Source organism: Thamnophis elegans, chromosome 16 (assembly GCF_009769535.1).
Source record: "Thamnophis elegans isolate rThaEle1 chromosome 16, rThaEle1.pri, whole genome shotgun sequence".
Classification (NCBI taxonomy): domain Eukaryota; kingdom Metazoa; phylum Chordata; class Lepidosauria; order Squamata; family Colubridae; genus Thamnophis; species Thamnophis elegans.
In genome coordinates, this window is record NC_045556.1 from 1,590,070 (window position 1) to 1,719,196 (window position 129,127).

Below are 129,127 nucleotides of genomic sequence, written 5' to 3' on the forward strand. Positions count from 1 at the left end.
GGAACGGTGGCCCTCAATACAAGAATGGGTTGTCATCTCCTACATCTTGACTCTGGCTTTAGAGAAGGTCAGGGAGGTGAGTAAAGCTAGCACTGTGTTGGGCCGTCTAAAATCTTGAACCTGGACAGATGCCTGAAATAAGGAAGCTCACGCATGAGGAAGCAATGTCTTCATGTTTTGGCATCTTTCTATCATGAACTGGTATATCAGGAAATTAGGGCCTAAAGTCCAGGACACACTTTGGAAGGAGCAAAGGAGCAAGGAGAAGGAAACTGAGATCATCCCACCTTGAGACTTGCTGCTCGTAATACACGGAAGCACAAAACTGAAATCCTGCTCCTCTTCCTCACCCCCCTACCCTCTCCAGTTTCATCTTCTCTCCTCCACCCACGCCTGAATTGCTTTATTTTCAGATTTTGATGTCAGAACCAGGGAAACTAAGCCAGAAAATCAAAGTGTGGCTGCAAGAATATTGGAACATCACGGATTTGGTGGCCATCTCTGTGTTTCTGATCGGAGCTGTCCTCCGCTTGCAAAACCCGCCTTACATGAGTTACGGAAGAGTGATCTATTGCGTGGACATCATTTTCTGGTACATCCGCGTCCTGGACATCTTTGGTGTGAACAAATACCTGGGACCCTACGTCATGATGATTGGGAAGATGGTAGGTAAATGCAGGTGGTCCCTTGCATCAGAGGACAGTGGCAGGAAGGAAGAAACAGTGTTGGGGTACCTGAAAACAGGAAGAACCAAGAAACCTGTGGAAGGATCTAGAAATCACCTATGGGGTCTCTAGCATCACCTGGTTGGGCAATTTGTCTCCTATCATTACTCTTCGGGTCTGACCGTCCCAATTAATCAGTGTTAAACCAAAGTCCCTGCCCTTGCGTTAAACAGTTTCTTTCATCTCCACCTTTCAAGAGTGATCTCAAAAGAGGAACATCTGGCTATCTTCTGTGCTAGGAAACTGCTTCTTCATGTCATTATCATGGAAAGGTTATAACTGGGGAAAGAGGATCATCTCTCCATATGACAACAGAGCAGTCATTAGCAATAGCAATAGCAGTTAGACTTATGTACCGCTTCATAGGGCTTTCAGCCCTCTCTAAGCGGTTTACAGAGTCAGCATATCGCCCCCAACAACAATCTGGGTCCTCATTTTACCCACTTCGGAAGGATGGAAGGCTGAGTCAACCCTGAGCCAGTGAGATTTGAACCGCCGAACTGCAGAACTGCAGTCAGCTGAAGTAGCCTGCAGTGCTGCATTTAACCACTGCGCCACCTCAGCTCCTATTCCCTTTGAAGGTCCTCTGGTGGGTTACCTTAATGTAAGGTTCTTTAGTCGAACGTCCAGAACTGATGTTCCTGCTGCCCATGGAGACCTTGTGAAGCCTACTTCTCCCTAGATTGCTCTTGAAGGCTTCCTCCAGATGAAAGCTTGAGGCTGTAAATGCTTCTTGTCCCGAGTCTTTGTTCCCACTGATTCTCCACTAAGACCTTCAATCCCGGGCTCTTACCCAGTTCTTCTCTTGGACAGATGATTGACATGCTGTATTTTGTGGTCATTATGCTGGTGGTCCTGATGAGTTTCGGGGTGGCCCGCCAAGCCATCCTCCACCCCGACGAAGAACCCACCTGGAGACTGGCCCGTAACATCTTCTACATGCCCTACTGGATGATTTATGGAGAGGTCTTTGCTGACCAGATAGACCGTAAGAGCAGAATTCATAGTAAGATTCTGTTTCCTGTCTTCAGGCAGATGATCAGATTCAAAGGAATCCCTGACCCGTTTTGAGTTTGGAACCTCTTCTTCCTTTGACTTCCATCCTTACCTTAGTCATTCTTCTCAACCCACCTTGAGGAAATCCCTTGCATTTGTCAGGCTGAAAGGCAAGAAATCCTTCCTTTCAACAAGATGACCTCCATCCATTTTTTTCTCTCCAGTGCATTCAGCCATTTGTGTTGCCTTCAAGCCGTTGTTCAAAGTTCAAAGCCCGAGGGATATAAACTTGCCACCAAAGGCCTACTTTGAAGAAGGAAAGTTTTGGACTTCCCACAAAAGGTCTCATTCCTCCTTTTCTGGGTTTGGGAAGTCACCTTTGCATCTTTTTATAGCCGAGTTGCTTAAAAGACTCTTATTGGCACTTGGGAAAACAATGGCAGAATAAGAACAGCAGAGTTGGAAGGGACCTTGGAGGTCTTCTAGTCCAACCCCCCTGCTTAGGCAGGAAACATTACACCACTTCAGAGTAATGCTTATCCAATCTCTTCTTAAAAGCTCCCAGTGTTGGACTGAATATTCTGGTCTTCTCATAAAGATCCCCTTTTCCCAAGTCACAGTTCGGCTTCCCAAGAAGGTCAAGAATTAAATAAACAGTCAATTTTTAAAAGTGTGGCTTCACAAGCTGCGATCAATAGGCGCGATCAAAATCTTGCTCATCTCTGAATGAGGAGCATCACAATTGCTAATCGGGGAGAGTTTGGCTTGCACACCCACAACATTTTCCTCGTGGTCGCAACCTTCCCAGGATGGCCTTGCAGTCCATTGTGTCGTGATTCCCCAGTGATGTTCCGTGATTGTGTGGACCATCACAACCGACATTCCTTTACCCCATGGAAATAGCTAGAATATATATATATATATTTGCACGATCATCTGCCTGCTGCCACGAGTGATATTTTGGGAAGACAAAGGAAATTCCAGAGCATGACGAAGCGATTGTTCCGGAGTCTCTTTCTTGCCCGTTAAAAATATTGCACCACCGTATCTCTTTCTGGCAGCTGAAGAGTTTCCTAATCTCTGCCGCGTGCTTTTCCTTTCTTCCCTCTCTTTTTAATTCTGTTTCTTTCGTTTTGTTCCTTGCTTTCGCAACGCTGCGCTAGTCTACGCCATGGAGATCAATCGTAAGTTGATTAATGAATCCAAAGCTGTTCGCCATCCCCCCCCCCTCACCCCTTTGGGTAGGAGATTCCTTCCTTTGCTTCATCAGGTGTTTTGAGGTTGAGTTCAGCTCAGCTGTATAACACCAACACCCCCCCCCCCAAGGCTGCTTTCAACCTGCAACTTAAATTTGTCCGGCTGCCAAAACCCTCACAGTGGTTGCAACGGTTGATGGGCACCCGGAACAGTGGTGGAGAATTTAGCTTGCTCTCTCTCTAAGCAACGGATTACATGGAATGCTATTCTTGCATTTGGGTTGGTGTCAGTAGCTCCTCCATCTGTCACACCTTCTGTTCTCTTGGGCTGGCAGGGAGCGATGGGAACTCGGCATTTCTCCCCCACGGTAGAAGGAAGAAGCTCTGTTCAACCGCCTGAGCAGGTTCTTCCTAGCGTCTTAGATGCCCCCTTAAAATCCACCCGCATCTCGCTCACTCAAGAGATGAGGTTGGCCCCCCCTCCAGACCATGAAATTCACATCCGGGAAGCCTCAAAGATTTGTGGGAGACATTTCCCCTTAACCGTAGTTAAGGAAAAGATGCTTGAGGGCCACTTCAGTGAGGGCCCAAAGCCTCCATAATCATCCACAAAGTTGCTTTTTCCAAAAGGCAGCTGGTCTTTCTTGGTTATTATTTTTTTTGCTTTGCAAATATTTCGCTTCTGATCCAAGAAGCTTCTTCAGGTCTCTTCTTCAGAACTGAAGTTTCCTAGATGAGAAGCGAAATGTTTGCAAGGAAAAAAAAACTAAGAAAGTCCCGTTGCCTTTTGCAAAAAGTAGCTTTGGCACAACCATGACAGGAAGGATGGAGAATCTCCATAGATGCCTCCAGTATCACCCCCAAAAGGCACCTGGACCTTTTGAGGGGGAGGGCTCCCCCCCAAACATTTCACTCCTCATTCAACAAATTTCTGAAGATCTGAAGAAGTTTCTTGGATGAGAAGCAAAACCTTTTCAAAGAATAAATCAAGGAAGTCCAGGTGCCTTTTGCAAAAAGCAGCTTTGGGACAACCATGACCTGAAGGATGGAGACCCTCCATAGATGCCTCCAGAATTATGCCTCCCCATTTCTACAGAAGTGTTGTCTCTGTGCCCCAGTGGTGAAGACTATCCATTTTCCTTCCCAGCTCCTTGTGGGGATAACCTTTACGATGAGGATGGCAAACGGCTCCCCCCTTGTATCCCTGGTGCTTGGCTGACTCCTGCCATCATGGCTTGCTACTTGCTGGTGGCCAACATTCTCCTGGTCAACCTCTTGATTGCTGTCTTCAAGTGAGTATTTCATCTCCCCCCCCCCCCCCGGTCCTTCCAGTCAAAAAGATCCCCAGCACCAGGCTTCGGTTGGCCTCCCCCGAGTAGTCGCCAACCGGCATTGCCCGTTGGATTTCTGGTTGCTGGCTGGGGGAGTCCACAACTTGCCAAGTTTGGACACCCTTGCTCTAGGCACCCTACACCTGTGACGGCAAACCTATGGCACGCTTGCCACAGGTGACACGCAGAGCCATATCTGCCGGCACACGAGCCATCAGCCCCAGCATGCATGCTGATTGTCGTCCTTCTGGAGGGCTGGGGAAGGCCGTTTTCGCCTTCCACGGGCTTCAAGAAAACCTTCAGAGCTTGGGGAGGCCAAAAACAGGCCTAACGGGCCAACTGGAAGTTCAGAAACGATCCCTTCAAGCTTCCAGAGGGCCTCCGGAGGGCCATGGAAGGCTGTTTTCACCCTCGCCAGGTTTCAGTAAAGCTACTGGAGCCTGGGGAGGGTGAAAAATGGACCCAATGCCCCCCTAGGCTCCGGAGGCTTTTTTGAAGCCTGGGGAGGGCGAAACCTCCCCCCGCGGGGGGTCGTGCGTACGTGTGCGTGTGTGCATGCGCAAGTGGGCAGGGCACATTGCACTGTGGGTGTGGGAGCTGAGATGGCGCAGTGGTTAGAGTGCAGCACTGCAGGCTACTTCAGCTGACTGCAGTTCTGCAGTTCAGCTGTTCAAATCTTACCAGCTCAAGGTTGACTCAGCCTTCCATCCTTCCAAGGTGGGTAAAATGAGGACTCGGATTGTTGTTGGGGGCGATATGCTGACTCTGTAAACCGCTTAGAGAGGGCTGTAAAGCAGTATATAAGTCTAAGTGCTATTGCTAGTGTCCTTCCTTCCTTCCTTCCTTCCCAGTGGCTAGAATGCAGCATTGCAGGCTGACTCTGCTCACAGTCTGGAGTTCGATCCTGACTGGCTCAGGGTTGACTCAGCCTTCCACCCTTCCGAGGTGGGTGAAATGAGGACCCGGATTGTTGTTGGGGGCGATATGCTGACTCTGTAAACCGCTTAGAGAGGGCTGAAAGCCCTATGAAGCGGTATATAAGTCTAACTGCTATTGCTATCACGGGTGCACGCACAATTTTGGCACGCATTGAGGAAAACCCCTGCCCTAGACGAATCCTATCTTTGTGGTAGAGAGATCTGCTGTCGCAACCTGGCTGAATGGTGGCCTTGTCTCTTTTTCAGCAACACTTTCTTTGAGGTGAAATCCATCTCCAACCAAGTCTGGAAATTCCAGCGGTATCAGCTGATCATGACTTTCCACGACAGGCCCGTCCTCCCACCCCCCATGATCATCTTCAGCCACCTGTACATCATCATTGTCCGCGTTTGCTGCCGCTGGAAGAAGCACAAAGAAGGGGACCAGGACGAACGGGATCGCGGGCTGAGTATGGGGAGAACACTGTTTTCTAGCAGGCACCTAAGCGCCAACCGTTGGGGAGTCTGTCCCGAAGGTGCTTTTTTCAAGAGGCAACTGGACTTCCTGGTTTTTCTCTGAAGACTTTTTGCTTCTCATCCAAGAAGCTTCTTCAACTGAAGAAGAAACTGAAGAGCTGAAGGAGCTTCTTGGATGAGAAGCAAAACGTCTTGAGGGAAAAACCAGAAAGTCCAGTTGCCTCTTGAAAAAGCACCTTTGGGTCAACCATGACCTGGAGGACTTGAGAATCTTCAAAGACATTGGAGTCTGTTTCCTGCCTACAAAGACATAGGTGTCCGTCCCCCCCATCAGAAAACCAGCAGAACAAGGAAGAGGTTGGGCTACAAGCTTCTCCCATGATAAGTTGCAAATAATTTTTTCCATGACCCATAAACTGCACTCCATGGATGACCTAGAACCACAGAATGACAGAGCCAGAAGACATCACAGTCTTCCTCTAGCTCTCTTCAATATGCCGGAAAACCCATCAAGCCATCTATGATGATCTCTAGGTTCCCCATTTTTGGAGACTGTTAAGACAAAGCTAGGGGCTACTTTTCACGGATGGTTCCATGGGCTCTTCTGCACCTTGTTGAAGGTTGGATGGAGCTAGGCAGTCTCCACTCATTGGATGAGATTGTTTATGAGTAAATGTGGTCAAGACTGGGTTAATAATATCGCAGGCTTGCTTTCCAATTATTATCTTGACAGCCCAACAGTTGCATTATTGTTCTCATGGCAAGATGGATATATATTAAATGATGTTAAATGATATATATTAAATGATATATTAAATGATGTTCTCTACCATCACCTCCTCCAAAGCTTTAAATCAATATCTTTAGCAAACCTGCTCCTGCTCCCTTGCCATGTTTCAGTTCAGTTCAGTTCAGTTCAGTTTATTGTATTTGTATGCCGCCCTTTTCCCCCGAAGGGGGACTCAGGGCGGCTCACACTCAAACCAGGGAAGGGGGATACAGACAAAAAATTAAAAAACGAAACATAACAATGCATAGTTTAAAAACACACGACAGTCATACCATTCGAGATGGGGGCAATAGCTCTTTAGCCCCAGGCCTGTCGGAACAGCCAGGTTTTGAGGGCTTTGCGGAAGGCCTGGAGGGTGGTGAGGGTTCGAATCCCCATGGGGAGTTCGTTCCAGAGGGTCGGAGCAGCCACAGAGAAGGCTCTCCTCCGGGTAGTCGCCAGTCGACACTGGCCGGCGGATGGAATTCGGAGGAGGCCTAATCTGTGGGATCTAATCGGTCTAGTGGAGGTAATTGGCAGCCTGATGACAACAGAGCAGAGATGACACGAAACAGCAGCTTAAAAATGTGCCCTTCCCTCTGTTCTTTGAAGTACTGTGAAAAGGCGGAGGACAGGTGTTGCTTCTTCAAAACCCCTTGCAAAGCACCTGCACCAGAACAAAGCAGCGTGACTCGGTAACGCTCTACCTTCTGTTGGTTTCAGAGCTGTTTCTCAGCGATGAAGAGTTGAAGAAGCTCTACGAATTCGAGGAACAGTGTGTGGAGGAATATTTTCGAGAAAAAGAAGATGAGGAGCAGTCCTCCAATGACGAACGCATCCGAGTTACCTCTGAAAGGTACCCAAGGAAGCAGAAGAAAAATACCGTCTGGAAGCATTTTGGTATTTTTCTCCTAGAAATGCCATTTTGGTATTGGTATTTTATTATTTGTATGCCGCCCTTCTCCGGGAGGACTCAGGGCGGCGAACAATTCAAGGGGGAAAAAGGGGAACATAAAAAACAAAATACAAATAATAAAAGTAGACAACAGTCGCACAACCACACAAGTCGAGAGGGGAGGGGAACTCATCACCCCCAGGCCTGCCGGCAAAGCCAGGTTTTGACGGCTTTTCGGAAGGCCTGGAGAGAGGTGAGGGTCCGAATCCCTGCGGGGAGTTCGTTCCAGAGGGCCGGAGCTGCCACAGAGAAGGCCCTCCCCCCGGTAATAGCCAGATGGCATTGGCTGGTAGATGGCACCCGGAGGAGGCCAACCCTGTGAGATCTAATGGGTCTTTGGGAGGTAATTGGCAGCAGGCGGTCTCTCAAGTACCCATTTCTGTGTCCACGTTAACGTACAGTGGTTGAAAGTTAAATGTTTTGGCTTCTAGACCTCACCCAGGTCAAATCTGGGAACCAATTGGAAATTATCTTCCAGCACTAACTTCTGAGTCCTCCTGTTAAAACTGGAAGACGGGACAATTTTTCCTAGTTATGTTTCTTGTCTGCTGAAAGTCATGGAAAGTGTTGCTTTTCACGAATCCAAGATTCTTCCTTGAACAAGTCCAGCTGATTGATTCATGATTCCTTATTTTTTTTAATGCTCTCATATTTTGCTTCCATCCTTTATTTAAACCCCCTTCCTAATTTGGAAACTATGAGTGGGCAGTGGACACTTGGACACCTCAAGGGCCTGGCCCAACGCAGCTACATGATAGCCACAGCTTTCAGCTCAAAAAGTCAGCTTTTACTAAGCCGAGGTGGCGCAGTGGTTAAATGCAGCACTGCAGGCTACTTCAGCTGACTGCTAGATCAGCAGTTCGGCTGTTCAAATCTCACCGGCTCAAGGTTGACTCAGCCTTCCATCCTTCCGAGGTGGGTAAAATGAGGACCCGGATTGTTGTTGGGGGCAATAATGCTGACTCTGTAAACCGCTTAGAGAGGGCTGAAAGCCCTATGAAGCGGTATATAAGTCTAACTGCTATTGCTTTTACTAAAAGGTTAAATGACTACTCTTGAAAAGTTTTGAGTTGTCCAGCCAAATACCTGACCCCACTAAATTATTTGACCCTCATTTCTTCTCTTCTTGTTTTCCTGTTTTCCTTTTATGATGTTGCCCTGATCAACGAAGAGCATTCTCAGAATCCATCAGTTAAACTAATTAAATCCCTGATAAGAACCAAAGGCATTTCCCCCTCACTTCTGTTGTCCCAAACTGGTCATTCATGAAGCCGAGGTGGCGCAGTACTGCAGGCCACTTCAGCTGACTGCTATCTGCAGTTCGGCGGTTCAAATCTCACCGGCTCAAGGTTGACTCAGCCTTCCATCCTTCCAAGGTGGGTGAATATAGCAATAGCAATAGCAGTTAGACTTATATACCGCTTCATAGGGCTTTCAGCCCTCTTTAAGCGGTTTACAGAGTCAGCATATCGCCCCCAACAACAATCCGGGTCCTCATTTCACCCACCTCGGAAGGATGGAAGGCTGAGTCAACCTTGAGCCGGTGAGATTTGAACCGCTGAACTGCAGATAACAGTCAGCTGAAGTGGTCTGCAGTACTGCACTCTTAACCACTGCGCCACCTCGGCTCTGAAATGAGGACCCAGACTGTGGGGGCGATATGCTGACTCTGTAAACCGCTTAGAGAGGGCTGAAAGCCCTATGAAGCGGTATATAAGTCTAACTGCTATTGCTATTCTAATCTTCAGGAAAACATCCACCAGCTTTGCTGAACCATCCGTTTCTTTCCACCCTCCAGGGTTGAAAACATGTCGATGAGACTAGAAGAAGTGAACGAAAGGGAGCATTTCATGAAAGCTTCTCTCCAGACAGTGGACCTTCGGCTTTCTCAGCTGGAAGACACCTCTGGCCGCATGGCAACTGCTCTGGAGAAACTGGCCGGCATTGACACATCGGAGCTGATTCTCCCGCGTTCTCGGGCCTCCTCCGAATGTGACGCGGCTTATCTTTTGAGGCAAAGCAGCGTGAATAGTTCGGACGGCTACAGCATCTATCGCTACCAGGCGGATGAGCTGATCGGTGACACCTTGCCCACTCCGATGTCTCCAGCGCTGGCGTTGCGCGAAGCAGATCCCAAGATGCAGCTGTCTCCAGAACGTCAAGGAAGCCGCCGTTCTCCCTTGGGCCCAAATGCAGCGGCCTCTATGGAAAGTAAGAACTCCTTAGAGGTCGTTCGGGCTGCCCCTAGCCCGTATTCCAGTTCAGTAGACCCACAAGATCAGTCTCCAAGTTATGAGTCCGTATCTCAATCTCTTATGCGAATGGATAGTATTGAGAAGAGACGGTCTGGAACCCAACCGCTTCTGCAGAAAGCCCAGCTACCTCTAGGGAAGACCAAGCTGGAAGCCACCACCTCTTACCCCTTGGACGGGCCCAAAGCAAGGAGATACTACCCAACGGAAACAGGCTACGCTTCTCATGTCGCCCTAATGAAGTCAAAGAGTTTTATTCTTGCACAAGGCAGAGAATTGGTTGGCGGGTACAATAACTGGACGGTGATGGACCAAGAATATAGGACTATCATGAACCAAGTGTGCCCTTCTGCGGTTCAGCCGTGGACCGCTGAATGGAAGTACGAACTTCAGCAGAAAATGGATGATGAGCCCCCTCCCAAATATCCAGGTATTGTGCCTCAGCTGGAGGGTCAGGTAGAGCAAAAGTGTTTGATGGCCAGCCCTGAAGAGGATAGTGAGATGGGCAAAGTTGAAGGCCTCAGTCTCTCCCCCGTGTCTTCACCACTCATTCAGAGGAGGCCGTCATGCAACAGACACTCGGTGAAGTCAGGAAGAGCCGGTAGATATCCACCTGGGCGGTCAAGGAGTTTACACAGCCGTTCTCAGAGAGCCAAGTCCATTAAGGAGAGGCTCAATAGGCCGGGACATGCCAGTAGCATCAGCAGTTTGATGATACCTTCGGGATCTCCAAAGGAGGAGCGGAAAACCAACCAAGAAAAACCTTCCACAGAAACCGAATGCTAAGCCTGGCCTTTTTCGATGAGTGAGCCACAGGAGATAGGCTTGAGTGTCTTTGCTGGGCCTTGACAAGAAAAGACTTCTCAATGACCTGACAGGAGGTTACAGACAAGAAGACCTCGTTTTTCTTGCGCACCATGCTCTCAATCATGGACAGAGGGAGGCAGATTCCAACTGGACATCAGAAAAAACCTCCTCAGCGGTACAAGAACCAATGACCAAGAGAAGAGCAGAGTCCACTTCATTGGAGGTGGTCCAGCACAGGCTAGACAGCTGGTCTGTTGGAGAAGCTTTCATCTGTACCCAGAATTGAGCAGTGGAACCAACGTGATGGTTTCCATTTCCTCTTCCAACTTGGGGACTCAGTGAATGGATAAACACAGCAGAGATGAAGAAAGATGAGCAGACATGATGGAATGACAGCTTAATATTTCTTCCCTCCCTCCCCTCCCCTTCCTTTCCCCAATATTTGCATATAGAGACACTTTGAATGTCCATCCTCCCCCTCTCCCCAGGAACCCTTCCCAGTATGATCTCCTTTGATACCAGTGCAAAACATTTTCTGTTTTCTCTTTCCTCCTCCGGGCATCATGCTACCACGACTGAAGCCAAGGGGAGAAGGCTCTTCTTTTATTCTTTATGGCATTTTCATGGAATCTTTGCAGTGAGGAGCATCGGATAGTTCAGCTTCCTCTAGCCACGATCTTCCATGGCTGCTTAAAGATGCTTTAAAAAATATAAAGGAAAAAGAAGGGTAGCTTTGCAGTTTTTTTGGGCACGGGATGGGAAAGCAAAGAGGGCATGTTTTCAGCTAGCCATTGGGAAATATGAAGAGATGAGTGGAGCTTGAGATCCCAGGGTTGAGCCTAGTTCACCAACCAGATCCATCATTGGATCAACCATGAGGTTATTCAAAGAAGGACCAACTGTGAGCAAGCAGCCACCTTGCCAAAATGGCAGACACGACCAATGGAAGAGAAGGGGCAGTTGATGGAGGGATGTTGAGAAGGAATCCCAGGTACTCCGGCCAATCAGAGTTGGGTTGCTCCTGGGATAGAAAGAAGCTCTGGAGACCACCAGCTCCCAAGAGCTGGGCTTGGCAAACAGGGTTGAAGCGATGGTGGAAAACACAAGTGTTGGAGAACTTGGAATGGGCTGGGAACTGGAGAAGGTTGACACAATCCATTTCTGCCCCCACGAAGCAATCGACGGTCCATATTGATGCAGAAGCCATCAAAATGTGTAGCTCTAGCAACTTAATTCACCTAGGATGGGGGTATCCAACCTTGGCCACTTTATGATTTGTGGACTTCAACGCCCAGAATTCCCCAGCCTGGAAGGAAGGCTGGGGAATTCTGGGAGTGGAAGTCCACAAAGTTCACACGGTTGGCTACCCCTGACCGAGATGCTAGATCTGTGGGCCCACTTTCCCCAGACAAGAGCTGCAGCTATGGATTGGAGAAGTCGTGGATCCCTTGCATTTTAGGCACCTTCTCTCAACTTCCCATGTACCACCCAACCCATTCCAGGCACTTTGCCTCTCTGATAGGATGGATGGAGGTTAGATAAATGGGTTTCTATTATGTTGGTTTCTAGAGTAGTGAGCCCATTCATGGTTCAAAGATGAAGTCTTTGGCGTTATTTGCAACTCCTGCAAGAATCTCTCTAATTTTACAGACAAGCAACCTCATGAGGTTCTGATTTCCCCTTCTACTTTCTACAAGGATGCTTCTCTCCCGCCCTTCCCCAAATAATATTTTGGGGTTGTTACAAAGAAAGTAAATGGTTTATTTAAGTAAGAGATGATTTAGGTTTAGTGGAATGCAGAAGTTAATTTTTCACCCAGAATGGGCCAAAGGTTTAGAGTTACTTTTGGGGAATGTCCATTTGTGAAGGGAATTCCCCAGGGCTTTTCATTAGATGTTCATAAGCAGTAAAAATATCTTAAGTGTTTTTTCAATCTTGGCCACTTTCAGTAGGATGGACGTCAACACCCAGAATTCCCCAGCCTGGATGCCATCATTTCTAGCCAAAAAGATCCACCCAACCCCTTGGAGATGGAGTGCTGTCCCTTGGATCAGTGTTTTTCAACCTTAAAAAAACTTCAAGATGGGTGGACTTCAACTCCCAGAATTCCCCAGCCAATTCAGGAAGGGATTTAGAAGGGGCTTCTTCCTCCTTGCATTTTTCTCTCTTTCTTGTTCTCTCTGTTCTCCATTCTGTTGCAAACATAAGCTGTGCTCATCCCGAGATGTTGAGAGGAGTTTTCTCCTCTTAAAACAAACAGGTTGAAATCTAAAATTGTTAATATATTTTTTTCACGTCTGTGTCTTTAAAACTGCCAAAGAAACTTCTCTGGAGAACATCCAGGATGGGTTTGAATGCGTGGGATGAAAGCTTGCAAACTCAAGGAGAACATTTCCCAACCAACGCCATCCAGCTGAGCCCTCACATGGCCGGGCATTTTGTTGCTTTAACCCAGGGGTCAATTGCAACTTTGGAATTGAGGGCTCATGCTGACTTAATTGGAAAATCTGCCAGACTCAATGAACGTCTAAGATGCAGAGCTGTCTTATATCTGACCTGTGGGAATTCAAGAGGATGCTGAATGCTTTTAAGCTAGAGAAACTCTTTATTTATTTAGGAACTGCTTCTGATTTTATTTAGTGGGGTCCCAGATTTGGACTGCAAAAATCCAGAGGACCCCTAGAGGGCAGCAGCTGCACACAAGAATGGCTTTGCTGCCACCTGTTGGCCACCCCAATGCTAGCAATCCAGATTCTGGCAACCATCCTTTTCTTTGAAAGTTAACCTTTAAATCTTGGTTTTTCCACCTCAACCCGTATTTCTCAAATTGGGCGACTCTAAAAGACTTCAACTCCCAGAATTCCCCAGGCAGCACGCGCGACCTGATTTAGCGTCGCGTTTAAAAATGGAGAGGGGAGGGGAAAAAAAAAAACCATCTGATTTGTTTTGTCCCTCCCGGTCTGCCGTCCGCGAGCACCGCCTCCTCCTCCTTCGCGCGGCCTTCCCCCGCCCACCCAGAGACTCCCCGCGGTTGCTAGGAGACAAAAAGAGGCGGGGCTTACGCCTCCTCCTCCTCCGCGCTCCCCGTTGGCTCTGCCCTCGCAGTGACTCCTCCCCCTCCCCGTCGGGGGGCGTGGCTCCGCCAGCCCGAGGCGCTCCTTCCCTCCCGGCGGCGCTCAGTTGCTCCGCCGCCTCGGCCGGAGGAGGCGGAGCGGGGAAGGGGTGGGGCGCGCTCGCGGCCCTGCCCAGCGAGGTGGGGCGTCGAACCCCGCCCGGCGCTGCCGGGGAGAGCGACCAGGGCCGGCCTGCCTGCTTGGGGACCCGCCGCCTCCGCCGCCGCCGTCATGTTTTCCCTCCGAGCCCCCAAAGCCACCTTCAAATCGTACCTGTTGCCGCAGGTAAGCGCCGCGGGGGGGGGAGGGGAGGGTCCCGTCTCGCGCCCCACGGCCCGGGGCCGCCTTCTTCACCCCCCCACCGTCCCCCCCCCTCTTTCCCTCCAGGCCCGGGGCTGCCCCCAGGGGGGGTCGGCTCTCCCTCCCGCCTCCCTTCGTCCTCCTCCGGGTCCGGGAGACTCACCTGTGCGGGGACAGGAGGGGGGCTGGAAGGGACTCTTTCCTCCCCCCCCCCACCCGAGCAGACCCTCGCAGCCCACCCGGGGGAAGGTTCCCTTTGCAGCCGAGCCCCTCCATGCCCACCCCTGGGTGTGGGTGGGGGTCTTTAAAAGCCCCCCCCCCCAACCTCCTCTGCAATTGCAAAAGGTGGCGGTGACTCACCTGCTCGCCCAGACGCCCCCCTTCTCCTCCCTCGGTGATCCCTGGGTCCCTAGAAAGGAAGACCCCCTCCCCCCCCCACAAGAAGACCCCCTTTTCCTTCCCCCCCTCTCTGGGCAGGGGTCCCCCCCCCCGCATTAATTGCAGGCAGCCCCGCGATTGCAAGGACGGGGAAGACTCCCCACCCGGGGTGGGTGTTAAGCCCAGGGTGCCCCTCTCACTTAACCTTGTCCTGGATGGTGAGTGGGTGGGTGGGGGGGTCTCTTTGGAAGCCACCCCTCTATTCCAGGCTTGGCCATAGAGATACTTGTGCTGGACCACTGCCAACCCAGGGAGATCTCCAGTTTAACATCTTGTGTTTACACACACACACACAAACACACACACACTGCAAAAGTGTGCATGGGTTTCTTTTAGCAGGGCCGGTTTATTCCTGTTAGCAAAGCTGGTTTTCTTAAGAGCCGCTTAGCCAGGAGAAAAGGCCAGCCAAGCATCAGGTGGCAATTCTGAAAAGTTAAAAGTGGGGGCGAGAAGTTAGTCCATTGGATTGATAAGATCTGAGGGATAAACACACCTTGAGCCACAGAGTTTGCCTTGCAGGGATTTTGTGCCTTTGCAACATTAAAGAAAGAGGTGGAGGGGTTTTTTTTTGGTCATAGTCGCCTAATGAAATAAACGCCCTGGAAAGTAAAATTCGTATTTAGCCTTGTGGATGTGCAGCTCCTCCTCATTTAAATTCTCCAGTTCTTTAAATTCACGAGAAAGTCAACCCAGAGGTTCAAAATCCAACCGAGACTCTCTTTGGAAAAATAAGATGCTCCTGGATTAGGGTTTTCGTTTACGGAAATGCCCTGTTTTCATTGTCAGGCTCAAAGTGTGCATATAACTAATTATTGTAACAAGCCAAGGAGTTATTTTTGGAAAGGGTACTTCAGAATGAAAAGAGCCTTGAGGGTAAATAAAGCAGCAAAGCTTTATTGTTGGGGGAAGCCTCTGAATTCCAAAACGTTTTGGATGGAGTTGGCTGGTTTTAAAAGAAGGGACACAAAGAAAATTCGGAGAGACAAAGGAAAGCGGACACCAGGGTGGCTCAAACCGGCTGGGTCACTTTTACGAATCACTTAATGCTCCAGTGTTAGGGTGGTCCTTTCTGAATTCTGTGGTTGCTCTGTCCCTACAGTTGCTTCACTTTAAGACTTTCAACACCCAGAATCCCCAGCCAGCCCAGCGCAGGTAGACCTCAACGCACAACCGCAATTGGAACTAGTTTTTCTGTTGTTAAGCCAGGAAATGGTTAACCTAAGTCATGCCCAATGTTAAGGACCTTTTTTTTGGCCATGGTTGTTAAGCAAATCACTGCAACTGCTCAGTAAATCACCTCGTCGTTAAGTGAATCTGGCTTCTCTCCCAACTTCTGTGGTGGGAAGATGGCTGGGAAGGTTGCTGTTGGTGCTTATGTGACCTCCAGGATGCTGCAAGCATCCTAAATTCCAGTTGCCAACCGCCCAAATTTTAAATCACGTTGTCTGGGAATGCAGGAAAAGTTGTATGTGCGAGGACTTTTCCCCCCCCAATGCTGTTGTAATTCCAAACAGTCGCTATATGAGTCAAGGATGACCTTGCCAATTACCTCCACTAGACCGATTAGATCCCACAGATTAGGCCTCCTCCGAATTCCATCCGCCGGCCAATGCCGACTGGCAACTACCCGGAGGAGGGCCTTCTCTGTGGCTGCTCCGACCCTCTGGAACGAACTCCCCGTGGAGATTCGCACCCTCACCACCCTCCAGGCCTTCCGCAAAGCCCTTAAAACCTGGCTATTCCGGCAGGCCTGGGGCTAAAGAGCTGTTGCCCCCGTCTCGAATGGTATGGCTGTCGTATGTTTTAAATTATGTAGTGTTATGCTTTGTTTTTTTTAAAAATTTTTGTCTGTATTCCCCTTCCCTGGTTGAGTTGTGAGCCGCCCTGAGTCCCCTCCGGGGGAAAAGGGCAGCATATAAATGTAATAAATTGAATTGAATTGAATTGACCTGAATTCAGTTTATTTTATTTATTGTGGCATATTTTTGCCCTTCTCCTCCTGTTTTTCAGGCTGAAGACAAGATCATTCCGGAGCCCCGACTTAAGAAACTGGAGCCTGCCCTCCTACCAGGTAAACATTCCAGACAGGTGTAAACATTCCAGACTGAGCCTTTTAAGAGATTGCAAGACTCCAGTTGTTCCTTAAGGGCCTGATTTCCTTTTTCGGTGTTTGTTGCTCCTTTTCACAAACCACAATGTTCCTCTCTTCCTTTGACTGGCCAAGCACGAACGTTGTACCTCTGTGGCTCTTTGTTCTACCTATTGCAACAGGTCACCTGTCCAGTTGATTTTCTCCCTTCGAAGGCCCTCTGGCTTTCAGAAGCGGTCCTTTTTAAACGATGCATATTTGGGATTTATTCGCCAAACCTGATCATCTGCTTTCAAGCAGACGGCTTCTTCCCACTTCCACGAAGGAAGAAAGGAGAGCTGTATTCCTTTCTTTGCCAGTTGGCACTGGGCGCAAAATTAAAGCGCCCGGCAGGCTTGTGACCTTTACTTCTGCAAATAACCCACGGGGATGGAGGAGGATTGTGCCTGCTTTAGCCTGACGGTGCAAAGGAGAGGGATTTTCTCCTCTCCAGCTGCTCGGTTATCTGCTATAAAATCCCCCAAAGCTCATTGCAGACGGAGAAGCTGCTTCCTGCTACGAATCGGGGAGACAATAAAGACAATCTAACAAATGTCTGCCAATATTCATTGGCTGTTTCTGGACGCGCAGATATTTTGCATTAAACTTGCAAAGAGTTGAATGCAAGTCGAGAAGAGAGCATTGAGTGTTGAAGATGTTTTTCTTAACGCTTTCTTGCTCCGAATGGTCGGTTGGAATAAGAATTCTGTAGGCTAAGGCGGTGTTTCTCAACCTCAGCAGCTTAAAGTTGGTGGACTTCAACTCCCAGAATTCCGCAGCTAGTCATTTGAAGATGGCTGGGGAATTCAACTCCCAGAATTTCCCAGCCAGCAACTTGGGTGGGTTTCACCTCCCAGAATTCTGGGAGTTGAAGTCTACCCATCTTAAAAGTTGCCAAGGTTGAGAAACACTGGCTTAGCCTATCAGTTGCACAGAGTGACGCTTGGGTAGATTTGAATTTGGGGAGTGACTTTTGAGTTACTCGAGCAAACTTTTAACTAAATAATCATGCCACCAGCAGAGAGGAGCTTCCCATGCTTGTCCCTCTCTTGCATTGATGCCTTTGGTTTCTCTACCTATGTCCGTGGGTTTTCCTAGTACTGGCCATGGGAAGAGAGTGAGCAGATGCTAAGATCTCAAAGGAATCTTGTCCAGACAGGCACCTTATCTTGAAAATCCTAAGCCGGCCATAAATTTTAAAAGGATGATGTAATTTTTCAGAGAAACGTGGCCTTTATGGGGAATGTGGTTGCGTAACAAGGGGAGAGGGGGAGGCAGTTGTGAGCTGGAGAGAGATATTCCTAAATTCAGTTGCCTGAAGGGGAGAAGAGGACTTTCTCGTGCTAAATGATTGGGCAACGTAAAAGGAAAAAAAATACCCTTTTTGAGTTAACTCTGATTCCTTATCTCATTCTGGCAGCCTTGAAGGTCACAAGTGGGCCGTTTCTCTCCTCCCTTCTTGCAACCATGTCCTCCCCACTTTTGCAATGCTTTTCGTGAAGCCTGTTAGATCTGCAGTTATTGAATTAATCCCCAGCTTTTTCAAGGTTTCTGCAGGTAAACTCCATAAGGTGGCCAAGAATATTTAGAATAGAATAGAATAGCAGAGTTGGAAGGGACCTTGGAGGTCTTCTAGTCCAACCCCCTGCCTAGGCAGGAAACCCTACACCATTTCGGACAAATGGTTGTCCAACATCTTCTTAAGAACTTCCAGTGTTGGAGCATTCACAACTTCTGGAGGCAAGTTGTTCCACTGGTTAATTGTTCTAACTGTCAGGAAATTCCTCCTTAGTTCTAAGTTGCTTCTCTCCTTGATTAGTTTCTACCCATTGCTGATTGTTCTGCCCTCAGGTGCCTTGGAGAATAGTTTGACTCCCTCTTCTTTGTGGCAACCCCTGAGATATTGGAACATTGATATCATGTCCTTCTTTTATTCTAGGGATATCATTGTCCCTAGTCCTTCTTTTTGTTAAACTAGACATCCCCAGTTCCTGCAACTGTTCTTCATATGTTTTAGCCTCCATTCCCCTAATCCTCTTCGTTACTCTTCTCTGCATTTGGTGGGCATCTCCATGAGGTCACCACAGCAAAGCTCCATTGGCAGGAGATTGTAAAGTTAGGGTTTTAAGCACGTTTCCCACCCAAATATTATATAATCCTAGCGGACTGCTGTGTGTCCAGGATCGCCAGCTAAAATCCGCAAGATGCCAAGATTTGCTTACAGTAGCCTTCCAATCAAACAGAATTAATCAGTCTAATCCGTGTTCCCTCGCCTGGTTTTACCTGGCAGAGCTGGCATCAGTCTTGCAAATCTGGAAGTTCAAACTTCCACCCTGGGACTTCTAACTCCCAGAATTCCTCAACTAGCTTAGTTGCCAAGTTTGAAGACACACACAAACACACACACACCTCTGACCTAGAATGTGAGGTCCATAGAGGACTTTCCTCTTCATTGCTTACTAAATGGACTTTCGCTGTGCCTTTAGACATCAGATATTTTTGTTGGCAACGTACCCATCAAAACATTGACAGTAGAATTGCACAACATCAACTTAAAATGCAGAAGGGATCTGTGAGCTGTGATTGATCCTACCCTTCTACTTCCCTAAAGCAGTGGTTCCCAAACTTGGCAACTTTTAAGACTTGTGGACTTCAACTCCCAACTCTGCTGGCTGGAGAATTCTGGGAGTTGAAGTCCACAAGTCTTAAAGTTGCCAAGTTTGGGAACCACTGCCCTAAAGAATGAGCAAAGGGAAGGCTTTAACGTTCCTTTAACAAAGCTTTAACATCGGTAGGTAACAGTCGTTCTCCACTGTCAAGTAAAGGAAGGCCTTTCTTTCTCCCTTGCTTCTCTTGTCGAACGCTAAGCAGATATAAAGTTTATAATCCTGCAGCCCAAGGGTGGCTTTGCAGAAGCCAGATTCTTTGGCTGGAATTTCCTTTCCCACCAGTTCTTTTGTTAAAACAGGAGGGTCAAATCAACAAGTGCATTTCAACCTCAAGGAAAATGGTAGCACATCCCGAAAACACAAAAGCTTGGGGCAGACGCCTTCATTCCACCCAGAAAATGCAAATACGCTCCTATTTATAGGCCATTTTCGGCATGGAAGTCTTTTCTGCAGAGTGAATGGTGTAAATGAAGTTCAGAAGCATTTGGGGTTCAGATCTCCACCAACTTACAGAAGGGAACCGCGACTTATTTCACCCCCAGGGCTGACTCCGTTTACTGACCGTGAGCCCCACTTCAAATTTAAGGTTTACCATATTCCCCCCTCCCTCTTTTCATCTCTCCTCAGCTCCGCATTCCAGCCTTTTTATGTCAGATGCTAACATGTTGATATTTCCTGTGTTAGACCTTTCTGGAATTTCCTGGTTGATGTTAGAGAAGGACGATGCTCAAGTCGGGTGTTAAATGAGGACAAATCTGAGTTCGATCATTGTAACCAAGACTGGAAGCCTCTCTCGTTGCCAAAACCCGTCCCTCTCTCTCTCTGTCTCTCTGCCCAGCTAAATCGTTCCCTTTCCTTTCAGGAACGCAGCATCTAATAAATCCGGATGAATAAATAAACACATTGATGTGTTATGAAATTCAGATGCTGCCTCCGCTTCTTAATAATTTGCATCTGAGCCAGAGCTCCAGTTTCCCAGCAAATCTTTGTTCTGGATTATTTGTGTCTTTGATTTACATGCCTCTCGCCGAGGACTTTGTGTGGCTCTTAAGTCTGGTCTGGATTCTGCCGATATAATTTGTGTTGCTGGGTGTTGTTGGGTTTTTGGAAAACAAATGCAGCCTCTTTTTTTTGCCTCTGACATGTTTGAGTCATTTGCACATGATTATCATTCAGTGCTTGGAACAGCTTGTGCTTGCAAAACGGAAGGAGAATGGTGCCGGACTGTGGCTAAATTTAGACAATGTTCAATTACCTGCAAATAGAGACTTTTCAGATTGAATCGAATTGTTCCTGAAAGAGCATTTTTTCTCACTTTCGGTCCTTATAAGTTTGAGGTCGGGGAATAGAAAAATATTAAAAATAAACTATTCTTTTGGATTGGCATTTTATGAACGAGGAGTAAAGCTCAATTAATTCTTTTTTTAAATATATATATATTTATAAATTTTTATTTTAAACACATAAGCACATCAACAAAAACAAACACATAACTTACAAACAACATAGGAACAGTAAGTTCCATCGTATATCATACCGCAGTTCCGAATCGGTTTCTTTGCAGTTAGTGTTTTCCCTACTATACATTTCTATCTTGCGTTCATAATCTCCTTATTCGTTATCCATTTGTATGTACATTTCTTTATTTATTTAAACTTAGCTACTTATGACCAGATATTATTTACCTCTATTATGCTATATATTTTTACTGTCATTTATTCTCTTACAGTTATAGATATACATTCACATAAAAATAAGATGACTGAAAGGCGAAATGAAAATATGATGTAAAATGAACTATGCATAACAGGAGATGTAAAAGGGGGAAACCCGGACAATGCTTTTGTTTATAAATATGTAATAAAAAATTTAAAAAAACTTAAAAAAAAAAAAAAGAACCGCTGATTTCATCCAGGGATCCGGCTAACTTTCTTTTCTCTCTCTCCAGGCGAAATTGTGGTCAACGAAGTGAACTTTGTGAGGAAATGCATCGCAACGGACACCAGCCAATACGACCTCTGGGGGAAACTGGTCTGCAGCAACTTCAAGATATCCTTCATTACAGACGACACTCTCCCTCTTCAGGTCGGTCGGATGCCGCGATCAGAGGTGGGGGTGGGGGTCACCCAAGAAACTGTGGTTTAACTTGGCAAAATGTCTCAATCCTCCAGGTTGTCCTAAAGATGCTCTCTCTTTCTTTTTTTGGGGGGGGGTGTCAAAAGTCAACAGAAACTGTCTTGCTTTTTTTCCCTTGAAAATGTTTCGCTTCTCCTCTGAGACACAAACACACACACACACCCGTCCCAGGACTTCCAGTCAAGGGGTCAGTTCAGTCAGAACTGCAGAAGCTCCTTGGAAGCGAAGTGAAACATTTTCAAGGGGGGTGGGTGGGAAAGAACACGAAAGTCCAGTTGCCTTTTGAAAAAGCATCTTTGTTGTTTTTTGGGGGGAAAGTTTATCTTATTTTAATTTCATACATATAAGCACAAGTCTACCATTACATCTAAACAGAAATTATTTTGAATTGTCCATTATTATATCATTCCTTAATCCAGAACAGCTATCCTTTGCTCTTCTGCTTTCAATACACCCATATTATACCCTGTTTTACCGCTGTCCTATCTCCTCTCCCTCTCTCCTCCTCCGTTCCTCCTTTCCTCCCTCTGCCATCTCTCTCTTCTCTACTCCCCCTACCTCTCTCCTTCTCCTCTTCCCACTCCTCCTTTCTCTCCTTCTTCTCCTCTCCCTTCTACTTCGCTCTCTCCTCTCCCTCTCTCCTCCTCCGTACCTCCTTTCTTCCCTCTGCCATCCCTCTCTTCTCTACTCCCCATACCTCTCTCCTTCTCCTCTTCCCACTCCTCCTTTCTCTCCTTCTTCTCCTCTCCCTTCTACTTCGCTCTCTCCTCTCCCTCTCTCCTCCTCCGTACCTCCTTTCCTCCCTCTGCCATCTCTCTCTTCTCTACTCCCCCTACCTCTCTCCTTCTCCTCTTCCCACTCCTCCTTTCTCTCCTTCTTCTCCTCTCCCTTCTACTTCCCTCTCTCCTCTCCCTCTCTCCTCCTCCGTACCTCCTTTCTTCCCTCTGCCATCTCTCTCTTCTCTACTCCCCCTACCTCTCTCCTTCTCCTCTTCCCACTCCTCCTTTCTCTCCTTCTCCTCCTCTCCCTTCTACTTCCCTCTCTCCTCTCCCTCTCTCCTCCTCCGTACCTCCTTTCCTCCCTCTGCCATCTCTCTCTTCTCTACTCCCCCTACTTCTCTCCTTCTCCTCTTCCCACTCCTCCTTTCTCTCCTTCTTCTCCTCTCCCTTCTACTTCGCTCTCTCCTCTCCCTCTCTCCTCCTCCGTACCTCCTTTCTTCCCTCTGCCATCCCTCTCTACTCCCCATACCTCTCTCCTTCTCCTCTTCCCACTCCTCCTTTCTCTCCTTCTCCTCCTCTCCCTTCTACTTCCCTCTCTCCTCTCCCTCTCTCCTCCTCCGTACCTCCTTTCTTCCCTCTGCCATCCCTCTCTTCTCTACTCCCCATACCTCTCTCCTTCTCTTCCCACTCCTCCTTTCTCTCCTTCTTTTCCTCTCCCTTCTATTTCCCTCTCTCCTCTCCCTCTCTCCTCCTCCGTACCTCCTTTCTTCCCTCTGCCATCCCTCTCTTCTCTACTCCCCCTACCTCTCTCCTTCTCCTCTTCCCACTCCTCCTTTCTCCTTCTCCTCTCCCTTTTTACTTCCCTCTCTCTCCTGTCTTCTCTCTTCCTCCTTGCCTCTACCTTTCCTTTCCACTCTCTCCAGTTTAATTGACATGGGTTTAACTTGGCAGTTAAACTGGGTTTCCCCCTTTCTCTTTTGTAATAGCCCCATGTGTGGGATCCCCACACGTGGCCAGGAGATTTCCTCTCGTAGACGAGTAGAGGAAACCCTCTTTGAACTCGGCTTTTTAAGTCCTGCTGTGCAATTCTCAATTTTGCAATACAGCGCAGGGAAATCACCCGATCGAAAGTCTCCAGATTTTGCAAGCTTCTTGCTGCCTGGTCTAGTTAACTCGCTTCCCTGAATTTGTTCTTTGGAAGTTTAGCAAAGGCAGATAGTTATTTAGGGTTTGTTTTTTTTGTGGGGGAGAGGATGAAAGAAAAGGAAGCAAGCACTTTTTAAAGAAAAGAAAAGGGGATCTTTAAAATATATAAGCCCCTGGGGCAGGGAGGGGGGTTGGGCTTACAAGACCACCCCCCCAAGATCCCGGGTAGCCCTAGGATTCTGCACATAGGTTGTTTTTTTTTTAGAAATATCCTTATATAAAACTTTGCAATATGGATCTAGACCAGTGTTTCTCAACCTTGGCAACTTGAAGATGTCCGGACTTCAACTCCCAGAATTCCCCAGCCAGCATTCGCTGGCTGGGGAATTCTGGGAGTTGAAGTCCGGACATCTTCAAGTTGCCAAGGTTGAGAAACACTGATCTAGACGCTGAAATTAAATAAGGACCTGCTAGTATAAATAAGAATGGAACCACAGGAAGTGCTTTCAAATGACTTTGGAAAGAATCCCAGTGACAGGTTGAGATTTTGAGATGGAAAATCTGGAATCCGACAGTATCTGGGCAGCTGCACTCACATCAGCTGCGAGTCCAAACAGCCAGGAATCAGGGATGGGCGATCTTAACAAAAACCATAACTTTTTTCTTCGAGTTTAAATCGTAATATATGTGACACTGGGAATTGCAGGAGTCCTCAACTTACGACCGCAATTGAGCTGAAAATATATGTTGCTGAGTGAGACGGTTGTCAAATGAGTTTTGCCCCACTGTTTTGACCTTTATTGGCATCGTTGTTAAGTGAATCACTGCAGAACCCAGCTTCCCTGTTGACTTTGCTCATCAGAAGGTCGCAAAAGGGATCCCGTGACCCCCCGACACAGTGCAACTGTCGTAATTCGAATCAGTTGCCAAGCATGGGGATGTTGCAACAGTCAACAGTGTGAAAAACAGTCATAAGTCACTTTTTTCAGTGCCGTTGTAACTTCGGTCACTAAATGAACTGTTGTAAGTCGAGGACTACCTGTATATAAACTGTTGTGACTCAGCAGCAGTCTTCTGTGAGTCTTTTCGGGATGCAAGATTAACGATGCAGCCTGGGCTCGTTAGTGGGGTTTTGGAGATAAAAGGACGGATGGTGTCACGCCCTGGTTGCAGGAGTCAACGTTCATTCATTCGTGCAACATTGATTGATCATCGGTCGTGGTTTATTTGAAGGACACTTGGAGAAGTGATTGGCTTTCTGTAACCCTGATTCAAGGATACACTTGGAGAAGTGCATTGCTTGTAAGAGTTTTGTTTTGCATTCTTGTCGGAGACTTGTATTTATGTTATTTTTGGGCTCGCAGCCAGTCTGAGCCGAGAACTGATAAAGAAAGTTCCTTTTAAGTTTGTTTGCCTGTCATCTGTTAACAAGCGGTGAAGGGGGGACAGAACAATAAACTATAATATTTTATTTTTATTTATTTTTTAAAATAATGCCCACCTTCCCTATAAGGCGAGTCTGGACATCTAATAGCATTTTCTCTCCCTCCCCCCAAAGAAAATCCATAACCTAGCTAATTTTGTCCTTTGTGCAGCAAGACACAACTAAAATTAACGACCTGCATGTGTTTATCCTGATTTACTTTCTTCTATTTCAGAAGTTCCAATACAGAAATCTTCTCCTCGGAGAACACGATGTTGCCTTGACATGCGTAGAACAAATTGTCACAGGTAAAGGACAAATCTATCTATCCTCTCTCTATATATATATATATAAATGTATGTGCATATCTGTGTGTATATGTATGTTCCAGCATAACTCTGTAATACCTCAAGCAATTTCAACCAAAGTTGGTACACAGATGACTTACTCTCTAGAAACAAATACTGTGTGGCTAAGACACCACTTACACCCCTCGGGGTGTCTGTTTGCTTAAGATATAGCCTGTTGTGCCTTCAAATGGCTTCTACTGTACAGCACAGTGGAGTTGCTATGGTAACGGCTCCACAGTACTCCACAAGGGGGCTCCCTCTGGTAAGGGAGAAAATCCAACATTAGAAATTACGTTTGGTCCGGATATTTTCCCCCTATAAATAAATACCCAGGCAACGCCAAGTTATCGGTTAGTGAGTTACTAAAACGCTCTACTAGTTAGGAACTGAGTGCAGAAATGGATAAATTGCAGAAACAAAAACCCATATTAACAGCCTTTATCAAGCATGAGCTTGATATGTTTTTGTTTTAAAGGAAAGTTACGATCTCTCGCGCCTCTTCCCTCCTTTTCTCCGCAGTGAACGATACCAAGAGGAAGCAGAAAGTCCTGGGCCCCAACCAGAAGCTGAAGTTTAACCCAACGGAATTGATTATTTACTGCAAGGACTTTCGGATTGTCCGTTTTCGTTTTGATGAAGCCGGACCGGAAAGTGCTAAAAAGGTACCTGTATCTCGAATATCTAGAGTCGAAACAGCAGGCAGAGGGGAAATGTTGAACGAAGGAAATGCTTTTGCAACGGCGGGAATGAGAAAAATATGTTTAAAAATATGTTTTTTTAAAAAAAGACACCCCTAACACCCCTTGGGGTGTGTGTTTGCTTAAGATACAGCCTGTTGTGCCTTCAAATGGCTTCTACTGTACAGCACAGTGGAGTTGCTATGGTAATGGCTCCACAGTACTCCATAAGGGGGCTCCCTCCACTCATCGAATAATAGAAATTTAACAAACAAATACTCAATCAAGAACTGAGATCTGGGATAAGGCTCGACTCTCCTCTCATCCCCCGTTCCTCAGAAAAGCAGTTGTAAAAATTCACAAGTAGCTTCTCCTGGCTGGTTGGCGTCAAGGATTTTCCTGGCAGATCATTCAACCTCCTCCTGCACGTATATAAAACCTCCCAGATGAATCTTTGAGCTTAGGTTTAAAAAAAAATAGGAGGGGGAAAGAACCAGAACAAGAAGATCATTGAATATAGTATGTGCCTCTAGTTGGCACCTTGGTTTAAATTTCTCGTACAGCTGTGTGTTTAAGCAAGGATGGGTTTTTTATTTTCTCTCCAGCTGCTGGAAACTGTAAATATCTTAACATCCTGAAGCAGACATGGACTGAGTTAATCTTATTTAATGGTCTAAAATAGATTTTTTTCCCCCTCACCTCACAAAATGTGAGCATAGAATACAGAGAGGCACTGTCAGCGTGTTCCTCACGTCGGTGTTTCCAAATGTTGACCCTGGCCAGACTCACAACACGTATAGTGCAAATAATCTGGGTTGTGTTACTTCGGGCCCTTTTGTACAAATCACGTACCTGTGAACTTCTGCGCACACCAACAGCGGAATGGAAGACTACACGTGTCAAGGAGTGAGAAATAATTATTTCTGGCTCAGTGGCTAAGACGCTCAGCTTGTCGATCAGAAAGGTCGGCAGTTCGGCGCTTCGAATCCCTAGCGCCGCGTAACGGAGTGAGCTCCCGTGACTTGTCCCACCTTCTGCCAACCTAGCAGTTCGAAAGCAGGTAAAAAATGCGAGTAGAAAAATAGGGACCACCTTTGGTGGGAAGGTAAGAGGGCTCCGTGCGCCTTCAGCGTTTAGTCATGCCGGCCACATGACCACGGAGACGTCTTCGGACAGCGCAGGCTCTTACAGAATGAGCACCGCCCCCTAGAGTCGGGAACGACTGGCACATATGTGCGAGGGGAACCTTTACCTTTAACATGGTGGATGATTAGCTTAGAAATCTGGGCAAAAGCCAAGCGTTACATGTCCTTAGCTGGTATATTTTGGATTGCTTCCCATGTCAAGATTTAGTTTGATATCCTCATGGGTGGACTAGCTTGTTAGTTTCTTGGCACAGAGAGAAGTCCTGGCAGCTCCCATATTTCCTTATGATTTAATCAATGCAGGAAACACATAATTCTTTTCATCCGAGGGAACATGTAAACAGGAGGCTTTGACCCTCCTCTAATCCTCCAAGACATCTTACCAGCTTTTGGCTCGATTCTTTTTCCCAGCCCACGGCTGATTTTTTTCAGCCGTCAGAATAAGATCAATGTGGCTCTGATCCTTCTTAACAACCATCTGCCTGAGGAGCAACCTGGAAGCCGCTTTGACGATCGGCTGCAAGATATTTTTAGCTAGAAGACGAGGTCCATGCCAGAGACATCTTCTCAGCTTTCCATGTCACGCCTGTGTTTCTGCTCGCCCCAGTTCTCTTGGGTCCTCTGCGGTGGTATTGATGCTACTCAGGCTCCAGGCCTAGTAAACATGGTTAAAGGCAGGATGTGGTTCGTTTTGATTTGGGCTTAATGACTTGACGTGACCGCGTTATTTATTGACTTATCAAATAAGCCAGGCTTAATTGAATATCAAATCTAAGCCTTGTTCGGATCTTCCAGAAAGGGGCAGATGATTGCATGAATAGCCTTCCAGAGGAGAGATGAAAACAGAGCAGGTTGTCTACAACAACAAGGGTCTCCAACCTTGGCAACTTTAAGACTTGTGGACTTCCACTCCCAGAATTCCAAGTTTGAATACCAAATTTGCCAAGTTTGGGGACTTCTGATCTAAGTGGGGAGATTGCAGAGGAAGGGATTATAAGAGAGTAAATTATGCTGGCTGGGGAATTCTGGGAGTTGAAGTCCACCGGTCTTAAAGTGGCCAAGTTTGAAGACCTCTGATCTAAGTGGAGAGATTGCAGAGGAAGGGATTACAAGAGAGTCAGTTATGCTGGCTGGGGAATTCTGGGAATTGAAGTCCACAAGTCTTGGAAGTTGCCATGTTTGGGCACCCCTGGTCTACAAAGACAGTCCAGCTGAGCGGTGCGGGACACAGAAAGCACAATTTTTTCTTTTGGATCTCCTGTAGGAATGGTTTTTTTTTAAACACCCCCCCAAACCCTGATTCTCAGCTTATTTCATCTGGGCTGCTGAATTCTCAGAAAGTAGGAACTGAAAGTTGAGGCGGTCACTTTCAACCCAAGATATTTTTTTCCCCAAGCTTCCCTTTTCTTTTGCACCCTAAGCGCTTCAGAAAAAAAAACAACAAGAACATGATTAATCCCTGAAATATTTTCTCTCGGTAGACGGGAAAAGAAATGTTGACCTTTTTTCCTTTTCCACGACACACAATGGAAGCCATTGGCAGCCTCGGCTACTAATAAGAAGAGGCATCCATTAAAACCCACGACAAAGGCGTTACTGTGTGCAGTTGCCCTTGTGAGCATCAACAGCTAACAAGTTAGACGTTTTTTCCCCCCCACTGGGTGTGTGGGGAAGGAAATCAAAGTTGCAAGCATTCCTAGAGGCAGGCCATTTCTGCTGACTTTCGTGGCTGTTTTTCTGCCCCTTCTTCGTAATTTCTGAAAATAATGCCTAAGGGGTTCTGGCCAGCTTGCTCTCATCTAAAGATTCTTTCTCCTTTCTTCTTCAGGTGTGTCTTGCAATAGCACACTACTCACAACCGGCAGACCTCCAGCTCCTTTTTGCCTTTGAATATGTGGGCAAGAAATATCACAATCCAGGTAAGGGAGACCCTTTGAGACGCCAGGTGCGGGGGTCTTTTTAAATCGAATCCTGGAGATTAACTTGGACGGAAGTTATTTGCTGGTGCCAAGAAGCCGCCTGGCCTTGTGCCAGGGATAGTCTTCCTTCTGCATTCATCCGATTTGGTAAAAGTAACGCAGAGGAAGATTTAATAGAAGGCAATCCCTGTAGCTCAAGGTTGGAAGTTCGCAGAGTTCTTGGTGATCTCTGAGCTCGGTGGTTTTCTTGCAGATGTTTCAGGATGCAACTGGTGTCAAGGTTCCAAATAGCATCCAAAATTAAATCCACATCCAAGGCAAAGTATGGCTCAAAAGTTCCAATTTATTAAGAGAGCCATGTTGGCACATCTGGGAAAACCTGAATCTGAAAGCTTCCCGGTTTTCCCCCACCCAGTTGAAAGTTCAAGATCTTGCATCCCCACATCCACAAGTCTATCCCATGGTCCAATCATCCACTCCCATGCTGGCAGTTCCACCCATCCAGTTCCGGTCAGGTGCAGAGACAAAAGATGACCTTGGCTTTCAAGAAAGAATGTTGTTATGGCTACATAGCATCTAACTCCGTACAATCCCCCACAACGGAAAATGCATAGTAGAATAATAGGAAGTGTGGCAGGCCAAAGACCCACAAGAAAAGATGGCTACAGCCCTGACAACTAGGTCATGTCATCAATGAGAATCCAACTCCACAGAGAATATTCGATAGCCACAAATGTATCAGTTCTTTCTGTTTATGTGTCTTGGTTAAGTGGGCATCTGAATAAGTCCTCCCTTTGGTTGGTGATTGGCTTCTCTCCTGGTCCAGAAGGATTTTTTAAAGGTTGTCTTCTGGAGACTCAACCACTTTCTGCCCAGATCTTGGCTATTCCTGTTGAGTTGAGTGACAACCATCTCCACTTAGTGGCCAACCTTATCAGTTACTTCCATTTTCTAGAAATGTCGTTGGGGTGTCTAAATGTCTACAAGTTTCATTACTTCTAGAACTTCTTCACTGAAGACCTTCAGAATAATCTCTGGAGTTCAGGAATGAGCTGATTCGAAGGTCAACCCATTAGTTTTATTCTGTATTAGACGCAGCTATTCTAGGAACAAGTGAAACGGAGCCATCCCAACTTTTAACATGAGCCATACCGATTCCGCCATGAAGTTATGGAAGACATTTGGTCCTATCAGAAACTTGCAGATGGGCAAACGGACCCACAAAAACCCCCAAAAAGTCACAGCCCCAGACCGGGAGAAACAGTTAAAGAATTGGGGAAAGTTAGCCCGATGATCACTGCAGTTTAAAAAAAACAACCCTCACTGAGGTTTACGGTATTTCAGTTCATCTTCTCTGAGGTGGCGCAGTGGTTAGAGGGTGCAGTACTGCAGGCCACTTCAGCTGACTGTTATCTGCAGTTCAGCGGTTCTAATCTCACCGGCTCAAGGTTGACTCAGCCTTGCATCCTTCCGAGGTGGGTGAAATGAGGACCCAGACTGTGGGGGTGATATGCTGGCTCTGTAAACCGCTTAGAGAGGGCTGAAAGGCCTATGAAGCGGTATATAAGTCTAACTGCTATTGCTATTTCTATTCTCCTTTGTTAAAAACCACCACATTGAATGTTGATCTCTCTCGGTTTTCTTCTAAAACCCCGTCCTTCGGTGCGTTTCCACTCCTCTGAAATGAAAATACACTGCTGGCTTTGTTTCTTACAGCAAAAAAGGTGAATGGAATAGACCCCGGAGGAGGAGGCGGTGGTTATGGTATTCATCACCAAACTCCCCTCTTTGAAACCTTCTCCGACTGGGATAGAGAGATCAAGAGGACGGGAGCCTCCGAATGGCGCGTCTGTTCCGTGAACGAAGGCTACATGATATCCACCAGGTAAATCTCGATAAGAAAGTGGCAGGATCTGTGGGAAACGTAGCACACCGCCTCTTCTTCCCATCAGCTCTTCCCTTCAGAGATAACAACCCATGTCTATTCAGAAGGAGAAAGTGTGTTTGGGGGGCTAAGACGTCTTGTAAGGCTCCTTATTTTTAAAAACTTGGGTGTTGTAGCCCGCCAGTGACCGGAGGAGCTGGTAGCAGATTTGGAGAATGAGGAGGTTAGAGAGGAACCTGGGCCAGTCCTGGAGTCTGGGGAAGGCTCTGATGAGGGCTCTGTGTCAGAGGCAGAGAGAGGGCCAGAACTGTATGCCAGTTATCAGCTGCTTTCAGAGTCAGACATCAGTGAGGCAGACGAACAACTGGAGCCTGTTTCCAGTGTGTGCATGCACAGAGTGGCCAGACGAAGAGAACAGCTAAAGAACAGGGGTCGACTTGGGAATAAGGCCACAGGTGGACGGTGAATGGCCCCTCCCAGAGGAAGTAAAAGAGGAGTGAAAGGGGAGTGGAGTTTGCAGGAGACTATTAGTTCCCTTAATTGGTGTGGGACTCTCCGAGACTCCTTGCCAAGTTTTGCAGATCTCGGCCTGGCAGTCCTCCAAGCCAGGTGAGGTCTGTGGCTGTAAATCCTCCCTTGAAAGCCTTTGCTGGCTGTGAATGAGCAGAATTCACAGGAAATTAATAAAAGGGGTTTTTGTCGGGACAAGGACTTTGCCTCGGTCAGAACATTGGGTTGGAATTCAAGTGACCGACTTCACACTTTCAAAGATGAGTGGTGTTTTGTTTTGTTTTTCTGTTTCCTTTCTGAAGTCTTCCAGAATATTTTGTGGTCCCCTCCTCTCTGGCGGATCAAGATCTGAAGCTGTATTCTTACTCCTTCACCGGACGACGGATGCCAGTAAGTGCGAAGATGAAGCGCGATGGCCTTTTCTTTCTCAAGTGTCAAAAGAGACAGAAGGGAGGGGGGGTGGATTATCAGACTGAAGGGAATGGAGGCTGGTCAGATGGGTTTGTCTTCTTTTAGCCAAGGGGGGGGGCTGTGCTTCTCCCCCCTCCCCCCCACTCCCTGCAGTGCACTTTGGGATCCAGAAAAAATCAAAAGTTTGGTATTTTCTAACAAATTTTATTAAAAGGCATAAGCTTCTTAAATCTGTTAGTTGGAAAGGGTACAGTCTGGTTCTTGATGTTTTGACACCATAGATCAGTGTCCATAACTCTTGACAGCTTGAAGATGGGTGGACTTCAACTCCCGGAATTCCTATGCTGGCTGGAGATTTCTGGGAGTTGAAAGCCACCCATCCTCAAGCAACCAAAGTTGAGAAACACATCCCTAGATTAACCCTTCTCCTACTCTGAGGACAACTAGGAAGGCATACAACAGAATGAAGGTGTGTGAAAGAGAAGGAGAGGAGGGTGGAAGGGAGAGAAAGAGAATGAGAGAGGGCAGGAAGGGGAAGAGAAAGGATAGGAGTAGGGGAGAGGTAAGGGAAGAAGGAAGGGGAAGGAGGGGAGGAAGGAAGGAAGGGAGGGAGAAAAGAAAGGGAAAATAAGGTGGTGTTACAACAGGTACTAGGGATGGTAAACAAAACAACTCAAACTGTATATTATAACCTTTTAAATGGAATAACAAAAGTATAAGAATGGCAAAGAAAAAGAATAACTATGTGAATGTATACCTATAATTGTATGTAAGAGAATAAATGACAGAATATAAAGCACAACATAGGTAAACAATATTTTGTTATAAATAGCTAAGTATAAATAAAAATAGAATTGTACATAAAAATGGATAACGAATAAGGAGATTATGAATGCAAGATAGAAACATATAGAAGGGAAAACACTAACTGCAAAGGAACCGATACGGAACTGCTGTATAATAGAGCCGAGGTGGCGCAGTGATTAAATGCAGCACTGCAGGCTACTTCAGCTGACTGCAGTTCGGCGGTTCAAATCTCACCGGCTCAGGGTTGACTCAGCCTTCCATCCTTCCGAGGTGGGTGAAATGAGGACCCGGATTCTTGTTGGGGGCAATATGCTGACTCTGTAAACCGCTTAGAGAGGGCTGAAAGCCCTATGAAGCGGTATATAAGTCTCACTGCTATTGCTATTGCTATCTTTCTTCCCCCAACTTCACAATGCAACACACCAACACTTTACAAACACACCCATGGGGCCACCCATTTCGGCTCAGCCAATGCTATATAAGTCTAACTGCTATTGCTATATGATGGAACTTCTTGTTCCTATGTTGTTTTAAGTCATGTGTTTGTTTTTGTTGATGTGTTTATGTGTTTAAAATAAAAATTCAAAAACAAAAGAATGAAGGTGTGTTGGGATAGATAGACAGACAGACAGACAGACAGACAAAATAAAACAGTAGCCAAGAGGGTCAAGAGCCCTCCCAAAAATCAATCCAGGTCCCCTACTCTTTGCCCTATTATTAAGCCTCTGAAAAACCCACTTTCAGCAGCTCAAAGGCACTTTCTGAATCTTCCATCTGTTACAACCCCTTGAAAACCAAGATGGATTCATAAGATGCCGTTGGGATACGTGGGACTTAACCCCCTCTACCTTGGTTTCCTAGATGTGGTGTTGGAACCATTCCAACGGGAACGCTCTGGTGAGGATGGCCCACATCAAGGACAGCCTGCAGCAACGAAAAATAGACCAACGGTAGGGATTGCGGTGGCTGGCTTTCACTTATCATGTTTTCAATCTAACTTTCTTCCCAAGATGATGAAAGCAGAGAGACGAAATAAAAGCAAGATCAACCATTGACCAAGATGGTTTAAGGCGGGAGTTGGGCTTCCAAGGTCCTTTCCAGCCCTATCATCCTGTGTGATGGGCTCCTCTTAAAGCCACCATCTCCCTCCAGATAACCAGTGGTGAAAATTGCAGATATATGGATGGATGGATGGATGGATGGATGGATGGATGGATGGATGGATGGATGGATGGATGGATTTTAGAGCATCAAATTGAGGAGAACTGATTTATTGAGTTTAAGGGATATACTCATAAATCATTTAACCCTGTTTCACATTGTCAAGTCTTCACAGAAAGACTAGAGAGTTGACTTTGGGTTCTGAAGTATGGTGTGATGGGGGTCACTTCTCTTACCCACCCACCCCTTTCTGTGCCCATCTGGTGCTTCTTAGCAGGGTTTTTTTTGAGCCTGCGGTTGGGTGTGCCCAACCACAGGATGCAGCTTGGGGAGGGAGGGCGAGTTTGCAGCTGTACTCCGGGCTGAGAAGGGGCTTTGGGGGCCAGCTGTGGGGTGAAGCTGTCACGAGGCACTTCTAAAGATGTCCTTGCTACGATTCCTTTTCCTTGTAGGATTTGCAACGCCGTCACCAGAAGCCACCCCCAGAGGAGCGACGTTTACAAATCTGACTTGGAGAAATGCCTGCCGAATATTCAAGAAATCCAGACGGCCTTTCTCAAACTGAAGCAGTTGTGTGTGAATGGTAATGCCCTCCGAACCTGGGTTGGTCCTTGTGTTGCCAAAGAGGCAGAAAATCTGAGACGAGCAGATGTAAAACATGCAAAACATGTTAAAACTTCTTAAAGACGAGTTCAAAAAGGATTTTTGAAATAACACGGAGCAGCATCTGGTAGCAACCATTCTCCAATCTTATTAAGTCATGGGATAAGAAGAAGAAACGGCTTCTTCCGTGTTTTCTAAATATACACCCCAGATTAGGTTTAATTCTGAAGACCCAGAGAACATAACCGCTGGAGGATTGCAATATTGCAAAAACTTTCCTTCATGTCACCTGGGAGACGAATGTCCAGATTTGGCTCCCATCTCGGCCTAAAGTTTTAAATATATACAGCATTATTTGGGGGGCAAAAAATTAATCTGGTTAATATTTACCATATTTTTAGTAAGGCCACCCATAGGTTTAATGTTCTGACAGAGGTATCCCAAGAGCATGAAGCAAACTCCTTGTCCTGACAAAAAACCTTTTTATTAATTTGCTGTGAATTCCGCTCATTCACATCCAGCAAAGCCTTTCCAGGGAGGATTTACAGTCACAGACCTTATCTGGGTTAGAGAGCTGACAGGTTGATATCTGCAAAAATTGGCAAGGAGTCTCGGAAAGTCACGAACCAATTAAGTGAACTAATTGTCTCCTGCAAACTCCACTCCCCTTCCGCTCCTCTTTTATTCCCTCTGGGAGGGGCCATTCATCGTCCACCTGTGGCCTTCCTCCCAAGTCAACCCCTGTTCTTTAGCTGTTCTCTTCGTCTGGCAACTCTGTGCATGTGCACACTGGGAACAGGCTCCAGGTGTTCATCTGCCACACTGATGTCTGACTCTGAAGGCAGCTGAGAACTGGCATATGGCTCTGGCCCCCTCTCTGCCTCTGACACAGAGCCCTCATCCGAGCCTTCCCCAGACTCCAGGACTGGCCCATGCCCCTCCCCAACCTCCTCACTGTCCGAATCTGCTGCCAGCTCTTCTGGCCGCTGGTGGGCCACAACACTTAGTTGAAAGTTCTGGAGGGATTTGCACGCAAGCCTTCAAGGAACGTGTTCATCACTACTACTACTCATTCATGATTAAGCAACATGGAACCTCTTGTGCTGTGACTGTTTTTCAAAGAGAGTCCTCTCACTCTAATGCTGGTATTTGAAAATAATTTCTCTTTTTCTCTCTCAGAGCCTTTTGAAGAAACGGAGGAGAAGTGGCTGTCCTTGCTGGATAATTCGCGTTGGCTAGAGTACGTGAGGTAGGTAAAGTGGTTGGAATCTTCTCTCCAGGAAATCTGGAGGGCCACTTCCCATAAAAACAATGTCAATTAAAGAGTTAGACGTTATATGGCTTGCAAACGATCCACAGAAAGAATCTTACCTACACCAGTTGTTGTTAATTGCGAAGTCATGTCCAACCCATCACTGACCCCCTGGACCACGTTCCTCCAGGCCTTCCTGTCCTCTACCATCCTCTGGAGTCCATTGAAGCTCACGCCGGCTGCTTTGGTGACTCCATCCAGCCACCTCATTCTCCGTTGTCCCCTTCTTTTTCTGCCCTCCATCGTTCCCAGCATGAGGCTCTTCTCCAGGGAGTCCTTCTTCCTTCTCCTTAGGGGGCCAAAGAATTTGAGTTTCCTCTTCTAAAGAGCAGTCAGGGTTGATCTCCTCTAGGACTGACCGGTTGGATGGCCTTGCAATCCAAAGGACTCGCAGGAGTCTTCTCCTGCACCAGAGTTCAGAGGCCTCCATTCTTTGGCGCTCAGCCTTTCTTATGGTCACCAATTGTAGAAGACCCTAATTCTGAAAACCGGAATCTCTTTCTGGGGAAATCTGCATTGCCAGGCATTAAAGCTAAACTTTCTGGAAATGATGTGTGATAATTTAGAGCTGTACGTTCATCTAAAGTAATCTAGATTTTGGGATCTCTTGATCTAGAATCTTCCTGAAGCTTTCTGCAGAACTGGTCTACATGCTGGACAGCAAACACGTTTCAGTAATTTTGCAAGGTAAGCTAGTCTATTTTGAAAACTCACGTTGATGCTCATGTAACATCCTTTATGTGGCCTTAATTAAACATTTATAGCAAAAATAATTACTTAAGGGAGTGTTGACACCGTAATCTGAGTTAATTCTTCCAGTTCTTTTGCATAGACTTATCTTCACTCCATGCCATGAAGAGAACTCTGTTCTTCTCTCATCCAGCATTCATCTGGTATAGAGACACGTTAAACCAGATTAATTGCATTAATTGTTGACCTTCGGCATTTGAAGCTGGTTTCTGTCAATGTCCGTGAAACTTCCTCTGCAATGGATGTTCCTATTTCTTGAGGGTCGCCTGTTGAGCAGGGACTCTGGTTAAGCTACACAACCCCGGGAAGCAGTTTTGTGTTAACAACGCATCTGTTCTTCCACAGAGGAAGAAGGGCGAGACCTAAGCTGCTGTGTGGCATCTCTTATCCAAGTGATGTTGGATCCTCATTTTCGGACCATCGCTGGATTTCAGAGCCTGATTCAGAAGGAGTGGGTCATGGCAGGACACCCGTTTCTGGACAGGTGCAATCACTTGAAGAAATCTGACAAAGAGGTAATAGGATGAAAAAAACCCTCAACTTGAAGAAATATCTAGGGGTAGTTAGCTAGGCATTTCTCCACCCAGAAAAGGTAATGATGTGATGAGTTCAAGAGGGGAGAGAGTTGGCAAGGGACACGGGGGAACAGGGGACAAACCCAGCGTGCGTTGACAATCCTGTTTGCAGCTTGAGTTCTTGTGAGTCCAGGTACAATCAATGGAAAAATGCTTTGGACCAAGACATTTAAGGGTGGAATTTAGTGAATCTACCTTGATCTTCCCACTGAACAAATATATGAAGTGCCAAACCTGCTTCATACTTGGATGGAAACCAGAGAGAAATCCCACAGCTGTTGGGGACACTAGGAAGTATGAAAGGACATCATTAAAAAAGTCCGCCAACTCACGGTTGAGTCCATGAAGTCAACAAGAGTTGAACTCAACTTAATTAATTAATTAAGATTAGGAACAATGTAAACTGCTTAAGTTTGTGTAATGGTAAGAAGCTGAGTTCAATGCAGAGATTTTACTGACTTTTTCTTTCTTATTCTTTTTTCTTTTCCCTGTTTTTTCTTTACCACTTCTTTTTTCTTTTCTTTTTTCTTAACTTACTTGGTTTTAATACATTCTAGACTGTGTTTGATAAAAAGCTATACCGGGTACGGGCTCTGGGTAGTCGGAAGGGGGGAAGGGAGGTGGGGTCATAGGGGGGAGTGGGGAGGGGGGAAATATAGTTTGTGCCAGTTTTTAAAACAACATGAATGCACTTGTATACTGTTGCCTTTTTTTTTTAAATTTTAGTATAAAATAAGAAGCTGAATAATAGTAGAAATACACCGAAGTGAGGAGCAGAGGGAAAGAAGAGGGAGGGGCAGAGAGGGAGTGAGAGAGGAATGGAAGGAGGGTGAGATGGAAGGGAGGGGGAGAAAGGAGCGTTAGAGGGGGAGGGGAAGTAGGAGAGGGGAATGTTGGAGGGGAGAAAGGAAAGTTGGAGGGGGGAGAAAGAAAGGGTGTATGGAGGGTTGAAGTGCTATATTGGTTTTGTATTTTGGGGAATACAAGGAGGGTTGTGTTTATTGCTCAATGTTATATGGCCTCAATCATGCACAGTATATATGTGAATGTATGAAATGAAAATGAAAAATGAAATAAAACATTTGAACACAAAGAGTTGAACTCAACTTGAAGAAGCTTTTTATTTGTTTTGCAATCAGTTTCTGCAGGGGTTTTATGTATCTTAACCAGTTGTCTCCTCCTCCCTCTAGTCTCCGTTGTTCCTGGTGTTCCTTGACTGTGTCTGGCAGCTGCTTGAGCAGTACCCGTCGGCCTTCGAGTTTTCCGAAGCCTACTTGACCATATTGTTCGACAGCACACACATCTCACTGTTTGGTACTTTCCTCTTCAATTCTCCACATCAGAGAGTGAAGCAGAGCACGGTGGGTGCAACATACGGCCAACCGGTGTTAAGAAGGGCCAAGCCATGGGGCAACATTTGAAATGTGCCAAGCGCTTGGCCTTACCTGGAGGCAGGAGAGTTTCTGTCGTGGTAGCTACAGGTGGGACGGCTGTTTCTGAGGATGGCATGTTGTAGTTCAGTGGAGCTTTTTCCATTGTGTGGTTTACACCCTTCAAGGAAAGGGTAGTGTGTGAGGCACAGAACCTTTTGTGCTGTGGGATTGTGACGTTGCTGGACTTTGATTTTAACCTTTATCAGCCCTTAGAGTGGACTTAAATCTCAACTCCAGGAAGGGAGCCTCCGTTGCGCATCTTTTGACATGTTTTCATTTGGTTGCTTCCAGGAATTCGCCATCAGCAAAAATATCCAGCTGGGTGACGAGAAAGGCCTGAAATTCCCTTCCGTTTGGGATTGGTCCCTTCAGCTCACACCGCGGGACCGCCTGTTGTTCCACAACCCCCTGTACATTGGGAAGAGCACACCCTGTGTGTGCAACGGGACCGTGAAATCCTTTAAACGATCAAAGGTAAGGATGGGGCAAAGTGACCGACTTGTAGGACACCCATTTAGGCGAGTCTCTTTCAAAGCATTTCCTTCCTATGACCCCTACTGGGTGGTCTGTGTGGGACTCGTCAGGATCAGAAAACCAGCTCCAGGCAAAGGTTATTTTGATTTGAGATTGGCTGCTGTCGTAACAACTTTGCAAGTCTGATTGTGCTGGACTTTCCCCCCACTCTTATACTTCTGTGAATTAGGGAGGTTGTCAGCGTTCGAAGTATCATGTAGAATTAAATCAGAGTCCAAGGCAAAACGATCCTTAAAGTTCCAATTTAATAAAGCAGACATCTCAGCACATCTGTGTTAATCCCAATGCTGGAAATGACATCAGAATCCCACCCAGTTAAAAGTTCATGATCTTGTCCCCACACCCACAATCCATCACATGGTGCAATCTTCTTCTTCCACGCTGGCGTCTCCACTCAGCTGCTTCCGGTCAGGTGTAAAAGTCCGGAGACAAAAGACGACCTTGGTCTTCTAGGAAAGAATGACAACAATACATTCCACAATCCTACTCCTGTCTATTCCCCCATCCCATCAACTATACTAAGGAAACAGCATAATGAAATAAGAGAAAGTATGGCAGGCCAAAATTCTAAAAGGAATATAATTGCAGGCCTGGCAGAGGTGTCTATTTGAGCCTCTTCATAATATTATCTGCCTGTTGCACACTTTAGGTGTGTTTCACCTATCACTGCTTGTATATCTCTTTCTCTCTCTCTATGCAATTGAACTCATGCTAGCTGGGGAATTCTGGGAGTTGAAGTCCACATGTGTTAAAGTTGCCAAGGTTAAGAATCACTGCTATCCATTGTCTGCCTCTCCTTAACAACAGATGAACTTGGCCTTTCCTGACAGATCTTTCATGGTCATATGGGATCTCAATATGTTGCTAGAGGTCTTACTTTAGGGTCCTGCGGGGGGACGTGCAGAATTCTGGACTCGATAGCCATGGGCCATACCTGCAATTTCCTTAATTGCATTTCTTGATTCACTTAGCATGGATCTCATCATAATCTGGTGCAGTGAACAATGGGAAACACAACCCATCTTATTCCCCCTTTCTCTCCCCAGAAGAACTACAGCTCAACCCTCAGAGGCTTCCCATCCTCCCTCAAGAACGGCATCATCAACGAACAAGACTTTTTCCCCAGAAGGAACTCCCTGATCCTCAAACTAAGACCCGACTTCCTTCATCACATGGACAACACTACCAACGGCATGGAACAGTATTTCCGAGACTGGTTCTCCAAGCCAGCGGACCTTCACGGCGTGATCCTACCCCGCCTCTCCGGGACGCAGATCAAACTCTGGAAACTCTGCTACTTCCGTTGGGTCCCCGAGGCCCAGATCAAGCACGGGGGTTCCATCACAACCTTCCACAAGATCTCTCTGTTGGCCGACGAGGTGGAATCCTTGAGCCGGAGCTTGAGGCAACACAACGGCAACCCCCCGTTGTTGGCCAACGCATCCGAGCAGGACCAGAGTCGCCTGTATTTCCGAGCCCGCGGGCTCAATGACGGCCCCGCCACGCCCGACTTCCTCTCTTCCGCTTTTCCATTCTCCCCCGTGGGCAACCTTTGCCGGCGCAGCATCCTGGGCACGCCTCTGAGCAAATTCTTGAGCGGTGCCAAAATCTGGTTGTCCACCGAGACCCTTGCCAACGAAGACTAACCCCTGGGAGCGAACGGAGACCGAAGAAACATCGGTCTTAATTCGACCACCGCTAGCCAGAACTTTATATTTGATGTTTTTGCACAAAGTATTTAAAGGCAAAATCCTCGTGTTTTCATAATGCACAGAATATTATTATTATTATTATTATTATTGTTTTGTTTTAACGTTGCAGCTGATCCATTGATGGGTCTTTTTCTTAGTTCTTCCTGCTGTCTTGGTTGATAGGGAACTTGATTCACACACACACACACACCGATAACACCCATACATCAAACAGCTGGGCATTGTGTTTAGTTTCTGTTTGTGAGGTTTCCTCTTTTGGAGTTGCTGGCTGAAGCCTGCAGCTTGACAAGAGGAAGAGAAATAGCAAAGAAAGAAACAGAAAGATTTGCAGGGTGATTTAACCAGCGCAAAATACTGGAGCAATATTTTACCCCCTTCGGTGGTAGAGCAATCCCATGAGGATTTCAGAGTTCACATTGCTGTGAATTTCAGCCAGAAATTTAGCCACTTTTGCCCTTCCATTGAAGTAAATTAAAAATTAAGTTTAGGCCTCCCTTTTTGCTCATCATGGTTACGTTTGGCCCAGCTCTCTATTTTACTTATTTAGGGTTTGAGGTTGCCTTGTAGTTTACAAAAATCTGCCTCCCGAATTGCGTACGCTGCCAATGTGTTGTTGCTGGTGGGACGGTTGGTGTCTCTCAGCTGATTAGAATCGGGAAAGAAAAAAAACTAGTTGGAAAAAAAAATCTTACAGCCTTAACCTGGTTAAAGGGCAAAAAGAGAAACGGCTGTCCACATCGGCTCCAGACATCGTGGTTTGAGACTGTTCTATCAGCACGTATGCAAAAACAACCTTTTTAAAAACACTAGCCTTAAAAGTGCCTTTTTTTGCATCGACGTTAGTATTTTTCCCGGAACTCAGTTACATTCGTTTGATAAGCTAACATTCTGCCGCCCGTTCCCGGTCTCCTTCGTAGTGATTGCTGGAGGTGCTTTAAGGATTGTGATCCTCTAGCCAGGGAAAGAAATCTTAACTGACAACTCTTTTGAGTATTACTGACTGTGAATGGGGCCTCGAATGGGCTTGGTTAGAATCAACATTCTTGGAAGGAAATATGGTTTCATATATATATATATATATATATATATATAAATATATAAATATATAAATATATAAATATATATATATATATATATATATATATATATATATATATATATATATATATATATATATATATATATATATATAATTATGGACTTTCTCTCTCTCTTTTTACAGTTTAGTTCAGTGTTTCTCAACCTTGGCTACTTTTAAGATGGTGGACTTCCAACTCCCAGAACGGCTGGGAGTTGAAATCCACCCGCCATCCAAGTTGCCAAGAATGGGAAACACCGATTAAAGGTTGAACTCAACCCAGACGGTGGTTGAATCAGTTTCGGGGCCCTGATCGCAGAACCTGAAGGGTGGTGGGGCAGCATGGGGGGGATTTCAAGAGGATTTGGGGCAACCTGGACACGCCAGGGACATCCAGTCATCTGACTGGTCTCGGGCATGGCCGTAGACATGTGTTTTCCGCCATTTTGTAGTGGGAAGGTGGCTTCAAGGCCTGGTCAGGAAACCATGGAAACGTAGCCTGTTTCGTGAAATGGATGCTGCCTGGGAAACGGCTTGTGTCCCGTTCCTTTGGGAGAAGAGGACACCCCCAGAGGTTCTCAAACATTTTGAGATGCTGGAGTTGATCCAATGGTAGACAGATAGCACATGGCCACAGTTCTGCTGTTCGGGACCAGGAAGGAAGGGATACTGTTTGACCCCCTTCCCCATATTGCCCCATGTGGGGCAACCTGGGAATTGAACGTGCCATATACAACCTGTCCCACTGGCCCCTCTTGAATTGGGGTCCCCTTCCCAAGCCTGCTAATGATCTCCTCCCCCAGGTTTCTACAGTGGTTCCCCCAGCTGCTGATCCTTCAATGACATAACCGGAGGCTTTTATCTCAATCTTCTTCAAGGGAGCAAAAGTTTGGTTTTCCTACGGTTGAGTTTCTTGCGTCCAGGATTTTTCGTAGGGATGTGGGAGAAATCAATTCCTTTTTTACTAAGGGGGCTTTCTTAACAGATTCTCTATTTAATGCATAATAGTCTTAACGGCATTTCAGATGTATTAAATTTTGCTAATTAAAGCGGGACGATGAGTATATATATTTTGCAAAAAGAAAACCCAACGGTAACTACGTTAAGGTGATTAACTTTTGAGATGTCTATTGTACCCCCGATGCTCTTTTTAACAGGGATTTTTTAAAATTGTGTGCATTTTTGTAACGTGTGACTTACTTTTTTTTTTAACCCTTGTGGGATGGCGGATCTTTGCCTTTCAAATAGTTGCCCTGATCAAATGGGAATTTGTGTGATGGTAGTGTGTGAAGCAGGTATAGGAGATTAACTACAGTTAGGTTACCCATGTCAGCACATCTGTTGATTTGGCAGGAAAGAGGCCTCATGAAATGAGCATTATTTACTGTTAAGGTCATCGTGCTTAGCAGAGGAACCTGACATGGGTGTCTCAGATCATAGAATCTTAATTAGTCTTAAGTGAAAATACCTCTTTGAAGTGATCAGAAATGAAGGGAAGTTGCGAGTGATTCGGCCTTGGGAACCTGTTGGCCTTTCAGGTGGTCTAAATGACCTTTTCCTTCATGGGACATGCTGATGAGGACTTCTAAAACCAGTCTTCCCAACTTTTAAAACGTGTGGACTTCAACTTCCAGTATTCCCCAGTATTCCTCTGGGAGTTGACCTCTACACATCTTAAAAGTTTCATGGTTGGTTTGGCTTAGCAACCTCTTGAAGCCTCCACATATCCTGTCCTTTTCCTGGGCACAAATTGGCTCTTCTCTTGACGTCGTCCGATTGCGATGGCCCAACTCTCAAAACTTCCCTGACTGACCACGTGATTGCAGTAGCTCTGCCAGTGCCTTTGTGTGCCATGCGGTGATGTGGAGAATAGGTTGGTTGATTGAGGTGGATGGATGGATGGCTGCTCCTTGGTCTTCATCCTGGATAGGACAAAAGGGTCCTTTCCCCCAAAGAAGGGAATTGTAAGGGCAGTGTTTCTCAACCTTGGCAACTTGAAGATGTCTGGACTTCCAAGTCCCAGAATTCCCCAGCCAGCATTCGCTGGCTGGGGAATTCTGGGACTTGGAAGTCCAGACATCTTCAAGTTGCCAAGGTTGAGAAACACTGTGTTAGGGACCTCCAGAAGATAGGAGAGCTTTTCTCGAGAAGATTTCAAAGCCCATCGTAGACTTAAGAAACAAGGACCAGCTGCTTGGAGACCATGAATGGTCTGTTGCTTCCACCTGGCTCTTGTCTTACCTTCTACCAACTCGATGGCGCTTGTGAACTTAAAGTATGGGGTGGGGTATTCCTCCCCCAACACCAATGAGCAGCCCCCAACTCTTACTATTTTTTTCAAAGCAGGTACTTTCCACGGTGAAGTTTTTGTAACTGCGCAAAACAAGAGACGGTTATTTTTGTATGTTTGCTTAACAGCAAGAGGGCTGCTTGAGCTGAAGGAGGCGGTTGCTGTAATTAAGACTTGTGTAAAAATAATAATAATAAAAACCCACCGCTTTTGATACTGTCAAGTAGATTTTAGCTGCAGCATGCCGGAAGGTGACTCTGGGTGTGTTTTTTCCCCCCCATGGGTGTTTAATTTTCTTAGGCAGATCCCAATCCTAAAGGTGTGTTTCACTCTTGGCGGAAGGTCCTTCCTATTAAATTCTGGTGCTTTTGTGTGTCCTTCCTGTTAAATTCTGGCTTTTTTTTTAAATTTTTAAAAGTGTATTTTAAAAGTCAAGCACGCTTGACTTTTTTTTTTCCAAGGAAAAGTAAATTAAGCCATCAGGAAAGTGGGATTCTGTGACTATTTATGAAAATGGGACCGGAGAGAAATCCCATTTTTTTTAATGCTTTAGGAAGACTGAAGCAGAGGTGTGTATCCTTGGCAAATTTTAAGACTAATGGACTTCAACTCCCAGAATTCCCCAGCCAGCATGAGGGAAATGGCTGCCCGGGGGGAATTCTGGGAGTTGAAGTCCACGAGTCTTAAAATTGGACACCCCTCACCTAAAGTATTGATGTTCTAAGCATGGGCCTGCCTGAGCTGACGTGGAGAAGCTCCTTCCATCTGCCATAATGTATGAAATTGCAAATAAATGAGACTTTAATAAAAACCAACCTGTCCTCTTCCTCTTCTGGGACTTTTTCTGTTGAAATTTAACAACCAGCTTCTGGCGAAACCATTAGAAGTTGGGCTCATGTGACAGCCATGGATGCTACGGAGGGCCATGAATTCCATTCTTTTCCTTCCTTTCCCAGTGGTTAGAATGCAGTATTGCAGGTTAACTCACTGCCCACTGTCAGCAGTTCGATCCGGACTGGCTCAAGGTTTGACTCAGCCTTCCGTTCTTCCGAGGTCAGTTAAAATGACGATCCAGATTGTTGGGGAAAACAACAATCTGGAAACCATCTAAAGGGCCGTAAAGCATTGTGAAGCGGTATATAAGTCTTAAGTGCCGTCCTTTAACTTGGGAAATGCTCCCCATGGGCCGACCTGGGCCTTGGAGACGTCCACTTCCAATCACTTAGCCTGAAATGCGTCTTCAGCGTGAGCACACGGGTGGAAAATTCAAAGCAAATCCAAAGCGGATTAGAAAGAAGCAGAGAAGGAAACCCATTGCCGTATCGGAAGATTTTATTCCACTGGATCCCCGATCCCTGTGTTAGTTGGGGGAAGACCCCCCCCACTTCCTTCACCCAAGGCGCTGACTTTTAGCCCCGACCGCCTCTACGTGGCAAACTTCGACCGACGCGCCCAGCTTCTGCAGCTCGTCCAGCCACACCGTCTGCTTGTGCGAAAGCCGATCACCGGGGCCCTTCACCTCCACCAACTGAATTGGGGAAGAGGCGGAAGAGAGCGTGCAAATGTCACTCCACAATCTGGATGAGCAAAATCAGGGCCTCCCTCCCTCCCCACCACCACCACCCCAAAAAATATAGAAAAATATCGCAAAATGCGCTCGCACAATCTTGCGAACGGCTGTAAAAGTGGGCCGTTGCTGAGCCCCTCCCCCCAAAATGAAGCCACGTGACCACAGGAAGGGTGGGTCGTGCAGCCATGTTGGAGCTGAGTCCCAAGTAACCTCTGGAGAGACCCTCGCTAAGCGTCGTAAGGTTGAGGACTACGGGTAGTTTGTGATTTGTGAGTCCAAGACAAATCTCTAGCCGTGAAACTCTTTCCAAGTATCAACTCTTCCCCACCTTTGGGAATTCCTCTCTTGGGCCCCCCCAGGAGGTTCAACCCATGAAATGGTTTGTATGAAAGTGTGCTGTTGCCAGGGATGGGCGAGGAGGGGGGGGATATTATTTTACTAATTTATTACTTTATTCTTTTTATTTCTTTTATATAGAATAGAATAACAAGAGTTGGGAGGGACCTTGGAGGTCTTCTAATCCAACTGTTGGGGCATTCACAACTTCTGGAGGCAACTTCTGTTCCACTGATGAATTGTTCTAACTGTCAGGAAATGTCTCCTCCGTTCTAAGTTGCTTCTCTCCTTGATTAGTTTCCACCCATTGCTTCCTGTTCTGCCTTTGGAGAATAGCTTGACTCCCTCTTCTTTGGGGCAGCCCCTGAGATAATTGGAAGACTGCTATCCTGTCTCCCCTAGTCCTTCTTTTTCATTAAACTAGACCTACCCAGTTCCTGCAACCGTTCCTCATATGTTTTAGCTTCCAGTCCCCTAATCCCCTTTATTGCTCTTCTCTGCACTCTTTCTAGAGTCTCCGCATCTTTTCCACATCGTGGCGACCAGAACTGAATGCAGTTCATGGTTTTCAGAGCTGCCTTGAGTCACCTGGTGCGACTCAAATTTATTTATTTCTAAAACGGATAAAAATAAATGAATAAATCTGCAAAGGCACCTTATATTGCCGGCTTCCCGTGCTCCAGACGACAAGATCGGGGAGGCCCCCCCTACAGTGGCGTAGATCTTGGGAGAGACGCCGGCAAACTCCACTCAGAAACGGGCCCCCCAAGCAGCAGACCAGGCTCTGCAAAAAGGAGGGAAGTGGGGGGGGGGGGCTTTTTTTGGAACTTTGGGAAGACACCCCCCCCCCCCACTTCCAGCAAAGCAACATGCGGGAATCTCGTTCTGTCTCTGGGATTTGCTCTGAAAAGCCAGGCAATCTGTTCCGTCTGCTTTGCAAAAGTACACCTGTGTCGGTGGCGAAATTCAAATGTTTTATTTACTACCGGTTTACTACCATGGGCGTGGCGGGGGAAAGGATACTGCAAAAACCCCATTTCCTTCTCTCTCCAGGAGAAGTGTACTGTAAAATCTCCAGTCCCTCCCCGACTCTGGGGCCAACCAGAGGTGGCCTTTGCCGTTTCTCCAAACTACTCAAAATTTCCGCTAACGGTTCTCCAGAACCCGTCCATACCTGCTGGATTTCACCCCTGATCTGTATGCTGTTGGCTTCTCTCTCCTTCTCTGGTCCTGAAGGTAGCTGAGAAATTTCCAAGAAGCCCCTTCCAGAAACCTAAAAGCTACTTTAGTAATAAAGCGGCTCCTTATTTTATTTCTTTTAATGTGCAGCTTAACCATATCTTCCTTAGACAAAGATTCCCCTCGCATATATGTGCTAATCGTTCCCGACTCTAGGGGGCGGTGCTCATCTCCGTTTCAAAGCCGAAGAGCCAGCGCTGTCCGAAGATGTCTCTGTGGTCATGTGGCTGGCATGACTCAATGCCGAAGGAGCACAGAAACGCTGTTCTCTTCCCACCAAAGGTGGTCCCTATTTCTCTACTTGCACTTTTTACGTGCTTTCGAACTGCTAGGTTGGCAGAAGCCGGGACAAGTAACAGGAACTCACTCCGTTACGCAGCACTAGGGATTTGAACTGCCAAACTGCCGACCTTTCTGATCGACAAGCTTCAGTGTTTAAGCCACTGAGCCCCCATATCTTCCTTGCAAAGGACTGCTTATACATCTCAGCGACTTTAAGATGGATGGACTTCCAACTCCCAGAATCCCCCTTTTTTGGCAGCCGGGCTCCGAAGTTTCCAGAACCTGGGGTGGTTTTCTAACCATCTCTGGCGACGTCAGGAGGAGGGAACTTGGCCCTGCGGGTATCTGCAAAGGTGCCCTTCCCTCCCACTCACCTGGGCTTGCTGGAGGGAAGAGAAGCGGTCCCAGTCGATCAGCCCTGACGCTTTGCCCTTCTGGGCAGCCCACACTTCGCCCACCCACTCCTGGAGCGTCTCCGTCGAGGCCTCGTGCACCGACTGCAACCTGGGCTCGATGGCCGACCGGCGGTTCTTGTAAAAACTGCTGGTGTAGAGGTCCAGGGGGAAAGCCTAGGGAGGGAGCGGATAACCCCACTTAAAAAAACCCCACGCATAAAGGACAGAATAAGAATCTTTTGATAAAAGAGTATTTGCAGCTCAGGGTTGAACGGTGGGAGGGTCCTTGGCGGTGCCCTTTTGAGTTTGGCGGTTTTCTTGCGGGCGTTTCATTGCCCAACTAGGTAACATCATCAGGGCTGGAAGGAGAGCAAGCCCCACTCCTTCTAGAGCTGAAGTTGTTACCTACTTGGGTAATGAAAGGTTTGCAAGAAAATAAGCAAGTTCAGAGAGCACCAAGGACCCCACAGTCCTCCTCCTCCTCCTCCTTTCCAGCTCTGATGATGTTCCCTAGTTGGGTCATGAAACATCTGCAAGAAAGCCACCAAGCTCAGAGAGCACCAAGGACCCCACAATCCTCCTCCTCCTCCTCCTTTCCAGCTCTGATGATGTTCCCTAGTTGGGTCATGAAACATCTGCAAGAAAGCCACCAAGCTCAGAGAGCACCAAGGACCCCACAGTCCTCCTCCTCCTCCTCCTCTCCTTTCCAGCTCTGATGATGTTCCCTAGTTGGGTCATGAAACATCTGCAAGAAAGCCACCAAGCTCAGAGAGCACCAAGGACCCCACAGTCCTCCTCTCCGTTCTAGCTCTGATGATGTTCCCTAGTTGGGTCATGAAACATCTGCAAGAAAGCCACCAAGCTCAGAGAGCACCAAGGACCCCACAGTCCTCCTCCTCCTCCTCTCCTTTCCAGCTCTGATGATGTTCCCTAGTTGGGTCATGAAACATCTGCAAGAAAGCCACCAAGGACCCCACAGTCGTCCTCCTTCACTCTGCAAACCCCTTTCCCTTCTAGCATTGATATTGTTCCCTAGTTGGGTCATGAAACGTCTGCAGGACAATCACCAAGCTCAGAGAGGCACTAAGGGCTACACAGCCCTCTTCCCTCTCCTCCTCCAACCCACCACCTTCCAGCACTGAAGATATTACCTAGTAGGGTGTTGCAATGTCTGCAAAAAAACCCGCCAAGCTCAGAGTGCGCCAGGGACCCCACAATTCAACCCTGAGCTGGGGAGCCGAGGTGGCGCAGTGATTAGGGTGCAGTACTGCAGGCCACTTCAGCTGACTGTTATCTCTAGTTCAGGGGTTCAAATCTCACCGGCTCAAAGGTTGACTCAGCCTTCCATCCTTCCAAGGTGGGTGAAATGAGGACCCAGACTGTGGGGGCGATATGCTGACTCTGTAAACCGCTTAGAGAGGGCGGAAAGCCCTATGAAGCGGTATATAAGTCTAACTGCTATTGCTATATTTTCTTCCACCCCTTTGCCCATTCCGAACGCAAAGCTTACCTGGTATGGGTTCCTGAAGACGTCGGGGATGCCATCCATGAAAAGGACGTCCCACATCAGGAGCCCAAAGAGGGCAGTAAATGTAGACCCTTCGCCATGGATGCCTGAGGAGGAGCCCAAGTGGGGGCCACAAGGAACATTTCGGAATATTTTTACGTGCCAAGGCAAAACATTCCAGCCCCGTTGATCATCATCAATCCAACCTTGCATTCCGCCTTGGCCTCAAACTCGCCAGCTGTGTCAAGCCTGCAATTCCAGAGGTTTCTAAGAAGAGGCTGGACAACCACTTGTCTGAAACGGTCTAGAGCAGTGTTTCTCAACCTTGGCAACTTGAAGATGTCCGGACTTCAACTCCCAGAATTCCCCAGCCAGCATTCGCTGGCTGGGGAATTCTGGGAGTTGAAGTCCAGACATCTTCAAGTTGCTAAGGTTGAGAAACACTGGTCTAGAGTCTCCTGCTTGAGTAGGGGGCTGGACTAGAAGATCTCCAAGATCCCTTCCAGCTCTGTTTTCCTTCCTTCCTTCCTTCCTTCCTTCCTTCCTTCCTTCCTTCCTTCCTTCCTTCCTTCCTTCCTTCCTTCCTTCCTTCCTAGTAGAGGTTTTTAAGAAGAGACTGGACAGCCACTTGTCTGAAACGGTCTAGAGTCTCCCTGCTTGAGTAGGGGGTTGGACTAGAAGATCTCCAAGATCCCTTCCAGCTCTGTTTTCCTTCCTTCCTTCCTTCCTTCCTTCCTTCCTTCCATCCATCCATCCATCCATCCTTCCTAGTGGAGGTTTTTAAAGAAGAGACTGGACAGCCACTTGTCTGAAACGGTCTAGGGTCTCCTGCTTGAGTAGGGGGCTGGACTAGAAGACCTCCAATGTCCCTTCCAGCTCTGTTATTCTATTCCTCCTCCTCCCCCCAGGGTCATTCTCACCAGCTCTGTCACCAAGGGAAGTTAGGAACTCGCAGTCTCCCAGTTCCTAGCCAGTCCCCTCCATAGCTACACCCCGCTGGTGTTTGGAGAAGTTAATCTGGAAGGACATTTTTTTGCCCTGGTGGCTCCAGCAGAGGCCGTTCCTTATTCTCCCTGTGATGCAACCGAGCGAAACAAAATAAGAAAAAGGTCACCTTGATCGAAGCCCTGTTGCTTGTAGTGGGCTAAGGCCAGTTCCTCAACGGAGCAGACCACCGCCAAGAGTTCTGCTCCCTCCGTTTGACTCTCCAGGATAAACACGGATTTGCCCATCCCGGTCTGTGGACAGAGTTTTCCCTTGATGGTCACCTGAGTCAAGGAAGAATCCTGGTTAAGGGATAAAGCAAGCCCAGGGATGTCTTCTTCTCCCACCCCAGGTTCTCCAGAGGTTTCCTCAACCAGCATAACTCTAGAGTGGAAAGAGTGGGTAAAGCAAGCCCAGGGATGTCTTCTTCTCCCATCCCAAGTTCTCCAGATGTTTCCTCAACCAGCATAACTCTGGAGTGGAAAGAGTGGGTAAAGCAAGCCCAGGGATGTCTTCTTCTCCCACCCCAAGTTCTCCAGAGGTTTCCTCAACCAGCATAACTCTAGAGGGGAAAGAGTGGGTAAAGCAAGCCCAGGGATGTCTTCTTCTCCCACCCAAAGTTCTCCAGAGGTTTCCTCAACCAGCATAACTCTGGAGTGGAAAGAGTGGGTAAAGCAAGCCCAGGGATGTCTTCTTCTCCCACCCCAGGTTCTCCAGAAGTTTCCTCAACCAGCATAACTCTGGAGTGGAAAGAGTGGGTAAAGGAAGCCCAGGGATGTCTTCTTCTCCCACCCAAAGTTCTCCAGAGGTTTCCTCAACCAGCATAACTCTAGAGTGGAAAGAGTGGGTAAAGGAAGCCCAGGGATGTCTTCTCCCACCCCAGGTTCTCCAGAGGTTTCCTCAACCAGCATAACTCTGGAGTGGAAAGAGTGGGTAAAGCAAGCCTAGGGATGTCTTCTTCTCCCACCCCAAGTTCTCCAGATGTTTCCTCAACCAGCATAACTCTGGAGTGGAAAGAGTGGGTAAAGCAAGCCCAGAGATGTCTTCTTCTCCCACCCCAGGTTCTCCAGAAGTTTCCTCAACCACCATAACTCTCGAGTGGAAAGAGTGGGTAAAGGAAGCCCAGGGATGTCTTCTTCTCCCACCCAAAGTTCTCCAGAAGTTTCCTCAACCAGCATAACTCTGGAGTGGAAAGAGTGGGTAAAGCAAGCCCAGGGATGTCTTCTTCTCCCACCCCAGGTTCTCCAGAAGTTTCCTCAACCAGCATAACTCTGGAGTGGAAAGAGTGGGTAAAGGAAGCCCAGGGATGTCTTCTTCTCCCACCCAAAGTTCTCCAGAGGTTTCCTCAACCAGCATAACTCTAGAGTGGAAAGAGTGGGTAAAGGAAGCCCAGGGATGTCTTCTCCCACCCCAGGTTCTCCAGAGGTTTCCTCAACCAGCATAACTCTGGAGTGGAAAGAGTGGGTAAAGCAAGCCTAGGGATGTCTTCTTCTCCCACCCCAAGTTCTCCAGATGTTTCCTCAACCAGCATAACTCTGGAGTGGAAAGAGTGGGTAAAGCAAGCCCAGAGATGTCTTCTTCTCCCACCCCAGGTTCTCCAGAAGTTTCCTCAACCACCATAACTCTCGAGTGGAAAGAGTGGGTAAAGGAAGCCCAGGGATGTCTTCTTCTCCCACCCAAAGTTCTCCAGAAGTTTCCTCAACCAGCATAACTCTGGAGTGGAAAGAGTGGGTAAAGCAAGCCCAGAGATGTCTTCTTCTCCCACCCCAGGTTCTCAAGAAGTTTCCTCAACCAGCATAACTCTGGACTGGAAAGGGTGGGTTAGGCAGTGGTTGAAGGAGGAAGTTTATCGACAAACATTTGGGCCATTCCTTGTAGAACTTGGGACCTCCAGTCTTTCCACTATCGTGGTTATAGCTCTTCTCTGGACCTACGCCATTAATTGACATCTTTTAAACTGAGGCCTAGAAAACATCCCCATTTCTCTGAGGAGAAATTTCCTCAGGTAGGGAACACAGCAGCTACAGATGGCCCTCAACTTATGACCAGTTGCTTAGCGAACCCAAGTTACAACGGGCCACTCCCAAAATACTCACAATCTGGTTTCAAAGTTATGAAGGCCACCCATGCCGTCACATGACATTGTGGGTCCTGGGCAACCAGGTCAATTCTCCACGGGTAAAACCGACTCACTTAACAACCAGAGCATTTGCTTAATGACCATCGTCAAATAAAAACCCGGTCTGCTCACGTGTGACCCCCCCCACTAACGACCACCATGCCTTAAGGCTGTAATTCGGTCGTAAGTCGAGTACTTACGTGGGTAACGTCATCCACAGAGAGGAGAGGCAGGTCGAGAAGAAGACGCTTGAACCTCTGGCAGGACGGGGCGTCCTTCATCCTTTGGACTCGCTGGGAGAGTCCGAGCCGGTGGCCTGGACGAAGGAAGGGATCCAGGAGGCCTTTCCGGATGGACGCCACAGCCTAGCAGCCAACCAGCGATTGCAGAGAGACGAAGAACAGAAAATAACCAAGATACAGAGGCCATTTCCTCGGTTCCACCACAAATGCGCGCACAACAAAAGTGCGCCTGACTAAACCGTGGTGTCTAAAGCGCGGTGACAAAACCGTGCGACGAATGAGCGACTAATTAGCCCTAAAGCGCGCCGACAAAAGCGTGCTGACAGAAGCGCGCTGTAACGTAACCCTCAACCTAACCCTCAACCTAACCCTAACTGTAAATCTTACCTTAAATGAAATCGCGCTTCGGTCGGCGCGCTGTTGTCGGCGCCCTTTTGAAATCGCGGTTTTAGCGCAGTGGTGTTGTCGGCGCGCTTATGACGTTCGCGCTTTTGACGGGTCACGATTTCCTCAACTACCAGACAGAGAGCCCCCCCCCCCTAGAAGGAGGCCTTCTAATTTAGTTTATTGTCACTGCACCTCGTACAACGAAATTAAACGCCACCTTCAGTGTGCATTACAAAAATAAAAACACAAACACACCTCCTTCACATTCTATATAATTAAAACGGAAAACCCCTGATATTGCATTAATATTGCACTGTGCAGTAGAAGAATTCAATCTGGTTACTTCCCTGGGATAGAAGCTTTTTTTCCAGCCTATTTCTCCTTGTTTTTATTATCCTGTACCGGCTGCCAGATGGTAATAGTTCAAAAAAAAAAAGGCGCCCAGAATGAAATGATCTTTTAAGAATGTTTTGAACTTTCTTTTTTCCAATATATTTTAGACGGTTTTTGTTAAAGATTTATACCGTCTATGGGTTCTGGGAAGTCGGGGGAGGGAAGACTGGGGGGGGGGGGGGAGGGAGGGATGAATATTAGGCTTGACGAGGGGTGTTAGGTTTTAAAGTAATATGATTGCACATGTATACTGTCTTCTCTTATTTTTTCTTTAAAACTAAGATATGTTAAGTATATTGATATGGAAGCATAAATGCCATCAACATAGATTGGAGTTTGCTCAGAAGCTGAAATACACCAAGTGAATGAGAGGAAGAGTGGGAAACAGAGGAGAGAAGAAAGATAGGAAGAGAGGGACAGGAGAGAGGAAGAGTGGGAAACAGAGGAGAGAAGAAAGATGGGAAGAGAAGGATAGGAGAGAGGGTAAGGGGGGAAGATGAGGAGGATAAGGAGGAGTGGAAGGAAGAGAGAGGAGAAGGAGAAAGGAAGGGGAAGTAGAGTAGAAAAGGGTGATGGAGGGAAGAAAGGAGGTAGAAGAGAGGCAGAAGAAAGAAGTATATGGAGAGCAGAAGAGCTAATAATGTGTTTTTATCTTTCTGGGTGTTGATGGCAAGAGGAACTGATGTAATTACTACTTAATACAATAGGATATTGGCTATGTAATAGTATACATGTGATTATTATGAAAATGGAAAATAAAAAAAGTATATTTTTTTAAAAAAAGAATGTTTTGAACTTTCTCAAGGCAGCGGGAGCTGTAAATCTCTTCCAAAAAGAGGAGGGGGCAACCCATGATCCTCTGGGCAATGGCATTGACCCTCTGGAGCTCCTTCCTATCTGCCATGGTGCAATTGGCAAACCACACACAGGTACAGTAAGTTAAAATACGCTCTACGGTGCAGCAGTAGGAGGTCACCAGTAGTTTTCCATTCCGTTGTTGCTTCCTGAGAAGTCTCAGGTAGTTCTACAAGAACGCTATTGGCAAGAACAATGTTGGGAGAGCCCATCCTGGTCCACCAGGACACCATAACCACGGAGACCACACACCCCAGGCACCTTACCTTCTTGGTGTCTTTCAAATGCTGGTGTAAGTTCAGAGCTAGCCGCTCCCACCACTGCCCTCGGCTGTCCACGCAGTAGTCTTCCTGAGCCAGGAGTTCTTGCAGCTGCTCCACGGCCTCCTAGCCAGGGGGACAGAGAAGCTCGTGAGAAGGTTGCAGAAGGCCAAAGCCCAGTTGGTTGGCAAGAAGACCCCAGCATCGTGGCCAGCCTCCCGACTCAGCAATGGATGTGGCCAGGCCACACCTCGTGATCATGGAGAGATTGAAGGAGAAGGATTTGCTGTCGGGCGGAAAGCAGGAAGAACAGAAGGACCAAGTCTTGGAGAGGCTTCTTCCGAAGACGTGGAAACGCCAAGCGTTAAAAATAGCAGCGGGGAAAGAGCAAAGCTTAAAAATAGACCAACATTAATAGCTTGCGGAGGATGTGAAGGAGGCAGAAGATCTTGAAAGTGTTTCTTGGCCACCAGCCACACCACGCACCTCCAGATGGCGAGAAGTTATCAAAATGCTCTCTATGTTGTTGTTGTTTTAAAAAAATTAAGAAAAGATTGACGCTACAGGTAGTTCTAGGCTTATGACTTATAATGGAGCATGCCCATCACGGTTTTAAGTTGCAATGGTCAAGTTGAGCCGAGGTGGCGCAGTGGTTAGAGTGCAGTACTGCAGGCCACTTCAGCTGACTGCTATCTGCAGTTCAGCGGTTCTAATCTCACCGGCTCAAAGTTGACTCAGCCTTCCATCCTTCCGAGGTGGGTAAAATGAGGACCTGGATTGTTGTTGGGGGCGATATGCTGACTTTGTAAACCGCTTAGAGAGGGCTGAAAGCCCCATGAAGCGGTATATAAGTCCAACTGCTATTGCTATTGCTATAAAACAAGTCAATTTAAAGTTAGCTTAGCAAGAAGAAGCTAAGATCAATGTAGAGATGTTATTAATTTCTTTATTTCTTTTTTCTCAATAGATTTTAGACTGTGTTTGTTAAAAATCTATACCGTGTAGGGGTTCTGGGAAGTCGGGGGGGGGAAGGAGGAGGGGGGTCGGGGGGGATATACATTTGGCTAGACACGATGTGTTAGATCTCAATGCAATGTGACTTCACATGTATACTGTTTTTCTCTAATTTTTCTTTAAAAATAGGATAAGGCAAGTACATTAACATATAGTGGAAATACACCGAGGGGAGGAGGAGTAGGAAAGAAGAAGGATGGGTAGAGAGGGAAGGGAGAGAAGGGAGGGGGGGAAGGCGAAAAGGAAGGGGGGGAGCGGATCTGGAGAGAGGAGTGGTAGAGGGCGAGGGGAAGTAGGGTAGAGGGGGATGATGGAGGGAAGATAGAAAGTTGGAGGGTGGAGGAAGAAAGAGGTGTATGGAGAACGGAAGAGGTATATTGGGCTTTTATTTTCTGGGGCATTGTCGACAAGAGGAATTGATGCAATTGTTGTTTAATACTGTATGGTGAATACATGTGAGTGTATGAAAATGAAAATAAAATATACTAAAAAAAAACAAGTCAATTAGAGCAGTGTTTCTCAACCTTGGCAACTTGAAGATGTCCGGACTTCAATTCCCAGAATTCCCCAGCCAGCATTCGCTGGCTGGGGAATTCTGGGAGTTGAAGTCCGGACATCTTCAAGTTGCCAAGGTTGAGAAACACTGAATTAGAGGACCAAGCTGATTTTGTGAGCCTTTTTTTTTGGCAGGGGTTTGTTAAAGTGAACGCTATCGTCGTAAAATGACGCCGTGGTCGCAAAGCGAACGGCCTCTCTCGTTAAGCGAGGCAATGGTTCATTTATGGGCTGGCTCAGGAAACCAAGTTCAAAGCTAGTCCCTCCTTGGGCAGGAGGCCCCCCCCCCGGCGACTTACATGAAGGTGGAGATCTTTTGAAGAGATCGATTACCTGGTACATGTGAAGCCTCTGCAGGATCTCCACCCCGTGCGACAGGATCCGGGTGTACACCCACCCCACGGTGAAACGCCGCAGGTATTCTGGGAGGGCTCGGTGATGGCTGCACGAGGAAACACGGAAGTCAATCTTCTCCGCCAGGTCATGGCTGATTGCACACCAAATCTCTCGGCTATATACCGTATTTTTCAGACTATCAGGCGCACCGGTGGATAAGGCGCACCAAGATTTCAAAGAGGTAAGTAAGAGAAAAAAGTTTTCGGCCTCCCCGGCCCCCGGGAGCACTCTGCAGGCTTCAGCAGGGCTGGGGGAAGGCAAAAACGCCCCCGTTTTTGCAAAAAATGGGAGGAAAACGGGCCGTTTTTCACAAAAACGAAGGTGTTTTTGCCTTTCCCCAGCCCTGCTGAAGCCTGCAGAGTACTCCTGGGGGTGGGGGAAGGCAAAAACACCTCCGTTTTTGCAAAAAATGGACAGTTTTTTTGCAAAAATGGGATGCAGGGGCGGGGCTTCGAGAGGCCAAAAATGGCTGTATTCGGTGTATAAGACGCACCGACATTTCCATGCTCTTTTAGGGGGGAAAGGTGCATCTTATACTCCGAAAAATATGGTATATACTGCATATATAGTAAAGAAATGGCAAATCATGGGGGGAAATGGATTTCTATTTTCCCAGCAGTTATGAATACATTTATACTTTATTCTCTCTCTCTCCTCTTTCTTTCTCTCTTTCTCCTTCTCTCTCTCTCTGTCTGTCTCTCTCTGATCAAAATTTCCTTCTTTCCATCATCTTCCATTTCTAATCTATCAGCCTCTGCCAAGGTAGCCTTACAACAAAGTAGAATTGGCTCAGCTGGTTGCCCTTCCTGTCTTTCTAGGTGAAAAGGCTGACATAAAAATTCCCTTTCTATGATCCTGTAATTCCTTAATTCGGGGTAGAGTTGGGGCAACTGAATGGAGCTGGGCATTTACTGGCCGGAAGCCCTTCCTGATGCCCATGCGGAGTTCACAGCAAATATCTTTTCTTTGCACCCTGAGAAACCTCTGGCGCTACCTAGGATTGAACTCCCAACCTTCCGAGTGGGAGGAGGGTGTCTTCACCACTAGGCCACCACGTCGATCAGATGTCAAATCTCCTTCTGTGTCTTTTACAGGGCTGAGGAGGTTCCTCTCTCAAGTTTCTTTCTCTTCCCGTTATGCAGCTCAGGGCCACATCCTCTCTTGTTGGATTCTTCCTTAGGCAGCATCTCTTCCCTCCCGTCCATTCTCATTGCAGTGGGGGATCTTCCCACCCCTCCATCTACACACCTGAGGGAAGGGTGTCCCTTCAGCTCCTGCCAAGATGCTTTCGCGGTCTCGTACAGGCAGCGCGCCTCTTCCCACTTCCCGCCGGTCATGGCCACGGAAATGTCATTGGAGGTGTGCGCAGCGGCAGCGTACCTGCGGGAAAATTAAAATCAGACGTTGCAACTCGTTCTGAAGATGACCGCTTCCCCCGCCTTATCCTATCACAAGTAATGCTGCGGCAAGAGGTAGTCCCCGATTAGAGACCTCAATTGGGACTTGCAACTCCATTGCTAAAAGATGCAGTTGTTAAGTGAGACGGCACATGACCGTGACACTTACCACCTCACTTCCACCACGGACATTTAAGTGAATCCCACGGGTCAAGGGGAACATGACAGAATTGCAACTTGCGACTTCCCTCCGGCTTCCCCATTGATTTGGACTATCATCAACGTGCAAGCCGCCAAAATCCCCAATTTTGAGCAAGTCACCGCAAGGAACATCATGGCAGCCCTCCGTGCAAGAACTGATCATAAACTGTTTCAACACCATCATGATTTTGGTTGCTAAACAGGGCAGTCAGTAACCGAGGACTAAATGTCTCTCTGGCACATAATCGGAAGCAAGAATGACCAATAACAAACTTAATTTTTTAAAAGGAAAGTTCTGTGCTGAGCCCCTTAAAGCAAGATCTATCTCTTGTTTAGCTAAACTTAGTTAAATCCATTGGTAATAAGTATAGTTAAATAAAAATTGATAACGATAGTAATGTATAAAATGTTGAGTTGTTAAGATAAGTAATAATTGGATATGAGAAGGGAAGGTTAGAAATATTTTTGGACTATATATAAAGATTATTAATAATAATAATTATAATAAAAAAACAAAACTATATACAGTTAAGTTTTAACTAATAGGGGGAAAATGTTATGATATAGGACATAGTTAAATAAAGAAAGGATAATGATAATAAATTATATACATGGAGGATTAGAAAATTTTGGTATTAAATATTATGGAAGTTTAGCTAAAACAGGATATGAGGACTTAATGTTAATGGAGGATTTTACAAATAAGTAAATGAAATGCCAGCATGTGGTTATGGATTGAATCTTGGTATATTTAAGGATGAAGGACGTTTAAATAACGATAGTCAAATAAAAGTGGAGGTATGATGATGTTAATATAGTAAATATAGATATTTGAATTAATATGAATTATATTTGATGACGATGGAAGAGATGCACAAAAGCTTTTTGTAACCAGCTGATATACTTTCTACAATATATGTTTGTTTTGAAAATAAATAAACAAAATAAAACAAAATAAAAAACCCAAGAGCTATCTCGTGGGCTTCGAAAAAAAGTTGTGAGGATTGTCTGTGGCCAGGACACACACCGTGTGTGTTGTGTGTGTGTGTTTGTGTCCCAGTAACATCATTCAGGTTACAAAGGTCATTTTCTTAGAGGATGGCTGCAAACACAAAAAGGAAGAGGATGAAATATATATTGACCGGAACTTCTCAGTGGGAAAAGAAAAATCTGTGTAAGAAACAAGAGTCACCTAGAACCCAGATTAAAACCTAGAACCCAGTCAGAACTGAAGGAGTTTCTTGGATGAGAAGTAAAACATCTTCAAGGGAAAAAGAACAAGTCCAGTTTTCCTTTTGAAATTAAAGAAAAAGCACCTTTGGGACAGAACATGATCTGGATGAATGAGAGTCTCCATAGACCAGTGTTTCCCAACCTTGGTGACTTTAAGTCCTGTGGACTTCAATTCCCAGAATTCCCCAGCACAGCTGGCTGGGGAATTCTGGGAATTGAAGTCCACAGGACTTAAAGTCACCAAGGTTGGGAAACACTGCCATAGACAAACCTAGAATTAATTTTCTCTCCTACCGAAGGAAATCATCCCGATCTTGAAATATCGGCGTTTTCCTGTTGACTGTGTAAGTAGGGAAGACGGTCCGGCCCATGTTGACCATCAGCACCGTAGAAAGTTGCCTTTGGCCGCCACTTCCGGCTTCTTCCTCCTCCACGGGATCCGTCAGGGAGAAAAGCAGCAGCACGCGGGAAAAAACAGCCCGGGCCTCACGACAAACCTTGATGCATTTCCCCGCAAGGACTTTAGCCCTGGAAACCAGGAAGAGAAGGAATCGGGGCTAGAATTCTCTCCACCCAGCTGCAGAAGTAGCAACCGTGCGACTACAATCCCTGACTTACAACTACAATCAGGAACACAATAGCTATCCTAAATTGGTGCGGTTGTAGGTATGAGCCACGGTGGCGCAGTGGCCAGAGTGCGGTACTGCAGGCTACTTCTGCTGACTGCCGGCTGACTGCAGTTTGGCAGTTCAAATCTCACCAGGCTCAAGGTTGACTCAGCTTTACATCCTTCTGATATGGGTAAAATGAGGACCCAGATTGTTGGGGGCAAAAGGCCGACTCTGTAAACCGCTTAGAGAGGGCTGTAAAAGCACCATAAAGTGGTATATAAGTCTAAGGGCTATTTCTAGTCTTTCCTTTCCTTTCCTTTCCTTTCCTTCCCTCCCTCCAGTTAGAATGCAACATTGCAGGTTAACTCTGCCAACTGCCAGCAGTTTGATCCTGACTGACTCAGGCGGATAAAGTGAGGACCCAGATTCTCATTTTATTGGCTGAGGAATTCTGGGAGTTGAAGTCCTCCAGGCTTCAAGTTGCCAAGGTTGGAGACCCCTGCTCTAGAATGACATTTCTTCTTTCCCATTCCCTCCAAGCATCCTTCCTCTTTTTAAATCCCCCAAATCCCTCCTTAAAATCCCTCCTTTCATCTTAGCGCTGTCATTTGGCCTCCTCCACCTTCTTTTTCCCCCAAGACAGCCTCGCAGCCGAAGCGTCAAGATCTGCCAATTATCCACGCATCCATCAAGATAAATCCTGGCCTCTCAGAATTAGCACGACATTCAAAGTTTGCATTATCAAAGGAAGCGGGACTGGAAAGCGACTGTCTGCTGAGAAAAAACTAGGTTAAGGACGGAGTTTTTCCTCCATCCTTAACCTAGTTTTTCTCAGCAGACAGTTGCTCTTTCGATGTGCCTTCCCCGGAGGGAAATGTGGGCATCATTCACAGAAGCCTCAATGATTCCATTAAATAAATAAATAAATTAAAAAAGGCCTGGTCTTTGCGCCTTAGAATTCTGTCCTATCAACAGAATTAAAAGCCTGGCGTGGGGGAATCCTAAAGACATATCAAAGACGGCTGATTCTGCTGTCCTTAATGAACACAAAATTAACTCCCTGCTCCATTAGAGGAATCAGATTATTCCTGATATGGATGGAAACTAATCAAGGAGAGAAGCAACCGAGAACCAAGGAGAAATTTCCTGGCAGTTAGAAGAATTAACCAGTGGAACCGCTTGCCTCCGGAAGTCGTGAATTCTCCAACACTGGAGGTTTTTAAGAAGAGATCGGACAACCATTTGTCTGAAGTGGCCTAGGGCTTCTCGCCTGAGCAGGGGGTTGGACTAGAAGACCTCCAAGACCTCTTCTCCAACTCTGTGATTCTGCTCCGTTTCTTTCTGTTCTGGTGCAGACTTCTGCTCTCTGCCCCGTTTCTTTTACCAGGGCCCTGAACGTTTTACCTTCGGGAGTCCTTCGGGATTGGGCGGCATATAAATTTTATAAATAAAATAAATAAAATAAAATACTTCTTTAGAATGACACTGCCAATCCCAGCTTGGCACGTGCCAAAGATGGAGCGCTGTCTTGCCAACCGGAGGAAATCTTCCAGAAGTTGCTGCTTGGGAGAAGTTGGGTTTTTCAAGTGAAATTCTTTCGCTAAAGCTTTCAACTCGGGGGCGGAAAGTAAGTCAAGGACTTCCGGTAGGTTTTGCAATTCGGCCTCTGCGAAGAGGGAAAAAACGGACAACCGTTGGAGATATAAATTAAGGAGAAACTTCCTTTTTTTTTTTTTAATTTTATGCACATAAGCACATCAACAGAACACATTAACAAACATTAACAAAAACAACCACATAACTTAAAAACAACATAGGAACAATAGGTTCCATCCTATATCACACAGCAGTTCCGAATTGGTTTCTTTGCAGTTAGTGTTTTCCCTTCTATACGTTTCTATCTTGCATTCATAATCTCGTTACTCATTGCCCATTTTTATATACATTTCTTTATTTATTTGTACTTAGCTACTTATGATCAAGTATTATTTACCTATATTGTGCTTTATATTCTTACTGTCATCTATTCTCTTACATACGGTTATAGGTATACATTCACATAGTTATTCTTTTTCTTTGCCATTCTTATATTATTATTATTATTCCATTTAAAAGGGGTATAAGGTATAATTTGGAATGTATTATTTACCATCCTTCACACCTGCTTTGACACCACCTTATTTTCTCTTTCTTTTCTTTTCTCCCTCCCTTCCTTCTCTACTCCCTTCCTTCCTCCTCTCCTTCCCCTTCTTCCTTCCCTTACTTCTCCCCTACTCCTACACTCTTTCTTTTCCTTCCTACCCTCTCCTTCTCTTTTTCTCTCTTCCTCCCTCCTCTCTTTCTCTTTCTCTCCCTCCCACCCATCTCTCCTTACCTCTTTCTTCTTCCCCTACCTCTCCAAGGAGAAACTTCCTAACAGGGAGGACAATTAGCCAGTGGAACAGCTGGCCTCCAGAAATCATGGGCGCTCCGTAACTTAAAACAGTCACTTATCTGAAATGTAGTGGTCCTCCTGCTTGAGCAGGGGGCTGGGCTAGAAGACCTCCAAGGTCCCTTCCAGCTCAATTCCTATTCCCCTTCCATTCCTATTAAATGCGGTTCTCAGCCGCCCCCCAAAGAACTCTGGGTCACTGATGTAGAAGCTTCGAGCTCTCTTTGGCTAGCAGGGAAGTCTCTAAATTAGTGGACCCAAATAGCTTTGAACCCTAGTGGACTTACCAGACTGCAGGAACCCTGCTTCAACAAGCTCTCGGATGACCGGTGAAAGTTCTGAGCTGATCTCTTCATATTCTATTTTATTCGTCTTTATCCAGGCCAATTTACGCTGGAAAAGCCGGACGTAGAGTTTCTGTCCACCAGCTGCAACGGAATGGTAACGTGAGAGAGAAGAAAATATATATATATATTTTTACAAAGATGTTTGGAAAAGTGGCATTGCGTGGAAATTCTGGGGAAACAACTGGACCTTTTGCCAAATAATCTCGCTCAGGAAGTTCGGCTGACCCAACTTCTCTGACGTGTCAAGCAATTTTTAATGATAAAAAGTGAGACTTTCTAAATAAATGGAACTGTTTACCAGCTAAATGCAGAATCTTAAATACACTTACAGGTAGTCAGTCCTTGGCTTCTGATCGCAACTGAAACCAGAATTCTTGTCATAAATAATTCTGCTTGTAAATCAAGTCACCACATGACCAAATTGGATTTTACATCCGTTTTACTATGTTTGTGAAGCCTGTCACTGCGGTCATTAAGCGAATCCCATGGTCATTAAGCCAATTACAAATGAAAGCTACCTGAAAGCTTGTAGAACCGAGCAATGGCCTCCGAATCGTCCTCATTGAAGAGTCTCCGGTCATCTTCGTTCTCCAGCACGGCCTCCAGGACCATGAGGAAATTTCGGAGGTAATAGGGGTGTCCAGCTGAATCCAGGCCAGGCCCAACCTCCTCACTTGAATGTGGAAAACTGGCTTTTTCTAAAGTTGCCAAACATAATTCATCCTCCACTTCAATTCCGGGCCCTGCCTCATCGTCCATAGAAAGCCGTTCCATCCCATCTCCTGTGGAACTGGAGAACTTTTGCATCTCATGGTGATTGTCTTCTTCTATCGCTGGATCTGGCTTGTTGGAGGAGAAACTCTGGGATTCCAACTTGGGTGGCTCTCCTTTAGGATAACTGGCTGTCACGCCTTCCTCCTCAACTACTGAAGATATTCCCAACTGTTGAACATCTAGATCCTTCTGGGGGTTACTCACCTGCTGGCGGCCTTTTCTTGGCAGCCCAAGTTCTCTGCACGTGAGTGATACCAGAGCAGGATCATTCAGGCCATCAGAGAGAGATCTTGGGTCATCTTCTTGCCCCAAACTTGAGATATCACCCTCCTTATTCAGAGCTCCAGTTGCCCATCCGAATCTTGATGGGGACAACTGGTCCTCCTTCAGGGAATCTTCACCCCAAGGTTTCTGGTTAGGTTTCTGCTCTGGGATGCCATCTTGAGATGGAGAAGGTTGGCCACCTTGAGTCAACCCATCCCTGCTGCGACCACGCCACCTCCTGGACAATCTGGTGGACAGGGTTCTCACGGAGATATTTTTAATGGCACCATCTCTAAGTTGGTCATCAAGCAGGGCTGGTTTTCCAACTTTCTTGAAATAAGGACTGGTCTGTTCTCCTGACTCCCTTTCTGTTTCCCGATTGTCTCCTCTGAAAAGGCTGCGATTTTTCTCAGGTGTTGAGAGCTTAGCGGCAAAATATGGACTCGAACTGACAGGCCCAGGTTCAGCTGACGGCCCGGGGGCGACAGCGGACGTTAAGCCAGTTGCATCCACATTGTCCTCATTCTGATTATTTTTGCATTCTTCGTCAATGTGCTGGTTGATTGTGTACCTTGGTATCGTCTGGCCACACAAGGGACAAGCAATTCTGGCGGGGGGAGCATTGTTAAAAAGGGAAAGAATGGAAGAAGACTCTGGAGCTGCAGACAGCCCCCCTCTGCCATTTTTCCTTGCGGGGTTTTTATTGCTCTTAGAGAGGAACAATTTTCTCCTGGGTCTTTTCTGGTCCGGAGGCCCGTCCTCTGCCATTGCAAGGCCCTAAAGCATGGTGAAATCAGAAGGGCTGCCTTTTCACAGCCTCGGTTCACGACAACATAGATTCTCTCCGATCCCACTTGCTGCACATTCTCTTCTCTCTTGCCTGAGGAGGGGGGGGGGGGAAAGAGCAGAAGCCACGTTAAGGTTTTGCAGAAAGAAATCACAAAGAATGATGACTGTGTTTCCCCTTTGTGAAAAATCAGGGAGTTAGCATTTCAAGAAGGGCCAAAGAATTTCATGAATCTTTACTCTAAGCTGGAGCCCAAAGCCCTAGGATCCTTCGTGTGTCACCTATGCAGATCCGGATGTAGAGAGGTGATGCGTTAAAACTCGATTTCTTCTAGATCTGCTTTCAAGTTCAATTTCATGGAGAACTTGAACTTGAAATTGTCCAGGTTTGTTGATTTAACACGGAAAGACTTCAGCGCCCTGTATAATTAAGAGTGACATCAGTGAAAGAGATTGTGCATTCAATGGTTTACGAGTCCCCGCGTGTAACACAAATAATTATTTCACTCTTCTTTGTGAATCTAATTGTAGATTATGTCTATACTAACAACCATAACACCTCCCAACTCTCAAAGACTCTGGACCGAGTTTAGATATATTCCATTCCTGCACATTTTTAAAATTATCTATCTATCTATCTATCTATCTATCTATCTATCTATCTATCTATCTATCTATCTATCATCTATCTATCTATCTATCTATCTATCTATCTATCTATCTATCTATTTATCTATCTATCATCTATCTATCATCTATCTATCTATCTATCTATCTATCATCTATCTATCTATCATCTATCTATCTATCTATCTATCTATCATCTATCTATCTAGTCTATCTTCTGTCTGCCTGTGTCTATCTTGTATATCACCTTTGTCTATCATCTATCCATCCATCCACCCATCTATCTATAATCTATCTATTCTATCATCTATCAATAATCTATATCTTACTATCATTTATCATCTAGCTTTACATAGTTGTCTCTATATTTTCCTTTTATCTCCCACATTTATACCTGTACATACATATCCTATTTATTTACATTTCTATGTTTGTCTTTCTGTCTTTTCCCTTTTCTTTCCATGACAGCCACTTCTAAAAGCAATACCTCTGTGCTTCCCTAACGCCCAATATAAGGCGCTAGCACAAGCAGAAGTTTTCCCAGGGCCTCCTGCATTAAAACTCTGCCACTGAGAATAACAATTCCCAAAATAACAATGCCCCAAAATAACAATGCCCAAAATATCGCGGAGCGATGCTCTCCGCAGCTGAAGGGGGGCTGCTGCCATCTCAGCTTGCACCGCTGAGATCTCCAAGCTTTCATTTTACACCAACTATTGAACATGGAAATTGTCCTTTACTCTGAGCTGGAGCCCAAAGCCCACCAGAGAGGCAAAGGCGAAGCGAAGCAAAACTATAAGCCGCAGAGACCGCGCTGCCAGTTCAGAATGAGCAGTTTAAAAAACCCTTCCTCCTTCTCATGCATCTAGTCCGCAGTACCTGCTGCTCCATCCTGGAAGGGATCCCTTATTGCATTTTGCAAAAGCAATAATAAAAAATTGTGGAAATTGGTGGAAAAGGCGTCCTTCCCGGGTGAAAACAGCAGCGCGGGGGGTGCAATGCAGGGGAGGGCAGAGGGGCGCGATGCAAACGAGCCCCGGACTCAGCTAAGCGGTAAAATTCATTCAAAAAAAATTGCAGGGGGCTCACACGGGGCTGCGCATGCGCGGTGCGATGGGTTCCCGCGTGCCGGGGAAGCCTCTTTGCCTGCACAACGTTCCATCTCGCCGCCAGGCCGTTGCAATCCATCCCGGATCCAGGCATGCAAGATCGATGCTGGAGCGGTCGATCGGTAGCCAGAAATTACAGCTGCAAATTTTGTCCAGCCTTTTTTTCTTCATATTTAAGAGTCCAATCCCCCAATTTCAGTAAAAGTAGCTTTTTCCCCCCCCTTCCTTCCTTCCAGGCCTGAAATGCAACCAGTTTTTTTTTTAAATTCTGGGTAGATAAACTACTCAATCCTTGCGTGCTTATTTTGCAATCTCTCTTATCTGCAAAGCTCTCCAGTTTTGGTGTGTTTTTCAAATTGGGAACGTTGGGTGGGCTTCGACTCCCAGCATCCCCTAGCCAGCATGCTTTTAGATGGATGAACAAGATGCACGATGATTGGGGAATGATGGCATCGACTCATCTTAAAAGTGGCCAAGTTGCTGTAGTTCCTAAACCAGATTGTTTCCATATCCTGTGGCAATGAGTTCCACAGGTTAACTGCCCGAAGAAGCCTTTTGTTTTTGAAAAGGGAACAATGTCCCCAAGTGAGGTTTAACTCCCGGAGACTGGCAGTCAAAGCCTTCTCCCCTTGCCCTCTCCTCCTGTAAGGACCCCCCCAACCACTTCCTTCATCTCTCCACTTTGCCCAGCACCATCCTTCCCTATAATTCCCAGGAAGGATAGATTCGCCTTTTGCATTTAGGACAGAATCTGGAGGCAATTTTGACTTCAAATTCTGCTGAATTCCCCAGAAGCATCTAACTGCCAGGTCTGGAAGGAAGATTTTGGAACAAATGCAGATGTTCCTACACTGGAGAGCTTTTTTGATGGTTCCGTTGGCAGCACACAAATCATTTCTGTGCAAGAAAAATCCCACCACTTCCTTGATTTTTTTCCCCCTGCTGCTTCCATTAGCTGACACAATCTTACACTCCCATCAATTAGATCGGCTTTTCCATTTTTAAAGACAGCAACCTTACGTTTCCTCCTTAATATGCTACAAATGCTGCTGTTTGCTTTTAGCCCAAAATTGGAAAAGCAATTCAAATCCAGATTCGGCCTGAGTTTAATTGCCTTTGACAGATTGCCCCCCCAAAGCCCAAAATGCAAAAAAACATACAATTATGCAGCCAGAGAAAGAAAGAAAAAGTATTTAATGCCTTACTAAACCAATACTGTTCATTTCAGGTGCTAAATGGCATCTTTTGATCGGCTGTCTTGCCCTACTCTGCTAAAAGGCATTAAGGGCGTACGACTTCTTTTCAGCTTTAAAAGGGATAATTGTAGCAAACGATAAGCCTGAAAGGTAATTTTCCAAACTGAATTAAGCACTTTGAATAGTGGTCAAGATTCCTGAGCTATCTTGCTTTTCTTTTAATGCTGTTAAGATGAGAAAACAGAGCTGCTTTAACCAGACGAGGATGAAAGCCCTCTTCCAACAATTAAATTTCTGCAAAAGGATTGTTTTTAATATACACCAGGCTGCTCTTCGGAAATATAGTAGCCACCCATCGCCCTAGGCATCGGGAGGAATTCAAGCTCATGGAAAAACAATAAACCCTTTGCAGAGTACAGAATAACGGAGTTGGAAGGAGCCTCGGAGGTATCAGCCTCTGCTTCGCTGCTACTTCGCTGCCATGTGAAGGGGGGCATGGTATTTGGGAGGGGAAACATTATGTGCTGGACCTCATCACTCCTAATTCCTTTGCTCCTTTGACTGAAAAATGCTTGCAATCACAAGTAGCCAGAGGTGACCGCTGACTGTGGCCAAAGGAAGGGAATATGGCCATTTTAAATGTGACCCTATTGGATGGCGTACAGCGATGACTTTGAGAGAAAAGGGGAGACATGTGTGCCTATCAACGGAGTTTAATTCAAAGCACAGTTTTAAATCAAGAAAATAATAATAATAAGAAGAAGAATCCAACCCTTAGTTTAATTTATACAAAGCGAGACATGCATAATGTATCATAGCTTTAGCTTCTGGGCAGAAAGCGCCTGCTTCTTCGGTCTCTTCTGAATATTCTTCGCCTCCTTAATTTGCATTTTCACTTGATCTTGTAGCTGGGAGAAGAAAGCCTTGGAGGACTTCAAAGGTTTGTCTCGGCCGTCATCCTGCAAAGGGGGGGGGGGAGAGAAGCCTTTTTACTGGGCGGAAATGAAAGGCGCAGAGTGGAAACACACTTATCCTTTCAATAAAACGGGAGCCTTTAAATCAGTGGTCTCCAAGCTTGGCAACTTTAAGACCTGTGGACTTCAACTCCCAGAGTTCCTCAGCCAGCAAAGCTGGCTGAGGAACTCTGGGAGTTGAAGTCCACAAGTCTTAAAGTTGCCAAGCTTGGAGACCACTGATTTAAATAAATGTGAAAAGCAGCAGGCTAAATCACACAAAGCTTTCAGGGGGGAGGAAAGCCCATTTTGTACTCTGACCGTGATGAAAAAGCATTGGCAGCCGTTGGGTTAAGCAGCACACAATCTTCCCAGCAGCCCTCCAGAAGGACTTGGCGAGAGAGATCGACGCTTTCGTGCTTCACACATGCTAATCAGGATGGAGGATGAAAGCGGTGTGTGTGTGTGTGTGTGTGTGTGTGTGTGTGTGTTTTTCTAAGAGAGGGCAGAGAGAAAGTCAGTTCTACTCAAATATTTCAAGACTCTTGGAAAAAAGATCCTTCGTAACGGTTTGAATCCTTAGACAAAAAGCAGAGTCGGCCCAAGCCAGAAATTGTACCATTATCTTTTTTCAAATTGTATTTGTGGCACTTGCTCAAATCAGCTGCAAACAGATAGTCCCTGACTTACAACTCATCCCTTAGTGACTGACTGAAGTTGCAACCTACTTGGGAAATGGGAATCACAACCCAGTCCCAGTGGCTTCCCCACCACCACCACCCAGGCGGTTATATGATCCCACTTTGGGTGCTGAAACCAGAGATCAGGTGGCTGCATTTTATGACAATTTCACCCCAAAGCCAGATGTTACTTCCAATTTTTTTTGGGGGGGGAAGGAAGAAGGGAGGGAGGGAGGGGAGGGAGGAAGGAGGGAGGGGAGGGAGAGAGAGAGAGAGAAGGGGAAGGAAAGGGAAGGGAAGAGAGACAGACCATGTGAAACCTTCATAAAAGACCATCCTTCTATGCCGAGGGGGCGCAGTGGTTAGAGTGCAGTACTGCAGCCACTTCAGCTGACCGCTAAGCTGCAGTTCAGCAGTTCAAATCTCACCGGCTCAAGGTTGACTCAGCCTTCCATCCTTCCGAGGTGGGTGAAATGAGGACCTGGATTGTTGTTGGGGGCGATATGCTGACTCTGTAAACCGCTTAGAGAGGGCTGAAAGCCCTATGAAGCGGTATATAAGTCTAACTGCTATTGCTATTGCATCGGACAGACAAGATTTAGGGGGCGTCTGGGGGTCTTGAGTCCCACTTTCTTAACCGTACCTTAAGCAGCGAGGTGCCCCTTTCCTTGGTCAGCTTTTTGAGCTGGGCCTCTGAGGCTTTTCTGCTGAGCTTGGCACCGAGTTCCGATTTGCTCTCCAGGAGCTTCTGCCTCCGCTCCTTCTCCTTCAGCCTCAGGCGTTTCATCATCTTCTTCTTCCTGCGATCCCGTTTCTTATCGGTGGGGGTCTTCTCGGCGTTGGTTTTCACATCGCCCCCTTTGTTCTTCTCCTAAAATACAAGCAAGTGAAGCATTTTGGCCAAAAAAAACCCCCCAAACCAACAAACCAATTTTGATCCCAGAAATCTTCGCAGGGAACTCAGAAATCTCCGGGACGATGTGGGTATAAGCAGGGAACATTCCACCACATGTGGTGGACCTGCCCCTAAGATCAGAAAATATTGGCTTAAGATAAGAAAGTGGCTGGAAGAGATAACTGAACAGAGGATAGAGTTGAAACTCTTTCTCCTGGGTATTTTTGATGGGAAAATGGAGGGGAACAACTACAATACATAATACTACATATTCTAACTGCAAGTAGAATTGTGTTAGCACAGAATTGGAAGCAAACAGATACTCCCCCAGACCCGATTATAAGAAGAAAAATTTATGAAGGTGCAGAGATGGATAATGGGTTTTTATCTTTCTGGGCGTTGATGACAAGAGGAACTGATGTAATTACTACTTAATACAATAAGATATTGGCTATGTAATAGTACACATGTGATTATATGTTATGAAAATGGAAAATAAAAATTTTAAAAAGAGAAAAAAAAAAGAAGAAGAAAAATTTATGAAGGTGCAGAGATGTATAGGCTGTCTATGGAAATGAAGGCGAGGGAGGAAACCGAGTACTATCAAATCTGGAATAGATGGTATTCCTGGCTTGAAGTAAATGTAAAAACTTAGGGTATAAAATGTTGAAGTATAATATATAGAATGTAAAAGGCATAGGGAATAGATGATATTGAACTTGAAGCTATTCTGACCTAAATAAGGATATAATTTAGGATGGTGAAATGGAAATATTAATGTTTGTAAATAGGATTGTTAAGAGAGATATTGATACCGATATGGAAAAGCTGTCGTAAGTGTAAATTTGTGTTTTGTCCTTTAAATGTTGGAAAATTCAATAAATACTATTTAAAAAAAGGAAAAAGAACTCTCCGGGACACCCAACCCAGGCCCGCCACTAACATGTCCACAACACAACAACACAAGAGATTTTGCTTTCCCTTTAGAGCCGTTTGCTGGAATGATTCCCCCACCGGCCCCCAAAACCCACTGAAATGACCTCGTTTCCCTTTAGGCAGAGCAGAAGAACCTCGGAGGGTGTGTGGATCAAATCAACTGCATGAGTTCCCTCCCTGGACTTCACCCCAGCCTGGCATGGAACCAGATTCCCAAGGATGGGATCAGCTAGTGGCGGAGAACAAGGAACCTTAATGCCACACCTTGACTTCTTCAGGTGCCAGAAGGGCAGCATCGCTGACATGTACTGGAGCCACCTCTTCCATGGTGATTGCTGGGAGATTGGAGACAATTTTAACTTCTGGCACAGGCTACGGGGGAAGAAAAAAACAAAAAAGAGAGGCATGATGGATATACATCGTCATTCAACCATTGCAGTCCTAAAGATAAATGAAGTGCAATTGGGTGGGTAAAAGGCCTAAAAGCTGCATTTCCTCTTTACTTATCATCCTAAAGGTAAAGGTTCCCCTCGCACCTAAGTGCTAGTCGTTCCTGACTCTAGGGGGCGGTGCTCATCTCCGTTTCAAAGCCCAAGAGCCAGCGGTGTCCGAAGACGTCTCCGTGGTCATGTGGCTGGCATGACTAAACACCGAAGGTGCACGGAATGCTGTTACCTTCCCACCAAAGGTGGTCCCTATTTTTCTATTTGCGTTTTTCGAACTGCTAGGTTGGCAGAAGCTGGGACAAGTAATGGGAGCTCACTCCGTTACGCGGCGCTAGGGGTTTGAACCACCGAACTGCCGATCTTTCTGATTGGCAAGCTCAGCGTCTTAGCCACTGAGCCACCACGTCACATCTTCCTTATCATCCTACAGAGACATAAAAACATAAAGAACCATGTTTCTCAACTCTGGCGACTTTAAGATGGGGAGACTTCAATTTCCCCATGCTGGCTGGAGAATTCTGGAAGTTGAGGAGCCGAGGTGGCGCAGTGGTTAAATGCAGCATTGCAGGCTACTTCAGCTGACTGCAGTTCAGCAGTTCAAATTTCACCGGCTCAAGGTTGACTCAGCCTTCCATCTTTCCGAGGTGGGTAAAATGAGGACATTGTTGGGGGCAATATGCTGACTCTGTAAAGCGCTTAGAGAGGGCTGAAAGCCCTATGAAGCAGTATATAAGTCTAACTGCTATTGCTATTGTTGAGAAACACGGATATGGACTTTAAAAGTCTTCTAAGGAGGCAACATATTCTCAACCCTTCTACTCAAAACTTTTGAGCTTTTACTCATAGAATACTTGCTCCCAAGTCTGCAGGGGCATCGTACTTACCGGTTTCGGCATGAAGTGGAAGTTGGAGAGGGCGTCCAGTTTAACAAAGAGAGAGTCCATCATTTTCTGTATTTCAACATGCTCAGATTTTTCCTCCTCTTCTGTTTTTTTCTGCATTAACACAACGTTGCGTTAAGGAGAGCAATTCCTTTTTTTAAAAAAATGGGAGGATAGAAGGTATCTTAATTTTTAATCTCATATAAGGTTTGGTTTCTTAGATAGAGCCGAGGTGGCGCAGTGGTGAAATGCAGCCCTGCAGGCTACTTCAGCTGACTGCAGTTCTGCAGTTCGGCTGTTCAAATCTCACCGGCTGAAGGTTGACTCAGCCTTCCATCCTTCCGAGGTGGGTAAAATGAGGAGCCGGATTGTTGTTGGGGGCGATATGCTGACTCTGTAAACCGCTTAGAGAGGGCTGAAAGCCCTATGAAGCGGTATATAAGTCTAACTGCTATTGCTATATTCTTTTATAAAATGATTTGTTGTATTTTACTGCTGAATGCCAAGAAATTGAATACGTGGGCATAAAACAGGGTCTGAGAAAGATTTTTAATCTGTATCAACCCAGGATACACTCGAGCGCTGCAGAAGTATTTCTCAAAAATGTAGGATATATCCACATTGTTTTATTCTTAAAAACCCAAAACTTTATTTCTAACCATCATATTTGTAACCTTGTCCAGTCCTAACACATAATTCAAGCAGAATAAGAAAACAAAAAGCAAATCAGTGAAGTCCAACTTAAGAATTAGCAATTGGCTTGCAATTCTTTTTTTTTTTCCCCTACTGAATTCGCACAACCACCAATTCCTGGGTCGTCCGGTGGAAATAAGCAAAACGCTTCGGCAGAGGGGTTAAGCCTAAATTTCAGTAACGGACGATAACGCACCTGATTCAGTTTCAAATATTCCTGCTCGTAAATTTCAGCCAGGCTCAATTTGCTCTTCTCCTGATCCAGAGTCAAACGCTTCTTATACTCAAATGGATTTTCTTTCGGTTTTTCTTTACGGACAACATCATCCCAAGCCTAGGACACAAAATGTTAACATGGGGGGGTGTTTCTTGTGTGTGTGTGTGTCTTAAAAGAAACTCCAGAGCAATGCTTGCCGCAGATAGCAATGAACATCTCGCTCTGGATTAAGTTCCGCCTTCATGCAATTCTTTCTCTGTAATAAGCCATAAAATTAGCTTGACAAAATTGCAGGAGTTAAGAACACAAATCTGTACAAGGTAAAGAATTGGATTTTATTTTTTTTAAAGGCATGCCAGAATCATGAAAACTTATCAACCTTTTAACGCTGAAACGCCAGATTGCTTCCTTAGAAAAATTCCGCAGCAACAGACTCTTCCGTTAAAATGTGTTTTTATTTTCCATAGCAACAGACTCTTAAGGGTTCTTAGAAAATGGGAAAACAATCTTCTGTACCGCCTTCAAGGAAGGACACCCACAATTCAGACAACATGGAGAACAGCAAACCAGCATCACGGAGCAGCTAGGGTGGCCAAATGGGCAGGTTCCTCTCTCAAGCAGCATGAATGAGAGAAAGACTAATAGTTTTTACTCACCTGATCTTTTATCCTTCTCTTGATAATATCTTCCAGCTCAAGAGTTGTTTCTTCTGTGACCATCGGAGCTGAGAACGCACACATTAAAAAAAACAAACACACACACAGTAAGATTTAACAGTATCATCTACTTTTAAAGACCCCCGTAATCCCTTGCATTGGTGGTGTTTGGGGCGACTGAATGGAGCCGAGTCCTGGCCGGATGCCCTTCCTGTCACCAATGCGGAGATAATGTTTCAGCAGATGCATTCTCATTCGTGCCCAGAGTGAGATTTAACAGGATCGTTTTTTTGAAAATAACCAGATGATGGATCTATCTTGGCCAGGGACGAGCCAGCTTTCCTAGCTACAAGAGCCAATTTGGTTCAGGTGCTGGCTTAGAAAGAAGGGGAAATGTGAGTTCTAGTCCTGCCTAAGGCAAGAAAGCAAGTCGGGTGACTTTGGGCCAATCACCAGGAGACGGTGAGTTCTAGTCCTGCCTTAGCTATGAAAGCCGACTGGGTGACTTTGGGCCAATCACCAGGAGACGGTGAGTTCTAGTCCTGCCTTAGCTATGAAAGCCGACTGGGTGACTTTGGGCCAATCACCAGGAGACGGTGAGTTCTAGTCCTGCCTTAGCTATGAAAGCCAACTGGGTGACTTTGGACTAATCACCAGGAGACGGTGAGTTCTAGTCCACTTTAAGCATGAAAGCTAGCTGGGTGACTTTGGGCCCATCGCTCTCTCTCTCAGTCCAACCCGCCTCACAAGGTTGTTGCTGTGAGGAAAATAAGAGGAGGAAGGTGGGTTGGAAATGTTCACCAACATGACTTATTTGTATAAAAATGAAATAAACCAAACACATACCGTATTTTTCAGAGGATAAGACGCACCTTAGTTTTTGGGGAGGAAAATAGGAAAAACAAATTCCGCCTATACATCTGGCTAGCATCCTTAAGTCTGGCAAGTTTTGCTGGTTTTGAATAGCAATAGCAGTAGACTTATATACCGCTTCATAGGCCTTTCAGGCCTCTCTAAGCGGTTTACAGAGAGTCAGCATATTGCCCCCAACAATCTGGGTCCTCATTTTACCCACCTCGGAAGGATGGAAGGCTGAGTCAACCCTGAGCCGGTGAGATTTGAACCGCTGACCTGCTGATCTAGCAGTAGCCTGCAGTGCTGCATTTAACCACTGCGCCACCTTGGCTCTTGCATGCATGCATGCAAATGCACATGCATGTTTTTTACCCCAGGGGAAGAAATGCTCCTTAACGTGGGGGATTAAAAAACCGCTTCTACAGCACAGCTGATCGTTGGAGAGAGAAGCAATAAGAAAAGCGGAAGACCGCTTCACTTGTTAGCACCTCAATAGGGCTGGAAAAAAAGCTTCCAAAAAGCTACATTTGGAGTATAAGACGCCTCTTTTCAGTCTCTTTTAAGGGGTGGGTGGGAAAGTGTGTCTTATACTCCGAAAAATACGGTAAACGCTAAGGAGCATTTCTTCCTTCCGTCTCTGTGCTCCATTCAAGGCTCACCCATTCGGACGGCATGGTCAAACAGCAGCATCTCCTCCAGGAGGCTGTTCTCGGGTCTCTTCTGCCCCCCAATTTCGCCCTTCAGTTGCCACGGCTTCTCCTTCAGCAGCTCCTCTTCAAGGGATTTTATTCTTTCGCTCATCTGGAAGGGGGGAAACGAGCAAACTTTCATTCCCAAGGCCCAAATGTTTTAACCCAGTGTTTCTCAACCTTGGCGACTTTAAGTCCTGTGGACTTCAACTCCCAGAATTCCCCCAGGCTGGGGGAATTCTGGGAGTTGAAGTCCACAGGACTTAAAGTCGCCAAGGTTGAGAAAAACACTTTAACCCCTTTCTTGTCCCTTCCTCGCTTCATTTTTTTTTCCCTTCCGGCCTGAAGATTTCATACCATGTTTCCCCAAAAATAAGAGAGGGTCTTATTTCCTTTTGACCCCTGAAATAAGACCCCCTTGGCCTTACTTTCGGGGAGGCCTTATTATTTTTGAGGTGCAGGAGGCGGTGAAGGTGGTCACCTCATGGTTGCTGCTGTGTTGCGATATTTTTGGGGAGGGCTTATTTTAGCACATGCGCTCAAAAGCCTGATTGGGATTATTATCCGTGGAGGTCTTATTTTCGGGGAAACAGGGTAGTTATAAAGATTCTTTCAGATAACAGCCCACGTGGATTTAGGTTCACCTTTTCCTGCCTTTTCTCAAAGGACGATTTCATTTCGGGGGCCTTTTTAGATTTTTCCTGGAATGGCGGCTCCGTTTCTTCCTCCTCGTCGCTGTCGAAGGGCAAGGAAAAAGTCACTCTCTTGGGGGGGTCTCTGCTCTTCCCACGCTCAGTCTGAATCATTTCACCCACGTCCTCAGCGCTCCTATTCAACATTAGAGTAACAAATAAATTCATTAGGCACGTATTTTTATTTATTGCACTTTTATCCTGCCTTTGTCACTTTATTAGTAACTCAAGGCAGGGAATACATCTTCCTCCTCCTATTTTCTCCACAACATTCCTGCGAGGTGATTGGCCCAATGTCATCCAGAGCCAAGGTGGTGCAGTGGTTAAATGCAGCACTGCAGGCTACTTCAGCTGACTGCTAGTTCGGCAGTTCGGCTGTTCAAATCTCACCGGCTCAGGGTTGACTCAGCCTTCCACCCTTCCGAGGTGGGTAAAATGAGGACCCGGATTGTTGTTGGGGGCGATATGCTGACTCTGTATAAACTGCTTAGAGAGGGCTGAAAGCCCTAGGAAGTGGTATATAAGTCTAACTGCTATTGCTATTGACTTTCATGTCTAAGGTGATGGGACTAGAACTCACAGATTCCTGGTGATTGGCTCAAAGTCACCTAGCTGGCTTTCATGGCTAAGGCGGGACTAGAACTCAGATTCCCGGTGATTGGCTTAAAGCTGGCTCTCATGGCTAAGGCGGGACTAGAACTCACAGTCTCCTGGTTTCTAGGCCAGCAATTGAACCATCACACCAACTGGCTCTTACTGAATGTACCTGTTACGGAGGTTTCTACAAAGTTTGCATTATAGATGCATTAAAGATTTTGTAACTTCTTTATTAAAATAGAACTGTGCCTTTAGAGATCAGCCACATACTCGGGAGCGCTCTCAGCACTGCCTTCCTCCTCTTCCTCCTCCTCCTCTTCTTCTCCACCTTCTCCACTCTGGCTATTTTGGTCATCTTTCTGTTCATCCATGGGCTCGCTGCTCTCATCCACAGGATCGAAGTAATCTTGATATTTAAGATCGCGAGCACTTTTACTCGCCTGCGGAAGAAGAAAACAGAAGCTGATGGACAGTGAATATTGAACACCCTGGAATGTGAGTGACTAAAAGGATGTTTCTTCTCAAAATACATGGGATAGATCTGCAGAGTTTTGCTCTAGGATTTTCCAGAGTCCCTTTTCTTTCAAAGGATGCAAAGCAGAACTTTAAAATAATTGTACAAATTGGATAAATATTTGCAGCAATGTCTGTGGACTTCAACTTCCAGAATTCCCCAGTCAGCTCTTCTAAGTTGATCTGGAGAATTGGTTTTGAATCCCAATTCTTTCTTTTCCTGCCTCAAAGGGTCTCAAAATAATATCACCTTTGAGAGCAGAATAAGTTTACCTTATAAAAATACAATATTTTCTCTCAAGCGCTTACCTTCCTCTTCCTCGATCCAAACTCCTCCTCCTCCTCCTCGTCATCATCATCATCTTCAGAGAAAATCTCTTCGAAATAATCTATTCCATCGCTGTCATTATCTCTGCTCCCTTCTTTCTCCTCCTCCGCCTTCAAAGCGGCCTCCATCTCGGAGAGTTTGAAAAATCTGTCGTCCACCAGGGAGTCTGACCCCGTCTTTTTCCTCACGCTCTTTGACCTTTGGGCTTGCTGCTCTAACCTATCGATATCAAAGTCCAGCTCAGAGTCCTCGTCGCTGAAAGGACCATTTTGGGAGGCTTCCAAATTGGTTCTTGTTTGGCCAAGCTCTTCTTCCTCTTCACTGTGACTGCTGCTGGCTTCCTTCCCCGCTTCGTCCTCCGCGCCCATGTCCTCCTCACCATCTCCTGCCTCATCTTCCTCGTCCTCCTCAACGTCTGGGAGAAGGGAAAGCACCCCGTTTTCCTCGTCCTCCACGTTTCTCGCGACTGCTTTCTTCAAGGACCCCAGGACGGCATGGTTCTGGAGCTCCAGCTGTTGCCAGATCTGCTCCTCATCAAAGTCCTCGACCACCAGCTGTTCTAAAGGGCTTCCAGCCACGATTTCTCCTCGAAGGGCGTGATGGAAATCGTAGAGCGTTTTGGTCAAAGTGAGGAATTCAGCGGCAAGTCCCTCCTGGACACTGGAAGGCAAAGAGATGACAGGCCCCTCAAGATCAAATTACTTTTGCCCCTTCTTAAAGCCTGGCTGACCCTCCAGGTCTTCGTTTCATGAACCACCCAAGGAGCCGTTGAGAATCTGGTGGCACACAAGTTGAATAAATCATCACCCATTGATTTCACTGTCATTTCATTGGATGGCTGTGAGTCACAGACTCACTGAAAATTAACGTTGGCAATTAAAAGAGAAGGAAGAATCAGAGCATGATAAGAGATGGGAATGTTGTTTTTTTTAAATCACTGGATAGAAAATGAATATAGACAAACAGAAACAGAAAATTAGAGTGCAGTACTGCAGGCCACTTCAACTGACTGTTATCTGCACTTCGGCGGTTCAAATCTCACCAGGCTCAAGGTTGACTCAGCCTTCCATTCTTCCGAGATGGGTGAAATAAGGACCCAGACTGTGGGGGCGATATGCTGACTCTGTAAACCACTTAGAGAGGGCTGAAAGCTCTATGAAGGCGGTATATAAGTCTAACTGCTATTGCTATAAAATTGAATAATTTGGGAAAGAACGCAGAATTATAGGGTGGGAGTTGAATTAAAAGGCAATTGAAATGTAAAGGTAAGATAAAAAATAGATTTTAAAAAAATGATGTAACTGTTAAATATAATGACACAAAGATTGTACCCAGATGACACACTTGTAAGATTAATGATGTAAGAGTGGTTATTGGGGGGGGGAGGGGCTTTTCAAAAAAAGAAAAGAAAATTGGACAGCAAGCAAGTTTAATAAACCATTATTGGGGGGTTTTTTTGTGGTTTCTTGAAAACCATCCAAGGTAGCTGACAGCCAGGTGACATACAAGCTTAATAAGTCACCATTGTTATGATCAAGTTTGATCGACTTTATTGCTGATTTGAGGGTTGTAAGCTGCTCCGAGTCATTGAGATTTGGACAGCATATATCAATACTATTAACCTTTCATTGATTCTACTGTAATTTATCTGTTGTGAGCCGTTCAGTCATTGAAAGTTGAGCTGCAAAAAAAGCTTAATAAATCACTACATGATTTTTCTTTTATTGCAAGCAACGTTCCCGGTATGCAAAACCGGCAGGCGTGGGGAGGAGGATAACAACACAAGGAAGGAAGGGGGAGCAATCCGGGACCCTCCCTGCAATCCCCGGGTAAAAGGCGAGCCTCCTTCCCCAACCGGGCGCCCTCTGCGCTGCACCGGGCGGATTTCCACCTGGCAGCCAAAGGCTCGGCTACAGCGGGGGACGCGGCGGGTGCTTGGCCGGAGGAGGCTCTCCTCCCGCGGAGCCGGCCACCCTGAAGCCGCCCTCCAAGAGGGTCCCTCTGCCTTGCCCCGCTGGCTGGGAGCGATGGGCGTTGTAGTGCGACGCTTCGGGGGAGACCGACCCCCGCCCGGAACCCGCTTTCTGAGCCCGTCTCTACCTGAGGAACTGCTCGGGGCGACCCGCAGCGGCGCCCAGAAGCGCCAAACACGTGTCCAGCCGCTGCCGTGGAGACGGGGCCGCAGCGAGGTCCGCCATGCTTGTAGGGCGCCTCTTCGGCGCGTCCGTCCCCCAATCGGCTCCGCCCGGAAACGCTCGCTCCGCGGAGGAAGGTTCCGCTTGGAGAAGAAAAGGTCCGGGTGGCTCTGCTCTACAAGGGTGGCGAGTTGTCTGGCCGGGCAAACCAGCGGAGCTCCCGAACCTTTTGCAATGGGGGTGAAGGCAACGGACGCTTTTATTGCACAGCTCTCCCTTCTCTCCCTCCCTACGTCTCTCTCCCCTGTACCTTCCCAACAGCCCTGCAAGGTGGGGCGGCCATCCCATGGAAAGGCTGAGCGACTCGTTTGCACGGGGTGGGCATGCACAGGCGGCCTGCAGAGGCGGGTCCTTTGGGGCAGGTGGCGTCGTCGGAGCGCATTCAGCCTTTGGAAAAAGAAAACCCTGCTTTGCAACAGGCACCCAACCCCCCCTTAGCATCCTTAGAACTGCTCTCCAACCTCCCGCTGATCGGAAGGAGCCTCGCCGCCCCTAAGTGCTGCATCCCCTGCCTTGCATTGTCACCTCTATTTTTTGTGGTTGTGGTTGTGAAATATATACGTCAAAAAGTACCTATTGGGGGGGAGGGAGCGGGACTCTTGAAAAAGGCAGGCGCTAGGACCTAGCGGCGGTTCTTCCTCTGCTTTGCGAACGGCCGCTGTTCCTCCTCCGGCTAATTTTGGCCCCGCGGCGACGCTGTTGCCAGTTCCTCTTTGGCTTCACCGCGCCCGAAAAGGCGAAGGAGCCGAGGCTGGCCTTGCCAGGTATAAAGATGGCCGCCCTCAAGGGGAAACTGGTGGCAGGTACGTGTTGGGGAATTAGGGGAAGAAACGGGGAGGGAGAGGGAGGCGCTTTCTGCACCAGAGACCCGTTTGCAACCTGGCCGGGTGGAGCCTTTTGCACGCTTGCAATGCTTGCATTGGTGCAGCCGCGCATGAATGCCTGCAAAAAAATCCTCCATTCTGCCGCTGTGCGAGATTAAAGGGTTGCAACAGCTGGATTGAAGCTGGGTGCAACGCTCTTTCCCTGGGAGGGATGCTTGGAAGCGCGCAAGGCGCGGGGTGCAATTCCTTCCCTCGCCTGGAATGCATCGTAAGGGTAGGCTGCTCCTGTACATGGAGGCTCCATTGCCACCGCAGGGCAGCACATGTCTCTACCTGCCTGCTTTGGGGGAATCGCAGATTGTGTGGTCTGCCCTGCCCGGAGGGAGAAGACAACCCAATATCCCTCCGTCCCTGTGGGGCAGGCAGTCCTATAGTATCTTTTCAAAAGGAGCATCATTTTGTTCTCCTGAATGGCATGATACAGCGGTGTTTCTCAATGGACTTCAATTCCCAGGATTCTCCACTCATCATGGTGGCTGGGGAATTCTGGGGAACTGAAGTCTGCACGTTTTAAAGTTCCCAAGTTTGAAAAACACTGCCCCCAAACTCTTGAACTTGATTGACAAAACTGCCAAAGACGGTCTATAAAACATCTGACTGATTGTGCGAACAACAACAACAATAATAAAGTGCAACAGCGATAATTTAAAAAACAGCTATGATGGTACTTTTAACATCGTCAAATAAGAATATCTGCTCTCCCAAATCCTTGGGAAAGACTCAATAGGTGGATAAAATTCCAAATCCAGCCTAAACATCTGGATGACTGTGCAACCAACCACAATAATAATATCTAACATTTAGGACAGTAGGAAACTTCCAAGACCATTTTTTAAATTGCATCGCATAATTATTTTGCTGCAGCGATCTTTCCAATAATCCAGCAGACAGTAAACCGCTTGTCACATTTGTCTCCGACTTGTGGCAGCTCCAACAGGCACACCTGTAGTCCCCCATCCCCCCCAATGTCCCTGCAGGGCAAGTTCCTCGCCCCTCAATCCTGCCTACAGCTAAGCTGGCAACTAGTTCAAAATGTGAACAATAGAAGTGCAGATTTCGTTCATGTCCCTCTGAAGAAGTCAGCGGGAACCAGCTGCTTCTACTTACCCCCAGCCTTAATGTGGGGTGGAAAAAATGGATTAGCTTATTCATATTTGCAGTTTTAACACATTTGTGAATGTGAAACATCAGGCATTTTGCAGCGTGCTTAACAGCTGGGGAGAGAAATGCTAAAAGATTTCTACTGTGAAACTATAAACATTGTATAGGACATTTGGGGATTTTCAGGCATGGGTGCACAACCCACATTTTCTGCTCAAGGAAACCAGGCTCTGTGTCGTTCTGGGAAAGTTTGATATTTGGCTGTTGGGAGGGTAACTTTGTGTGTCTAAATTCTTGAGAATGAGGGAGCATTTTCAACAATCTTGTTAGTCCCTGATTTATAGTACATTTACCCTAGTGCAGTGTTTCTCAACCTTGTCAACTTGAAGATGTCTGGACTTCAACTACCAGAATTCCCCAGCCAGCGAATGCCAGCCACATGAATACAGAGACGTCTTTGGACAGCGCTGGCTCATCGGAAATTAAAAGATTCGGGAACGAGTAGCACATATTTGCGGGGGGCAATCTTTACCTTTATATTTGTAAGATCTGGGCTGTCTTCTGAGCTGACATTTCAACCCAAAAACTGAGCAGTGTTTTTTTCAATTTTGGCAACGTTAAGCGGGGTGGATTTCAACTCCCAGAACTCCCATGCTGTCTGGGGAATTCTGGGAGTTGAAATCCACCCCTCTTAACGTGGCCAAAGTTGAAAACCCATATTCTAGAGTGCAATCCAACTGAAGCCGCCTTAATTTTCAGACCAGGAGAAGGAGCAAAGATTGCAGAACATGCCAGGAAAATACGATGATCTTATGGCACCTTCCTCCTCATCCATATCTGGGAGGTGGGTTATCTGGAGGCCACCGTTCTTCCTTCGTGGCCTTACCGTCCTTCACACCTGCAAGGTTGCACCTGGCACTCCCCCCCCCCGAGGTGACGAGTCGTAGCACCCGAGCTTTCCAACACATCTGGAGACGTGGTTTTTCTCCTTGTTCCAGGTCTTTTCACGCGCCTCCACTGGAGCTCTCCGACGGTCAGATGGTCCTCAGACCGGGTGATTCCCCAAGCTTTGTGGAAGTTGGGACGGCTCAACCATGTGGCCATCGCCGTGCCTGACCTGGAAAAAGCCACCGCTCTCTACAGGGATGTGCTACAAGCCCGCGTGAGCGAAGTCCTTCCCCTCCCCGACCACGGAGTCTACACGGTCTTCGTGGAGCTGGGAAACACGAAACTCGAGCTTCTACACCCCCTGGGAGAAAAAAGCCCCATCACGGGATTCCTGCAAAAAAATAAGGCCGGGGGGATGCATCACATCTGCCTGGAGGTATTTTCTGGTTTTGTTTCATATCAAAGATGTTGTTAGTTGCAAAGTCGTGTCCGACCCATCGCGACCCCCTGGACAACGTTCCTCCAGGCCTTCCTGTCCTCTACCATCCTCTGGAGTCCATTTAAGCTCATGCCAGCTGCTTTGGTGACTCCATCCAGCCACCTCCTTCTCTGCCGTCCCCTTCTTCTTCTTCTGCCCTCCATCGATCCCAGCATGAGTCTCTTCTCCAGGGAGTCCTTCCTTCTCATTAGGTGGCCAAAGTCTTTGAGTTTCCTCTTCAGGATCTGGCCTTCTAAAGAGCAGTCAGGGTGGATCTCCTCTAGGACTGATTGGTTTAGTGAGTCTTTATCTAAATCAATCTACCTACCTATTTATCTACCTACATATATATCTATGTTGTTGTTAGTTGCGAAGTCATGTCTGATCCCATGGACAATGTTCCTCCAGGCCTTCCTGTCCTCTACCATCCTCTGGAGTCCATTGAATCCAGCCACCTCCTTCTCTGCCGTCCCCTTCTTCTTTTGCCCTCCATCGTTCCCAGCATGAGGCTCTTCTCCAGGGAGTCCTTCTTCCTTCTCCTTAGGGGGCCAAAGTCTTTGAGTTTCCTCTTCTAAAGAGCAGTCAGGGTTGATCTCCTCTAGGACTGACGGGTTGGATCACCTTGCTGTCTATCATTCTGAGCAAAATCTGCTTTAGAAATGCAGATAGTCTTTCAATTGCAACAGTTCATTTAGTGAGCGTTCAAAGTTACAACAGCCTTGGAAAAAAGCCACTTACAACCGTTTTTCACACTTATGGCCATTGCAGCATCCCCACAGTCACGTGATCAAAATTCAGATGCTTGGCAAGGGACTCATGGCCATTGCAGTGTGTCCCTTTGAGCCACCTTCTGACAATCGGAGTTGATAGGGGAAGGGGATAGAATAGAATAGAATAGAATAGAATAGAATAGCAGAGTTGGAAGGGATCTTAGAGGTCTTCTAGTCCAACCCCCTGCCTAGGCAGGAAACCTTATACCGTTTCAGACAAATAGTTATCCAAGGTCTTCTTAAAAACTTCCAATGTTGGGGCATTCACAACTTCTGGAGGCAAGTTGTTCCACTCATTAATTGTTCTAACTGTCAGGAAATTTCTCCTCGGTTCTACGTTGCTTCTCTCCTTGATTAGTTTCCATCCATTGCTTCTTGTTCTGCCCTCGGGTGCTTTGGAGAATAGTTTGACTCCCTCTTCTTTGGGGCAACCCCTGAGATATTGGAAGGCTGCTATCATGTCTCCCCTGGTCCTTCTTTTTATTAAACTAGACATACCCAGTTCCCGCAATTGTTCCTCATGTGTTTTAGCCTCCAGTCCCCTAATCCTCTTGGTTGCTCTTCTCTGCACTCTTCCTAGAGTCTCCAGATTCACTCCATAACTGTGTTATTGATATAACAACTGCAGTGATTCATTTGACAATGAATGCACTGAACTATCCTTCCAAGCCTTTCCCCCCCAATAGCCTTGCGCGTTGAGCGTTGTATTTGAGGAACATCTGGGGCCCCAGAGGTTTTCTCTTCTGGTTTTAAGAAGTCTCCATTTCTGACAAGCAACTCTTCGAAAACCGATCTCTCTCTCTTTGTTTTGCCAGGTGGACAATATCGCCAACGCCATCAAAGAGCTGAAGAGGAAAAATATCCGCGTTCTGAGTGACAAACCCCAAATCGGGGCTCACGGAAAGCCGGTAGTTTTCCTGCACCCCAAAGACTGTGATGGGGTGCTGGTAGAACTTGAACAAGCTTAGTTCTCCAAAAGGAAGGATGCATCCATCCCGCACCGCAGGAGCCAAAGAATGACTTTGCACCTCTCTCTTCTCTGTGGCACACATCCAAGGTGGGCCTCTCCCAAAACTTCAGGGCCCCTATTTTGAAAGGGCAGGAACAGGATTGCCGGTGGAAGTTCCCGCTGAGATATCCCATTCATCAGCGGCCACGTTTCGGGGAATAAACTGTGTAACTGGAAATATGGAAGCAGAACTTCACATAAAGAGTCACAAATTTACAATTAAAAACCAAGGAGAAAAAGAGCGGTGGGTGTTTTTGAGTTTTTGAGAGGCAGGGCAGTCTTTTTCAACCTTGGCAACTTGGGTGGACTTCAATTCCCAGAATTCCCCGGCCAGGTAAAGTTGCCAAGGTTGAGAAACATGGCTGTGTTGAGAAAACAGAGAGCCTGTGTTTTCTGTCCCTCGGAGGATGGATATTTCCTTAAATCAGCTGGGTGCTCATGAAGATTTTCGTTTTTTTCCTCTAACCGTTGCAAGGCCAGGGTCTAATTTTACACTCCCTTGAATGAAAGGGATCTGGAAAAAACCTCCATTTGCAAGGGAGAAAGCAGTGGAGATTCAGAGGTGCTTTTCTTCATAATTACTCCGCTATTCCCTTAAGAAAGCACCTGAAGTCTTTTTGTTTCCTTCTGCTTTTCGTATTCTGAAGCATCACTGAATAACGAGACCATAGTTGTTATTGTATGAGCAATTTTGCCCTCCTGTAACAGTGGCTCTGAGGCAGCCTGTGGTTCTCTGTGGTTGCCTTTTTGGTACACTTGCAAAAATGTGGCTATCGGAAGAAATATTCATACATAAATACCTATATATGGAAGAAACAGAATCTTTCAATCTCTTTTTAAAAAATCATCTGCTAGCCCTGAGAGAATTATTTCTCGTTATTACAGCTCCTCATAATTTCAAATCCTTTGAATAAGCAATGAGCAATTAGAAGCCAGATTTGTTTAACCAGCTAAGAAAAATGTGTGGCTGCATCGAAATGAGCCAGTAGATTTTTTTATTTTATTTTTTTGCTGTAATTGAAAACACGGCCCTCTTGTCCCTTCCCCCCCCACCATTCAGAATTTTACTTCTTTATTTATTTAGCGCACGGCATATCGTACACGGACTAGCAATATATGTTAACGTTTCATCCAGAGTAGTAAAACACAAAATAAATGCTCTTTGTTCAAATGCCAATATCTCAGCCAGCTAACCATCCAAATACAGAATCATTTATACGAAGGGAAATCAGATACTGGACCAGTATATTCCCTCAGCCAGTCATCATGTCATTTTAGTTCAGTGTTTCTCAACCTTGGCAACTTGAAGATGTCTGGACTTCAACTCCCAGAATTCCCCAGCCAGCGAATGCTGGCTGGGGAATTCTGGAAGTTGAAGTCCAGACATCTTCAAGTTGACAAGGTTGAGAAACACTGTTTTAGTTTATTCCGAAATAAGCCCCTGCTTTGCTCTATATCTGCTACCAACGTATGTCAGTAGGAAATGACGGGTGATTACAAACAAGTTACTACGAGCTGTACCACCAAGCTTCCTAACGTTGCTAAGCCAACAGCAGAGAACTGAGATGCTAAAAGTGAATATTTTCACGATAGTCCATAAATAGCAGCTAACCACTAATAGAAAGAGTGCTAAAAGCAAGAAAAATATTGTAGATTTTAAGGAAGAGAAGATGCTCTAAGCTAGATCCTTCTGGGTTTGTTCATCTTAAACAAGCATCAGACATTTGTGGGGATTTTTTTTTTTAATTATTATTATTATTATTATTATTATTTGTTACATAGACAACACATACCCACAACAATGAAAAAATAAAAAATAAAAACAAAAAACAAAACAGAAAAAAAAAACATCATCACATATAGCATGTCATTTGGTTACAAGTGTTTTAGCATTTATCATTCTTATACATTTATTATTTCATTTAATAGGTTATAATATACAGTTTGGGTTACTTTATTTACCATCCCTTCCTCCTGTTATAACACCACCTTATTTTCCCTTTCTTTTCTCCCTTCCTCCCTGCTCTCCCTTCCCTTCCTTTTTCCTGTACCTTTCTCCTACTCTTCCTCATCCCCTTCCTACCCTCTCTCCTTCTCTTTCTCTCCTTTCCATCCTCCTCTCCTTACCTCTTTCTTTCCACCCTCTCTCCCTTCTCTACTTTCTTCCTTCCTCCTTTCCTTCCCCTTCCTTCTTCCCTTACCTCTCCTTTGCTCCTATTCTTCATCTTTCCCTTCCTACCCTCTCTCCTTCCTTTTCTCTCCCTTCCATCTTCCTTTCCCTTTCCTTTCTCCCTCCCTCCCTTCTCTACTTTCCTCCTCTCCTTCCCCTTCTTCCCGTACCTTTCTCCTATTCCTGCTCTTCCTCATCCCCTTCCTACCTTCTCTCCTCCTCTTTCTCTCCTTTCCATCCTCCTCTCCTTGCCTCTTTCTTTTCACCCTCTCTCCCTTCTCTACTTCCTTCCTTCCTCCTTTCCTTCCTGACATTTGTGGGGATTTCTTAATGTTCTCCTAGACCTCTGAGGTTGCAGCAAGGATTTTGCTGTTTTAACTGAAGGGCAAATCACCCCGATTCTTTGTTTAGAAGCTGAGCAGGCAAATCTAACTTCGGCAGGACAGTGAGCCAGCCTTGAGATCAAAAATTAAGGTTCGTGGGGCGAACAGTTGGATTGGCTGCAATGTGCCCATCTTCCCTCCTTCCTTGTCCTATCCTTGTATTTCCTAATGAAAGGTAGTCCTTGACTTACAGCCATTAGTGACCAATGGCAGTGGCAATGGTGACAACGGGCTTACTCATTGTACTTACTCATTGCAGCGTTCCTGTGGTCAGTCGAAATTTGTGTGCTTGGCAACTGGCACATAAGAGTATTTATGAAGGTTGTAGACTTCTGTGCTCGGGGGATAGCCGTTTGTCACCTTCCCAGTGGCTTCGCTTAATGACTGTATGACTCACTTAACGGCAGGAGTTATTTGCTTGATTCAAGGTGCTGGTTATTACCTTTAAAGCCCTACATGGCCTAGGACCTGGCTATCTACGGGACCGTCTTCTGCCACACACCTCCCTCAGACCAATAAGATCACACAGGATGGACCTCCTCCGGGTACCTTCAGCGGGACAATGCCGGCTGGCGATGCCCTAGGAGTAGGGCCTTCTCTGTTGCCGCTCCGGCCCTATGGAATGAGCTGCCCCCAGAGATCCGGGCCCTGCCCACTCTCATGGCCTTTCGCAAAGCCATTAAAACCTGGCTTTTCTGGCAGGCCTGGGGCTGTTGTAAGGTAAGAGCCGAGGTGGCGCAGTGGTTAAATGCAGCACTGCAGGCTACTGCTAGATCAGCAGTTCAGCGGTTCAAATCTCACCGGCTCAGGGTTGACTCAGCCTTCCATCCTTCCGAGGTGGGTAAAATGAGGACCCGGATTGTTGTTGGGGGCCATATGCTGACTCTGTAAACCGCTTAGAGAGGGCTGAAAGCCCTATGAAGCGGTATATAAGTCTAACTGCTATTGCTATTGCTATGTTGACCCCTTGATGGTGGTCCAGCCCTGTCTGATTGGGTGTCTGTTGTGTTCCTTTTTAACTTGTTGTGCCCCATTGTTTTAATAATTCTTTTTAATTCTTTTTTCATTCTGTAAGCCGCCCGGAGTCCTCCAGGATTGGGCGGCATAGAAATTCAATAAATGAATGAATGAATGAATTAATTAATTAATTAATTAACCGTGGCCAAAAAGTCAAAAAAAAAAAAACGGGCACAACACACTGAACAACCATCTCGCTTAGCAACAGAGAGTTCGGTCCCATTTGTCGTAAGCCGAGGACTTCTAGAGTTGCGTCAAGGTCACGAAGACTTTGAACTATGCAGCCTTGCAGATCTGGTGTCTCGGATATTTTGACCTCGTTTGCCTGCAGTAATAATGCAGCTCCTTTTTTTACTCTAGAGAGAAATGGAAATCTGAGCAAATTGGATGGCGTGTTTTCAGTTTGCACAAGCCAGTAAAGTGTCTTAAGTGAGCTGTGAGTCAGAGATAATTAGCCATTGGCTGACACCGAAAGCTTTTATTCCGATTCGGGAAACTGGACTGTAATTTAACATCGGCCGATCCTCACTTAGAGGTGACATGTTTTTCATTTTTGTTTTGCAGTTCTATGGAGAACACCTCTCTAAGAAAACAAAAGGAAAGAAATATGAATATTAATGGATTTCAGCTGGGCTATAAATGCATGCGTCCTGCAATCTCTCACTCAATATTTGGTGAAGATCTGTGTTTTGTTTTTTTCCTGAAGCGTAATATTAATAATATTAATAATAATAATTCTCTTAATAATAAGAGAAATCTAAACTTTACTGTTTTCATCTTAACAGGTTGCAAGCCAATAAAACCCACGCAAAGTAGTTTCAGCTGGTTTGTTTACACAGTTCAAATGGAATGAAAAATAATAATAATAATAATCAAGTGACATTTCATTAAAAACAATGCCACCTTTAAATACATCGGCCAACGGGGGTGAAAATGGGAGACCCTCCCCAAATCTTTGTTCATTCCTGCCCTTTTTAATGGGATGCTTTCCTACTTTCCAATCACCTTCCAGTTGGTTATCTGCTTTTTAATGGGCCATCAAATTGATGGCAAAATATTCCATTCCTTCCTTTGGTTTGATATTTTTCCTTAAAAGGGAGTATAAAATTCCTCCTTGATGGCCCTCTTAATTAAGTTTGAACATATGAACTCTGCACATTTTACAGAATATTTTTCTGAAAAGGAGAGAGAGATGGATGGATGGATGGATGGGTGGGTGGGTGGGTGGGGTGGATGGATGGATGGATGGATGGATGGATGAAGGAAACATAGTTTTTGCCACAAATTTACTTTCTGAAAAAAATTGAATAAGCCATGGTTTTAATGGTTTAACTCAGTGATTTTCAGCCTTGGGAACAAGAAGTGGTGTGGGCTTCAAATCCCAGAATTCCCCAGCCAGCCATGCTGGCTGGGGAATTCTGGGAGTTGAAGTCCACACCTCTTCTTGTTCCCAAGGCTGAAAATCACTGGTTTAAAATGTGGCCTAGATCATAAATCTTGGTTGCAAATTCTAGTTTCGCGTCTGGTTGAGGAAGTCCCCTCTAATTCAAAGCTCACAATCATTTAATTAAGAAGCTCTTGCGAGGTTTAAAAATAGATTTGATCAAGCAGCCGAACGTCTGATGTCTTCGTAAACCGGGCCGCCGGACCAAAATGTGCCAGAGAAAATGTGTTTTGCGTGCTAGGCTGAATTATTTAATCCACTGCTCTCCACAAGGGACTGCCAAGCAAGTCCTTCTGTCTTTCTGCCTAAAAATAACACGCCTTTTTCATACAGGGTTTGGTCACGTGTATAACAAGCCCCTTTGTGGGTGCTTGCAAACATCCTCTACGTAAAGAGCCTGGGAAACCACAAAAGTTCTGCTCTCTGTGACTTGGGGGTTTGACTTGTGCTGTCTTGCAAACAATCTAAGTAAATATTGCAGAGGTAACCCTGGTCTTACAACTATCCATTTAGTGGCCGTTCAGAGTTACAACGGCCCTTTTAAAAAAAAAAGATGTATTTTTTCAATACATATGAATCGTTGCAACATTTCCCTTGGGGGTCATGTCATCAGAATTCAGAACTGACTCACATTTACGACCGTTGCAGTGTTCTGGAGGGCCACGAGATCCCCCTTTAGCGACCGTCTGACAAGCAAAGTCAACGGGGAAACCGGATTCCCCGAGGTGGCGCAGTGGTTAGGGTGCAGCACTGCAGGCCACTTCAGCTGACTGTTATCTGCAGTTCGGCAGTTCAAATCTCACCGGCTCAAGGTTGACTCAGCCTTCCATCCTTCCGAGGTGGGTAAAATGAGGACCCGGATTGTTGTTGGGGGCGATATGCTGACTCTGTAAACCGCTTAGAGAGGGCTGAAAGCTCTATGAAGCGGTATAGAAGTCAAACTGCTATTGCTATCTATCTGTCTGTCTGTCTGTCTGTCTCTGTCTGTCTGTCTGTCTATATCTATCTATCGGATTGTTGGGGGCGATATGCTGACTCTGTAAACCGCTTAGAGAGGGCTGAAAGCCCTATGAAGCGGTATATAAGTCTAACTGCTATTGCTATTTCTATTAACAACAGTTGGCAAGAACTGCCATAAGATGGGACAAAAAAAAAACAACTGTCTTGCTTAGCTGCGGAAATGTTGGCCTCAGTTATCATCGTAAGTAAAGGACCACCTGTGTCTCTTATTAAAAGAAAACATTTCACCAGGTCTGTAGGTGCAGGGATGAGCATCTGGCAGAAGCAAACAGGATCTACTTTTGCTGGTGGTGCTGGTGTTGCCTGCAATTCCCAGGGCAATTATTGGCTGATAAACAAACTTCTGATCCCGGCAGGTTGTAATTGGCAAAGTGGCAAGATTCGGTTCCTCTCCCCTCCTTCCCCCCGCCCTCTCCTTTTGCTATCAAAGGATGTCTGTCCATTGAGGTCAACCTCACTGTTAGGATGAGGCCAGAATCCGCTGAAAGGCCAGAGGTCCAGCTTCTCAACTGGGCTGCATTTATTTATTTTCTTTTGCAAGCCGGAGGACTTAAAAAATGAAGCGTAATATTCTTTTTTTAAATAAAAGTTTTTTGTTTATACATATATTATTCTTGTAAATGTGTTTTTATTTTCCATTTTCATTTCGTACAGTCACATATATACTGTGCACAACCGGGGCCATATAACATTAAACAATAAACACAGCCATTCCTCTTGTCGACAATACCCCCCAAAATAGAAACCCAATGTACCTCTTCGACCCTCCATACACCCTTTCTTTCGCCCTCCTCCAACTTTCCATTCTTCCCTCCATCATTCCCCTCTATCCTACTTCCCCTCCCCCTCTACCACACCTCTCTCCCGATCCACTCCCTCCCTTCCCTCTCACCCTCCCTCCAGTCCTCTCTCCCACCCTCTCTACCCCTCTTTCTTCTATCCCTCTACTCCTCCCTTCCGTGTATTTCTACTATCTATTAATATATTCAGCTTGTCCTATTTTTACAGTGAAATTAAAGAGCAACAGTATACAAAGTTTTTTATTGAACATAAATTAAAACATTGGACACAGGGTAATCGACCTGCCAAAGTCTTTGTCATGCCTACTAAGATATAAAAATTATACATTATAACCCCCATCCTTATTTACATTCGGTCTATTCAGTATTTACAAATATAAAATATCATAACTCCAATCATGCTGCTTTGTTTTTATCTTATATGTTTTCACTGTTACAGTTTCATATGCAATTCTAATCTCAATAAATCTTAGTCATTGCATATTTTTTTTGTTCCAACCATCGATAAAATTTGTCCCAGATCTTATAATATTCTGGTTCGTCTTCATTCTTCAATTCCCACGTCAATTTATCCAAATGGGCTTTGCCCAAAACTGGAAAAAAAACAGGGAATTTGCACAAGAAGAGGAAGTAATTAGGAAAATAGATGGATAAGAAACACAATACTCTTGAGGAGTCTTTATGTGGCTTTATGTCCACTGTAGGTGTTGAAACCTGGGGGATGAATTTAAATGTTGGCCAGAGAGATGGTTTAAGGCACTTTCCCCCCCCCCCCCCAACCTGGGGTTTTTAAGTTGGACTTCAGCTCCCAGAATTCATCAGTCAGGGTGTGGACTTCAACGCTACGCTGGCTGGGGAATTCTGGGAATTGAAGTCCATGCTGCTTTAAAGTTGCCAAGGTTAATTTTTAGACTTGGCAGGGGAGCCCCTGGTGTGTCTGTGTGTGTGTATAGGTCAACCTCCACATCCTGGCTGTGCCTCTTAGGATTTGTAGTCCAACCACATCAGGAGAAGTGACTCCCTGCCCAATGGGGAGGGAGGGGGTCACCAGGAGTGACTCAAGACAGGGGCTGCTCCGAGCATCCCAAAGGAGCCTCGTTCAAGGTTTCCTCCCCGCTCCCTGCAGGACAAGATACTGGAGGTGCCCACCTTGAAGGAGACCCCAGGGAGATGATGATGATGATGATGATGATGATGATGATGATGATGATGAGACTGGCTAGCAACTCAGCACCTCGGAAAGCGACCTCGGGGCCGGGATGGGGTTGAGGGGGGGGTATATTTCCTTCTCCTTTCCAACCCTTTATGCCTTGTACCCCTCCCCTCGGTGGCTGGGTTTTGCTCCCCCTCCAGGGAGGGAGCCTACCCCCCCCCCCACAAGGCAAGGCAGTCTAGCGTTGAATTCCTCCCCTTCCAGCGGCAGAAGGAGACCGCCCTTCCCCAGCTGCCAATCGGGAGCCATCCAGGCATCTCCCCCCCATCTCAAGTCCATCAAATCCCCCCCCCCCCCGGCAGCGCTGGGCGAGCCATGCAGGTTCCCGGGCGCGGGGGGCGCTCGCTTGGCGCACTCAGCTTCCCGGGCTAAGCAGCCGTCGCGGTGCGCGGAGCCGCCGCACAAAGAGCGGGGGTGTCGCTGCTGCCGCTCCGCCTCGGTGTGTGCCCCCCCCCCGCCGCCACCGCTTCGCCCGCCCGCCCTGCTCTGCCTTCCCCATCGCCGCCTGCCAGGGAGTCGCTCCGAGATCGCGCCGCGCCCGGCCAGGTAAGGGGGAACCGGCAGACAAAGCAGGGATGGGGTGGGAAAGGGAGCTGGGGGTGGGGGGGTTGGCGCCCCTTCCCCATCTCCTCGACGCCCCTCCCTAGGGCTCCCCAGAGAGAGGGGGGAGGGGGGAGTAAGGAGTGATCCGGGGTTGCATTTGAGGCTGGGGTCCTTTTGCAAGGGGAGTGGGGGGAGGGAGGTCCAGAGACCTGCGGTCTTGTTCTGTTCCCCCCCTGCCCCGCCTGCCGCATCAAGGGACCCCCTAGCTAAGCCGTGCGGGCTGCCCTGCCCCCCCCAGCGGTTGGAAGACCCCTCCCCTAAAAAAAACAACTTCTGGTACTTGGAGGCAGGGAAGAGGAGGGTCGCATCCTCAGCGCTCAAGGCCCTCCTGCACCCCCACTTCCTCTGGGCTGGAGGGGGGTCTAGAGAGCCCGGAGTAGCCCCTCCGGCCCTTCGCAGCTTGGGACCCCTCGAGATTTGCAGCAGGAGAGAGCCGAGGGTCCCCAGGAGCTGTGAGTGCAACCGGTGGCCACTTGGCAGGGGTCTTGGGGTGAGGAGGGGGTCTGGCATAGGCAGCCTTAAGCGACCTTCCCCGCTCGGTGGGAGAACAATGCCCCTGAAACCCCCCTGGGCGGCTGGGGAGGGGGCGCCGCTTTCCTCTGCTTTTCCTGCCCTGCCCGGAAGGGTGAGAGCCTGGGGGGGGGAGGAAGGGGCTCCTTGGCTTAGCTTGGGGGTCGCATCCCCTGGCTAGCAGGCTAAGCCGGTGGCGGCGGCGGGAGGGCGTTAAACGGGGCCCCGGAGAGACGGCTGCTTTGCCAGGCAACCCAGAGAGCGAGCGAGATTTTCTCCGCCTGGCACCGGGCGGGCATCGCTTCCTATGCCCGCTATTGTGGGATTGCCAGGCGGGAGAGAGAAGGCGAGGCTGGGAGGGAGAGAGAGAGAGATGGAGATCCTGGCCGTTGCTGCAGGCTGCTCAGCGCTGGGAGGGAGGGGGAGGGGGGATAATGGGTGTCCCCCCCCCCTCCGCTTCCTTCCTCCCACCACCGCAGTCTCCTTGTTTTATTCCAGTTTGACCTGTCCTAGTTGCCTTTCCTGCTGCACCGGGGCTCTGGTGGGGGTTTTCTTGCAGGTTCTGCTGATTTGGGGCTGGGGGGAGGCAGAGATTGCTGGTGGCTAAAGATCTGGGGGCTGCAGATGGTTGGGGCCGGGGGCAGCAACCTAGGAGACCCTCCCTCTATCTCTGTCTCCTCCTAAGAAGGCCTGGAAGTATACATCATGCAGGTGTAAAAATCACCCTTCATGCCCACCAAGAAGGATTTGGGCTGTCCTTCCACCTGTTTTCCAACCTTCTCAGGATTGGTGGAGGGTGGGAGGCAGGGAGGCATTATTTCTCATCTTCTGCAGAGGTGGGGAGGGGTTAAAAGGGGGAGGGTGCATGTTTGTTTTGCTCTGGAACAAGGTAAATGTGGGGGGGAAAAAACCCAGGACGTTAAGATGCTAGGATCCTTCCTTCTTTCATCTCCCCTTTTTTTTGTCTTTCTCCCAAGTTTTGCCTGAATTTGCACACAACCCCTCTGTCCCCCCCCCCGCCCCGCATTTCTTAAAACCCTGCCTTGAAAGCAGAGCCTTTTGATGGAGATTTTGCCTCCCCGTCGGTCGTAATGAGGTCTGTAGGGAGGAAGGCTCAATTAAAAATTCTCTGCTCGTGGGGTAAACAGTGTGACAGATTATAACCGGGGTATCTTCTCCTTCCCTCTCTCCTACTCTCCCATCCCCCTCCTTCCCCTTTCCCACTAAGTGGGTTCTGACTGGATGATGCTTCTCCCCAATCCAGGCCGGGGGTAGCAGGATTGATTCCCCTCTCCGGTTCTCCACCTCATGCTAAATTGAGAAAAACAGTAGGAAGGCTTAAATGCCTGGCAAAACCGTGCTGTGCGCTTATAAATTTATTTCACTTTAGTGTTTTAGAGCCTCTGGCATTTGCAACTTGGAAATAATCCCGCTGCTTGCATTTACGTACTGAGTGACACTTGCATTATAATTGTTGCATTGCTTGTGGGAAAAAAAAACCCCTGTATGTGTTCCTTTTGCATCCAAATACATGCACAACTAGAGATGGGATACTTGGCAGGGACAGGTCCCAAATCCAGCTGGCCCACCACCTCTAGATCCCTCTTCCCATCGCGCCATCCTGATGGCCTTGGGGATCCTCCTCTCTACATCCCCCTGGGTGGATTTGGTAAAGCCTGCAAGATCGAATGGCAAAGGAGATTTTTATTTATTTATTTGTTCAGAATGCAGTTAGCAACGAAGGGCCCTTGCTTGCCAGGAAAATTGCATCGCCTTCGGATTGAATTCGCTGCATATCCATAATGCTGTAAGCTGCCCAGAGTCGTTTCTTTACGAAATGGGCAGCCAATAAATGTAATAAATAAATACAGGTAGTGCTTGACTTATAACGATTCTTTTTAGCTCACATTCAAAATCAACTTGGAGATTATTATCTCGAATCAAAATATCTTCCCAATCAAAGATTATGGTTACCCATAAGGGTAAAATCCACATTTGGTGTGCAGTGCAGTTGCTAGCAGCTTTATCGTTAATGCCAGGGTCTTCACCCAAGACGGTGAATACCAGGGTTTGGATCTCATTTCTACCCTAATTTGGGCCAGGGGTTAGGTGTGTTTCCTTTGTAACGCCATTGTGGGAGCAAGGAAATGGGGGGAGGAGGTGGGGTCTCCCGGAGCTTCACAGAAGACCAGTGGGATAAACGAATCTGGCAGGCTGGTCCTGAAAACAGCTTGCAATGGAGGGGAAATTCTCTTGACCCAGCTGGTTTGAGCATCGTCTGGTCCGATATAATTCCATTCTTAATCCTGGGCCTTAAGGGGTCTTCTTCCCTACTTTTCAAGCGTTGATTATGCCAAGAGTTGCATTGAGTATATGTTGATGACACCACTAAAAAATGTCGTGTCTCAATACAGCTCTCTAAAGCAAGGTTGCTCAACCTTGGCCACTTTAAGAGGGGCGGACTTCAACTCCCAGAATTCCCCAGCCAGCTGGCTGGGGAATTCTGGGAGTTGAAGTCCGCCCCTCTTAAAGTGGCCAAGGTTGAGAAACAGTGCCTTATAGACATCTCCGTGCTGCAGAAAACCCCCTCTGGCACCTTCCAAAAACGGACAAGCCCCTATAAATCTAGAGAAAGTCAGATTTTGTACAGTCCCAGGATGGCCCCTTGTGGCCCTGCCCTCTTCCCTCCCTCTCCCCCAGGCTCCTGAGCTGCCTGTGGGCCCAGCGGAGCTCTTTCCAAAAGAAAGACAGGAAGCCAACGGGCGAAAGAAGCTTTATTTTCCATCCATTTGAGTCTTTCCACCAAGCCCTTCAGTTACCTGGTTCCAGGAGACAAATAGGTTGCTTGCATTCTGAGGTTCGGCCCCTTATCATCTACCTGGCGCTCGATTTCTGGAGTAATAAATGTCTCCTTTCCAATTAAGGTGTTGTTGTGATTAAACGGTATTCTTCCGGAGTGGCGGAGATGGCTGCGGTCAGGTTTGGCAATGCTTGCACTAGCATTAGTGCAAAGGCTCGGGGGGGGGGGGGGAGATACATAGAGACAGTGAGAGAAAGAGAGAGAGAAAGAGAGACAGAGAGACAGAGAGAGAGAGTCACAGAGAGATACAGAGAGAGAGAGAGATACACAGAGAGAGATACACAGAGACAGTGAGAGAAAGAGAGAGACAGAGACACACAGAGATACAGAGACAGAAAGAGACAGAGAGAGTGAGAGAGAGAGAGAGAGAGAAACACAGAGAGACAGAGACAGAGAGAGACAGAGAGAGAGAGTGAGAGAGACAGTGAGAGAAAGAGAAAGAGAGACAGAGAGAGAGAGTCGCAGAGAGATACAGAGAGAGAGAGATACACAGAGAGAGATACACAGAGACAGTGAGAGAAAGAGAGAGAGACAGAGAGACAGAGACAGAAAGAGACAGGGAGAGAGAGAGTGTGAGAGAGAGAGAAACACAGAGAGACAGAGACAGAAAGAGATAGAGAGAGAGTGAGAGAGACAGTGAGAGAAAGAGACAGAGAGAGAAAGAGAGACAGAGAGAAAGTCACAGAGAGATACAGAGAGAGAAAGCGAGAGAGACAGAGAGACAGAGAGATATATAGAGACAGTGAGAGAGACAGAGAGAAAGAGAGACAGAGAGAGAGTCACAGAGAGATACAGAGAGAGAGAAAGAGAGAGAGAGACAGAGAGATTCACAGAGACACACAGAGATAGAGACAGAAAGAGAGAGAGAGAGAGAGAGAGAGAGAGAGAGACTTGGTTGAAATGCAGCTAAGTGGCAGACTGAAGGTACCATTGATTGACAGATTCGAGGAGCAGGTGAAGAGGGTGGATTGGCCCATCATAGGAGAGAGGCGGGGCCATGGATTAATTACTCAGACAAGTAGTGAATCCAGTTCGTCCACCACTTGCGACCACAATTAGGCAACCGGCATTTCCGTTGTTAAGTGAATTGTGCCAGTTTGAGAGCTGGTTTTGCTGCGGTTGTTAAGGAATCCCTGCCATTGTGTAAGTGAATCATCTGCTTGTTAAGCGAATCCAGCTTTCTCATGAGCCGTGCTTGTCGGAAGGTTGCCAAAGACCGTCACGGAAACCTGGATGATAGAAATACATCCCGATGCAAGTGATTGAATTTTGGCCATGGGGTGTCAATGTCATAAGTGAGAGGACTAGTTGTAAGTCACTTTTTTCCGCGCCGTTGTAACCTTGAATGAAAGGTTGTAAGTTGAGGACTATCTGTTTGATTAAAGGATTGTGCTTCGCTTTAGTTTGAGCTATCAAGCGGTTATTTTCCGTTGGGTCAACGCTTGGGGTGCAAACCGGCCTGTCGTTTTGATGCAGAAGAATGCCCTGTCAAGTTCGCTTCTGAAAGATCAGAGGACGTTTGATGGACAGCACGAAATTATGTGACTTGAATCCGCCTGAGGCCCTGAGCCTCTCCCCCCCCCCCCACATGTCTTGCAACAGCCTGGTGCCCTCTGCAGAAGACCCCGTCCTGGAGAACCTCAAGGGCATCAGGTTGGAGCAAAGCTGAAGCTCTCTTTTGCTCCTTGGTCATGTGAAGAGTGGCTAGTGGGAGGAGAGGGGGTTGTAGATGTGCTTCCTGCAATTAAGGCACATTAGTTGACCCATTGATTGTCTTGCTAGCTTGCCCCTTCCCATCCATGTTTTAGAGGCTGAGGCCGCAGCACAATTCTGAAGATAGGACGCATGGATGGCCAGGAGAATTAGAGTCATTGTTGGTGGAAGTGTCCCTTTGCAAGGACATCCCGTATGACCTTCAGTGGCTGAAGAATATCAAAAGGAAGGGCATTATTTCTTTCCCAAAATTTTGTCATTCGCCGACAACATTGTATTTGTTTAACAGCAGAATCCTGCATGTCTATACGTGGAGGGGAGACCCTTTGAATACTGAATGGGAGGCAGCATTCATCCTGACAATGGAACACCAAGGTTGTCCCCTGTTTTTTTGAGTGGAGGTGTCCAACCTTGGCCACTTGAAGACTTGTGGACTTCAACTCCCAGAGTTCCCCAACCACCAACCAGGTCTTAAAGGGTCCAAGCGGGCACCCCTGTTTTAAGGAATGCCACTCCAGGATCCAAGCTGGGATTTTTGCAAACGGAGCAGGGATTTCTCCTGGGGTTGGGGCTGCCTTTTCCTGAAACGCGGAGCTGATGAAATCCTCTGCCATCCAGGGAAGAACCTTGGTGGGTTTACAGATTCAACTCTTCCAGCTGAACCGACTGGAAGATCTGAAGCTGTTGCAACGGAACAGCCAATCTGGAGAAGAGACGCAGTTAGCTAGTTATTATTAATTTGGTATAAAGAGTAGAATGCAAGGACCGATTAAGTAGCCAATAGAATAATAGGGAAATGTTAGAAGGAACGAAGGTGGGGAGAGAGAGGAAGGAAGGAAGATGGATGAGAAAAGAAAGGAGGGAGGGAGGGAGGAGAGAGAAAAAAGAAAGGGGGGAAGGGAGAGAAAGGAAGGAGGGGAGAGAGAGGAAGGAAGATGGCTGAGGAAGAAAGGGAGGAAAGAAGGGAGGGAGGAAAGGAGGATGGGAGGAAGGTGGGAGGAGAGAGGAAGGAAGGAAGATGGATGAGAAAAGAAGGGAGGGAGGGAGGAAGGAGAGAGAAAAAAGAAAGGGAGGAAGGGAGAGAGAGGAAGGAAAGGGGGGAGAGAGGAAGGAAGATGGATGAGGAAGAAAGGGGAGAAAGAAGGGAGGGAGGAAGGGAAGGAGGATGGGAGGAAGGAAGGGAGAGAGAGGAAGGAAGGAAGATGGATGAGAAAAGAAAGGAGGGAGGGAGGAAGGAGAGAGAAAAAAGAAAGGGAGGAAGGAGAGAGAGGAAGGAAGATGGATGAGGAAGGAAGGGAGGAAAGGAGGGAGGGAGGAAAGGAGGATGGGAGGAAGGAAGGGAGACGGACGAAGGAGAAGGAAGGGAGGAAGATGGGAGAGAGAGGGAGGAAGGAAGACAGATGAAGAAGGAAGGATGGAAAGAGAGAAAAAAGGGAGGAAGGAAAGAGAGAGGAAAGAAGGAAGCAAGACAGATGAGAGAGAATGAATGAATGAATGAATGAATGAATGAAGGAAGGAAGGAAGGAAGGAAGGAAGGAAGGAAGGAAATAACCTTAAGATCCACCAACTCGGAATATCCTCCTCTTGCCCAGGACGGTTGGCTGAGAGGAGGAGCCGCCCAGCAGGCTCCAGGGGGAGCCATGTCTCTCCCATTTGCTGCTCCCAGTTGATTCCGAAGGGACAGCTGGGGCTTCGCATGCAATGCACAGCGCTGGGGTCTCTTCTCCATAAAATACCCCCCCCCCCACTTTCAGTTTGGCCAGCAGAATGAACAGGCCCTGAGCAGTTGGGGGGGAGGGGATGTCGGAGGGGATGGAAGAGAAGCATTGCATCCTGCATGGGAGATAATTCAATCTCCTTCTCCCCCCACACACAAACACTTAAAAGCAGGCAGATAAAATCAATGGGAGCTTTTTCTGGCGGGGGGCTCAGTTTATATTTGGCTTCAATGTCAGATAAGTGAATTGATGCCAGGTTTGTACTTGGGAAGTCACAACAATGTCTTTAGAGACGCCTCCTTCTCTCCGTGGGGGGGGGGGTGCGGGGGGGGGGAAGGGAGGCAAAGCCTGACGGGCTGGCAGAGATAGTCTGTGTGTGTGTGTGAGAGAGAGAGAGAGAGAGAGAGTGAAAGAGAAAGAGAAAGAGGAAGGAAGGAAGGAAGAGAGAGAGAAAACGAGAGAGACAAAAAAGAAAGAAAGAGAGAGAAAGAGGGGAGAGAGAGAGAGAAAGAGAGAGATAAAGAAAGAAAGAAAGAGAGAAAGAAAGAAAGAAAGAAAGAAAGAAAGAAAGAAAGAAAGAAAAGAAAGTAAAGAAAGAGAAAAAGAAAGAGAACTTATGTCCACAATTGAGCCCAAAATTTTGGTTGCCAAGCAAGAGCGTTGATAAGTGAGTTTCACCACATTTTACAAGTTGGCCACGCCTACCCAGTCACATGACTGCCAAGCCATGCCCACAAAATAGGCCACAACCACAAAATAGGCCACGCCCACAGGGCAGGTAATTAAAAAAAAATTGAAACCCACCCCTGATGCGTGTGGAGACGACCCGGAAAACGCTTTCTTCCTTTCCCCAGGGGTCTTTTGCCAATGTCTCCTCTCGGCACCTGCTTCCCATCACCACGAGACCTTCGGCTTTCACCCCGGCTAGGTTTCTAGTCCCTTACGTTCGATTAAGGAAATCTGCAGGCCAGGGACAAAAAAAAAAAAAACACGGGTTCCTCGTTCAAATTCAATTGCTTCTTCCTTCGGCTTCGCTTTATTCCCACTTTTGATCAAAGTGTTGTGTGCCCCTTCACTTGATTTAGAACATGCTGGCTGGGGGATTCTGGGAGTTGAAGTCCACAGGACTTAAAGTCGCCAAGGTTGAGAACCACTGCTTTAGAACAAGGATTGCCAAGGGTGGCCCGGTGCCCTTGTCACTTGGCATGGCTGCTAAACCCTCATTTCGTCCAGCCCTCCAATCTTTCTGCTTTTCTCTTTTTGGGGGAGTGGGGGAAGATCAAAGCAAAATAGCTGTGGATGGTAACAGCCAAAGAAACTCGATGTGCCTTATAGTGCTTGAAAGAGAGAGAGAGAGATCCCTGCTGGGGCTTTTTCGTTTTCCTGGCAGAAAAATAATCAGTCCTTTGGTTTCAAATTCATGCATGTTGTGTGTGTGTGTTTCTGTGTCTGTGTGTGTAATGTGTGTTTGCATGCGTATGTAGCGTATATAATGTAAGAGCAGATTTTGCAACCCCTTCCTTTCTTAAAAATGCAGATTTTATTAAAACAACGTTGTTGTTTTTTAAAAGAGAAAAAGAAAAGAAATGGGCTTGCTGTGTTGGGAATGTAAAAACCCACAAATGCCATGCCTGGTTACTCACAGGCTCGCTGTGTTTAGATTCTCAAATGTGCATCTTAAGCCCCATTTCACATAAATACTACAATTTTCTACGAGGAGATATATGGATGAGACCCCCCCCCCCAAAATCATCTTCTTTTGATGAAGCTTTATTATGCACTTGTCAAAAGGAGCCATGCATTCGTTCGTTCGGGTTTTTTTAAAGGAGCCATCTGCTAACAGCTGAACTAATTAGAAATGTTTTCAACCCCAAAAACATTATTACGATTATTTAACTCCTGGGAAGGAAAGCCATGCTCCAGTCCCCTCTTTGGCAGTGGAGGAAAAACTCATCTCAACCCGTTGGTGTGAATGGGGAGGACCTGGGATTGAACAGTTGACATGGCAAGATCTCAGAAGGATTTGCGTGGATCAGGGCGATCGCTTCCTACGAAGAAAGGGAGGGAGGAAAGGAGAAATGAAGGAAGGAAAGGAGAAATGATGAAAGGGAGGGAGGGAGGAAAGGAGAAATGAAGGAAGGAAGGAAACATGCAAGGGAAGAGCGTGGGAAGGAAGGAATCAAGGAAGGAAGGAAGGAAGGAAGGAAGGAAGGAAGGGAGAAATGAAGGATGGAAGACATGCGAGGGAAGAGAGTGAGAAGAAAAGAAAGGAAGGAAGGAAGGAAGGAAGGAAAGGAGAAATGAAGGAAGGAAAACATGCGAGGGAAGAGAGTGAGAAGAAAGGAAGGAAGGAAGGAAGGAAAGGAGAAAGGAAGGAAGGAAAAGATGCGAGGGAAGAGAGTGGGAAGGAAGGAAGGAAGGAAGGAAGGGAGGGAGGGAGAAATGAAGGAAGGAAAACATGCGAGGGAAGAGAATGAGAAGAAAGGAAGGAACGAAGAAAGAAAGGAAGGAAGGAAAGGAGAAATGAAGGAAGGAAGACATGCGAGGGAAGAGAGTGAGAAGAAAGGAAGGAAGGAAGGAAAGAAGGAAGGAAGGAAGGAAGGAAGGAAGGAAAGGAGAAATGAAGGAAGAAAGACGTGAGGGAAGAGAGTGAGAAGGAAGGAAGGAAGGAAGGAAGGAAAGGGGAAATGAAAGAAGGAAGACATGCGACATGCGAGGGAAGAGAGTGAGAAGGAAGGAAGGAAGGAAGGGAGAAATGAAGGAAGGAAAACATGCGAGGGAAGAGTGAGAAGAAAGGAAGGAAGGAAGAAAGGAAGGAAGGAAAGGAGAAATGAAGGAAGGAAAACATGCGAGGGAAGAGAGTGAGAAGGAAGGAAGGAAGGAAGGAATGTTGCATCAACCCCGTCTTGGCCCTGAAATAGAGGAAACAGTAAGAAAGAGACTCAAGATTCCCTGCCTTGATTCTCTTGCATATCATAGGAGGCAGAGAGAACATTTCCCAGACTTTCAGATCCTGTGTCCTGTATACCCTGCAACAATAAAGGAGGGTTCCAGGAGCGTTTGTGGGGTCACACGGGGCTCACATCTTCTCCCAGGGAAGGTGGTCTCCAGTGGTTGCTGATGAGTAAGGAGGTTCAAAGGCCTTTGAGAAGCGGCTGTCCAGATGGTGTTGGATCCAGACCCTGGTTCTGCAGCCAGTCCTCTTGGTATGCGGATTGAAGGGCCAGAGAATGCAATGTGGAGGAACCCCCTGGATTCTTAGATGGTGGACCTCCATGGCCCCTTAACAACTCTGGCATCTGGCATGAGTAGAGTTGCAAGATCAAAGGCTCAGAAGCTACCTCTGAAGGCCATCCCAAGCATCATGGCCTCATTTCCAGTGGTACATGGAAGCATTTACCTTCTCGGTCTCTTCCCAGAGACCCCGTTGTGCATGTCCTAGAAACTGGGGCATGAAGACACGTAGCTTGAGTTGTAGCCTCCTCCTGGAACCAATCCATGGTGGACCTCTGTCTGTAAGAGCCATTCAGAAGATGCCTCCAACCAGGATCTCACTCTGCTCTGCCACTTCCCGTCTTTCCCCAGCAACAGTCATCTTTTAGGGAGTCTCTCTCTCTCTCTCTCCCTCTTCCTCTCTCTCTCTCTCTCTCTCTCTCTCTCTCTGTGTGCACACTCTGATTTCTCCCTTTATCAAATGGTTTCAGAGACAGAGTTAGGGCGAGATGGATCTCCTGTGCCTTCACCGCTGGGTTCGGAGGTTTAGAGAGATTACTTAGACAGCAGGATTTAGAATCTGCCAAGGCAGCGTTTGCGTGATATCGCTGGGGAACAGTTCTTTATAAATCCTCATCTTTCCAATGTTAAGCTTTTATTATTATTATTTTTTTCCCCATTGCAGAGCTGAATAGTAATTTTCTCCTAACCATCTCTGGCGATTCAAATATCTTCAGAGTGTGGAATTTTTAATCTCAACTGGCCAGGAGAAGGGAGGGAGAGCCGTCAGTATTAGGCGGCGCTGAATGTCCACTTCCTCTTCTGAAACGACTCCAATCAATTAATCAATCCGTATAGAGCTGTAAGGGACCTTGGAGGTCCTCTGCTCAAGCAGGAGAGCCTCTACCATTCCAGACAAGGGAAGGGAGCCCAGTCTCTTCTCACTTCTCCAGAAGTGAGATGATGAAGAAGAAGTCCCTCTGGATCATTGTGGTCCATCTCTGGATGGGATCTCAGCTTCTTCTCTGAAGGACAGAGCAACTAGCTCATCCAGAAAGAGTTAATTGCAACAGCTGGTTTTATCCTACTTACTCACTGGAGGAGCAACCTGTGGATGGACTGCCGGGGCTGGTTTCTCCACCATCCACCACACTTGAAGGCCAAGAGGCTCTTGTGGGGGAGACTCAGCTGTTCTCCACTTCATCGCAGCAGAATCTATATGTTCTCAGGAATAGGTTCCTGCTAAGATATCTTAAGAGAGAGAAATGGTTCTTGCACTTTAACTTATATACAGATGGGGAAAGGTCGTTTCAACCTGGAAGCGCCCACAAAGTGAGGACTTGTAGATAGGCGTGGGCAACAGCAAAACTTGTAGGTCTCCTGACACGGAAGTACAAAAAGGAGAAGGTCTACATTTCCCTCTTCATTGGTCCATCTCTGGTTGAGTCCAAAGGCAGTGGGGTGTAGCAGTTAAAGTTCTAGCCAACTGTCTTGCCATGCAAGCCCCAGGCATTTGGGGTGGTCTTTCAGCCCAACCTACCCAAAAAACACCCAACCAGAAGACAGGGCGAAGCAAAAGTCTCTCTTGTTGCCAAAGGAAACGCCCCAAAGTAGAGGTTCAGAATGGCTCAAGGGTGCAGAAAGTTCCTTCTAACCCAGTGTTTCTCAACCTTGGCAACTTGAAGATGTCCGGACTTCAACTCCCATAATTCCCCAGCCAGCATTCGCTGGCTGGGGAATTCTGGGAGTTGAAGTCCGGACATCTTCAAGTTGTCAAGGTTGAGAAACACTGTTCTAACCAGTTTCCCTTATTGTTCCTCACCGCTAGGCAGAAATCTCACCAAATCAAAGCAACGTCATGAAAGATTTGCTCTGAGAAATGATAGAGTAAGTAAGTAAGTAAGTAAAATCTTTATTACGGTCAAAGACCAGCGATACACATTAGTTTTTGCACTATATTAAAAAAATGCTAACATTAAAATATAATTAAAAAGTATTGACCTTAAAAGTGGAAATAACACAATGGTCCAGAGATTGTTAGAGATATGTCCAGATAATTGGTACCAGATGACAACTATACTTCTGTAGCCAATTTTTTCCTTATGGACATTGCAGCAGCACAGAACTTTGCCACTGCAGACGTGGTAACCCGGTTAGTGTCCTGGAGGAGAAAGCCTAGATAAAAATTGTCTGCCCTCCCTGGTAATATCTCTAATAAGGGGAGAATATGTGCAGACCTACAAGCTCTGTATAGCTTGCAGTGTAATAGAACATGTGAATTATCTTCCACTTCTCCTTTACCACATATACAGACCCGTTCTGCTATAGGTGTTCTCTTATACCTGCCCCGGAGGAGTGCTGAAGGGAGAGTGTTAAATCTGGCTCTGAAGAAAGCTATTCCTTCTTTGCGCAGTGGCAGTATCGTAGTCAATGAGGTTTATCCGAGGCGCGATTATTGCTAATTGATAGAAGAGAATCTTTGTCGCTCAGGGGTGAACTGTGGGCTTCTTGGTGCTCGCAGAACTTGGTGGTTTTCTCGCAGACCTTTCGTGACCGAACTAGGTAACATTATCAGTGCATCATCAGTGATGTTACCTAGTTTGGTAATGAAACATTTGCAAGACAACCATCAATCTCAAGAGAACACCAAGGAGATGTAGATGTAGATGTAGATAAATTTATTTATAGGCCGCCCTTTTCCCTGAGGGGACTCAGGGCGGCTTACAACTTATGTGGGAGGGGATACATACAATGACGTATAGAACAATACATAATTAAAAAAATAGAGCAACATTCATCATTCGGGCGGGGACGGATTATAATCTTTAATCCCAGGCCTGATGGGATAGCCAGATCTTGAGGGCTGTGCGGAAGGTCTGGAGGGTGGTGAGGGTACGAATCTCCACGGGGAGATCGTTCCAAAGGGTCGGAGCTACTACTGAAAAGGCTCTCCTCCGCAGTCATCTCCCCTTCTTCTGACTGCGGTCATCTCCCCTTCTTCTTCTTCTTCTTCTTCTTCTTCTTCTTCTTCTTCTTCTTCTTCTTCTTCTTCTTCTTCTTCTTCTTCTTCTCCACTCTGCACACCTCCACACCTTTCTAGTACTGTTGAGGTGACCTAGCTGGGTCATGAAACGTCTCCAAGAAATCCCACCCTCTGGGATCCTTTGCTGTCTCTTGTACCCTCTGGGATGCAGCCCCTCCCTCTCTTCGGGGAATCCAGACTATATTCCACCACACTGTTTCTCTGGCCTAGATCTACCGGAAGTCCCGTGATTTCCCTCCGCCGCTGTTAAGTAGATGAATCGCTCCAAGGCAGATATACAGCCTCTGTCAGTTTCATGGCCTTTGGGGTCAGCTGGGATGCGTGTCTGTGCGGGATATTTCCTGACCCCGAGATGTTATATATCTTAGGATGAGGGAAAGCTTTGCCCAAGAGCAGCGCGGGATAAATCTCCTTTGTGGCGGTGACTTGACAACTCCCCTTCCAAAATAAATGATGAAGAACTTCAATCTGCAGGCAAGGGAGTCTCGTTTGCATGACAAATTGGAGCGCCTTCCCCGCCCGCCCACCCCTCCGTTCCCCCCCACCCACCCGCAAAGGGCTTTGGAGCAACAGCTCCTTGTAAATCTTAACAGGCTCTAATAATATAATAGATGATGCATTCAGGGCTGGTGGAAGAGGGCTGCAGGAGGCGGGGTGTGTCTGTGTCTGTGTGCAGCTCCCTTTCTCTTGTTCTATGGAAGCAGTCCTCGGCTTAACGGCTACATTTCCATGAGCCTAATTTCCGTCATAGGTCAAAGTTGGACCTGGTTTTACAACAATTTTTTTCCCAATTTTTTATTTTATCAATTTCATATATACATTCACAATTATATGATCTCATAACTGTTATTAATAATATGTATTTATAACTATTTTTTCCCCTACAGTTGACAATATACTTGAAAATTGCTTTCTTACTATCCCATAGATCCATCTTATCTTACAACGGTCCTACTTCTTCTTCCCTCCCTCCCTCTTTCCTTCCCTCGTTTCTTCTCTCCTACTCTCCTTCCTTCCCTCCTTCCTTCCCTCCCTCCTTCCCCCTTCCCTCCCTCCTTTCTTCTCTCCTTCTCTCCTTCCCTCCTTCCTTCCTTCCCTCCTTCCTTCCTTCCCTCTTTCTTCTCTCCTTCTCTCCTTCCTTTCCCCCTTCCTTTCCTCCTTCCTTCCCCCCTTCCTTCTCTCCTACGTTCCCTCCTTCCTTCCCTCCTTCCTTCCTTTCCCCCTTCCTTTCCTCCTTTCTTCCCCCTTCCTTCTCTCCTACATTCCCTCCTTCCTTCCCTCCTTTCTTCTCTCCTTCTCTCCTTCCTTCCCTCCGTCCTTCCCTCCCTCCTTCCCTCCCTCCTTCCTACCCCCATTCTTCTCTTTCTTCTCTCCTTCCTTCCTCCTCTCCTTTCCCTTCTCTCCTTCCCCTTCCTCCCCTTTACCCTTCCCCTCTTCTTCCCATTCCTCCCCTCTTTCCTACTCTTACATTCCCTCCCATTCTTCCTCTGCCTTTCCCTTTCTCCTATTCCTCTCCTTTCTCCTCTCCTTCCTATCTTTCCTTCTACTCCTCCCTCCATCCACTCTAACAACAATTTTTATGGCGGTGATCGTGAACCAAATCCAGCACCCCCCAATGGGCGTCTTGTTGCCAGAACTGGCAGAAAAGGTTGCGAATCAGGGAGCCAGCTTGCAATTGTATGACTCAAAGAGGCTGCAACATGAGAGCTGGTTGCCAAGTTGTGGGATTGTGAGCACAAGGTTGTACATGCGAATATTTAGAAATGGATAGGTAGGGAAGGAGCCATGCTGCCTCGAGAATTCTGGGAGCTGACGTTCACACATCTTCAAGTTGACAAAGCTTGGAAACACTGGTCTACAAAAGGAAACAACAGCACTTGCTCTGTTCTCCTTCCTGGAATCAGCCCTGTGAGTAATACAGATTGAATTCTGCCGATTGGCACTTACACGGTTGTAGATGGCAAACTAGTTTGAGGGAGGAGTGGATTTCAGGTTGTTTGGGTCACACAGTTGAAACTTCTGGAGTTTACACTGAAGTGACGACCTGGGTCACCATGGATCATATGGATGGGGTGGTTATTTTGCACTCATCTGCTTCCATTCAATACTATTTGCTGGCTTTGGATACAAAGCTGACCATAGCAATAGACTTATATACCGCTTCATAGGGCTTTCGGCCCTCTCTAAGCGGTTTACAGAGAGTCAGCATATTGCCCCCAACAATCCAGGTCCTCATTTTACCCACCTCGGAAGGATGGAAGGCTGAGTCAACCCTGAGCCGGTGAGATTTGAACCGCTGACCTGCTGATCTAGCAGTAGCCTGCAGTGCTGCATTTAACCACTGCGCCACCTTGGCTTTAGCTGGTCTTCATCTCTTCTGGATCTGGGTTCCTGGAACCAGGTTTCCTGGCTCCTCTGCTTTGTAATAAAAGTAGAGATTTGGGGGCGATCTTGAGAGAATTGGGGGGGACTCCTATCCGTGTGAAACAAATCACAGGCCTGAAAATGATAACGAATGAATACGTTGTTAGTTTTATCAGCATGCAGAGTGTTTAGTGATGCATTAAGCTATTTCTTTGCTTCATTATGCTTATCGATCACCCTATTCCAAATTAGATTCTCTGCAATAGGAATACCTTCTCATTCTGCTTCTCCAAAGCCAGGGAAGTGTTTGGGTAACTCTGCAGTACTGAGATGCATATTCTATTTTTTTTTTTTTTAAAGCTGGTTTTGAAGCCTTTCTGGCATCTTCTGCCCCTTCCAAATATCAGATTAAAAAAAAACCAATAGAAGAAAGCATAGAGGAAAAGGAGAAGGAGTAGTAGTAGAAGTAGGAGGAGGAGGAGGAGGAGGAGGAGGAGAAGGAGAAGGAGAAGAAGAAGAAGAAGAAGAAGAAGAAGAAGAAGAAGAAGAAGAAGAAGAAGAGAAATAACATCTGTCTAGATTAGCTTCAGGTGGTGGGGGGAGGCTACAGCATTGGCTCTCTCTCTCTCTCTCTCTCTCCCTCCCTCCCTCCCTCCCCTCCCTCTCCCTCCCTCCCTCCCTCCCTCCCTCCCTCCCTCTCTCTCTCTCTCTCTCTCTCTCTCAGAAACTTGGAATTTTCTCCTCCCGACCCCTCTCAGGCCATCTTTGCTGGAAAACGCTTTGCCGTCTGCCAATGCAGCCCTTCCACCGTTGGCCGGACAAGCTCTTGGCAGATCGGAGAGCCGCTTATTCATTCAGAAAGCATCTCCAGCTCTCCGGATTTAGCTTCCAGATACTTCTGCGAGACAGAACAAGGCAGCACGCCCGGGGTGGCTGCTGAAACGGACGTTTAACCCTCCCTTTGCTGCGTCTCTGCTGGAAGTGGGCTCCCGCCTGGTCTTCCCCTTTGGTTCTCTGACAATGCACCCCAAAGAGACCAGCCTCTGCTTCACGCCATCGTCTCAAAAGTGGGCAGCCCAGGTTTGTGATGCTCCCACTTTGGGGGATGCAGCAAAGACCTCCTGCTGTATTTGCAGGTCCTTGTACTGCAAGATGAGTGGAGGGAAGGAGGGAGGGGAAGGGATGTTTGCAGGAAGTTAAACCCAGAAGGGGAGGGAGGGTTGATAGGTGGCTGGGAGGACCCCCCCCCAGTTTAGGGGTGTCTCTCAAGGGTGGGCTGCTGCCAGCATTACTGCCTGTTTGGCGTGCAAAACATTTTGCTCTTCGCGCATGAGCATTTGCACCTAAAAAGTTGCGAGCATGCACACAACGTTAGAAAAGGGGCAACAAATAAATTTCTGCAATGAAGATTGTTCTGCGCAAGGGCAGAGCCGAAAATCAAGATGGTGCCACCGCCGCCAATAGAACCAGGTCGTGGGCGTTGCAGGCGAAGTTACTACCTACTCAGCCGAACCAGTCCGAACTGGTAGGAACCCACCTCTGGTGTGGCTTCAGGGGTTTCTGCCAGGCCTTGTAGGAGGGGGAAATTCTGGGAAAGAAAAAAGGGATTCCTTGTGAAGTGTGTGGGGGGTCTGTGTTTCATTTGACTAGCATCTTTAATTTCACCAGCCAGAGGTAAGCCCAGAATTGTGGTTCCGAGGTGGCGCAGTGGTTAAATGCAGCACTGCAGGCTACTTCAGCTAACTGAAGTTCTGCAGTTCGGCTGTTCAAATCTCACCGGCTCAGGGTTGACTCAGCCTTCCATCCTTCCGAGGTGGGTAAAATGAGGACCCGGATTGTTGGGGGCAATATGCTGACTCTGTAAACCGCTTAGAGAGGGCTGAAAGCCCTATGAAGCGGGATATAAGTCTAACTGCTATTGCTATTGCTATCATGAAACCAAGCCTGATGATGATATTCTACAACCTGTTTAATTTCGACACACCTGGAATTCTTGGCAGCAAAGGAACTAGAGTAACTAGCAAGCACTAAATGATGGAAGGAAGGGAGGGAGGGAGGAAAGGAGAAATGAAGGAAGGAAGGAAAACATGCAAGGGAAGAGAGTGGGAAGGAAAGAATCAAGGAAAGAAAGAAGGAAGGGAGGAAGGAAAGGAGAAATGAAGGAAATCCACAATGTATTTACTGCAGATAACGTTTGCCTCAAAGCAATAAGCTGCCAAACATCTTAAAGATCTGGTCAACGCCAGTCCACAGGCATTCTTGTTTTACAGAGAGACCAATAGCTGGCACACAACTAGCCATGCCAAGTGCCATAAGAATTTGCACATAGGAGACCAGACTTTTCTTCCCCAATCTTGATCTTGCTCGCAAAGTCCACCTTTCCCCAAATGATGGATGCCTTCTCTTGGTTCTTCCTAACATCTCCTCACCTGGCTCTTGCTTGAGGTAGAACATAGAGTTGGAAGGGACGCTGGAGGTCTTCTGGTCCAACCTTCTGATTGAGCAGGAGACCCTCTTCTATTTCAGACCAATGGTTGCCCAGTCTCTTTTTGAAGGCCTCCAGTGATGGAGCATCCATGTCTTCTGAAGGCAACTTCTATTTCACTGGTTGATTGCTCTCACCGTTAGGAAATTTCTTCTTACTTCTAAGTTGCTTCTCTCCTCGGTTAGTCTCCATCCATGGTTCCTTGTCCTGCCTTCAGGTGCTTTGGAAGATAAGGTGACCCCCCCTCATCTTTGTATTGAAACACTTGCTATCATTCCTATTAAGGACTTCTGCTCTTAATGTGAATGGACGGGATCGGACTCTTAAACCTTCCCTTGCTTATTTAAGTCTCGTCTGATATGATCTAATGAACCTGATGGAAGTCTAGCAAGGTGATGGCTTTTGATCCTATTTAGAATTGGCAGCTGCTCTTCAGCCGGCTAATGCTGAGTATTGATTGCACTTTAGGAAAATCTTCGAGTGCGGTTGGGGGAGAAACGAAGTGAGCTTTGAGGAACCTCAACGCAGGCGAGAGCGTCCTTCAATAAACCGCCCTAACGTTTGATTTATTTCATTTCTTTATGTTTGTTTATTCCCCCCCACCCTTTTTGGTTTTTGCTGATGCTTCTTGCCATGGGCCGAACAGTTCAAGAAAGTCAGCATCTTTACCGGAGTTGTACCGGAACTGATTTGCTGTAACCGCATGGACATTTCCCCCCTCTCAACCAATTAGAAATTTCTCTAATGATTTGGAACGTTGTTGAAGGCTTGTTGGATGGTTGAACTCAATGCCTGGCCTCAATTGATCTTTCAGGCTTCTATGGGGGAAATCCAAGTGGTTACTCTGCTCCCACCGCTAGTAAGAAGGATGGAAATGGAACCAGGTCAAGACGAATGGGTCGGCAGCCGTAAACACTCAAAGAGCCATCAAGGTCCTAACCGGAAGCCCCCTGTTAATTCTGGAGCTGACCAGAAGTCTGGTTCTCCCACCATAGAGTCTTCTCCTAGCTTGGCATCCTTTTTCCTCTGCCAACCGGAAGTCTGGTTCCCTCACCATAGAGTCTCCTCCTAGCTTAGCATCCTTTTTCCTCTGCCAACCGGAAGTCTGGTTCCCCTACCATAGAGTCTCCTCCTAGCTTGGCATCCTTTTTCCTCTGCCAACCGGAAGTCTGGTCCCCCCCCCCCACCATAGAGTCTCCTCCTAGCAGGCATCCATTTTCCTCTACCTGTCCTAACCAAAAGCCCTAACCCTACTCATGGTGGAGCCAACCGATGACAGGGAGCTGCAGCAGAGGGATGAAAGAGCCACATGTGGCTCCAGAGCCGCAGGTTGCTGACCCCTGGACTAGAACAATGTTTCAAAATCTCAGTTATTTCAAAATGGGCAGACTTCAGCTCCCAGAATTCTGGGAGTTGAAGTCCACATATCTTAACGTTGCTGAAGTTGAGAAATCTTGGTCTAAGATGGTGGGAAACAAGAGTAGTTTGTACACTACAAAATTTGATGCCAAGTCCAACATGTATTAGGCTTTAAATTCAACATATTCTGAAAAGATTGGACAACTATTTGTACAGGAAGGAGTAAGGACTCCTGGCTTGGGCAGGGGGTTGGACTAGAAGACCTCTAATGTCCCCCCCAGCCCTAGAATTCCATGGATTGCCCACTTGCAGGACTCCAGAATCCTTTTCCCCATCCTCCGCTTCAACTATTAAGGAACCAAAGCTCACCGTCAATCCGTTTTCCCCCAAAACAAGGCTATGTAAAGATCTGTTTATCCTTACAAATCGTTCCCGTGAAGATGCTAAAGAGAAGGCACCCAAAACATTCCTCCGCCGAGGGTGTGAAATTGCACCTTTCCGAAGCTGAGTCATTTCAGGTTCTTTAGCCTGACACGATGTTATGTTATTTTAGCTAAAGTTGGAAGTTTGGACACGTTGCGCTAATCTGCAAATGCATTCCCACTTATCTTGTTGTATAAATGATTAGGCATTCAGCCTGAGTGGCTCTGTTGAAGTTCTTCAAAGTGATGCCTCTGTTTAAATTAAGGTAAAGGTTCCCCTCGCACATATGTGCTAGTTGTTCCCAACTCTAGGGGGCTGCGCTCATCTCCGTTTCAAAGCCGAAGAGCCAGCGCTGTCCGAAGACGTCTCCGTGGTCATGTGGCCGGCATGACTCAACGCCGAAGGCACACCGAACACTGTTCCCTTCCCACCAAAGGTGGTTCCTATTTTTCTCCTTGCATTTTTGACGTGCTTTTGAACTGCTAAGTTGGCAGAAGCTGGGACAAGTAACAGGAGCTCACTCTGTTACGTGGCGGTAGGGATTCGAACCGCTGAACTGCTGACGGGTGGGTTCCTGCTGGCATTACTACTGGTTTGGTGCCTGAAAAACTTTCTTTATCTTTCAAACACATGGGAAACCAAGTCAAGCAGGCAGAGAGTGTAAGATAGCATTTCAGGCTTGTATTAATTCTGAAGTTAAAAGTGTTTTAATTTGTGGGAGGCAAAAATGACAACATTTTGTCTCTTTCTCTGATGCTCCATCCTATTTCTAGGAACTAAACCAGGGTACCTCCTGGAGATATTTTCTCCTGCTCAGCAGAGACAGATTGCTTTTGATCTCTGGTTCTTTGATTAGGGCGTCTCGATTTTTAAGTTCTTTCTGCCCTCATTAAGAGGAGCTTTCAGTGTCTGAGCTGGAGGGTGCACATATCCCTTAACCATCCCACGGGGGAAGGCAGTGATGGATTCATCAGAGCCCAACACTTCCAAGGACTCAGCAGTGGGGAGAGAAAGTGATTCATTCAGTATCCCCAAAATCAAACATTGCAGAAAGGTTTAGTTGGAAATCTTAACAGAAGCTCCCTCTACAGAAGGAAAAGCAGTGGGACTTGAACTTGGAAACTCCCAATAGGTTTTTTTGAGAGGCTTTCTTATTCCTCCACCCCTTTTTTTCAGAGGCTTCTATCTTTCTGTTTTTTAATGGTTTCCATGGAAAGCAGCAGGCAGCGGATGAAAGCGTGCCATTGTGTGCACCCCCAGCTCGTTTGAATGAATATGTAATGCCATGACTTCTTCTGGGAACCTCAGATTCCTTCTTCTCACTTTAGTGCACCAAACACAGGCAGGAGAATCTCCCCTTGGCAGAGCTGCCCCGTGGAGTTTGGCAATTTCCAACCGTCAAAAGAGCAACGTTGACGTTGAGCATAGAGATCTCCGCATATCTCAGAGAAGGACACCTGGCTAAGAAGCCCCTTCCTCATTAGGACAAAGGAGAAGAAAGGTGGCTTTCAAATGCAGGAACAGTTTTGGTAGCTTTAATATAGCTCAGTTTCACCGTTGTTATTAGGCCGTGTGTCCTGGATTGATTTTCCAGCTGGTTGGAGTTTCCTTTCCACTGTAGATTAATTGGAGGGAATAGCAATAGCAATAGCAGTTAGACTTATATACCGCTTCATAGGGCTTTCAGCCCTCTCTAAGCGGTTTACAGAGTCAGCATATTGCCCCCAACAACAATCCGGGTCCTCATTTCACCCACCTCGGAAGGATGGAAGGCTGAGTCAACCTTGAGCCTGGTGGGATTTGAACCGCCAAACTGCAGATAGCAGTCAGCTGAAGTGGCCTGCAGTACTGCACCCTAATCACTGCGCCACCTCGGATAGATAGATAGATAGATAGATAGATAGATAGATAGATGATAGATAGATAGATAGATAGATAGATAGATAGATGATAGATAGATAGATAGATAGATAGATAGATAGATAGATAGAGCAATAGCAATAGCAGTTAGACTTATATACCGCTTCATAGGGCTTTCAGCCCTCTCTAAGCGGTTTACAGAGTCAGCATATCGCCCCCAACAACAGTCTGGGTCCTCATTTCACCCACCTCGGAAGGATGGAAGGCTGAGTCAACCTTGAGCCGGTGAGATTAGAACCGCTGAACTGCAGATAACAGTCAGCTGAAGTGGCCTGCAGTACTGCACCCTAACCACTGCGCCACCTCGGCTCGGCCCTTGTTGGGTCCTGATGTAGGAGAAGAACAGGCAGAGAGGGAGGGTGGAGTTAAACAAGTCATTAGCCCAGAGTCCGTACATCGCTGCGAATGGTTTAAGTGTAGCCCTCGTTTGAATTCCGTTGCTCCGTCTCTGGCGCCAATTTAGCACTGGATTTAGTTGTCTAGATCCTGGTGTCTTCTGAGTTTCTGTCTAACGAATGGTCCAGATTCTTGGTGCCTGACACCTTAGATCCATTCAGGAAATAGATAAAGGTGGTGTTTTGGATCCCTGTAGTCCACTAGAAAGCAACTGTTGGGATGAGAGAGCTGAGACTCATCCGTGCTGTGAGATGGAGTGTGAACTGAGGATCAGATGTTCCACATGTGTTTTTGGAGATAAGAGGCCACCTCATTTTTGCCTCAACATCATGCTAATTTGTTCCATATATTTGTCATCTTGCATTCATCTGCAGATGCTGCTTTCTGCAGCTTATCCTCCCTGCAGTTCATCCGAAGAATTCAGCATGGCCCGTGTGGTTTTTATCTTACGTTCAACCAGTTATTAGATGCTCTTCGGCTACAGTCCTTGGGTTGGCACAGAAGAACAACCAAAGGCCTAATAAAATGCCCTTTAAAAAGAGAAGCAATAACATGTTACTATTAAGGAAAAAGAACTTGGCCAGCGGAAAAAACATACTGGGAGAAATTAAAACAATATTCTGTTGAGGCCAGACAGGGGGGTGGGGAAATGGTTGCATTGCAGAACACATAAAACAGATTGCAGAAAGAGAAGGAGAGATAGTAGGAAAGGAAGAGGAAGAGTGGAGGAGAGGTAAGGGAAGAAAAAAGAGGTTAGGAGAGGTGGGTGGAAGGGAGAGAAAGAGAAGGAGAGGAGGGTGGAAGGGAGAGAAAGAGAAGGAGAGAGGGCAGGAAGGGGAAGAGAGAGGGTAGGAGTAGGGGAGAGGTAAGGGAAAAAAGAAGGGGAAGGAGAGGAGGAAGGAAGGAAGTAGAGAAGGAAGGGAGGGAGAAAAGAAAGAGAAAATAAGGTGAGTTGTGGAGGAGAGGTAGGGGAAGAAGAAAGAGGTAAGGAGAGGTGGGTGGAAGGGAGAGAAAGAGGAGAGGAGGGTGGAAGGGAGAGAAAGAGAAGGAGAGAGGGCAGGAAGGGGAAGAGAGAGGGTAGGAGTAGGGGAGAGGTAAGGGAAGAAAGAAGGGGAAGGAGAGGAGGAAGGAAGGAAGTAGAGAAGGGAGGGAGGGAGAAAAGAAAGGGAAAATAAGGTGGTGTTACAACAGGCGCTAGGGATGGTAAACAAAGCAACCCAAATTGTATATTATAACCTTTTAAATGGAATAACAAAAGTATAAGAATGGCAAAGAAAAAGAATAACTATGCGAATGTATACCTATAATTGTACGTAAGAGAATAAATGACAGTAAGAATATAAAGCACAACATAGGTAAACAATATTTTGTTATAAATAGCTAAGTATAAATAAAAATAGAATTATACATAAAAAATGGATAACGAACAAGGAGATTATGAATGCAAGATAGAAACGTATAGAAAGGGAAAACGCTAACTGTAAAGAAACCGATACGGAACTGCTGTATGATATACGATGGACCTTCTTGTTCCTATGTTGTTTTAAGTCATGTGTTTGTTGTTGTTGATGTGTTTATGTGTTTTAAAAAAAAACAGATTGCGGTTAAAGGAAGGCAGATTCTAGGGGATGGTTTGAAAACCAAAAAAAGAAAAAGAGAAAAACAATAGATTGACTAAATAGAGAAACCAGTGGCCAAAGGAGATGGTAGATCGGATTTCTATTGTGGTCCTAAGGACTTCCTGTGTGGGGGTACAGCACATTGGGAGGGGGGGCTAATGGAGTGCCCACCTCTCCCTGTGCCCATGTTGCTCTCACCCCTCCTTCCTTAGTTTTTATTTTCATTGAATTCTACTTATTGCTTTCCATATTTTGTACTGCATTAATTCGACGTCCACCAGCCGCTTAGCAGAGTTGGCGAGATGGCCAGCCTGCAAGCCCGATAAATAAGGAAAACATTGTTATCAAGGTCCTTGGCTTTATTTCTACGCTGGCTCAGGAATTCTGGGAGTTGAAGTCCACAAGTCATACACCCCCACCCCGGCCTAGAGAAATCCAATCCTGCCAAGGCGGTTTTGTCTCCTTTTTCCTTTGAAATATCGAGATGTTGAGCTCTTCCCTCCTCCCTCTTGGCGTTCTCTGAGCTTCCACCATCTGTCCCGCTCATCGTTTCGAAGGAACGTTCTTCGCAGCCCTATCCATCATCGCAACAACCTCCGCAGAATTGCTTCTATTTTGCACAATCCTCCCTGGTAGCTTCTCCAGGGTTTTTTTATCCTTCCCACACATTCCGGGAAAACGCCAGTTCTTGCCGGATGCTACTCCTGCTACTCGGGTGCCTAATTTCCAGGAGAGACGCCAATCAAGCTTATAGGAGGCATTCAGACAAGGAAAATTTAAAGATTTGCACTTCAGTAAAGCACCTTTTGATTTCCAAATGGGCGGGGTGTGTGTGTGCAGTGATTTTTTGCAAGAGTTCTCAGCTTCGGGGGTTGGACTAGATGGCCTACGAGGTCCCTTCCAACTCCGTTAATGTCAAATTCATTCTGCCTTGGACCTTCATAACAAATGTATTGGCGCTGGAAGAAGGACCAAGGTGGACAGTTGAGGAGCTTCACGTCTTGAGATATTTTCTCCGTCAAGGCCCAAGTGAACCATTTTTTAAAAATTTTTTATTTTATTTTATCAATTTCATATATACATTCACAATTATATGATCTCATAACTGTTATTAATAATATGTATTTATAACAATTTTTCCCTACTGTTAACAATATACTTGAAGATTGCTTTTTTAACATCCCATAGATCCATCTTATCTTACAACGGTCCAAGGTGGCGCAGTGGTTAAATACAGCACTGCAGGCTACTGCTAGATCAGCAGGTCAGCGGTTCAAATCTCACCGGCTCAGGGTTGACTCAGCCTTCCATCCTTCCGAGGTGGGTAAAATGAGGACCCGGATTGTTGGGGGCAATATGCTGACTCTCTGTAAACCACTTAGAGAGGCCTGAAAGGCCTATGAAGCGGTATATAAGTCTACTGCTATTGCTGCTATTGCTATTACTTCTTCTTCCCTCCCTCCCTCCCTCTTTCCTTCCCTCGTTTCTTCTCTCCTACTCCCCTTCCTTCCCTCCCTCCTTCCCCTTCCCTCCTTCTCTCCTTCCCTCCTTCCTTCCCTCCTTTCTTTTCTCCTTCTCTCCTTCCTTTCCCCCTTCCTTTCCTCCTTCCTTCCCCCCTTCCATCTCTCCTACATTCCCTCCTTCCTTCCCTCCTTTCTTCTCTCCTTCTCTTCTTCCTTCCCTCCTTCCTTCCCTCCTTTCTTCTCTCCTCCAAGTGAACCATTTATATTCAGCGGGCAAGACATTCCCAGTGTAGAAGCAACAGCAGGGATGGGGAACATGGGCTTTCGGATATTTCTGAATCCCAATTCCCATCAACCACTCACATTGGCCAGGCCTGCCAGGAGTGGGTGCTTCAGGAAAATATTCTCTATTCCTATACGAGGGATATTCAACTTGGTGCATTCTTTGTGTAAGGAACTCCGGTGTCCAGCAAAGTCTTATTCATTTTTCTCGGTCCCGTTAACGTTACATTTTTCACCAAACAAGCTTCCGTCTCTTCTGGTTCCATGCTGAGTGTTGCCCGTTGCTTCATTGATCGCCTCTTAATTAAAACTCTTATGTTTCTGCACAGCCAGTCAACATGTGTTTTTCCTCTGGTGCTGCTTTCTTCTTTTTCCTAGACATCGCTTGTTCATTTAATCTTGCTGTGTGATTTAATATCAGTAGCTACGAGCATTCAGCTTGTTAGGAAGAGAAAGAATTAAGTGGGACGTCGGGACGATGCTTGGTCGTACGCCCGATAATCCATCAGTCAATGGCTTGGTAGGAGAAATACTGAGCCCATTGTCTTGTCCGCCTAGTCCAGTGGTTCCCAAACTTGGCAATTTTAAGACTTGTGGACTTCAACTCCCAGAATTCTCCAGCCAGCATAACTGACTCTCTTGTAATCCCTTCCTCTGCAATCTCTTCACTTAGATCGAGGTCTTCAAACTTTGGCCACTTTAAGATTTGTGAACTTCAACTCCCAGAATTCCCCAGCCAGCATAACTGACTCTCTTGTCATCCCTTCCTCTGCAATCTCTCCACTTAGATCAGAGGTCTCCAAACTGGGTAACTTTAAGACTTGGCTGGAGAATTCTGGGAGTTGAAGTCCACAAGTCTTAAAGTTGCCAAGTTTGGGAACCACTGGACTAGTCCTAAGGAGTGACCCCCTCAGCAGAAGAAAAAGTGCTGTGGGGCAGGCATGGGGAAAGCACGGAGATATCCAGCTCATGCCACCAAAACAGAGTCACAAGGTGGTGGAATTGACACCTACTTTTGACTGATTTCTTAAACGTTGGGGGGGATGGTGAAGATGGGAATCAGAGCAGTTTGCCTCCCTCTGGAAGTTCTCCAGTTCAGCTTCTGACCCTGAATCCTACCAAAAAAAGCTAGGAAGCAGAGCCAGCTCCTTCTGAAGACATGCATTAGATGGTCTCCTGATGTCCTCCAGAAGATCAGGAGGCTATGTTGCTGTTCCCAGTCTTTCAAAGGTTGCCCACTCCAAGTCAGCGTGTGGAGCTTCTCTCCAGAAGAAGGTCCTCAGGAGAGAGCCCACCGCATGAGGGTGGGTTCCTTGACCCATAAGCCCCTTGAAGGCATAGAAAACTGGCAGGTGGTGGCAACCTCTGATTTCCTGCTCTGCTTACCTAATCCATCCTCATGTCTGGGAACCACCTGAAGGAGATTTCTGCCAATGGTGATGTTTTAGCTCCAGACCGAAAGGGAAAAACGCCTGTAAGTCAAGTCCCCTGTTTAGCTTTAATATCCTTCATGACAGGGAGGGAGATTAAATTGAAAATATAGTTCTCTTGGCACCGAAGGAGTAGGGCTAATAATAATAAAAGATGCTGCTGACATTTTGAGGAGTGGGGGGGAGGGAAAGCTTCCCTTGACTATCTGCTGAAATGATTGACGGGATGTTTTATCTTCTAGCCAGGTGTCATAATTGCAGAGGTCTGTGGGTGCATGGTAATACAGCTTTTGGGAAACTCTGTGTACAATCTTTTAAAGCTGATTTCTCATGTGCCGGGCAAATGTGCACACCTGGCACATAATCTATTTATAAAGCAGCTCTAAAAAAAAAGGCAACGCAATATGCCACAAACCACCTTTAAAAATCTGCTTATTGTCTCAAAAATAACAGCCAGTCTTAAAAGGAAAAAAAAAACATTTTGGAGAAGGCCTTTATTCAAATGACACCTTGTGTATTATTAACGCCTTCCCTCCACCGTAATCTTTTTGCAGATATTTCCCAGACGGTTTTATTATCTTCTAATGCTAATCTGCTCGTTGTCTCAAGGTGTGTTTGCTTTAGATTGGATTGAATTGGAGATCTACCAATTTACACAGGATCCTTCTCCGTGAATAATTTTGGAAGGACGTCTAGTCATCGCAGAGCTGTCATATATATTACATCGTATAATCGTAGAGGTGGGAAGGAATTTTGGGGACATGGGTTTTGGGAGTTGACTGGCTCAATGCCTCTCTTGGTTCCTTTCCGCGATAGAAAGGGTGGCTGGCCTTAAGTTCCGAAAGAAAAGATGGCTTGCAGGAATGACAACCAGTTCTGTACTCAGAGTCTATGCCTTCTCTGCTTGCAAAAATCAAAGCTAAGCTTGCAGCTGGTGAGAAAAGCAGGCTTGTCGCCTTGACTGAGAATTGGTATGTTTGCTACGAAGAATGGAGATCAACCAGCTTCACTCCTCTGTGCAAATCGGGATGCCATATATAATAAGCTCTGCAGAACCAATACTTTATTTTATTTTTACAAAAAAGATCCGATTTCATGGTGACAGGACAGGACAGTTAGCTATGGCTATCGTTTTTCACTGCTGACTCCACAATGGCTGGTTGGAAATACACAGAGGCCCTCTTGTTGGTTTAACCAGAAGGAAAACTGTAACTGAGTTTGGTGTGTGTGTGGGGGGGGGGAATGCCACCTTCATCATGCCTGCAAGCCACCTTTTCTTTTTAGCAATAGCAATAGCAGTTAGACTTATATACCGCTTCATAGGGCTTTCAGCCCTCTCTAAGCAGTTTACAGAGTCAGCATATCGCCCCCAACAACAATCCGGGTCCTCATTTCACCCACCTCGGAAGGATGGAAGGCTGAGTCAACCTTGAGCCGGTGAGATTTGAACCGCTGAACTGCAGATAGCAATCAGCTGATGTGGCCTGCAGTACTGCACCCTAACCACTGCGCCACCTCGGCTCTTTTTGGACTTCAGGCCCCGCCTCACTTTCTACTATTCATTTTCTATGGTGGGAAAATGGGAGGGGTGATTATACGGAGCTAGGTGATATGTAGCCATAATAACATTCTTCTTAGGAAGTCAAGGTCATCTTTGTCTCTGCACCTGGCTGGAACCGGATGGGTGGAATCTGTCTTTGTAGCAGGGGAAGATTGGACCATGGGATGGACTTGGGGGGGTGTTTGGGGTGGGATCTTGAACTTTCAACTGGGTGCAAAAACCGGGAAGCTTTCAGATTCGGGTTTTCCCAGATGTGCCAACACGACATCCCTAATAAAGTGGGACTTTGAGGAAACTCAAGTCTCGGAGTTTTATTTCGTTGGGGGTGTTGTTGTTTTTTTTGGAACCCTGACAATCTTTTATTCAAGTCCGTCTCGTAGTTTTCCAGTTGCACACGTGAAATCTTTATTTTAGGAGTTGAATAGTCTCGATGGGAAGAGGTGCAGTAAAAAAAATACAGCCTCAGTGCTGATTGGACGCGGAATGTGCCTCAAAGTAGAAACATCAGCAGTTGCTGGGGGAGAAGCCAGCTGAGAAAAGAGCTGAGCTAAAAGGGAAGCTGGCAGAGACTCTTGCTAGACTTTCTCTAAAAATGGCAAAATGAGACTGAAAACATTTTACACCTCAAAATGCCGGAGAAGCAGGAGCTGGCGCCTCTCTCTCTCTCTCGTTCGTGTGTCCCCTACACAACTTACTGTACAGGGAGTCTGAGACTTATGACCATAATTGGGACTGGTGTTTCCGTTGCTAAACAAAGCAGTTGTTAAGTGAGACGTGCCTAACTTCACAACCCTTTCTGCCATGGTCATTAAATCATTGCAGCTGATAAGTGACTCCAATGGTCGATGAGTGAATCCCAGTCTGCCCCCTTGACTTTGCTTGTTGGGAAGCTGGCTAGGGAAATCACAGGGCTGCTTCCGAAGATGGGCAGAGGTGGCTCAATCTGTTTGCCCCTCTGCCGAAGCTGTGCAGTACGCAACTTCCAAGTTTCCATCCTTCTAGCTGGCCAAAGTTGGTAGAATAGAATAGAATAGAATAGAATAGAAATAGAAGAATGAAGAATAGAAATAGAAATAGAAATAGAAATAATAGAAATAGAAATGGAATAGAATAGAGGAATGAAGAATAGAATAGAAATAGGAATAGAATAGAATATAACAGAATAAAGGAATGAAGAATAGAATAGGAATAGGAATAAGAATAGAATAGAATAGAATAGAATAGAATAGAATAGAATAGAATAGAATAGAAGAATGAAGAATAGAATAGAAATAGAATAGAATAGAAGAATTAAGAATAGAATAGAAATAGGAATAGAATAGAATAGAATAGAGGAATGAAGAATAGAATAGGAATAGAATAAAATAGAATAGAATAGAGGAATGAAGAATAGAATAGAAATAGAATAGAATAGAATAGAGGAATGAAGAATAGAATAGGAATAGAATAAAATAAAATAGAATAGAATAGAGGAATGAAGAATAGAATAGGAATAGAATAGAATAGAGTAGAGTAGAATAAAGGAATGAAGAATAGAATAGGAATAGGAGTGGAGTGCAGTGTAGAGTGTAGAACAGAAATAGAAATAGAATAGTTGAAGGGACCTTGAAGATCTTCTAGTCCAAACCCCTGGTCAGGCAGGAAACCTTACACCACTTCAGACAAATAGTTATCCAATCTTTTCTTTAAAACTTCCAGTGTTGGAGAATTTGCAGTTTCTGGTGGCCAGTTGTTCCACTGGTTCGTTGTTCGCACTGTCAGGAAATTTCTCCTTAGTTCTAGGTTGCTTCTCTCCTTGATTAGTTTCCACCCATTGCCTCTTCTCCTGCCCTGGTTCTAGAAGCTGGTACTAGATCCAGGGAGATGAAGGGAGTCGGCGTTTCACGGATCTGGAATCAGGGAAGCATGAAGAGCAGCAATTTGGTCCCAGAACCACAGCGATCATTTCCAAAACCCCAAAGGGATCTGCATCTTTTCCAAAATCTTACTGATCTGTCTTGGACCAGTAAGGGAGCAGATACACGTTTTCCCCTGCGGGGGAATAGGAAGGGGGCAACGGCCCCTTCTTGGCCCCTACGGTGGGCTGTTTTAATTCCTTCTCTCTCCGCGTGGCTTCTGATGCAGCCGTTATCTCAGCCGATCAGCCGATAAGGCCAAGGAATCTGGGAATCCGTCCACATCGCTTCCTCATTGGTATGCACTCTGCATCCACGGGTTCCAGTCCGTCTGAACATTTTTTGTTATGAAATCCCGATAACGAGGTCACCTTTGTCATCAAGTCGGGGGAGTGTGGGGGGTAGATAAAGAAATATAAAATGAAGAGCTTTTTCAGAGATCAGAGAAGGGCAAACCACCTTGAAATTAATTTCCTGTTAAGGAGACCTCAACCTCTGATGTCTTTCCTTCAATTTCTGATGGCTTTCACGATCGCAAAAAATTGCAAAGCTTAAAGCGGGAGGGTTCAGCCATAGCAACTTGGAGACCTTTGGAATTCAACACCCAGAATTCTGGGAGTTGAAGTCCACCGGTCTTAAAGTCGCCCAGGTTGGACACCCCTGGCTTCTCCACCACAATTATCTTCGGCATCTGCTAGAGTAGACCATCCCAGAATTTGGCATGGCTTGATTTGATCCATGAAGCTTCTTTCTGGTAGAGCATTGGAATGTCCCACTCTTCCTTCCTTCCATTGCTCCCCTTTGACCAGTCAAACTCCATGAATTTTGGCCGCTCTAAACTCTTAGTCATGCAAGGATTCCATACCACGTCCATGAAAAAGTCTCTGCCATCTTCTTCTTCTTCTCCTTCTTCTTCTTCCTCTTCCTCTTCTCCTTCTTCTTCTTCCTCTTCCTCTTCTTCTTCTTCTTCTTCTTCCTCCTCCTCCTCTTCTTCTTCTTCTTCCTCTTCCTCCTCTTCTTCCTCCTCCTCCTCTTCTTCTTCCTCTTCCTCTTCCTCTCTTCTTCCTCCTCCTCCTCCTCCTCCTCCTTCTCTTCTTCTTCTTCTTCTTCTTCATCTTCCTCCTCTTCCTCCTCCTCCTCCTCCTCCTCCTCCTCCTCCTCCTCCTCCTCCTCCTCCTCTTCTTAGAATCTCTGAAGGCCTCTTTCTTTCCCAACTCTTTGAGAAGAGCGGTTGATGGATGGGTAGGACTAGCTGAGAAATAATTGATGCTTTCTGGGTCTACTATCTGCCCAGAGTTGCTTTATCGGTGAGATGGGCAGCATATAAATTTAATTAATTTTTAAAAAATACCTTGCATACATTTTCTCTGAATTTGGGGATCTCCAAAGACATCTCCCCCACTTCAACAGTGAACTTCCCACCCAGTCAGTTTTGATTGGCTGCTCGGCTGGTTCCAATTCATCAAGGGCACATATATTTCCCCACAACAGCTACAAACAGGGTGCCTATTTTTGCATTCTTGCCTGCCCCCTGACCGAGGAAGTTGCTAGCTGTTGGAATCAATTATATTTCAGTGACAACTGAGGGAATAATTGCTGGCTTGTAATGACCGCTGGTTCTGTACAACCTAATCTCCTAAACATTGCTTGGGAGCAAAGCACGGAAAGCCCACTCCGATTCCAGCGCGGTGATGAAATAATATAAATGCAAATGCCATCAAATTAAATTAGCCGGGTGATGGTGTGACAACGCAAGAGACACCGTAGCAAGGGCGAAGTGCTCAGTTGTCGGCTATGCCTTGAGAAGCTGACTTTTTCAGCTCTATTGTTTTGAGAAAAGCACTGTCAGGGTTCCAAATAGCATCCAAAATTAAATCAGAGTCCAAGGCAAAGTATTGCCCAAAGTTCCAATTTATTAAGAGAGCCATGTTGGCACATCTGGGAAAACCCGAATCTGAAAGCTTCCCGGTTTTCCCCACCCAGTTGAAAGTTCAAGATCTTTCCCCCCCACACACACACACAAATCCATCCCATGGTCCGATCTCCCACTGCCACGCTGGCAGCTTCCACCCATCCAGTTCTGGTCAGGTGTGGAGGTGCAAAGACAAAGAACGACCTTGGCTTTCTAGAAAGAATGTTGTTATGGCTACATAGCATCTCCATAATTATAATTCGTAATTTAATGAGCTTATATGCCGCCCAATCCCGGAGGACTCCGGGCGGCTTACAAATACGAAATAAAATAAAATTACAAATAGGGGAGAAAAACAAAAACAATTTTAAAAACACAACATACATTTGGCTTAGCTGGGGGTTGGACCTGATTTATAGATCAGCAACCCCAGGCCTGTCGGAACAGCCAGGTTCACTCCATACAACCCCCCCCCCCCCGCATTTTCCCACAATAGGAAATGCATAGTAGAATAATAGAAAATTTGGGAGGCCAAAGATCCAAAGGAAAAGATGCCGCAGGCCTGACAGGCGGCCTCCCCTCAGAAGAAAAGTATATCTTGTAGAGATAATAATGTAGAGGGTTAACCAGACAAGGATGGCCTCAGGCTCCATCCAGAAAAAGCAGAAGAATGTTGAAAATCTTATGGTTTGGGGGGTCGGGGGAAGAGATCCATGCTCTTTGCCAACTTTTGTACCAATGCTTTCATGTCATTACCATTTATTTTAATTGCCAAAAAAAAAAATTGGGAAACTTATGGAGTGGTGAGTTTTTTTCATGCTAACGATGCAGTCTGTTCTATGAGACCATCTCGTTTCTGTGCCTCGAATTGGACTGCAAAGAAATTAAGAAATCAAGTTATGCATTGATTTCCTTTGGTCTCTTGGATGCACGATTCAGGTATAACTAATCGATAGGACTTGCTGCTTTTAATTGCTGTGCAATTATTCTTGGAGGGCGGGGGAGGGAGTTAATGGGAGGCTCACTGCCACTTTCTCATTGCAGAAAAGCTTTTTTTTTGGTTTTTCAGGAACCATAATTCCAAACCTCACTAAAGAAAGAGACCCTCAACTCTGTTTCTTCTGGCAATGTGATTCTCTCCGCAGCAGTGCTCTGGAGAGGCACAGGACCAACAAAGGCCAAACTGATTTTGGTGCATTCACCCTGGGCGAAGCAACTTGAGCTTTGGTGTGCAAAATGATGCTGCTGAGCTTGGAGGAATGTGAGAAAAACTATCACATTTTCCTCCTGATTTTTTTATAATGGTGCAATATTTAGTTGTTTGTTCATTTAGCCCATGTGTATGGCTGCTCATCTCAAATATGTATTCCCTGGTCTGCTAACACTACTAAAAAAACAAGATTAAAAACCATGGAACAAAATTACAAATAATATATATAGCCACTGAGAAAATAGCACTTGCCAGGAGAAATAATAAGAGATTGTTATTTCTCAACTCAACCCAACCCAACCCAGCTCAATTCAACCCAACCCAACCCAACTTAACTCAACCCAACTCAACTCAATTCAACCCAGCCCAGCCCAACACAACACAACACAACACAACTCAACACAACTCAACCCAACTCAATTCAACCCAGCCCAACCCAATCCAACTCAACTCAACTCAACCCAACTCAATTCAACCCAGCCCAGCCCAGCCCAGCCTAACCCAACCCAACTCAACTCAACCCAACTCAATTGATCCTGAACTAGAGGTTTCCTCGTGCATGGTTAGACTTCCCTTAGTCAAGATCCAGGGTTGTTCAGGTTGAGGCCATTAGGTAAGCCAAGGCAGTGATTGTGTGATTTTTGGGGGGTGATGGAAGGTGGGGAGTTTCACTACTGCGTCTTTTTAACTTCCCACAGTGCCTGAAACAACTTCCTGCAAAGCTGGATAGGCTTAGAGAGCCGAGGTGGCGCAGTGGTTAAATGCAGCACTGCAGGCTACTTCAGCTGACTGCAGTTCTGCAGTTCGGCTGTTCAAATATCAACGGCTCAAGGTTGACTCAGCCTTCCATCCTTCCGAGGTGGGTGAAATGAGGACCCGGATTGTTGTTGGGGGCGATATGCTGACTCTGTAAACCGCTTAGAGAGGGCTGAAAGCCCTGTGAAGCGGTATATAAGTCTAACTATTGCTATTGCTATTAGTCCTGATTCCTGCTGTTTTCCCCAGATGTTAGGCCAGGGTTTTAGGAAACCCAATTTATCAATGTTTGTTTTTATGAAGAGCCTCAATTATCATTTTTTTATTCCATTGAATTATTTTTAATGGGTTATGTTTTTTCCTTATTTCTATGGATTTTCTACGGATTTTTTGTCACCCAGAGTTATGTATTTAAGATGGGTGGGTATGTACATTTTCTAAAGAAACAAACAAACATTGTTTCTAGGATCAGAATAGTTGTGATATTATCCAAATAATGGAATGGTAATCCAGCAATGGATTTATAGGTAGACACCTCTGAATCATATCTTAAAATGAAATTAAAGAAGTCTTTAATTGTCTTTTTAGCTTTTGTTTCTTCTACCAAGTTTCCAGGCCTCATTGAGAGTGACACCTTCCCCTTGCTGATTTTTGTTTTTGTTTTTAAAAGCCTCTTGGGCTAAATGAAGGCGAAATTTAAAGAGTTGTCAACTTAAAGAAGATTAAAGGGTCCAGTAGCTTTGCAAGCCATTATCGGTGAGAATAACTAGGAGTCTCATTAGTATTTGCTGTTAAGAATCTCAGCTTATTTCCCCCTTTTTAATCACATTTATGGTGATAAATCAATATTGCCTTAAATGGCACCGCTTGATTTAATATGAAGATTCTGCACCAAGCTCAATGGGGCCGTGTCCCCATCCGTGAGAGTTTTGAAACCGTAATTGAATGTGAAGCTTACCTAAGCTTACAATGATGCTATTCCCTGTAGTCATAATTGTTTTGTCACCTTTTTTTTGATCTTCACTCCTTTCTAATGCATGAACAGGGGGTGTGTATTAATTTTATGGAGACATATGGTGACTGAGACAAGATGCAGCAGAAAGTCACGTTTTTCTCTGCTCAAGAGATCCCTTATGATGTTCTCCAAACTGTAGAACGGTGTCTCTCCAACCTCCATCATTTTGATGTGCTTCCTATTTTCTGGGGAAGGAAGGGCATGACTAATCTTTCAGCGGCAGCCAACTTCTTTTTCTCTGTTGGGTGTGTTGAGTAGGAGATCCTCAATTTGAACTTCATTCAAAGATGGCTGGCCATTTTGTATGGAAGCGTCTTTACTGTTTTAAGTTACTGCGTGGGTGAAACCTCTTAGAAACATCTAAATAAGGTCTCTGAGGAGAGTAGAAACTTCACTTAAGGCTTTGGGGGCCCCTAGACGTATATAATTTGTTTTAGGTTAAGCCATTCAAGTGTAGAATTTTTCTCCTCATTACTGCTTGGATTCCTTCACAACGTGTCTCACTATAGCAAAGATGGATCGTCCTACAAATGTTTGACAATCTCACCTGTTCTTGTTATTGATTTAGATTAGATTTAGATTTATTTTATTTGTATGCCGCCCTTTTCTGGGAGGGACTCAGGGCGGCGAACAATTCAAGGGGGGAAAGGGAACATAGAACACAATACAAGTAATTAAAAATAACCAAGAGTCACGCAGCCACACAGGTCGAGAGGGGAGGGGAACTCATCAACCCCAGGCCTGCCGGCACAGCCAGGTTTTGACGGCTTTCCGGAAGGCCTGGAGAGAGGTGAGGGTCCGGATCTCCGCGGGGA

General features: G+C 46.4%; 5 protein-coding genes and 1 pseudogene across 6 annotated transcripts in view; 4 read left to right on the forward strand and 2 right to left on the reverse strand.

Annotated features, from left to right (window-relative positions):
* Positions 1-10,404, forward strand: part of LOC116519262 (transient receptor potential cation channel subfamily M member 1-like) — a 10,822-nt gene extending 418 nt beyond the window's left edge. Inside the window, exons 2-9 of the mRNA XM_032233098.1 lie at positions 1-76; positions 414-665; positions 1,539-1,713; positions 2,885-2,905; positions 4,065-4,209; positions 5,433-5,635; positions 7,135-7,267; positions 9,165-10,404. The exon at positions 1-76 is cut by the window's left edge and continues 53 nt beyond it. Coding sequence (XP_032088989.1) covers positions 1-76; positions 414-665; positions 1,539-1,713; positions 2,885-2,905; positions 4,065-4,209; positions 5,433-5,635; positions 7,135-7,267; positions 9,165-10,404 — 2,245 coding nt within the window. The remainder of the gene's footprint in view (positions 77-413; positions 666-1,538; positions 1,714-2,884; positions 2,906-4,064; positions 4,210-5,432; positions 5,636-7,134; positions 7,268-9,164) is intronic.
* A 3,202-nt stretch (positions 10,405-13,606) lies between these two features.
* On the forward strand, positions 13,607-40,958 carry LOC116519094 (myotubularin-related protein 10-like). Of its 2 annotated transcripts, none has more exons than XM_032232774.1 (16): positions 13,607-13,823; positions 16,287-16,347; positions 21,022-21,158; positions 24,733-24,805; positions 25,367-25,509; positions 28,498-28,588; positions 30,305-30,473; positions 31,286-31,373; positions 33,063-33,151; positions 33,815-33,945; positions 35,145-35,214; positions 35,894-35,964; positions 36,373-36,542; positions 37,793-37,963; positions 38,327-38,509; positions 39,616-40,958. In XM_032232774.1, the coding sequence occupies exons 1-16, from the start codon at positions 13,770-13,772 to the stop codon at positions 40,213-40,215; spliced, it is 2,301 nt and encodes a 766-aa protein (XP_032088665.1). In that variant the 5' UTR covers positions 13,607-13,769; the 3' UTR covers positions 40,216-40,958. The 2 variants fall into 2 exon arrangements, with proteins under 2 accessions (XP_032088665.1, XP_032088666.1); XM_032232775.1 differs by having other exon boundaries at positions 39,619-40,958.
* A 4,013-nt stretch (positions 40,959-44,971) lies between these two features.
* LOC116518916 (fanconi-associated nuclease 1-like) lies at positions 44,972-65,962 on the reverse strand. The gene is made up of 14 exons (XM_032232460.1): positions 65,734-65,962; positions 62,922-64,321; positions 62,344-62,484; positions 61,096-61,291; positions 59,309-59,542; positions 57,432-57,563; positions 56,121-56,229; positions 54,225-54,344; positions 52,282-52,446; positions 50,093-50,246; positions 48,982-49,085; positions 47,451-47,645; positions 46,211-46,339; positions 44,972-45,177 (listed from the first exon to the last, which is right to left on the reverse strand). Exons 2-14 carry the CDS (start codon positions 64,207-64,209, stop codon positions 45,040-45,042), a joined length of 3,105 nt encoding a protein of 1,034 aa, XP_032088351.1. The 5' UTR covers positions 64,210-64,321; positions 65,734-65,962; the 3' UTR covers positions 44,972-45,039.
* A 1,958-nt stretch (positions 65,963-67,920) lies between these two features.
* MPHOSPH10 (M-phase phosphoprotein 10) lies at positions 67,921-79,430 on the reverse strand. The gene is made up of 11 exons (XM_032233339.1): positions 79,291-79,430; positions 77,172-77,850; positions 76,620-76,789; positions 75,705-75,888; positions 75,031-75,172; positions 73,517-73,584; positions 72,840-72,977; positions 71,954-72,064; positions 70,888-70,995; positions 69,436-69,663; positions 67,921-68,118 (listed from the first exon to the last, which is right to left on the reverse strand). The coding sequence occupies exons 1-11, from the start codon at positions 79,386-79,388 to the stop codon at positions 67,972-67,974; spliced, it is 2,073 nt and encodes a 690-aa protein (XP_032089230.1). The 5' UTR covers positions 79,389-79,430; the 3' UTR covers positions 67,921-67,971.
* A 626-nt stretch (positions 79,431-80,056) lies between these two features.
* MCEE (methylmalonyl-CoA epimerase) lies at positions 80,057-84,756 on the forward strand. Its single transcript, XM_032233341.1, has 3 exons — positions 80,057-80,188; positions 82,369-82,694; positions 84,322-84,756. Exons 1-3 carry the CDS (start codon positions 80,158-80,160, stop codon positions 84,472-84,474), a joined length of 510 nt encoding a protein of 169 aa, XP_032089232.1. The 5' UTR covers positions 80,057-80,157; the 3' UTR covers positions 84,475-84,756.
* Positions 84,757-105,580: 20,824 nt separating this feature from the next.
* LOC116519723 lies at positions 105,581-105,813 on the forward strand (annotated as a pseudogene).
* Positions 105,814-129,127: the final 23,314 nt, after the last annotated feature.

Coding starts and splice junctions, on each gene's coding strand:
- MPHOSPH10 (XM_032233339.1), bottom strand. CDS start 79,388: ATGGCGGACCTCGCTGCGGCCCCGTCTCCACGGCAGCGGCTGGACACG. Junction 73,585..75,030: donor TGACCATGCCGTCCGAATGG/GTGAGCCTTGAA, acceptor GTGCGTTCTCAG/CTCCGATGGTCACAGAAGAA. Junction 70,996..71,953: donor TCCACTTCATGCCGAAACCG/GTAAGTACGATG, acceptor CTTCCCCCGTAG/CCTGTGCCAGAAGTTAAAAT.
- MCEE (XM_032233341.1), top strand. CDS start 80,158: ATGGCCGCCCTCAAGGGGAAACTGGTGGCAG. Junction 80,189..82,368: donor CAAGGGGAAACTGGTGGCAG/GTACGTGTTGGG, acceptor TCCTTGTTCCAG/GTCTTTTCACGCGCCTCCAC. Junction 82,695..84,321: donor TGCATCACATCTGCCTGGAG/GTATTTTCTGGT, acceptor TTGTTTTGCCAG/GTGGACAATATCGCCAACGC.
- LOC116519094 (XM_032232774.1), top strand. CDS start 13,770: ATGTTTTCCCTCCGAGCCCCCAAAGCCACCTTCAAATCGTACCTGTTG. Junction 28,589..30,304: donor CAAGAAATATCACAATCCAG/GTAAGGGAGACC, acceptor TGTTTCTTACAG/CAAAAAAGGTGAATGGAATA. Junction 38,510..39,615: donor AATCCTTTAAACGATCAAAG/GTAAGGATGGGG, acceptor TTCTCTCCCCAG/AAGAACTACAGCTCAACCCT.
- LOC116518916 (XM_032232460.1), bottom strand. CDS start 64,209: ATGGCAGAGGACGGGCCTCCGGACCAGAAAAGACCCAGGAGAAAATTG. Junction 61,292..62,343: donor AGCAGGGTTCCTGCAGTCTG/GTAAGTCCACTA, acceptor CCCTCTTCGCAG/AGGCCGAATTGCAAAACCTA. Junction 49,086..50,092: donor GCAACAGGGCTTCGATCAAG/GTGACCTTTTTC, acceptor GCTCCTCCTCAG/GCATCCATGGCGAAGGGTCT.